The sequence below is a fragment of the Tachypleus tridentatus genome, chromosome 4 (genome assembly GCF_004210375.1).
Source record: "Tachypleus tridentatus isolate NWPU-2018 chromosome 4, ASM421037v1, whole genome shotgun sequence".
NCBI lineage: Eukaryota > Metazoa > Arthropoda > Merostomata > Xiphosura > Limulidae > Tachypleus > Tachypleus tridentatus.
The window spans coordinates 58275535-58383446 of NC_134828.1; the positions used below are offsets into that span (position 1 = coordinate 58275535).

General features: G+C 33.0%; 1 protein-coding gene and 1 long non-coding RNA gene across 2 annotated transcripts; one reads left to right on the forward strand and one right to left on the reverse strand.

Annotated features, from left to right (window-relative positions):
• The first annotated feature begins 14888 nt into the window (after nt 1-14888).
• On the forward strand, nt 14889-37831 carry LOC143248351 (uncharacterized). Its single transcript, XR_013026932.1, has 3 exons — nt 14889-15134; nt 18249-18320; nt 36628-37831. It is a non-coding gene; the product is annotated as an uncharacterized LOC143248351 (long non-coding RNA).
• A 2405-nt stretch (nt 37832-40236) lies between these two features.
• Nucleotides 40237-95782, reverse strand: LOC143249201 (kinesin-like protein KIF23). The gene is made up of 24 exons (XM_076498669.1): nt 95647-95782; nt 89237-89423; nt 87858-87963; nt 86598-86734; nt 84287-84396; nt 79114-79278; nt 76491-76725; nt 71275-71377; nt 66917-66996; nt 64429-64548; nt 60355-60499; nt 59863-59927; nt 57492-57588; nt 54967-55025; nt 53906-54055; nt 49084-49194; nt 48753-48948; nt 48320-48405; nt 47012-47105; nt 46050-46195; nt 45669-45766; nt 45278-45323; nt 44690-44745; nt 40237-41431 (listed from the first exon to the last, which is right to left on the reverse strand). The coding sequence occupies exons 1-24, from the start codon at nt 95655-95657 to the stop codon at nt 41416-41418; spliced, it is 2619 nt and encodes an 872-aa protein (XP_076354784.1). The 5' UTR covers nt 95658-95782; the 3' UTR covers nt 40237-41415.
• Nucleotides 95783-107912: the final 12130 nt, after the last annotated feature.

Below are 107912 nucleotides of genomic sequence, written 5' to 3' on the forward strand. Positions count from 1 at the left end.
TAATGTTGGTGTGGTGTTTGTCAGTGTAGTTTTACATAGTATAGACCTCAGTTTTGTGCCGGGTTTTGAATAAATTTGGTATTAATTGGAATGTCATATTTTGTTACTAATTTTTGCCAAATGTTGGTTATTTGTTTGCTGATGTCGGGAATATATGGTATACAGCAGTATATGGTTTCGTGGTTTTTTTGATTCGTGAGCTGTATTTACTTTAGTTGGTTGATTTTGCTTTTTTGTCTAGGTGTGTGCGTATAATGTTTTCTACGGTTTGTGGAGGAAACTTATTGATGTTGGTGAAGTATTGTTTTATTTTGTCTAATTCATCGTTAATTTTATCTGGTGAGCATAGTTTTATGGCTGTGTTTATTTGGTTTCTTAGTATGTTGAGTTTTGTTTTGTTTCATGTGCTGAGTCCCAAGGAATGTATAGTCCAGTATGGGTGATTTTTCGGTGGATTTCTGTTTGAAATTGTGTATCAGTTCTTGTAATTTTGAGGTTAAGAAATGATATTTGATTGTTTTCTTCCTGTTCACATGTGAAGTTGATGTTGGGATGTATAGAGTTAATGTGATTGAAAAAATTAAGTATGTGTTCTGTAGATTTGAATCCACAACCGTGTCATCTACATATCTATACCAGTATAGTGGTGGATGTAATGCTGTGTTAATTGCTTGTGTTTCAACTTGTGTCATAAAATATTGGCTAGAACTGGTGATACTGGGTTGCCCATGCTTAGGCCGTTTGTTTGTATATAGTTTTGGTTGTTGAACATGAAGTTTGTCTTTATCGTGGTGAATTCTATGAGGGTTGCTAACTGGTTACTGGGAATTTCTGTAGTTGGGTTAGGGTCTCGGATATAGAGTTCTAAGGCTATCTTGCAGGCTTCAGTGGTTGGAACTTCTGTAAAGAGGGATATAACATCGAAACTGGCCATTAAGGCTTTATGATTAAGTTGATTTAGATTAGACTTGAAATTAAAGAGTCTTTGATAAATGAGCTGGCTGATGTTACATATTTGGAGAATGCCCATGCTATGTATTTACCAAGGTTGTAATTAAACGATTCATATGTGGACATTATTGGTCGTAATGGACAATCTGGTTTATGAGGTTTGGGGATGCCGTATATTTGTGGTGTGCGTGAATCGGTTTTACGTAGGTAGGAATAAAGTGTTTGTGAAATTGTGTTGGCTTTTTTCATTTGTAGTAGTAATTTGTTCAGTTGCGTCTCGTGTGTCTTTGTTGGATTTGTGTGTATTGGTTTAAATTTGTTCGTGTCTGATAGGATGTTATTCATTTTTGGATGTATTCATTCGTGTTCATTATGACTATAGCGTTACCTTTATCTGCTTTTAGAAATTTTTATGTTTTTGTCTTGTTTTAGGTTTTATGCAATTAATGTCTATTTTTGTAAGGTTGTTTTCAGTTTTCTGTTTTTTGAAATTATGTTGATGGTTTTGTGAGAAAATTCTTTGAAAAAATCGTTTAAGATGTTGTTTTATGTGTTTCTGGAAAATATAAATTTGTAATTTTACCTGGGAAGGTTGGCTGTTGGATGTCAATAAAATTATCTAAGTTGTCTTCTTTCTGTTGGTTGTTTTGGTTGTTTCCTTGTTTTTGTTCTCTGTAGAAAGTATCACAAGTCTCCTGGCTAGGTCTTCTAAACATGTTTTGATTTCTATGGTTGGAATGTACCTAGGTGCTATAGCAGAGTTGAGTCCTTTGTTAAGTACAGAGGATACATCATACTCGAAAAACTTCAACTAAAAGAAAACAAAGGACTCAACAATATATTGAACATCATTCTCAAATTGGAACCGAACAATGTCAAATTGCATTTCGAGCATCTTCAAATGGCATCTGATCAATTTTTAAATTCGCTCGCTACATCATCAACAATTTCGAAAACATAACGCTGAAAAAATGAACAATGCCTAAAATGAACAACAAGAATAAAGACGAAATGACCACATCAAAATAATACCGTGAATGAATACAAAATACTCTGATCGCTGCAATTCAAATGTACACAAATCAACGGTACCGCGAAGATCAACTGACTGTTAATTATGGCTACAATGAAAAACACCTGGCGCACTGCTTTATCTGCCATGCAACTCTGATAAACCGAATTTGACCGGCATCATACCAGATCGCTGGCGTCGCGTGAATATCCGAATAATTGCATTCCTCACGCTCAAAAATTTCGATGTTCGGCGACCAGTTTATCGAGAAGGTTCAACCGAGCCGCGAGTCTAATCTAACTCGATTGTCAATCAGCTCAACGCAATGGTTTCAGTATATCCTCAGCTGCGAGTCACAGCCGCTGGCAATCGGCAATGCAGGCAGCACCAACGGTGAACAGTTCGGTTGCTTCGTATGACGCAATTTCGACACGACGGTCATTACCAACAGCAATACTGAAATCCGCGGCTTGACTTAACCAATCGCGGCTACATCCGACGCTATGTGCGCGAATGTTGCACGCTTGCATTCAAATCTGAACGCATAATGCACGATGTCGATAACTCTGTACGTCTAATCGGCTTTCGCATCATTGAACGAGAAAACAATCGAATAATCGTTTCAAACTTCTATACAGACTGCACGGTGATTACGAGCGAAATCCGAAGAAAATCGCCCATACTGGCACGTTCGCGGGACTCGGCAATGGTAAGGCAAAACTCGGCATGCTGAAACCGAATGGCTGCGGCCGCTCGTAATTATCGCCAGATAAAATTCCGGCGATGAACCGAACGAAAACGTAGCTCGCCGGCATCGTAGGTTCGCTCGCAAGCCGTGAACGCGTTATGCGCACGCTGAAAAACTATCGACCAGCAAAATAGAAATACGAGCTCACAATCAAAAAACCGCGAAGCTATGCTGCGGTACCATACGTTCGACATCAGGCAAACAATGACCAACATTTGAACGTAACAAAATAGCATTCAATTAATACCAGAATTAATTCAAAACCCGCAAGCGAGGTCTATACTATGTGAAAACCGCTGACACGCCACCACTACATTATTTATAAAATACGAAAACTGCCGCGACTTCTACTATTGAACGAGTAGAAAATGAAGCCAATTCAGAGGACATAAAAGTCACCTTCACGTTTTCGAACGCTGCAGTCAAATAAACGCAACATAACCATGAAACGCTCAAAATGAAATAAACAGTTAAGCGATATCCAAATGAAATATTCAATGAAGTTCGACCTCTCAGTAGCACAGCATCATGTATCAAGATTTTATAACACTAAAACCAAGGTTTCAGTACCTGTGTTGGGCACAGCACAGACAGACAATGGTGTAGCTTTCTCCTCAACTATAAACTATGATCCTTTATAATTCAGCAAACAAACAAGTTATTTGTCCAGCAGCATTTCTAGTTGACGTTTTTCAACTGGACACAAAAGTTTTAACTTTATCATGTTTTTATACAAGATGTCTTATTGTAACTCGTGTATATAAGCCTAGTAATGGTCCAAACATTGAAGAATATTCTCGTAAACATATTTATTTATCAATTCTGGAATGAAATTTTATAATCTTAAATGTATTTATTTTTTACATATTTATCCAAATGAACAAACTTACTTACATAGGTAAAGTTTCAACCACACAAATATTTTTACAAGTGCACACTTTGTCATCAACTGCACACCGGGAAAACCCCTGGTTATTTGATTTAGACAAGGGTATACCCACTTGTGGTTTAGAACTGCCAACCAAAAAGAACACAAATATTCCGAAATACTTGCTGCATATGAGGTTAATTTTAATAGAATAAGAGGATTGTTATTAAAGTTAAAGCGCCACCACAGCTGGTAGTGCGAAGCGTACTTAGCAGCTTGTAACTTAAACATTTTATCCACAGCCCACGCACAAAACTTTAGGTAAGTGTTTAGCCTACGCTATTAACGTTACAGGCCAAATATAATTGGATGCAAACCACATTACGTTCGATAGATTTCACTCACTGATAATCTTAGGCAAAAGATGCCTTTATTACTTTATCTATACGGTGTAGCTTTACTATAGGGGGAGCAAATGTTCGAAAAATTACTTGGGGTCAAGACCACTGAGCCCAGAGCTGGAATCATAGTTTGTGTTATTGACTACACTCGGCGCTATTTTGAAAACTATATTCATATTCTCACTTATAAATTCGTTTTAAAAGAAATTCGTCCGAGTTTGAGACTTGAAAGGTCGAAGACAGACCTCTGCTGCTTTGTTTTTCCTGTCCATTGTTTTTCAGTCTCTTTCATTTCGCCATCAAGACATCAGTAACTAATCAAACTGTTTGTTTGTTTTTGAATTTCGCACAAAGCTACTCGAGGGCTATCTGTGTGATTGACCGTCACATTATAACGCCCCCACGGCTGAAAGGGGGAGCATGTTTGGCGTGACGGGGATGCGAACCCGTGACCCTCAGATTACGAGTCGCACACCTTAACCCACCAGGCCGTGCCGGGCCTACTAACCAAACTATTGAATCCCTTCTTACCAAAGTAATCAGATGCCTTTATGATCTACAAGGTGTCCATAAATACCCAGTGAACCACTTTATTAATTAAATAGAATGAGAACCACATAACATAAATAACTGGAGTTTGTGCTATGACGGAGATTAACATCTCAAAATGGGCACCGTTCGTATGCCAAGGAATAGCTATATGATAATCACACACATGTTAGCATATCCGGTAGCAGTTAGTTGTTCAGTTTCGTAAAGTTGCCATATCCAGTACTGTCCTTCACCTATCCCTAAATAAACCTAATAGGGAAAAAATTATACATTTATTTCCCACATGCCGACACCGTTTATCTGGTGTGGTTTTTATTCTATTTAATTAAAATAATGGTTCAATAATTTATGGACGTCCTATGTATTTCGAGTCACGGAATATCACGTGTTACAGCTGGTTTAGTTCTTAATCATTGTAGTTGATAAAACTACAAGAAGGTCAGTAAATGTGTGTGAAGGGCATTTTATTTATAACGTGAAGGTAAAGTATGCAAGCAAGTAACGTATTGGCTCAACCTATGCGACTTGTATGTCCTTTTACACTCATGCGTATATATGTTTCTTCACCTTTTCCATTCCGTTGCGTAACAATCGATTTTTATCGAACTGAAAACCTTATATATCTCTTTCGTATTTGTAATTAAAATGATCGTTTATTTTGTTTGTGTTGTTTATGTTCCAGGCTTTTTTCTGAAGTAGGGATTGTAAGACTATCTATGGAAGTAAAAACCATATCATGAAAATCTCATCCAGTAATAACTGTGGTCATATTTGTCACTTACTGCAGCTGTGGTTAGAAGACAAATTTTGTTAAGCTAAAGATTTGATAAAAATGGTTGCATGTGTAATCATTGGTTAAGCAAATAGAAACAATAATAAATTTCTGAACACATTGATGCGTAAACTGTAGGTTTTATGATACGCAAAATGGGAAAAGTACTAAAGTGTGAAATATGCACTAATACAGAGGAGCAGATGGTCATTTTATGTTATTAAACACGAAAACAAAAATGACTTACTTCTCATCTGTAGACGTCATATAGAGGTGTGAAATAATGAGGAGCTGACTTAAAGAAATAAGAAATTCAATAAAGTATACTTGTTTTGACACCAGTAATCTTTGTTTCATTGTTAAGCACAACGTGATACAATAAAATATATGTTATGTATCATACGGTTGTCAAAGTTTTCAGGCGTCAGACTTACCAATGCGCCCCACTGGGGGGCGGAAGCAACAACAATCCTAAAAATTAAGCAGGCATATCGGTATTCCGTACTATTATTAAGCAAATATTTCTCGTAGTTTAAGTCCAATGACATACCACTGTGTCACTGGGGAACTTCACAGAAGACCAGGACAAAAACAAATGAGACATATTTATATGAGAGAAATTTATTATTTATTATGCCACTTGATTCCATGAAGGAACATAGGGCCGCAATCGCTTGCGAATACATTAACAGGCTGGTATTTTAAGTGAGCAGATTGTTAGCCTACTTCACAACCCCCAACCAGAAGTAGAAACCCGAGACATCCCTAGTTTTGCAGTGTAAGACTAGAGGGAAGTCAGCTAGTCATCACCACCCACCGCCAACTCTTGTGCTACTCTTTTACCAACGAATAGTGGTATTGACCGTCACATTATAACGCCCCCACGGCTGAAAGGGCGAGCATGTTTAGCGCGACTGGGATGCGAACCCGCGACCCTCGGATTACGAGTCGCACGCCTAACGCGCTCGGCCATGCCGGGCACATGAGAGAAATACTGCTAAGATTTATTTTTTTTACTTAACAGTATCTAGACTGTATTAATTACTGGTATATTTAATCTACATTGTTTATCAATATTTAGTTTTTTATGTTTATTAATTTCGTTTTTTTTTGTTATAGTTTCAAGTTCAAAATGAGCACTAGTGCCTTGTTATTGTGTTGTGTCTTTTATGTTTCGCCATCTAGTGGCATAGCAAAATGTCTGCGGACTTACAACGCTAGAAACCGTGTTTTGATACCCGTGGTGGGCAGAGCACAGATAGCCCTTTGTGTAGCTTTGTGGCTAATTAAACAAGATATTTTATAGTTTATACCAAATATTTCACTTATCATTAAAAAAAAAGTTTTAATATAGATGTTTCTGTTTGTTTGTAAGAAAGAGACTCATGTACAAACATCCCATGTTTGTGCGCAGTTATTGCGTTATTCAGGTTAGACAGTATTATTCCCATACTTTAGCTTTTTTCTTTGTTTACTTAAAATATATTTTAAAGTTTTTAAGATTTAAACGTAATTTTAATATGTTAAAGCAAAACACGTAGAGCAGGGGTGTGCAACAGGCGGCCCGCGGGCCACAACCCGGCCCGCCAAGCCATTTAGTGTGGCCCTAGTTGTTGTAATCTAACCATGTGGCCTGATCTGTAATCCAACGCAAATGGAATATTTTTAAAAGCATCGATCCTACGGGATTCCCAGGCTTCGACTCGACAAACTTCTAAAATTATCTTTGCTAGAGAGGAGCAGGCCGAATTCGATTGGTCGGCCTCCTTAGGGCATGAATAGGTGACGTGCACTAGCACTATTGTCTACGACTCAACGTCATGTCCTGAACCTCGCCTTCGCCCGCTGGCGACAATTTTCCCTAACCTCTGCTGTCCGTCATTCATTATTGGTGAAAATTTTATTACCTTTTACAGTTACTACAAGAGATTGAAGGTAAATTGATTATTATTTAGCATATTGTTGTGACTTTACTGAATTTATTAAAATTTTTGCTTTCAGATGCATCTGATTCTATGTACAGTGTGACCTCGTTATTCGCGGGGTTACGTTCTTTACCCTCCCGCGAATAGCGAAAACCGCGAATATTGGATGCAGTTTTAAAACGTATATGTATGCGATTATATACTATATGAAATGCTTCCCAAACACTAATGATACTTATACTCATTGATGCAGTAATAATGTAGCAATATTGCATACTGTTATGTATTTCACTAAATTGTACCGTGCGTTACCGGGCTGTGCTTTGCCGTTTGCGTTGTTGGGGAAGCTGAGGCAGTCAGCCAATAGCAGTCAATCTTGTTTGGTGAAGACGACAATTGATAAAACGGCTTGATTGAGTAAATACAACAGAAATCTCCTCGAAAAGCCCTTTCAGTCTCTGTGACCTACAAAACGCAGTTCGCGCATAACCCGCGAATATGCGGGGCCGCGAATGGCGAACCGCGAATAGGCGAGGTCACACTGTATTTTGCTATTCTCAATTAATTTAAGTACCGGAAGGCTATGATCGGGATGCCAATTTAGAAACATGTGTTTCTGTCCATAAGAGGTTCCATGTGTAAATAAATTCTATGTTTTTTCTACTTTGCTATTTTCGTGAGAATAATTTTTGTTTTGATTTCAGGGCTAGTAAAATGTCAGCAGTTAAGAAACGAAAAATTGATGATGAGGGAAGGTTATTCAACAGTGAATGGTGCACAAAATATCTTGTTGTCCCACATAATCAAGGTGTTGTCTGCCTCGTCTGTCAAACTACAATTGCAGTCATGAAAGAGTACAATATTAAGCGACATTACGCAACTAAGCACTCCTCCCAGTTTGATGAAATTGTTGGTCAGGCACGAAAGGACAAAATTGAACATTTAAAACATCCATTGAAAAGCAACAAGGTGTTTTACCACTTTCAAGAAAAATTCAGAACTGGTGACAAAACTGAGTTTTAAGCTTTGTGAATGTATGGCAGAAAAGGGAAAGCCTTTCAGTGATGGAGAATTTATTAAAATTGTTTAACAATATTCACAGAATATGCATGTCCAGAGAAAAATATTTGGTGGAGCAAACTAGCCTTTCCCGCTTTACTGTCTCACGCAGGACAAAAGATCTTTCAGAGGACATCAAAGAAACTTTGAAAGAGAGATTGAATTCGTGTGAAGCTTTCAGTCTGGCTTTGGATGAAAGCACTGATATCAATGACACATCCCAACTTGTCGTTTTCATCAGAGCTGTTACTGCAGGCTTTGATGTTTTCGAAGAGTTTTTAGATATGGCAAGCCTTTCATCCACAACCACAGGACAGGATATTTGTGAACAAGTGCTTAAGGTTGTAGAAAAGTTTGAACTGAATCCTTATAAATTATGTGGTGTTACAACAGATGGTGCTCCTTCCATGACAGGTGGGACAAATGGATTCACCAAGAAATTTCTAACTGCAATTGGAGCACAAGACGTAGTTGTAAGCCATTGCATTATTCACCAAGAGAGCTTGTGCACCAAAGTTCTGGATTTTGCAGAAGTCATGAAAAATGTCGTCCAATGCGTAAATTATATTCGAACACGAGGATTAAATCATCGACAATTTAAAACTTTTTAGATGAGCTGGACAGTGAGTATTCAGATGTTTTGTACTTCTCTGCTGTACGTTGGCTTAGTAGAGCTGCTACTTTGAAGAGATTCTGGAATCTGCGAGAGGAGATTAAGTTCTTCATGGAGAGCAAACGTCAGAATGTGGACTTCTTGAGCAATGAGAACTGGCTGAATGACTTAGCATTCCTCACAGACATTACACAGCATCTGTCTGATTTAAACTTAAAACTACAAGGGAAAAGTCAACTTGTGAATAAGTTGTTTGAGCATATTTGTGCTTTTGAGAAGAAATTGGAACTTTTCAGGTTCAGTTGAGAAGAGCCATATTGACCCATTTTACATGTCTTGCAACCAGGAAACTGGAATTTCTAATCTGGATTGCACCAAATATGGAACCAGTGTACAAAAGCTGCGTGATGAGTTTGCAAACAGATTTCCAGATTTCAGACAAACTGAAATTAGATTGAAATTGTTCGCTCAACCTTTTGATTTGGCAGTGGAAGACAGTCCTGATGATTGCCAAATGGAACTCATTGAACTGCAGGCTGACATGGACACTAAAGGAAATTCTCTGAAAACAGTTTGCTAGACTTTTACAAACTCTGTGTACGTGAAAAGTTTCCCAATTTGTCCCGTCATGCACAAAGAATTGCCTCCCTTTTTGGTAGCACCTACTGCTGTGAGCAATTTTTCTCCAAAATGAAGCTCATCAAAACCAAATGTAGAAGTCAGCTGACTGATGAACATTTGACCAGTCAGTTAAGAGTGGCAACCACTTCTGTCAAAGCTGATATTGACAAGCTCTGCAAGGACTCTAAATTTCAAGTGTCGCACTAAAATGATCACACATGCAAAAATATAAAATATTATTGCTTGCATTTTGAGATTTTTTTTAATTTATTGTGCATGTACACGAATAAGCTTGTTTTTTAAGTGGCCCCGCTTGATTGATGAAGTTGGTTATATGGCCCACCGACGAAAAATGTTGCACACCCCTGACGTAGAGCATCTAGTACGTTACTTTTTATGCAAACCATTTTAATTGAATAGCATTTGTAACGTTTATATGATATTCAAGCGTGCGACAAGAAAATTGTTTCAAAAACCGCGTTCTAATACATATTGTTTTCAATTTATACTTCCAGTCAGCGAGCATATTTCTTTCATTTTCGAATGAATTATAACAATACTTTATGTGTTTGAGTTAACAAAGATGGCAGTCTGGATCCGCTTTCTGCTTTCACTAGTTCACGCTAAAGGGGGAAAAACTCGACACCTGTTTCGTTAATTCTTACCTCCATAACTATTAATTAACTCAAAAACGCAATTTCCATTGTAACAAGCTTCCACACAGAATGTCAGTATTCGTCTTCACCAAGTTTTTCCAGACTCTGCACTGACTTAAACACCAGTTTCCAATAGGAACTGCATCAAGAGATTTGACAGACGTGTAGCCTAATGGTATTCCAGTTTCTTAGTTCATCTTTCCCAGGAAAACATCGCTGATTACGAGGTATGGCGTGAATATTATAAATGTTTAGCATCTGAGCCCTCATCTTCAAATAGTTGTTTAGCATTTTGTTAACAGTATCTACCAGTTGATATGTCCAGTTTCGTTTCAATGGCTTTTTGACGAGTTTTATTTCTTGGCAATAGCTTTGTCCCTGCAAATGACAGCGGTGCTGTTGCTATGGGTTGCTTTAAGAGCTCTGAGATTTTGCTGTTTTAATTTTTCCTCTACAACTTTTATCTGCGACAGTATGCCACTACAGTAACGTAAGCAAATCGTTCCTATAAAGGTCAGAGTTACACATATAATAGTCTGAAATTCAGTGTCTTTCAAATGTAAATATGTTGTTGCCGCTTTATCACAAAACTACACACTAGGATATTACAGTACTGTCCAAAGCAGGTAATTGAACCCGAATTTTACTCTTGTAAGCTTGTAAATTTACTGCTCACTTATTGGGGTTCCCATAAAGCTACTAACCATGTTCTTCTCAAACTGTAATATCTTGCATCTGCCATTGCACTACTCTATACAAATTGATTATAGAAAGTAGTATTAACTAATTTAGGCCAGATGGTTAAGGCACTCGATTCATAATCTGAGGGTCGCGGGTTCAAATTCCCGTCGCACCGAACATGCTCGTCCTTTCAGCCATGAGGGCGTTATAATGTAACGCTCATTCTCACTATTTGTCGATAAAAGAGTATCCCACGAGCTGGTAGAAGGTAGTAATAACTGGCTGCATTCCTTTAGCCCTGCCGAAACAGATCCTCCTATAGTAAAGAGTCAAAGACCATGTCATCGTGTTTGTTGACTTTCAGTTGAATAACGATTTTAATGAATTTTATGTTTATAAATTTGGTATCAAATTATAGATTATTATTCAAAACAAAACAAACCAATTAACTAATTTTATGTCTGTCAAGTCATTCTTTGATAGCCTTGACATTTCATTATGGTAGAAGTTTTTAAAGTGAGATTATATTAGCTAGCACGAGAAGTGCTACTGTAGAATGAATTTTTGAGAGTTTACAACGTAATCTCTGGCAAGTAAAACAGCTCGTGACGGTTTGTTTGTCTGTATTTTAATTTCGAGAGCTATCTGCGCTAGTCGTCCCTAATTTAGCAGTGTAAGACTAGAGGGAAGGCAACTAATCATCACTACTCACTGCGAACTCTTGGGCTACTCTTTTACCAACGAATAGTGGGATTGACCGTAACATTATAACGCCACCAAGGCTAAAAGGGCAAGCATGTTTGGTGTGACTCGTGACGGAAAACAATAATTCGCATAGGAAACTCTTTTAAAAATAAATAAAAATTGTGTTTAAATTACAATATAGTTCCGCTTTTAGTAATATAATATTAACATTATTTTAAGTCCGCTTTATTCACATATCATAGATATAGCACCCTCGATTATACTTAATAATTATTCCACCTAAACAAATCACAGCTTATTCTTATTTTTACGGTTTGAAAATAAAAATACAATTAAAACTAGAAAATTTTTACATCCTACGAGCTTTCAGACTCAACAAAGTCTATTTTCGTGTACTGACAACCAAATATTGTGGTATTCACCTCAATAAACAAAACTTCTTTGAACAAATAAATGAGAATTTGAACAACAACTTTAAAAATGATCCTACTTCATTAACTTTATTTTAGTTATTAACGTAATCCTAAAGTGATCATTTTTTACTTAAGTTGTACTTTCTTATGGCTCAATAGATTCGCATATTCCCGCACTAGAGATATAAGCCATCTTGTGGTAGATTCTACACACCTAGCATCGCAACTATGGCAAGTAAATTCATAACCAACATTAGATGATTTTTGTTCAGAAATAGTGTGTTTAAATTTATAGAAAACTTTACAATCGACATTCAGATTTAAAAATAACTGAGCGTAGACTCTACGAAACAGATTATATACCTGATTCCTTACAAAAACAAGCCTGTCAATTGGTAAACTTATCTTCTGTTGTTTCGATATCTGAACCCCTTTCAAGATGCTTTTTACGATCTCTCTATCCAGCAAATAGGAAACAATTATTTTGCAAAAAAAAAGTATATAACCTCTACATTTTTATTAAAATATTTGTAAGTACTTGTGAATTTACAAACACGATATATTAATATTTACATAAGATTATCATTAAGTGTATTTCGTACAGAGTTAACCAAATTAAAGTATGGTTCCGTAAAAATTATATTTTATGCAAAACTTTAGGGTTGAATACGTTCTTGTTATAAAATCCAAGAAAGCAAGTTGTTGATCCTTTTATGTTACAATGAACCTTATATTACAATTTATGCTATTCATATATTCACAGAACTGATTTATATGTTTAACTACGTTAGAATTGACAAAAGTATCATTCACATACCTTCTATAGTATACTGCTTTGAATTTCTACGAACATTCCTTCAACCATCATTCCTTATAACAGCACAAAATAATTAGCCAACTATGGGGATATTCTGTGGAACCCCTAGTATATATCTTCAACAGTTTGTTCAGAGATGTTAACATAGAAAATAATATGGGTCTGTTTGTTGATAAATACCAATATTAATTAAAAATTTGGATTAGAGAATCTTCTCATATTATTTCCATCAATCATATTAGTACCAATGCCAATGTCTCTCTTAATGAAATGTTCGCGTACAACAATTCAATATCCAAATTAGTACAGTATGCATTTCTGTTGAATCTTTAATCCTGCACCTCAATGGAAATCATAAAAGGTAACAAGTGATTTTCAGTTGTAAGTTTAGCAGATGTTTTTTTTTTGTTTCTTATTAAGCACAAAGCTACAAATGGCTGGCTATCTGTACTCTACCCACTACGGGTATCGAAACGCAGGCATATCTTGTGCCACTGTGAGGCTAGTAAGTGGTATGACAGACTTCACACCTCATGAAAAACTTTCTTTTCAATTGCATGCATCTATTGTATAATAGAACAAGGCCCGACACAGTCAGGTGGTTAAAACATTCGACTCGTAATCTTAGGGTCGCGGATTAGAATCCCCCTCACACCAAATATGCACACCCTTTCAGCAATGGGGGCGTTATTATGTGAAAATCGATCCCACTATTCGTTGGTAAAAAAGTAGCCCAATAGATGGCGGTGGGTGTTGAAAACTAGCTGCTTCCCCGCTAGTCTTATACTGCCAAAGTAGGGACGGATAGCATAGATAGTTCTCGAATAGCTTTGCGTGAAATTTGAAACAAATTAAACCTAATAGAAAAGTTACTTATCACTTCATTTGGATAATTGATAAAAGTATTACAACATTGATGCGTTCTTAGCTATTCAAATTATACACTTTTTTGTCTGTATTCAAAGGAATATTTATTATTGGGTGCATATGCAGATTCAGTTAAATAAATACAAATAATAATATTTGCAGACCTTCTGGTTAAGAATCAAACAATCAAATGTTATTGAAATTGGCACTGAAAAGAGTTACATGAATTATTTTTCTGTTAAAAGTCTCAGTATAATCATACTTCTTAAAAGAAACTTTAAAACTATAAAAATTTGGAAAACCTGTAGCGTTTTATACTGATTTAGAAATGTATTATGTTATTAATTTTTACAAAGTTTAGTATCCCTCAGTTGCCATGATACCATTTGATGTAGAGGTACACTTTCATGATTTTTCATGTGTTTTAACAAATTATACGTATTATTTAACATTCTGCCCTCGATTTACCAACTTAACTGTTCTCTCTATTCCTTGCAGAGGTACTGAATATTTATAAGGTTTGCAGTTGGAATAATTACTTGTAATGTTGGAAACGATCCACACGAAAGCTCATAAACTGCAGTATAATTTCTGCAACATTTTGGTCAATTGATGGCTTACAGATACTTCATCTTCATTCACCTTTAACGTGAACTTTGGGAAGATAAATGAAATTCACAACCAAAACTGAAACCTTTTTATGGTGATTTGATATAATGAATTGAAACTAAAACGTCAAATCTATTTATCTGAGCAAAAGGTTTCAGAGAGAAATAGTTAATCGAACAAATACAGTACTAAATATATTATGAAAAATTAAACAAAAAATTATAGTGTCACTCAACAATTTTGACTTGCATGTATATTTTTGTCAATTTTGTATGGCACGGAAACGAGAGTTAAGTATAGTTAGGTGACTCTGGTTGAGAAACAAATTATAACCTTTAAACCTATGAACGTTAATGTAAAGTTAAATAAAGTATTAACAGCTCAGGTAAAGCAATTTAAAACAAAATTAAACAAAAACAACTAAAATAGTGATAATCTGATAATTTCTTTGTTTTGTTGTTAAGCACAAAGCTACACAACGGGCTATCTGTGTTCTGCCCACTATATATCAATGCCCAGTGTTCAGCATTACGAGCCTCCAGACTCAGGGAAGGAAAGAGGAAGGAAGTCCGATAATAACTCTTAAAGTTTGACCTTTTCTTAGTTCGTTTGTTTTGAAGCTCAAAGCTATTTAATAGACTACCTTCACTATTCCTACCGACAGTTATGAGACCATAATTTTGTCTTCAAAAGCGACTAAAGGTCTGTGCACTTGAGGAAGGGAGATGTGGGAGAAAGGGAGGTGCGAACTAGCGGTATGCAGTTCCACCAATTATGAAACCCAGGCGAACAAAATTATGTCTGTGTTTAACATTTCATCATTAGCCTAGTCGGTGGAATGGTTGATTAAAAACTAACGTTCAGGTAAAGCCAAATACTATATTTTTATGACTTTTTAAGCCTTTAGTTGACGTCAGATTTCTTCAATCTAACTAAAGTCACATTATTTACAATTTATTAAATATAACCAAACTTTTATAAAGAATATCTTTCATCTTTCAGATATTCTACTGTATCTGCTTTAGGAATGAGGTCGGTTTAAATTAAATTCGAATATGATCAAATGAAAAATGGTAGCTAAATTTTCGAGAGTTTCCATAATTTGTTTGTGACTGACACAAGAGCAGGTACTTCCATGGTTATATCACGAATCCGTGTTAAGATAAGATTCGTATATGCAAAATCTGTATTTCAAGACAAAAGGTAAAGACTGGTCAACCCATGTAATCGTTAAAGAAGCACGAGATGGTAACTGACATTAAGTGCCTACACGGATCACAACTAATTATATGTATATACCAAGTTATGAGCATAGCAAATTAAATGTAATGTTCATCTATGTGACTTACATTCGTTAAAATGCAATGATTCATTAGTTAGGTATCATCGCTATTAGCGATATATACGGTCTTAAACCCAATAATATTTCACAATGTTTGGTTTTCCCAGGAACTTTAGGTTAATTCTCAAAGCCTATGCCAAGTTAACGATGCACTGCAGTAAAATCACATTTAAAAATAATAAAAACTAATAAATAAAAGTGTATATATTTATTACATTCGCTCCCATTAATGAATTTTTACCAAATTTGATACGAAGGTTTGTTGGGTCCATGCTAAAATACATGTAAAGTTGCGGTTTCACATTTTGTGTTTTGCAATTTTTATGGGCGTTTTTAAGTATCTTGCAATTACATATTAGGGAAGAAAATTTTCATGCCCTAAGATAATCTTTCATTAATCATGAATTTTCGTAACTTCTGTTTAAGTGACGGTTATGTAAATATGGTAACATAGATTTTTTGGAGTGTTTGTATTCGGAAACAGAAAGTTTACAACTTTTAAAATTAATAGTATTTAAAGTTAATAGCTTACAAATCACATCTGAGGCTAAAGAAATACGAATAAAAAATAAACAAAATACAAAACCAAAAGTAAACATATTTTAAGATTCCAGATTGCACTAACCAACTGCTCTACGGTCGTTAGATGAAATTTATAACGACCTGTTAGCTGTTCGTTTAAAATAAACCATTTGCAAAATTCACTGACAACTTTCTTTGTTATTAGATGAAATTTACAATGCTCCGTTGGCGTTTTAAATAAAACAAGTTATATGAGTAATTTCACTGATTATTGGTTAGGATATTTACAAATTATGACAGTTAGTAAAGGAACACAGGACTTTGTTTCACATGTAAGTTTGCGGTTTCATAACACTAAAATGTGGAGTTAGATTCCGGTGAAAGATAACTAAAACAAAACCATCAATCTCTGATATATTGGTAAAGTAATGAAATATATCAAGAATCGTATAAAAAATCTCATTTCTCAATTGAATGACAAATATCTTTAATCGGTTTCAGTAGAGATTATTACCCTTGACAGTAGGATTACTTCGAAGAACTTCAAATTATATCAATTTACACAATTTAAATCTTTATTCAAATCGTACGTAAATATTACACAATTGCCGTTAATTTATACTTAAATACGTCATTTTTTCCTAGGTGATTCTTCTTTGAATATTTTAGTTTACGTTTAAAATGAGAGGGAAAATCCTACTATGTTAGAACACACTTTCATATTTCTTTTAACTTACTTCATGTTATAGAACGTTTTACAAATGTTTTGAGAAGGCCAAAATTTGATGAATCGTGAGAGAGAGAAATTACTCATTATCTTAATACATCAAGATGTGCTGAACTCAGATCGGTAAATTTCAAATTAATCATGCTTGATATGGGCTTATTATATAAGGAACAAAATTTATTAATAGAATATTTTACAAAGTTTAGAAAAACTGTCACAATCTTAGCTTTAAAAAATTACAAGTACCTATTTGTACCGTAGAGTAACGTGATTCTTCAAGTGAGAGCGATTAATGACACACGTGAATCTGTGACTGCATGTGCATGTGAACCACCCTCAGAGTTATTCACACGATGACCTAATGGGATACGAAGGTTTACTGTTTATCAGACCTGAATAATTGATGTACTGGACTAAATAGCTTTACTGTTCTTAAGGTTTGAGTGACTGGTGTATTGGGATAACTAACTTTACTGTTAATTATGCCCTTGTGAATGACGTATAAATGTTAAAAGTTTTTTATTTTTAATTTCCCTTTTCTTATTTTCATCTTTCGAAGATCTACTTAAATAAGTTGTTGAGTCTAACAACGCAAAATGCATATTTTTTCTTTATATTTATTGACCTTAAGATTTTGGCCAGCAGTGTATTATTTGATACCAAATTTATGAATACAAATTCATAAAATAGTCATTCAATTAAATTTGATTGGAAGTCAACAAACACAATGACACGATCCTTGACTCTTCACTATAGAAAGACTTGTTTCGATAATGCTAGAAGTAAGGCAGCTAGTCATCATTACCCACCATTTCGTCTATTTTCTGCTGTACTATTGCCTTTTCTAAACTCATAAAGCATTATATGACTAATGTGCTCCTCAAACACATCCATTTTCATAAGGGTTTATTTTATCTGAAAAAAATGGAGTTGGGTTAGTTTCGTTTATTTGTCTGAACATTTTTATACACGCCCTACTACATAGTTTAGTCATTAAAGCCTTCTAAAAAGACGAAAATAATGACGCACTTTCTGCATTAAATTTTCGGACATTACTTATGGGATGACCTGATAAATAAATCATTTGTTTCGTGGTAATGCTCAGTTAGTCTTAGCAACAAAACTATGACATGATATTATTAACTATCTATATAATACAGAATTGAGGGAAAACAGGACAATAATACAATTGTACCTGGTGTTGCCTTTACTGGCGAAATCATGGTCGTTAATAAATAATGTATTTGTGAAACGTACAATTGTCTCGTTTTTTCTCAATTATGTAATTACGGTGTTTCCCAAGTACCGACTATTTCAAGTATCAATTATCTGTATAATATTTCGAACTTTCACAAGGATTCCATTTTTAGATCATTTTACATTTTAGTTTATGCACATACTTCGCTTCCAGAAGACGTTGCAAAGTTCCTGGTGAATTTTAAAAACATCTAAACTAGAGGTTAGTGATTTAAATTTGTATGTTTACATTGGGTTTTCGTGAAGTTTCAGTTTTATTATCACTTTTTTCGATAAAACATTTTATTTTTTCTTTCTCCCAAACGTACTGCCATTATTCTTAAGTAACGATAGTGTTTGAAATTAATTCTCAGATTTAAAATTTGATAGAATTTTTATCATAAAAACTAAGCCTATTGGATTTTGCGCTTTGTCTTCTTTCCGCGTTAACAACTTAATTTTTAGCTTACAAGACGCAATTAGAAAAGTACATTTTGATACATGTGAGATACCAATAGATATGTTTAATCTTCCACTTACCACAGAGCTACTCAAACAAAATAGTTTTCTGAAATATGTAAATCGGATATACTTAAAAAATTCCTGTTGGGACGTTATGGGTCAAGATTTGGGTTATAATATTATGTTTGTAAGGCCTTAGACTCCTAATGCGTAGAGTTATTTATTACTACCTTAGATAACTGGGCTGACGTATACAATAGCTAGTGTCTATCTTGTGGTGTCCCATAATGAATTTGTTAAAAATTTTAAATCTTAAGCAATAAAGAATGACATTATTAGTACATGTGATGTGCCAATAAAATAATGGGCCAATAATATCATACCAAATAAAAAAGTTTTGTTGTTTCGAAGTTGAGCACATAGCTCTGTAGGTAACAGGCTGTCGGTGTGCTGCCCATCACTGATATCGAAACCTGAATTCTAGCGTTGTAAATCAGCAGACATGCCACTGCGCTACTGGGGACCCACCAAAAAAAATAATCAAAGGATGATAATTTTTTTAAAACACGTTTCAGGATAAAAATATAAAAAATTCATATTAATTGTAATTAAGAGCTTTTTCTAAACGTTATTTATTGTAGTGCAATAACGGCTCGCTAACATATCCAAATACAGAAACAATGTTTATTTATATCTATATAAGAAGAAACATGAAGTGGAAGAATTATTTAGAGCAAGTCAGTGTTAATGATTTAAATTACAGCTGACATTTCAAGGTGGAGAAAGCAAACAGAGCAAGAAGAAAGAGAAGATGAACGAAGAGATCGTTTCTTTGTTTGTTTTTTAATTTCCCACAAAGCTACTCGAGGGCTATCTGTGCTAGCCGTCCTTAATTTAGCAGTGCAAGACTAGAGGGAAGGCAGCTAGTCATCACCCCCACCGCCAACTCTTGGGCTACTCTTTTACCAACGAATACTGGGATTGACCGTTACATTATATAGCCCCCACGGCTGAAAGGGCGAGCATGTTTGGCGCGATGGGGATGCGAACCCGCGACCCTCAGATTACGAGTTGCACGCCTTAATACGCTTGACCATGCCAAGCCTGAAGAGATCGTTAAATCCGAGAGAGGCAACAAATAATTAGAGCTCGCCAAAGTACAAACATGTAATCAAAATTATAACATGAACAAATTTCAAGAAAAATCAAAAATGAGACTCAGGAGAAAATCAAGAATAACGACGTTACATTCGGAAAGTCGTGCGAGAAGTCCAGCGAAAAGAAGAAATGTACAAATACAAATTACTACAATCAATAACAATACATCTGATGAATCAGTAGTAGAACAACCCAATTGTAACACAATGAATAACATTTCCAAGTTTTCTAATTTGTTAAATTTCATAGCTCAAAGACCTTGATATGAAAAAATTCATAAACTGCTGTCACAAGGAAGAAGTAAGAATTATTCCAATACAAGAGTTTCCAACGCAATTAAAAAATACGATGGGTAAACCAAACAATCCCAACTATTAGAATTCAAGAGGAATATTCGACTGTACAACAGTGTATATATATCACACCTAAACACCATATTTGCATTTGGAATACTACAGTTCTCGACGAAAGCTCTTTCTTGTTGTGTTTTTTTTTTTTGCGTTGAAGCTTACGTAATATTTTAAATGCTTCGACAGACATAGTGATTTATGTTATAATTCAATCAAGTTCTTTTATCACTGCGACACTAAATTAATTCGCACTGTTATCGTCCGTTGTTCATTGACTTCAGCTGAATCTAACGCATAGAGTTAAGCAGTCTTTTCATCTTCATGGATGCATATGTGGTGTTTAGGTGTGATATATATACATATATACTAAGATCAATTTACCAAGAGTGGATAAATCTGCAATTACTTTTAAAAATAATGATGAAGAGCCGCATTTTTAGAAACACAGCAAAGGCTACCCAAGCAATGCTGAATACCCATTTATATATTTAAGCATTTTGATCCCAGATTTGGATCCAATGACTCATGCGTTATTTTATTATTACAGAGAACCACGACGGCAGGCGAATATAGAGACTGAACTTTATGGAAATGCAAGAGGTAGAAATATTTCAGTGTTGCAGTACAAATTCGCCAAAACAGCAACTCGTATTGATTAATTTAATCCCATTTTAAGTGTAGGGAAGCTATTTTGAAACAAACAATTTGAACATTATTAAAACAAAGTAGTCGAGGTTTCACGCTGAGCAGTACAAATGTCTGATGGATCATTTAACTGATGTCGTGAATCATGTTGGAGTACAAGTTGGTAGCACAGCTATTTTGTCATCTTCTCAAAGTTCACCGAGAAATATGAGGAAATGATACCATGATGCAATGGCTATTAATTGAAAGTGTGAAAGACCGGATCTTTTTTTCAGCAATGACATGCAATCTAAATTGGCCTAAAATAAAAGACATTTCATTCATGAACAGCAAAAATCCAATAGACTTGGTTTAGTTGCAAGAGTACTCAAAATTAAGCTTGCTGCATTGCTGGATGAAATCTTGAAAGATATTTATGGAAAATCACTATTTTATGTATATACAATAATATTTCAGAAAAGAATACCACTATGTGCACCTGTTGGTTTATACTGAGAGACGAAGATAAAATATAAGATGTATAAATGATAGATAAGATAGTATTTGTGGAAACTACACACTCAGAACTTGAAGGACGTTTCTCTGAAATAGTCACGAGAAGTATGGTATACGGACCATTTGCAGAATTGAAGCTAAATGCACGTTGTATGAAAAATGCACGAAGAAGTTTCCGAAAGAATTTGGAATCGAAACAGCAGCAAATGTAGATGGATATCCATTGTACATAAGAAGAAAAGGTAGAGATGTTCAAACTAGAAATTACACTGTTGACAATAGATATTTAGTTTGAAGTACAATGTGCACATAAATGTTTAAGTTTACATTTTCATAAAAATCAGGAAAGTATATTTTCAAGTACGTGTACAAGGGCTCCGACTACTCAAATGTTGTGTTTAGTCAGAACCAAAATGGACAAAATCAAGCAGTAGTTCATGATGAAGTTGTAAATTATTTCAATGCGAGATATGTCAGTGCACTTCAAACAATGTGAAAAGTTTTAGAAAATAAAATACACAATCGATTATATGCAGTTATTTAACTTGCATTACATTTACCGTTACAACAATTAATTTATTTTGAGGAAGGATACAAGTATAAAAACACGACAGTATGTGTATGTGAACAGACCCACCAAGATTATTCTGAGTCCGGGATAATCACGTACATATGGACCCCCATAACATCATTTAACTATAAAATGCAAATACCTAGCCTTTTCCATGGCACAGTTTTTAATGCACTCCGTAAAGTCAATTTGAGAAGCTCTGTATGGCCCAGGTGTGGGGAGGAATACACTCGTTATCCCCCTTATCGGCAGTTCTGTATTGGAGTTTTTTTTTTAATTTCGCACAAAGCTACTCGAGGGCTATCTGTGCTAGCCGTCCCTAATTTAGCAGTGTAAGACTAGAGGGAAGGCAGCTAGTCATCACCACCCACCGCCAACTCTTGGGCTACTCTTTTATCAACGAATAGTGGGATTGACCGTCACATTATAACGCCCCCACGGCTGAAAGGGCGAGCATGTTTGGCGCGACGGGGATGCGAACCCGCGACCCTAAGATTACGAGTCGCACGCCTTAACATGCTTGGCCATGCCGGGCCTCTGTATTGAAGATATATATATTATTTTGCGTTTAGTAAGAATAGAGGAAAAACAACAAGCACAAAACAAAATTATTCTCCGTAAGTATTCAGTGACTCCAGAAGATGACGAACATTTTTTGTTAAGGTTGTTATTGTTACTTGTTTGATGTACAAGACGTTCTGGATGGAATAGTTTATCTGACATTGGAAGAACCAACATGCCGACAAATCTTCTAGATGACAATTAAGAATGATTTCTATGTCTTGAAGAAACTGCTTTAGTTCAAATGCCAGCTCAAATACGTCAAGCATTTGTTTTTATATGTTCTTTGGATAAAACAACGGATGTACTATTGTTATGAGAGAGATTTTATGTAGATATGAGTAAAGACTATTGACAAAATGTTGATGAAATGGTGTCAAAATTTTTGTTTTTTAAAGAAAAACCGCATGGTTTATCTGTTGCGTCCACCACGGGGAATCGAACCCCGGACTTTATGGTTGTCATTAAACTTACCGTTGTCCCATCAGGGAACATGTGTCAAAAATAATACTATACAGAATATTGTAAAATACGTTGATTATACATGAACTGAAAAATTTCACATTCAATTTAACGGATCCAGGACCAGTTTATGAATTGTGAATTTTAATTTAATACAAGTGAAGAGGCAGCCGAAACGGAATAAGGATTACAACATTTAAATTCACTACAAAAAGATTCTGTTGGATAAAACTGTAAATGCTTTTGAAAGTTAAGATATTGAAAAACTTGGCCCCTCCCTTTTTTTAAACAGACAACGAGGACCAGGAAAAATGTATTTATACAACAGTTAATGCACTATATAAAAGGAAAGATAAAAGTTATTTTACCATTTACTAAAACTGGAATAGCCGAAGATTTCTTAAAAGAAGGAAGAACATTACATTTCGGATTGTGGCTTTTAGTACCAATGCTAGAAAATCGACATCATACGTGAAAGTACCATCAATAGAAGACAAAAAAACTTATAGATGTAGTTTTAATAATAATTCGATGAGGACACAATGATCTCAAAGCATGATCTTTTATTGAAAGAAATAATGTAGAACGGTAGGATTTTGGGAAGAAAACATATATTATTACGCAGTAATTTTCGATAAACCCTTCCAGCTGTATCGAGATAATCAAAAACAGAAATTATTGAAACCTAAACTAAACGTTCATCTTTATGGAGAAGTTTTGAGTTACTGAAACTGTCAATACATGTGAGAACTAAAGGACATGATGTTTTCAATTAATGGGTTCTAAAGATTGGGGTGTGTATTTTCCTTATAGCAAAGCTACATCGAGCTATCTACTATGTCCATCAAGGGGAATTGACCCCCTAATTTTAACGTTTGTAAATCTGAAGACTTACTGTTGCCCCAGCAGCGGACTCTAAAAACTCGAGATGGTAAGATTACGAATTTATATGGATAAACCACTTACGTTTAAATTCCTAAAAAGATTATTGGAAAAAATAATATAGAACTAAAATAATTTACGGAAGTTCTATCGATGTTAGAAATGAAAGAACTATCGAAGAAAATAATAATTACCACAAAATTCAAGTTTCGGTTGATTCTAAGCAACGGAAGTTTGAAGCTTATTCCAAGTGATGTGAAATTGTATAAAAGCGTAAATTCAATAATACGTTATGAGCTTCAAAACATCATTACATTTAGTGTTGAATTTTTGAATGCACGGATACCTCCTGGAATGCCACGACACGAATTGAAAGTTAGTTAGGTTTAAAGGAAATTTAAACCGGAAATGAGGACTATATAATGGCACTAAGCTAATACTTGAGAGTATTATTCCATAGTTTTATACATGATGAGATTTTATCTGTGAAAAACAAAGGTGAAGGAGTTCTTATTCCACGAAATTATTTGGCATCAACTGAAATGAACTTGTCTTTTACATTGAAAAGACGACAGTTTTCATTAATTCCAGCTTTTATTATAAGGTTGAATAAATCACGAGGGAAATCGTTTGATCACATTAGGGTTTTTCTACGGAAGCTGTGTTTTCTTAGTGACAGCTGTATGTTGTATCGACGCGAAAAAGATTAGAGAATAATTTGAAAGGATTTGTTGTTGAAAATAAGAACGAAGGAAATTCATTAAAAGACAAAAAAATATTCTAGAAAAATGTGATATGCCACAAAATATTTGATTGATTAGTGATAATCAAAATCAGCTAAATCAAGCAGTAATTTATGATGAGATTGCAACTTATTTGGATGTATGTATCTTGGTCTCTGTGGCTAAATGAAGATTTTTTTTAGCTTTCGGTTTTAATATGACATACCATCTAATTTTAATTTTGGAGGCAGAGCGTCAAAATCAAGAAATGTCGGCAAGAATTTCATAAAACGAAGATTGTCATTACTGAAAAAAAAAATTGTCATCCAATAAAAGATTGTCACAAGTTAAAAAAAAGCTTGAAAAAGTGACAAGTAAGTTTTGTTTTATATTGTTTCACGAACTACGCGTTTACCACTGTTGTTGCCACAGCTTTAAATAATTGTCTTTATTTCAGAGTTCACACAGGCTGGTTCAATTACTACAGAACACAATTTAAAAAGACAAATAATTTATTCTTTATTTTTATTACAGTATAATCTATGATAATTTGACTTCAAAAATAGTCACTATACACTCTTTATCACTAAATTCATAATTATGGAGTTTAGATAAAAAACTTTGACACTTATATACACCCCAACAGAAATATAGAACATTCCACGCAATACTAGATATTTTGATGCAATAATACTCAATTTAAATAGAAAAAAAACATTGAGAATGTCCAAGCAAGAATATAGCAATCGCCTAATGAAGACAACTGAACGTACATGCTACTTTATGATTCGTAAACAAACTTGCCATAAACTCTCGCCTCCAAAAATAACTAAATATGACATCCATGCTATAACAAATGCACAATACATGACTGTAACATGTACATACTGAATGCTTTGTACATTATACAGTTGGTATCTTTAGGTAGCCAACTACTTTATCATGAACAATGATGGTGGTCCTTGATAATATGAGCACGACCAAAATCAGCAAACAAGATAAATCAAAAACTGAGAATTTAAAACCCTGTAAATAGGAATATTAAAAGTAAGGAAATAAGGCTGGATATATTGTAAACATTATTTACTCAAACTACAAATCCCTATCTTCACACAACCAAAGTAATTTCACAGTACAGTGCATAAATGTTAGGACAACACCAAATATTAAATTCCAGGATAATTTCAAAAAACAATGGATGGTAAATTAGAGGGTAAACGTCAAACTTTTAATAATATTCATATTTAGTACAACAGAAATTCAGTGAAAGTCACTGAGTTTAGCAAACAGTTAACGTTTTGTAGTTACCCTTTTGCTTTAATAACTGTAGATAATCTTTCATGCATTAAATATATTTTATGATTTTACTCAAAATGTCTCTAATACATTCCAATAAAGTTTCTTTGGAAGTAACTTTTGATTTGTCGAGGTTTTGATCTATCAAATCCAAGATTTGCACAACTGGGTTGAGATCGGTGCTCTTTAGGGCCATTGCATCATTTGAATGACTCCAAAAGTTTCTTTCTTAGCTATGCAATTTCTGTATTGCTAGATGAGCGTTTGGGTCATTATTTTCTAGGTAGTAGTGTACATTTATTTTGCAAATATCTCCTGTCGCTAAAAATATATCACTCTGCTTTCGTCGTGCTCCACGGTAGATGCTATGCATTGAGGTAAATATATTTCACTCTTTTTCCGCCAGACATACAAACTATGCTTTGAACAAAATATTTCAAACTTAGACTCATCCATCTATAAAATGCTTTTCCAATCATCAACAGTCCAGTTTTTGTACTTTTTAGTAAATTTTAATATCTTGACATTATTTGGATGTAAAGGTTTTCTAACTGCTACACGTACAAATATTCCGATCTCGTTGAGTCGTCTTGATACTGTAAAACTGGACACGTTACTACCATTTGGTACGTGATCGTTTACCTCATACTTGAGATCAGTAGCAGCCTTCCTTCTGTTCTGAAGGCTGCATAAACAAAGACACTTAACGTCAGTATCATTGAGTTCAGGTGTTCTGCCTCTTTCTTTCCCATTTTCAAATTTACCTGTCTCGGTCTCACCATCTAGGGTTTACTTGACAATGTATGGGGAGCATTTTAAGTCTGTAACAATTTTTCAGAAAGTTCAACCAGCATCATGTAAAACTTTTATGCGAAGTCTCTGCTATACTGGCAATTCACTACACTTTTTGGGCGTAGTGAATTTTTTACTATGGCATGACAACAAAACTTAATATTTTGTGTAAAACAATGTTTTAACAAATTTTACTTGTGAAGTGCTAATAAATTGATTTCTTTTGCCCTCTAGCGTTACCATATGCTTGCTTCTTTCTATATAGTTAAGACACTGCAAGGGTGCCATGATACTTATTTTAGAACCTAAATTTGATCAGTATGTTCATTCAAGCAGAACTCTTATGACATGTCCTTCATCTAAACATGGGAATTCTAATGAATGATAAGTATTCTCACCCTTGTTCATTCAAATGTCAATAGGGATCACTAAAGCATTAACATAGTGCTGAAATTTACATTCTGTAATGACATGGAAGAATTAGCCCCACAAATTGGAAAGTGAAAAAATGTGATATTGTCCTAACACTTTTGCACAATACTGTAAGTAAAAGCATGGAGGCAAAATAGGTTTTTTTTTAGTTTGGGTACACAATGTTTACAGTATCTCCAAACTTGTTTCCTTTTTTCTTACGATCCCTATTTGCAGGCTCCCCTTCCCCAGTAGCACAGCGAAATACCTTTCACCATTAGAAACCGTATTTCAATACCCTTCGTGGACACAGCACTTCGTGTAGCTTTGTGTTCAATAATAAACGACAGCAACAACTTATTTAACAGGTTTATAAATTCCCAGTTTATTGTTAATCTTGTATCTAAAATTTACATTTGGTTTTGAAAACAAGCAAGCTTCGTTGTGTCATGAAAATGGAACTACAAAGTGATTGTGAGTTTGAGATTTAAGCATTTTCGTAAATTTTTATTTTTGTACAAGGAAAGTTGGTTGGTTGATTTAGTGTTTAATGGCACAAAGCAGCTAGTCTCTCTGCGCGAAACATCTGGTAAAAAGTTAAAATTAAAGTAAATTTAGTGAAATTCATAAAAGAAAACTGGGTAAAATAAAACAAAGTTTAAAAAACATAAATAGCATAAAACCAATGTTTACATCTAGTCTACAACGTTAAGAGAAAAACTATAGTAATATAAATTGTAAAGGACTTTCTGTAGCATAATTGTAATATGTCATAGCTCGCCAGGAATACTAACAGGTAAGTAAAAAAACCACTGTCAGTCACCTGAAGTTGGCCTTTCCAGTCCTGGATCCGAGTTATTTGACATTATGGTCATTTTCAAAAGTAAAGTAATAAACGTTTCAAAAGACTTGTAGCAAAATTTTAATAATAACTCACCAGGATGACTAACGGGTAGTTCAAACAGCAGCATTAGTCACCTGGAGTTGGCCTTTCCAGTCCTGGTTTCGAGTTATTTAACGTTTCGGCCATTTTCTAACTTCAAATCCAACTAGATGGACTTTGATTCTTAAAAGGGAATCACATTGAAACAAGTCTAATGTATAAATTAAAAACTTAAATGGGATTAAAAAGATTAATGACCTTTAAAAAGCTAAAAACATTACCAAGTTGGACAGTATCACCATCACCAATAACACTGTATAACGTAATGGACAAACCTTGGGACAGAACATGTTTAAAATGGTACCATAGTTGAAAGTCGTAACGACGGCAAGAAAGTAAAATATGGCTTATTGTGACCTGAGTGTTACACAGACTACACGCTGGTGCATCAGTTCCAGATAAAAGAAAACGATATGTTAAAACTGTGACCAATGTGTAGTCTAGTTAGAACAACTTCCTCTTTCCGATCCTTATTGAAGCAAGACGGCCAAAGTCCAACAGAGGGTTTTATTTGGAAAAGCTTGTTTTCGCGTTGTTCACTCCAAGTCGATTGCCAGATGGCACGAAGCCAAGCCTTGAATGCAGGGCCATAGTTCATGTATGGAACAGGCACAACGGTTATAGTGCCAGAGCAAATAGATTTAGCTGCGGTGTCGACGAGCTCGTTCCCGCGAATACCAACGTGGCCTGGTATCCAGAAAAACTGGAGAGAAGTAGATGTAAAAGATAAATGGGTCAGTCGGTTTTGAATATCGGCGAGAACAGGGTGTGAACTAATGTAAATCGATTCCAGGGCCAGTAGAGAACTAAGGGAGTCAGTAAAATTAGTGCAGTTTGAGTACTACTTAGCTTCTATGTGATCCAGGGTAAGAGAAATGGCGTACAGTTCAGCAGTGAACACAGAAGCTGTAGAGGGGATTCTCCGCGCAACCACCAAACCACAACAAACCATGGCAAAACCCACAGAGTCACCTGATTTTGAACCATCTGTATAAATAAAAATGGAAGGATGGTTTGAAAGATGTTCTGCAAATAGTAGACTATTTCCAATCAGGAGTGTCTGCTTTTCTCAGATGACTTAAAGATAGGTCACATTTGGGGACTGTAAGAAGCCATGGTGGGATGGGCTGACCAATGGATACAGCAATGCTCTCCAAGGACAAACCCAATTCATCCAACTACGCCTGGATACGAAGGTCAAAAGGAGCAACGGCAGATCATCTGTTCTGAAAAGTATGGCCCCCTGAGGAAAGAAAATATAACCCCAGATGGGATGCTTTGGTAAGGAACAAAGTTTCGAAGCACACAGTAAAAACAGTTGCAAACAGCGGAGATGCAAAAAGGTAATGAGACTCTATGTATAAGCTCTGAACTGGGGAAGAATGTAAAGCCCCAGTGCAGAGCCAAAGTGCTTGATGATGAATGGAGTCCATAGTCTAGTTTCAGTCGATAAGAGCACGATATATCTTTAGCACATCCATCTGTTTCCCAAGTGGTGGAAGAGAGGACGTGGAGGATGTTTAGTTCTTTTCTACATTTGACCCGCAGCTGCTTGATGTGTGGTATAAAGGTCAGCTTAGGTCTAAGATAAGCCCCAAGAACTTTTTCTCAGGGACCACAGGCAGCACAACTTCACCAATACAGAAATCAGGATCAGGGTGAATACCCCATTGGAGGCAAAAGTGCATGCAAACTGTTTTAGAGAGAGAGAAGCTAAAGCTGTTTGCTGTGGTCCACTAAAATGAACGACTGGGGGAAGTCTGTAGCTGCCGCTCAATATACCTCATGTTCAACCACTGACATTAGATGTAAAAGTCGTCGACATAGAGCCTGTTTGCAACAGTGAGAGGGAGTTATTTAGTGATGGCATTAATCTTTATACTGAAAAGTATGACACTCAAAACACAGCCCTGAGTGATTCCATGTTCCTGTAGAAAAGAAAGGGAAAATATGAAACCTACACGAACTTGGAATCTCCATTAGAAAAATTTTAATAACAATGGGCAAATGGCCACGTAACCCATATATATGGAAGTCTCACCAAATTCCATATCTCCATGTTGTATCACAAGCCTTCTCAATGTCAAAGGATATTGACTGATACAAGACGTTGTCGTTTGAGAAAGGCTTCTCTAATTGATGTTTCAAGTCGAATCAGGTGGTCCATGATGGAGCATTGCCGTCGGAACCCACACTGGGTGGGCAAGAGGAGGTTGTTTGATTCGAAAAACCAAATAAGACGAAGATTAACCATATTCTCTAAGATCTTACAGAGACAGCTAATCAAAGCAATTGGATGGTAGTTTGAAGGAATCTTGGGATCATTTCCAGGCTTAGAGAAAGGAAGGACAAAAGCCTGGTGCCAGGCATCAGGAAAACATTCTCCTGCCAGATCTGGTTTAAAATAATGAAAAGAATAGCAAGAGAAGCAGTTGATAGATGGCGCATCATTTCATAGCGTACATCATCAAGTCCAAACCACTGGGTCGATGAAGGGCCAGTTTGAGTTCCACCAGTATAAAGGGACGATTATAGTCATAGAGACAAAAAGGAAAGAGGTGATCGCTCTACACGAGTCTTGATTGCTAGGAAGGTGGAGGAAGAAGCAGAAGTGCTAGATACCCGGCAAAAGCTTTCACCAAGAGTATCGGCGATGTCCAGGGTATCAGTTACTTTCTGGCCATCAGAGAGCAAGATCGAGAGGGGGACAGAATTATATTGCCCACTGATTTTTCGAATCTTGTCTCATATGACTTTGAAACTGGTGGTAAAAGATGTGCTTGTTGTGAACTTAATACAAGATTCCTTCTGGCTTTGACGTCTAACCACCAAGCATATGCATGGACCTGCTGGAAAGCGATGAAGTTCGAGTGTGAACTATCTATGGAAAGTATCCCAGGCCCGTTTTTGAGCCTTTCGTGCCATGTGGCAGGCAGGATTCCACCAGGGACGAGGATATAGTGGAAAACATGTCGAGATTTTAGGAATACGTTGAGCACTTGCTTGTATAATACTGTCAGTTACTGCTGCCACACAATCGTCTATTGATGGTTTACAGACGATGTCAGGATCAAGTTTGGCGAGAGCAGTGAAAGAGGGCTAAGTTCGCGGGATCCAGCTTCCACTGGGGCACATGGGTCGGTTGGCATCGACCACGACCAATCTCTCTCAAAATTATAGGAAAATAATCACTACTTCGGAGATTATTGTCAACCCTCCATGAAAAATGGGAGAATAATGAAGGGGAGAAGATTGAGAGATCAATAGCAGTAAAGAACTGACTAGATGCATGAAAATAAGTAGAAGAACCAATACTGAAAAGAGAAAGGTTGTGATCAGAGAGTATACGTTCTACAGAGTGACCCCACCTATCAATATCAGCACTTCTCCAGAGGGATGATGTCATTAAAGCCCCCAGCATTAAAAAAGGAGACGGCAACTGTTTAATGAGAGCAACAAGGTCTGATTGATCATACGTCTGTCCAGGCGACAGGTAGAGAGAACAAACAGTGATCGTATAACCCAAGGAAACACAGATGGCTATGGCCTCCAAGGGTCTGTCGAATGGCAAAGACAGGGCAGGCACACGCTGATCAACCAACAGTGCCACCCCTCCGTGCACTCGTCAATCAAACAGCCTGTCATTTCTGTAAAAAGAAAATTACTGAAAGGTGACTGTGTCGGCAGGACATCATGTCGTCAAGATTAGAAAGTAAACCTCGACAGTTTCATTGTATCAAAGTGGCCATTTCTATTTACATGTAGGCGAATTGGGTGGAGAAACCTTTGTTTACGACCACATCTTTCTTCCTTAGTATCCCTATTCAAAAGAGGTCTATCGACCTCCATGGATCCTGCCCTGGGTCGATTGGGCAGGTTTTTGCTGTTGGAAGGGGATTCCAGTGATTCAGGACGTGGACGAATGATCATTTTGCATCTTGAGGTGGGAGAAGATGTATCAGAGGAAATACCTGTACCTGAAATTAAAGGATGTAGATCTTGGGATTTGTTGAAATGCATGTAAGAGACAGAGATGGGTGTTAAAGTTGATTCATCAACTTTTTTTACTATGGAGGTCAAAAGACTTCATTTGTTTCGAGAACGATTCTTTTGGAAGCACACAGAGATCTGTCTGCACTCCCACTTTAGTTGTGGAACGAAGTGCAGCAGCATAAGTCCAAGATGAAGTGGTGGACAGCAACTTTCGAGCCTCAGGATAAGTAATGGTATGAATTTTTCAAACAGTGCACCTCTTTTTCTTCCAACCATTTAGGGCAAGAATGAAAGTAGGACAGGTGAGAGCCATTGCAATTGACGCAATGAGGGTCCCTTTCACACTCATAGACATCATTGTCCTTGCCACTGCAACGACCACACGTCAGGGAACCACGACATGACGTCTTTGAGTGACTGAACCTCTGACATCAGAGAGGGTTTACAATGTACGGCCGTACCCTGCAATTAAGATAACCTGCCTTGATGGTGGCAGGTGGATGTGGTGATGTAAATGTCAAAACGAGGATATTGATCAGCATCGTAATTCCATCTTTGCGAGTGGAGATATGCCTCCCTGCAGAAACTCCTTGAGTGGAGAAACCAGCGAGAATCTTTGACTCGGGGATGTTATTCAAATCCCTCTCAACAATAACTCCTCGTGAAGAATTCAAAGTAGCATGAGGTGTAACCTCAATAGGTATATCCCCAATTGCCTTTGAGATGTGAATGTTTCCACCCATATGTCACCAGATCGAAGCTTCTCTACTGACTTTGGAGAGCCAGCAGTCCCTCCAGTCCCTTCTGAATGAAAAAGGGAGACATCTGCCTCAAAGGTTTGTGTGAAAGAGAATGTAGGATAAGAAAATGAGGTACAACAGGTGTTACAGATGTTGAAGATTGCTGCTCAGAATCTTCAAAACATGATCATTTACCTATAGACTGTTTTAACTATTTCATTTAATTTTATTTGGAGGATCCATAACAAAAAAGGTGCCTACTGACCCCACCCACCATGGAGCCCTACGAGGACGCGCATTACAATGTCAAACAAGGACACTGCAGCAATGACAGGGTTTCAAGAGCACTGTACCCAAACTTCAGCATCAGATACAATGTCCACAACACCTGCTGAGAACATCCAACACGGGTACTTGGTTGACCCTAGCCCAAGCGAACCAGTCGATTGACTCAAGGGGGGCCACCTCAAGGCCGCCCGTCTACATGAGTTCAAGGCCAAAGTGGTGTGTTAGGATTGGACCCCTTAACCAGGACAAACACGTGGGTGAATATTTAGATCCAAGAGGAGGTAATCTGAAAGAACGGAACCTTCCCTGGGAGGTCCCCTCAATACGTACAAGAATCCACACCGAGGGGACAAGGAAAGAGCTGGGAATTGTACTAATCTTAAACCCATTTCACAAATACATGCTACACAAGTAAGAATTCAGCTCGAGAGAATACATAATATAATATATATATATGTATGTATGTACTAAACCTTCTATACTTCCTACCGAGCAAAATATCTGGCGTTCAAACCGAGGTATGTAAAGCAAGACTTTGTGCACTAACTACGAGAGTTACTTAACTAATCTTACTATTTGAAATGCATTTCCAGTTCAACCAATACAAAATTGCATTGATCTAGTTAAAGGAATAACTCTTTGGTTTAAATTCTCACCTCGACATAGGGAGCTTCCACTACTCGATGTGCGTGTTAAACAGTGGATTGAGAATACTGAAGGTTGAGAAAGTTGTTTATTCCAACCCATTCTTAATTCACATGTGTATGGAAATAATATTTCTGAAATATTTCATGACAATTAGGCTGCTGAAAGTAAGGAAGATACTTAGGCTTATCTAAAAATACCATAATCTTTTATTATTTTGTTTAACAGCTTTAGGTTTCACTTACTGTTTGAAAGAATGTTCTGTAAATTTGCAAGGTCCAAACCAAGACATTGTTTCTTATGTTTACCTAATACAACAATGCTGTAAAGAATCGACTTAACCAAGGGAGAACGTAATTATTTACATATCATCTAACAAACAACAATAACATTGTAGCAAGATTTAATATTAATGTTAGCATGCCACGAGTTAGTCAAAAACAAGCCCAACGTGGGAATATAGAATACAATGGAGGATTACTTTAAGAAAACAGTAACCACTTCTTTCATTAACAACCTTATCAGTAATCCTTACTTCAGATTTGATGCATATGTAAAGAAAACATCATCATTTTAGAAACTTATGCTATCAAAACTCGCAAAAGTTTTTTTTTTTATATCTGATATCAGACAGTTATAAATTCTTACTGGGAAAATTTTCCAATCCTGGTATAATTTTTATAAAAAAAAAATTTCATCTATGGAAGACAACATAGCTTCCTAGATCTTTCAGTGGATAATTTATCTCCATTTTGGCTCATATTAATTATGCCTCCCAATGGAAGTGGTATGTCTACGAACTTACATCGCTAAAAACCGGGCTTTGATAACAGTGTTGGGCAGAACGCTGATAGCCCTCTGTGTAGCTTTGTGCTTAATACCAAACAAAGCAACATATTAGTATAATTAGTAATATACGAAAGTAGGGAAAATTATTAAGTTAATTTGTACTCGTTTTTTTCAACACTTTTTGTAGCATTAAACCTTTCTAGATTGCTACAGCTAGCTAGGTTGTATATATCCTACTTGTTCTTAAAACATTTTTATTGTTTATATAAAATCCAGTTACCAAATTATCATGTGACCAGTAATTTTTAATTTAAGTTTCATCATCCTTTTTTATTTCTTGAGTGCACTTGAAAATTGTTTATATTTTGTCAGTTTGTGGGGATTGTTATGTTTGATGAACAAAACCCGTTCTTTTCTTCAAAATTTCAAACTGTCATTTTTTGACGGGTCGGACAATGTTAGTATATATTTTTTTGAATTATAAATGACACTTTTTGCTGTTTATATTTACGTTTAGATAGTTGAAGATGGAAGACTTATTAGGAAAAATGCAATATATGCCCATGTCTAGCTTTCTGTTGAATTCTCAAACTATACTCTTATCTCTTACTAAACTTCATTATTTCGTCGCAGTATTTATTAGGGAACCATAACATTGGTTCCCAAACTCTTACTGCGCTGTAATGGAATGTTGAAAATTTGTTTTAACAGAAAACAGCGTAACAACTACGAAGTTTACAAAAGATGCACCCATTCAAACGGCGACAAAGGACATAATACTCGAGAGCCATGTGCACTAGTAGTCTCTAATTAAGCAGTGATAAAGGAAAGACAGCTAGTCAACACCACCCATCACCAACTATTGGGCAGCTTTATAACGTCTTCATCACTTTCAGATTGTGAATCGACTGTCATACCAATAAGGGAAAGTCAGGCCCCAGAAAAGTATACACACTTAAATGCTTCGTTTAACTAAATTCACTACATACGAGACTAGATTATGTGCCTTTTTATGCAGTATAAGGTAAAAGCAAAACTTTGTTCGAGTTGTTTAACTCGCTAATTATTGGCCGGATTTTAATATTAAAAATGTAACTATTTATTGGACATACTTTAATTATTATTCATTATTTGAGAAATAGTTATTATTTGTTTTAGAACACCAGCCATGTTGAGTTGTGTACATCACACAGAATCAAACTCAGAATTTTAACGTTGTAAGTCTGTAAACTTACCGCTGTCCCACCGTAGGTACTACTTCAAAGGAAGATAGCATTCTCGTCTTTATCAATTTATTTAACGTTTCCCTTGTTCCTATTTAAGAAGAATCTACCAATCATATGGTTGATGGTATTGATTACTTTAATCGTGCTGTGAAAACGCTGTCCCTACAGCCATACAATCATTTTTATTGATCGCTTTTCAAATACCGATTATGTCACAAAGTAATCACTTCTGTTGCTCTTACTAATAGTATCGGGCAGAAATACGATTTTTATGCTTGAAGTAAGCAGTGTTTGTGTAGTTCATATCCATTCAAGTATTGTAATTAATTACCCAATCGTATTGGCTGCTAATCCTATGAACAAATTGCAGGCGTCTTTATTTGCAAGCTGCTAACATTGGCAACGAAGTGTAAACTACCTTTAATCACTAACGAATTACCTGCAGATGAAGTTTGTAACCTTTCAATTTGCAAAACATTTTTTATGTAATACACAAAAATACAATTATTATGTATCTGTAAATGTATAGATAAATAATAATTATAAAATCAAGTGTTTAGCAATATTCAGTTTTGAAACATATTCTGTTTATATAAACACTATCAAAGATTTATTCCCTTTAACTCAGACAACAGTCCTTTAACGTTCCTTTTTCGTCAATGCTCAACAATATACATCGTCCCTCAGCAACAAAACTATTACCTTGTTGTTCTTAGGCAATTACGATATTTATGTTGAATGCTCAGTATTCATGTTGAGTTGTTAGAAACTTTTCTTTGTTTCTGAATAAGTTACGGATATCACAACAAAACAGTTTAATTCAAAAGTTTTATGACACTGAGTTGTAGCCAAAAGTAAAATAAAATATACCAAGCAGTGTTTCTGCTAAGCCTTATGTTACTCGTGAATTAGGTCTAATGCTTATACTACAAATAGGCCTACTACTATTAATTAAAGAATCTGCGTTTAAAACGTTATGCAGCGAATAAATATTAATTAATATTATTTTGGTAATTTAACACAAATATTATTTACGTAGCCTTAAAACATAAAGAAAAATAAACGTTTATTACTAATAAATATCGTTTATTCTTTGCAGAATCGAAAGAGATGAAATTTTTTTATAATCCCCGACAGATAACAGCGTAAACGTTCAAGACAAGTATCTCAGCCGTTCTGAAATACATTTTTTATTTCGAGTTAGTTTCTCGTCATCAAGAAGGCTCAAGACTTTTTTTTTAAAGTTTCTTTCGGAGTGCTCACGTACTTTTTTCATGATAACATTTCATTTTTATGCATTCTTACGAAAAATGTGGTGATTAAAGAATTACTTTGATATTGAGGAAATAAGTGAAAGGTAGGTATATTTCAGGAATAAGGACAAATTCTTTTTAGTTAAATTCTATAATTTCCGTTAATCATTCATAAATGGTTTCTGTCATTTTAGACGATCTTATATACTAGTCAATTTAAAATTTACTTATAAGTTGAAATTGAAAACAGACGCACATATTTAACTTTTTCATCCTTCGGTGAATATTCCAATATATCTTTCAAACACTACTAAAATAATACTAAATAATAAAACATTGTTTTTGTAGCAAAACCACATCGAGCTATCTTTTGTGACTACCGAGAGGAATCGAACTCCTAAATATAACATTGTAAATCAACATATCACCGGGGACATAAACAGTGCAGCATAAATAATGTTAAATAATTTATGCCTAACGGGCAAGGATTTTACTTATTACTTTAGTCAAGCTATATTCTTAAAAACATCAAGCTTAAAATAACAGATAACTTCATTGAAAATTAACAATTAAAAGTAACAAAAAAACTGACGAAAGTTTGTAAATGCTAAAAATAACAACTGGTACCACAAGAGAGACGCATATTATTATCAGAATAATACTGGGTCAAACTTACACCCAAAGTTAATACGCTCTGGTCAACACCAGGATAGCATATACTTTAAAATTAATCTTCTAGCAACAAGAGCTGACCTTTGGCCACCAAGCATCGGAAGATGACCACAGATATTGAGAGAACATTAAATAAATTTAGGCAATTAATAAATAGCATAACATCTAAGACAAAGCTTTAACGTTTTTTATCAAATGTGTATTGATAAAAACATTGCGAATTATATCTAAACTGAAATTCTATAAACTTTCGGAAGCTGTAATCTCCCTAGTTATATTTTCCTTTACATAAAATTAATTCCACCTTCTGAAAGCGATATATATTTATATAAATCCAATTTAACAAATTTTGTTTGAATTTCGATCAAATCTATTCATATTATTTTCGTGCAAAGCATCCATAATTTTTAAGTAATATACTAGAGAGTAAGCAACTAGATGATACCATTTACCAACGAATATTGAGATTGACAATCCTACTATATATATAACACTTCTTAGACTGGGAGAGCACGAGTTTCGATCTCACGGTCCACAGGTTGCGAGTCAAGCGCTTTAACCACTAGCTCCTCCTGCTTTTTGATCCATTGAATTTTCTAAATATCGCGGATTCTGAACTAAATATTGTCGCCAGGAATTGCAGTTTTTCTGTCCCTGGTAGAACAATTATGAATAAAATTATTTCAAGCAATTGAACCTTTTTTAAAAAACAAAGATTTGTATTATTAGACTATTTTTAGTATATAAATATACTATTGTACATTGTTATACACAAGTGATTACGGCATTAACATGTATATTCATTGTCAGCTCCCTTTATGAATGTAAACAAAGGTAACCTCATTTCTTAATAATTTTGTGTATGTATAAAATGACTTATAAACAGAGTTTTGACGAACTTGTATTTCATCAACCGACTCTCATCTCCTAAAGCTATTAAAAATAATTTTAATCATACTTCTGGTTTCACTCAAAATACTAGTCAAACAATTATTTAATTAATCGAAATGCACTTCATACTCTTATCAATCTAATTCTCTTTCATTATAGGAAACGAACTGTTATTCTTTAATAATATCACCTTAATTATTGGTCTAACTGCAGAACTACTTAAACCTCATGTACTCCTTTTGTAAAATACAATCAAGCAGTGATATACAATTTACTAATAACCTTAACTCTTCGAGCAAAAAGATAAAACAAATCCTTTTATACATCAAAGAAAACCTCAGTCTTGGTTAAGTATAATAGGTGTAAATATTCATATTAATGAGGTAGCACCAACAGCTGTATATCACACTATTACTTAATCTAAAATATTAAAACTTTCACGTTTGTCTGTAAATCAAGAAGCACAGACTGTTTCTTTTAAACAATTTTTATACGTATTGATACGTTTCTCAGCAGTGCTGCCTTGTACTACGCATCTTAATTTGGAATATATACGAAAATGACATCCTAATCATGTGATACAAATAACTCCAAAGCACAAAAGTATTTTTACATGAAATTGTAGTAATTTTGTATTTATTAGATTTTAAGTTTAACCATCACCATCAACAACAAAAACAAAACTGCATCCTTGATTCTTGAAGAGCTTTATTGCTGTTGATTAAATTGACTTTAGATGATACTTCATTAAAGAAATAATAATGTTGCTTCAATCCACGGGCAATTGAATTTTCATCTGATATTATATTAACTGCTATTTTGTGGTTAAAAATGCTACTCTTAATTTTTAATATGGTATAGGCCTTCTAGGAGCCATTGCATTTTTTTAAATTCCGTTTTTCTAAAATTATAAGAGCAAACTAAAATATAGTTACACATAAAATTATGTATGTTTGACTGTTATTTCTGTAGCAATATGTAACATTTTCAGGATTAAATTACTTTGTGTACATTTTACTATATAAATTCCTAAAAGCTGCACATTTGAAAATAACTCTTATCAAAATTTAACTTTTAATACCTGAAACGTACTTTATTTCATATCTATGCCTAACTGTATTTCTTTGGTTTTCTGGTAAACCATGAACAGGGGAAACTGCAATCCATGACAGAAGGTAAACCAATCAGAGAATGCATTAAACATGTACGTGATGGATATTTTCAACTTTATATTTAGTAAAAATAAAACATATATAGGAAAAAAAAAGTTTACAAATTTAGATTTAAAATAAATTAAACTAGTAGAAAGTATGTTAGGGAAATTAAAATGACAACTGCTTCTTCCTAGCCATACATCAAAGTTCAAACATATTGTGAATCAACACTCTCCTGAAGTAAGGATATGCTGTTCAGTTGCATGAAGAATTAAACTGCATTGCCAAAGTAAAAAAGGATAAAAATACTTTCTTGGATGAAAATGAATTTCACCAAAACATACAGGTTGTCCCAGAAGTCTATACCCATAGGGAAAATAGACATTATATTCTTAAAGTTCAACAAACAACACTTCTAATGTCAGTTGTACATATTTCAGGAAAAAAACACCCTGATGGCACAGTATACCAAGAACTGATATGTGTATGGCTGTTAATGGCATGCAATTTGAATAATAAATATATTAAGAATAAATTGTGTATTTTTCCTTATGGATCCAGACTTCTAGGACGTGCAATATTTTAATTCTTATTTATACCTATCTTTATTATACATAATTGTTTTTATATTTGTTTAGTGCAATTTAGTTTGATTTATTATCTTTCTCATGCTTAAATATTGCAGGAATTGTTTTTTCTTCTCTTTTATACCTTTTAATAACTTACTAGGTGGAGACTTTTTCAAACATAATGCTTTGGATTTAATTTTTTAAATTCGATTTGAAATTATATGTACAAAAAGGTATAAAGAATATCTTTAAGAAGTTTTAGTTTCCCTTAATCTTATTTTCCAGGCCATGGTTTTTATGAAAATGTATGTTACATAGATCTCAAAATGATTTCTAAACATATCACATGCTTGTTATGTCATTAATAATAATAAAACAACATTAAAAACACAACCTGTTCTACTTTTAATGTCTCAAAACAGTTGTTCCCAAATACACAAATGCAATTTAATGGACTTTTGATAGTGTTAGGCATACAAGTAAACATTTCTATAGACATTTATAAAAGGAATGAACAAGACAATAAAATAATATTCAAGTTTGACTGTAGTTTAAGAAGTTAAGATAACTCCAGGAGTTATAACAATTGAACTAATAGTTCAAAACAGAGTATCGAATTTCACTGAACAACTTAAGAATTGACAAAATAACAACAAAATAGGGTGAAAATTCCATGAAACTGGTAAATTTTGCAGTTAAAATGTACAGCTATGAAAACAACAAAGAAATATCTTAGAAACTTGAAGCAAACATAGTGTATGTAAATATTAATACACAGTGCTTATAACCAAAGCCTTATGTTTACATAGTTTCTTATGTACCAACATAGCCTTGGAAAAATTAAGTCTCTGTCCCTAAGATACTATTTTTATATTTGACAAAGGTAGCAATGCTAAATAACTGCAAGGTTATACAATTGTTTAAGAAAAATGTATTTCTTGTACATTTCTATATACAATTACATGTTATATTAAATGTTATGCACAGTGAATATACTGCATCATAGTATATAATGTGAAATAAAATTTGTTTCACACTCGCTGGAATGTTTTAAGACAGTCTTACTTCTTTGACTATTTGGATTTCTTTACATAAAATTGTTCTATGCATTTATAATATAAACATAGGTTTAGTGTACCAACTTGGAAGGATACAAATGTTCTAAAGGGAATGCAGAAAAGTCATTTTGCATGTTAACTTTGCATTTCATTTAGAGCTAGCCTGTAAAGATTTATCACTGATTTTAAGTACAAACTTTGATCTGAAAGATTGCTGAGAATAGGCATGGAACCACCTAGTCTGCACCAACTTTAAAATGACTTGCTGTACTCTATACTCTTCTTTCACTTCAGTATTTCACTTTCCTAAAATTGTAAAAAAATAAATTGTCACATGGAAGCTGCTTTTCATACATAAAGAACCATGTCAATTTTTTCAGCTCAAAATAAACCTTCTTTTAACTCCAAGTGAAATATTACAAACACTTGCTAAAACCTACCCACTGCAATTAAAGGTTTCACTAACAGTTAATCACACTTTATGAAAACACTTCAGGTCCATTGTTGTCCTTGGCACTTGTTCCTTCACTATTAATAGTACTTTGTATGACGACCATGATTATGAATAATTGTCTCACACTACAATTCTCACTGATACAAACTTCTAAAAAGGTTAACAACAGTAAGCATAAACTGTGCATCTTCACAAACTTTCCACAGATCCTTCATTGTTCATGGACATCAACTGGTGTTGCATCTGAGAACTTGGCAAACATGTGGTTTTGGATCCTACTGTTGTCCTGAACACACAATTGTGCAAGTTCTTCTCCTTCCACAGAAAACATCCACAATTCCTTTCTTCTAAATGTTGTATTCTTTGCCTCTATGTCATTTTACTGTTTTGCTACACAAACATCCTTTCTACAGTAAGACTGTTTTCAAACTTTTCTTTCTTCTAATATAGATGTTTTAAACCTTTCCATTCCTCTAATATGGCTTTTTTCAACCTTTTCGGCCATAAATCTAAGACATCATTAATTAGTTAGTGGTTGGAAGTATGCTGTGAACCAATATATATGTTAAACACGTTGCTTGTTGTTCTATGGTTTCTACCTGTGATCACAATCATTAATCATGCTAACCATTCATATTAAGTGTGATACATTTCAATATTGTGTAAGCCTCTATCCCTCTCTCTATTTTTGGTATGTGACGAAAGAGTGAGCAGATGTTACACATCTTTTTACATAAAGAAGTTAGGCTTAAGAAATTATATTTTAGTTCATGTTACTTCTGCAATGGGAAAAATTCTAAAGAGTCTGATAAAAGAAGCTTTGCTAAATAGCCTAGTGAAATACATCATAAAATAAAATCAAGGTGGATTCACTGAATGGAATACTTTTATAAGCACTATCAGAAGTTCTACCCTATGGACAGCTGTTTATGATTGTGATTACTAATCATAGTGTTCATACGTTATTGAAAAAAAACAAACTTACAAAAGGTAATCATCTTTTAGTATTCTGTTAAAAAAGAAAAGATTTTTTTCTGGAAAGTACTGCATGAAAAATTGTTCAGATGATGTTTTTTTTTAGTTATACACAACTAACTACATCAAAGTGGTTTATTGTACAGAGCTCAAAATTTACATATATTTTACTGATATAAACTAATGTTGTGTGTGTGTGTGTGTGTGTGTGTGTGTGTGTGTGTGTGTGTGTGTGTGTGTGTATATATATATATATATACTAAAAGTGATACCATTTATGGATTTTTTGTTTTTTCTCAGTAGTAAATTTACAAATGACATCATTAAAGATATCAAACCTCACATACAGGCCTAAAGAATGTTATGTTCTTGTGATGAGGAGAGTACTTTATTTAAATTTGTGTTCTGTGATAAAAAATCATTGTTGCATGTACCACAGTTATTTTTATAACTGTCTGAATTTTGAATACCCAAAGTGTGAAATTTTTAAAGAATTTTTATTTGTGGTGCCATTCAGTAGATGAGGCAGGAGTTTAGGTTACACGCATTGATAGTGACATACACACTACATCCATTACAGTAAGAAGTTATATATATATGCCATATATTATTTGTATGATGGAAAGGATAGCAGACTTCGTGTATTTAGATATTCAAGATCTTAATAAATGCGACAATTAGCTAATTATTAAAGATTTCTGACAATATTAAACTCTGGTGTTTACAACTGCATTCAGGATGTTAAGATGCTACAGAATAGCTATGTGTAAGCTTTTGAAAAGGCTCCAGTTATGGCAATTATAATTTCCTAACAGATTAATTTGCTTATGGGTTGTGATACTTCATAGGAGTTTAAAAATACAGGATGGATCCATGTTTTTGTTTTTCTCGAAAATGAATATGGAATAAACCAGTCTTGAAGAAGCAAGTGGTCCACACTTAAAAGGAAAACAAACCATTAAATAAACAATTTATATGAAAATTTGCTTACAGCTGTAAGCTACCACAGATAAGTTACATTGTTCTGTAATACTAATATCATAATAAAATGATACTTATAATTACAAGTAATGAATTAACAAGTTTGGTGAAAATTTTCTGGTGATGTATACACCTGCTAGTTTTAAAATCAAATCTCTCCATCAAAACTACTAGGTTATAATTATATTTTGCATTTTCTTCTTGATACATAAATAAAGGGGTTATGAAACCATTTTGCTTTCCAAATTAATATACTTTTTTACTGAAAAAAAATTGGTTTGATATTTGTTATATTTTATTATCTAGAAGATGGGGTCAAACCTGGATTAAAACTTATATCTGTGATAGCTCTAGTTTATCCACAAGTTTAAACTAAATACTAAAAATTATGCTTCAACGACATGACACCAAACAAGTGGACATTTGCTTAAAAATTATTCACTGCTAGACTAAGTTATATGTCTAATAATATAAAAAAACATACTCTAATAAAACAAGGATATGTAGCTAGTACAGACAGAATAAAATGTCATTAACAATTCTGTCATGAAGTTGAATTTTTAAAACTAGAATGACTTCAGAATTTTTGGCAGAAACAAATATTCCTGTGATACCACATCCCCTGTATTCTTCTGATCTTGCCCTGTGTGATTTTTTTCTGTTCCCAAAAATCAAATTTAGTTGAAAGGAAAGATTTGATGACATTCAAGCCATCCATAAATGTGAAAGCATAACTTAGTCACATAACAGTTGAAGACTTCCAGCATTGCTTCCAAAAATGGCAGGAATGTTAGAACAATTGTGTATCAGCTGGGGGATATTACTTTGAAGGGGACAGCATATAATACTGATGTATGTACTTTATTCTTTGGAATAAAAGTGAAGTTTCAGAACTTTTGATCACACCTCATATATATATATATATATTTATATACATACACATACATTGAAAACTGAACAACAGTAACATGAAATAAGTATTTTTGTACTATCAATACTCCTTTAATAACTTACTTGTTTTTCCACTTAAATTTGAAATCTCTTTCTAAATTCAATTTATAGTGATATTTCATGAAACTCTCAATTGAAAGAATAAATATTATCTATTGCAGTTTCTTTAAAACAATCAAGTTCACTGAAAAGAAAATACTTACTTTGCTGGTGTTGTTCCTGAAAAAGGCTTCCTGTGGCCTTCAATACCTGCAGCACACTGGTTAGGAAAGGCAGGGTGAGGGGTAAAAGAAACATGTCTGTTAATGTCCAGCATTATAAAGGAAATAACCTGAATATTCCACAAATATTACGGTATTTTATGTAACACCAAGTACAAGTATGTAATCTTTATTTAAATTTAGAAACATTGGGAGGTGATCTCATTTTAATAACAGTAAAATTTATACTAAATTTTAAAAAGTTCTAAATTTTCGGTTAATTTTTTCTGTTAAATATTGTAGATAAAAATATTCACTCATTCCAGTCTTTATGAAGCTCAGATTTTACCAGTCCAGACAAAATCCAAAGAACATAAAATATATTCTTCTTATTAAAATGTTACCACTACAAAATAAAAAAAACTAATGAAAAAATAAAGTTATATTACAAGAAAAAATTGATCTGTTGTTAGGAAAAAAAGTTAAAAACAGGATTTAGAGATCTTAATGATTTTAATTTTCACATGTTTAACAATTTATCACCGATAGCTAACAGGTATGTAAGTAAAGACAAATGAAAACACAACATACTCTCATTTCTAAACCTTCTACTGATAAACCACCAGATCTCCGTTTTCTGTATAGAAAAAAACAGAGATAAAAATATTAGAAATATGTGTGTTAAAATTGGGTTTAAGCAACTTTCTCAAACTATATAAAAGTCCAGAAATGCACAAGCTGCTTTTACTTAATCCATTTTAATCAACACATTTATACACCTACAAATATATACAAGCTGAATTTATTGAAAAAGGAAGTTGCCTTCTATATGATAATTATTTAAACATTTTTATCACTTGTAACATTGACAAAATGTTAATAGATACTTTGGGTAACTACGTAGGTAACATAATTTTCATGAAATAGAAGTTTTATTAGGTTATAACAGACAAGGCTATAAACACAATCTACTGTTTTTTACCTTAAATGATAAGGATGAGTAGGTGAAATTTGATTCAACATTTCAACATCATCAAATATCACCTGAGCTCCACCACCTGCTGTGGGCACAACATTTCCCTAAAAGTGAACATGATGTTTCATAAACAAATAAAAACCATAAATACTTAAACTCCAGTTTTTCTTTATCAGTAAACAAATAACTTCAGTAGCTATAACACAATTTTCAGTAAATAATATAAGCTATTTTTTTAATAGTTAATTTTGGCCACAAGTTTTCATGGAAGCCTAGGATCAAAGTGAAGGAAATAAATTCAATTTTTAGTTTGAGAGGTGTAGGCATTCTATGCTTGATTTTACTTTACTTAGATAACTTTCAGACATTAAAAAACTCATTAAACACCTTATACAACTTTGTTTCTACTTCCCCATCTGTATCTTGTTCTTGATGTGTCAGAACATATCGAGCAGTATCTTTTCCAGTGACATCTTTAGTTTTCAATTTACTAACTGATTTCTTTTTTTTCATAGTTGGTTGCAAGACAGTACCTGAAAAAAAATCTTGAACATCAAACATTCTTAAACTTTAAAATAATCTGTGTTACTATTAAAACAGCAATAACTATCCCTCTATCACACTAAAATGGAAATTAATAATAAAACAAAATCAACTAAGTCCAAGTACTGATTAAAAATTTACAGTAATGATAAATGATTTCTTAGAAAAATAAAAACATTTAGTCTTATTATGAGAAATTTGAGAATTTAACCTCCTTCATTATCTTAGAGACATGTAAATGTATATAATTTTAATAACTGTAAACATATCTTATAATGACCAGCTACCTTTTTGGTTGGTGGGTTTGGCATTTTATGGTGCAAAGCAACTAAGCTATCTGCACCAAACATCCAGTAAAAAGTTAAAAGTAAAGTAAAAGTATTAAAATGCATATAAATAACCATGGTAAAACAAGACAAAGTTTAATTTTTAAATTCAAACTTAAACAGCATGAAATCCAATTTCTATATTTAGTGTACAGCAGTAAGAGAGAAACTACAGTAATACAGGTTTTAAAGAACTTTTATCATAAAATTCTTACATTAATTACATTATTATGAAAATTTATGAAATCTGTTTGAAAAATTTCTCACTAGTTTCTAAAAATGAATATTTGACAGGAAATATAATTTGCCAACGACTGTCTTTCCACAAAATATAAATATACAATATTTTATGATTGTGTTAGTGGTGGTTAATTAATCTAATAATAGACAAATATTTAAAAGTGAACACTGATCATGTGAACAAGTTTCATGCTCAAAACTGTATCTTAAATTTATATCTAATGGTATTTTTACACACACCATATTCAAGACTCCCGGGTGGACGGTGGTCAAGCCATTTCTCTCCTCCGGATGACTGTGACCATTTGTGTCTGGGATTGGCCACTGCCATGCTCTGGTATGTTCATGAAATTCAAACAATGTTATTGTGGATTGAATTTACTTTAGTCATTATTGTTTACTAATACATAAATTTACAAACTGGGCAATTAATTACCTTATAATTAATAGTGTAAAATTGATACTATATCTGAAAAACATTAACAATAACATGTTGATAAATGAACAGACAACAGCAATGCACAATAATACAGTCAGTTATCTTGTAACTAATACAGTAAAAATAACAAGTTAAATTTGAATTTTATTCACTCACGTCTGAAAAACAACATTTAAGTTTTCATAAAAATAAACAGACAAGAGTACTGCACAATAACTTTAAATACTTAAGTGATTACAAGTTTTAACACAGGAGTCTTCTGGTAAACACTGTTGTTAAATTAATATGCAATCTATGAAGATTTTTAAACAAAATATTAAAAATAATAAAAATGTACACACTGACATGCAGTCAGCATGGCAACAAAATTAAAATTTTGTACATTATATGAAAAAAATTCACTATAGCTACTGATAAGAGAAATTATTTTCAAATTATAAATAATATCAATCACTCAAAACATTAAGTATGACAATGCTCATTCCTGATGAATGTTGAAAAACAAATGTGTAACAGTATTTTTTAAACATTTAATCAAGTTATATGTCTACTAAAATATTAACATATGAAACACTGAGAAAAAAGCAACTGAACAGAATTAAGACAAACTTTATAAAGTATATCCAGTATTTTAACAAATGAATTTTTGGATTTGTTGATCAAATTATTATCTATGTCATACTCTGCACTTGTTAACTACCAAATGGATTTTTTAAAATAAACAATGGTCTCATTTCTTATTTGTAATGTAAATCATCTTATAAAAGATTAGTAAATTTAATGTATGTGGAAATATTAGCATCCAAACTTTAACTGTCAAGTTTGTTGTTGTTGAAAATATTAACTTTAATAAATGTGGTGTAAGATCTGTAGTGAAACAAAAATACAGCTACAGAACATTTATGTGTAAAAATACAAAAATAGTTATCTTGGTTATAAGAAAAAAAACACAGGTGATTCAGTCAAACAGCCTTCATTAGAACTAAAAAACACAAACTGAGTAAAGAAAAACAAAGATCAATATATGAAAGAATCAGAGTTTCAAAACCCTTGAAAACAAACTATTAAATTAACAAAAAATAAAAAGTATAAAACAATACAATACTAACCCTTGAATGTGTTGAAGTTTGCTCTGTGTTCAGTTTGGTGTCTGAATGAAAAGACATCATTGCAGGGGTATTCTGATTTCTGGACCCTTCATGAAAAAACAAATAAACACATACACATATTAAAAAAAAAAAATTGTACTGAACAACTTGAGCCCTTCACTGTGTTAAATGTTCCACAGATTGACTTTGCTAAAAATTTATATAGACAGTTGAATCTTAAATTCTTATGTAACTCGAATTAATTTACTTTGAAATGAGATGTAAAATGATGGTTTGACAATGTGTATTAACCAAATTTCCAGAATAATAAAAATAATATTAAAAACACTAATTTCATCATCTAGTCATTAGATTAGTTGGTAACAAAACTCAAACAAGTGAAACCTTAAAATGACAATTTCTCTCACAACAAAAACATAAGATAGTCACCCACCAACAGTAGTTGCATTTGGCCCACATGACAATCTAGGCTCAAATTTAGATGGCAGTTGTTGAGGACCCAGACCTTCTCCTACCAAAAACTCCCAATCTTCTTGAGAATTCAAAATTTCCCGTAGCTGTTGAATTTTTTCACCTGTGAGACACATCTTAGCTTCAAGTTCTGCTTGCTTTTCTGCAAGTCTTCTTTCCTGAACAACAATATATGTATTACATTTATTAGCTAAGCTTTACAGATTACAAAAATTCAAAGCAAGAAGATACTACATTTTATAACTTGCAATTCTTTACTCTATAGCTGGAAATGTCTTAACCTTGGATCATACCATGATTTTTCTCATCAGTTCTCGTTCTGAAATCAGTCGCTTTTCCATCTGCACACGCATTTTTTGTCTCTCTTCCTCTCCTTGACAAAGTAACATCTCTTTCTCACCCAACTAAACCAAAGAAAGAAAAACCTGTATTATTAAACCAATTATTTCATAATTTTAGTCTGCCACTCTTATAATGCACCCACAGCAAAGAATATTTTGTGGTATTGCATAGATATGAATCTGGTTGGCCAACTCCAAAATTCAGAGATCTACCACAAAGCCAACTTTTGTCCCTTAGGAAAGTAAATTCTGCTGTAAATTACACTAGCAAACATTGTAATTATTTTCTAAGATAAAAAGCCTCTGTTGTAATAAAAGAAAATAGTAAGAAATATTAATGCATATTATTTATATATATGCAGAGAGGTAAAATGAAGTTCAAATTTTACCATTAGATAATTACTGAAAAGTTTAAACAAAATAATTTACATATTGATAAATTATGTGTACATAATTTAGTTTCTCTAAGTGTTTAAAATACCATAGTTCTAACTCCTCTTTCTACCACCATTAGGACAACTTTATAGTATAGTCCATGTTTTTATTGCACATTTCTGCAATAGTACTCTCTTCCAAAACTAACAATTTCCATTGGTCATCTTGTATTTCACAAATGTTCACTGTTCATTCTTGTGAGTTTGAGACATTTGGAAACCAGTTAACTCCAACATCATAAAAGTGTTGATTAGAACATTGTATTTACTGATATTATCTCTTTGTGGTCTGCTCATAAAAGTCATCACTCATTGTTTCCATAGAAATGAAGATTCTTGCATCACCTCTTCCTGATACTTTCTCTCAGCAATAGACTTCCAAAATATATTTCACAAGTTCTTTAAGATGATTCTATCCAAACCACAATTACAATCTGGCCCATTATTTAAGTGTAACAGTATATTTGCCATAAAACTCATCTTAAAACATGTAGTTATTTTTTCAATAATATTTTCAGTAATACATTAATTTTATCCTACTAATTAATATTATATAATTCTCTTGTGTAATTATATGAATGTCTTTCTGACTATTCACAATATTTTCAAACCCGTTTCACAACTATAACTCCACTATCAAAGATAGAAATTCCAATGCTTTTGCTTTTCATTATGTTGAGTCACTGATGTCCCAGTATAATATTTTGTGTTATGAGAGGACAATATACTCTCTCTACAATGGGGTAAAGTATACACCAAATTTATTTAAGATGTTATATTATTAGGAAAGCTTAAAACTTCAATCTGCCCTTTGAAAGACCAAAGATTAAGTAGTTCTTGAAATTACAATTTTGATATTTATACAGATGCATAACAGTTAATACAGTAAACACTGAAAAATACTTGATGTGGTTTAACTACTGTAAGAAATTGTCAGAAACAGACCTAGGTTATTAACTGATCACTCAATGTTTGGAATTGAGCAAATGGCTACACAATGGACAATCTTGTGCTCTGCCCATCACAGGTATCAAAACTTGGTTTTTAGCAATGTGAGTCTGCAGACATACAACTGTGCCACTGGGCCCCCAAGAGCAGCAATTATGTCAATTAGAGTCACATAAAGTCATCAATTAATGTTATGAAAATAATCAAGAGATTAAAATTTGGATTTCTGATTTTTCAAACAATTGATAAACCCTTTTGCAATAAATCACCAGTCAAAGGCCATGTCAATATGTTTGTTGACTTGCATTTAAAATGTTATTGAACTATTATTTTATGAATTAAGTTTGGAATCAAATTGTAGATTATAATTCAAATTTTATTATTATTATATATATATATATATATATGAGTTATTTCATAATTTGAAAGTAAATATTGGAAGAACACACCTAAATATAGATTTTCCCAAGTCATGTGGTATCCTGAAAGCAGTACTGTTCAAAATTAGATGTTTGTTGGTGAAAATATCGAGTCTGTTTCCTTACTAGACTGAGTGCAAAGAGATTTCATGTTATGATTAAAAACTATTTTTCTTCCCAAAAATTTCAAATATTCCCTTTGTAATCTCTAAAACCCAAATACATTTCAAATGTTTGTTTTTCAGTTATTTTCTATCCTCTAACTGTGTGGAGTCTGTCAATTGACCATTCTTGCAATCATCATAAACAAAACTGGAAATAAATATAAATTATGCTTTTTTGTGCAAGAATGGTTACATATTACAACCCAAAAATACAAATGTTTAGTTCATGTAGCTTCAGTGTCATAATGAAATATATTTATTCTTCTTTATTATATTGACCTTCCAGTCATGCCAGCTAACATTAAATAACTTGCATTGAACATGGTGCACATGCACTCATGTTATGTATTCAATAATGTAAAAGTGACCTTTAGTCTTCACTGTGTTTTAGTGGAGTAATATTTTGTAATATACAGTCACATTTCAATTATTTTAAATTATATATGTAGAATATTACTATTCAGGAATAAATTATTAAACTTATGTTTCTTAAACTATAGAACAATAAATAAAGAAAACAATTATCTCTTCTAGCTATGATCTTTAAACTCAGTTGCTGCTGAAAATGTGTTGCTAAGCCTTTTGAAATTTTACACATTGAGGATATCAACGAACATTTTTTTTAGGCTTAATAAATATATACACTGCTGGCCAAAATCTTAAAGCCAATGAACATAAAGAAAAAATATGCATTTTGCGATGTTAGACTCAGCCATTTATTTGAGTAGAGCTTAGAAAGATGAAAATAAGAGAATGAAAAAAAACAAAACTTTTTTAGTATTTAATAAGGAAAATGTGAACACTATGAAATTAGCCTAAATACTAGCTGGTTAAAGTTTAAGACCATACAAAGTCCTAAACAGGGTAGGAAATACCCAACAAAAGGTCTCAGTAGTGAGTTGCATGGCCATCATTGCGAATTACTTCAAACATTCACGCTGGCATGGTCGATATAAACATTTGCAGAAGGCTGGCTGGAATGGTATTCCAAGTAGCAAAGATGGCTTCATGAAGATCATGCACTGTTTGAAATTGATGTCCATTTCTATAGACTTCCCTTGCTATCCACCCCCAAACATTTTCAATAGAGTTCAGTTCATTGGAACATACTGGATGGTCCAAAAGAATCACGTTATTCGCTATGATAAAGTCCTTTGCCCTGTGGGCATTGTGGATTGCAACGTTGTCCTGCTGAAAGATCCAGTCATTTCCACACAAGCAAGGGTCTTCAGTCAATAAGGATGCTTTCTCCAAAATGCCAATGTAGCCAGCTGCTGTTTGATGACCCTGTATAACCTGAAGTTCCATTGTTCCATGAAAGAAGAAAGCACCCCAGATCAGAATGGAACCTCCTCCATTGTGTCGTGTAAAAAAATGTCTCTGGTGGGATACCCTTATCGTGCCAGTAACATTGGAAGCTATCTGGACCATCCAGGTTAGATTTTTTCTCATCAGAGAACAAAACCTTCGTCCACTTTTCTACATCCCATGTTTGGTGCTTCTTAGCAAAGTTTAACTGTGCTGTTTCATGGTGTGGAAGGAGGCGTGGCCTTTGAAGACATTTACGGTTTTTAAAGCCTTTCTCTTGTAGATGCTGTCTTATTGTTCTTGAGCTGCATTCTGCACCCATAAGGGCCTTAATCTGGTTCAACAATCGGCTGGTGTCTTGCCAGACAACCTGTCGAATCCTCCTGCTTAATGTCAGCGAAATTTTCTTGGTCTGACCACTTGAAATTCTTGTTCCGTATTCCTTGGGGTCTTTTAAGAGATTTGCAATAGCAGTTTCACTATGGCCAATCTCACCAGAACATGGTATCCTTTTCACATTAAAATGGCTGAGAAAACCACTAGGGGGCATTCAAAGCTGTGGATTGGTTATTCAAATGACATATATTGAAGTAAATGTATATAAGGAACCAATTACAAAAGTGGAAAGAGTTGAATGAGACTACTGTGTTTGACTCTGTACTTAAGCCATATCTCAGCAAAATGAGAGGATACGAGGTTATTCTTTTACATTTAGCTTCTTAATATTGGTAATTTGAATTTCTAATCTGTATAAAATGAGACTCAGTATTTTGACATCACAAACATCTAATTTTAACAGTGCTGCATTCAACATACCACAACTCCCTAAAAATCTATATTTAGATGTGTTCTTTTAATATTTATTTTTAAATTAAGAAATTAACTCATGTAATATTAAAGTTTGAATTATAATCCACAATTTGATTCCAAATTTACTGACAAAAATTCATAAAATAGTTCAATAAAATTTTTAATATGGAAGACAACAACTGGGATGACGTGGCCTTTGACCTGTGGCCAGTTGTGAAAGGATTAGCTGAAACTTCATCACAGGACATATAAAACTCTTTCAGTACATCTTATGTATTGTTAAAATTGAATTGATATATATATATATATAAATGACTTAAGACTTAGAAGGAATGCATTCTGATAATTTGAAAATTTTTCCCATCCACAGTATTTGAAACTTATGCATAAAATGTGTCTCATTTGTTGTTGGTTTAAATATTTATGAGCAGCTACTTTTGGAAAAATGTTTTATATACCTCCTGAGAAAAGTTACACAAGAACATCTTATAATCAAAATTTTATCTGTTCAAACCTGACTAAAAGATGATGATTATTCATGCAAGATATAACCTGAGTGTCATGTTCAGTATATGTTTATAGAATATATATGGGTCCCACTAACCCCGCACAATCATACATTGGAACCTAATTTTAATAAAAAATTTTGGTATTTTTTGTGCAAATCAGAATTCAATAACATAAAGCTTACTTCATACTCCAATGTTTGCTTGCTTCGTTCATACTGGCCAACTTTCTGACGTAGAATTTCAGTGGTGTGTTCAGCACTTGACAGCTTGTTTTCTAGACTCACAACCTGCTGCCGTCGAGCTTCCAACTCAATTTTTAACACGTGCATTTCCTAAAATGCAAATAGAAACTTCACTCATATATTAGTGCAACCATAAGATAATGTATATAAAAATCTTAAATTTTGTGATTGATAATACACCTCTGAAACAATAACCCAAAATATCTGAATACTTACTCAATGCCTAAAGATTTTTTTATATACAGCATTTTAATACTAATTATTAAGTTAACAGAGTTAATATACAAACATAAATTAATTACACTTCACTTCTTCTGCCTTCAGTTGAAGTTTTCTATATTATGTACACGAGATTAAGTTTTAAGTTTGTTTGAATTTCACGTAAAGTTACATGAGGGCTATCTGTGCTAGCCATTTCTAATTTATTAGAGAAAGATGAAAGGGAAGGCAGCTAGTAATCACCACCCACTGCCAACTCTTGGGCTACTCTTTTACCAACAAAAATGGGATTGACTGTCACATCATTATGCCCCTACTGTCTTTCAACAGTTCTTTGGGGAAGCATTTTTGGTATGACTGGGATGTACATGAGAATAGCAATAAAAATTAAAATCTACTGTTGTGATATTGGATTATTAAGTAGAAGTATCAGACACGTTATAAATATAGATTGCAATATGTATTTAACTGTGAAAGAAACAAAACAGAAGTAATAAGTTTCTTGCAAAGCATATGACAGAAGCAAACTTAATATGGAATTACTGATGATCTCAGAAATTAATGGTAAAATTTTAGAGCATAAAGGTAATCAAATTTAAAGTTTCTTCTTTTAATCAAATGTGTATAAGGTAAAACCTAAAGACAGAAGCATAAATAGAACTTTAATGTAAATACCAGAATTTATATAATAAATATTTTGTTTTTCTTCGAATCTGTACTCTTCTGTAAATTTTCATTAGTTCTTATGTTGCATTATATCAATAATAATGCTCTTTATTTACCTGTTTCATACTAAGACTTTTCTTCTCAATCTCAATTATTTGATTTCTGAAAGCATTTTCTGAAATAAATTTTTAAACATAGTAAATAATCTGACTACTGAGATACTAAGTAGCTTAATTATAAGAGAAAACCATCAGAAAATTAAGACAGGTTATAAAAATGTAGTTACTTTTACAAACAATTCTTGATGAATAGTTTTATAAATAAATACTGTAAAGATTGTTGAAACTATAAGATGTTACAGTCCATTTCATGTTAACAACATGGCTGACATGTTTTTATTCACTTTCTTTTACTTTCTATTGCAGACTATTTTTTTAAACAAAGCATTTGGGATGCATATATGGGACTGAAAAATACAAGTAATGTTTTCAATTAACATTTCTATATGCTTATGACTAACTCAACTACTGCAGGGTTCTCACTACAGTCCCACAGTGAAACGTACTTCAATCTTTTTTTTTCCAAGTGTCCCATGGGAAGAATTTAATAAACTCAAATAAACAACATACATCAATGTCAATGAAAATACTTATTTACAATGTACACTACATGGTTCCTTCTGCAAGTGGAATACAGCATGTTTATGTTCAATGAAAATCTGTATTTGCAATTTAAATTATGTGTTGTTTCCCTTTATGAGTGCAAAGTAATTTTATGATAAGGAAAAAATGTTTCTACTTCTGATAACTTTCAAATATCATTTGCATAACCCCTAAAACCTCCTAAATAAAAACCAACTTTGTTTGTCCCAGAAAAACTTTATATTTTATCTGTTATTTTTCATACTCTAATTATATATGAAATCAGATGGTTTAACTAACACCAACCATAAAGATATTAAGATATAATTCTAAACTGAACCTTATTTTCTTTCTGGAATGACTGCAAATTGTAACTGAAAACCATAACTGTTAATCCCAATTAGCTTAAAGTTTGTGACAGAAAACATCTATTTATACAGAAATTTTATTACCCTTTGAACCACATCCAAATACTATTCATACCAATTAAGTTGCAAATCATATGATGAATATGCAACTCACATTAGGTACTGAATTACATAATACACAGATTACTTGCAAGGGTACCTCAAAAATTATTACTAATTTTACTTTCTCTAATCTAAACAATCTTCAATTTTTTCATTGTAATTACTTTTATAATAATAAATAAAGGATACACATGCTTTTGGTCTTAACTGTCGATAAAACTTAACCCTAATTTTTTATACTAAAGGTACTACTGCATTAAATAATTTCAATCTAATTAAGTAATGCACCAAAAACACAGAATAACAACATTGAAAAAAGAAATAATGTTCCATAACTATCACAATTTTTCTGGCCTTCTAACTTTGACACAAAAGTTATTTAAGTTTCAGCTAAACTTGTTGAAGTGTTTCCCAGGGGAATAAAGTGTGGAGTAGGAGGGAAACAGACAATTCTCTCCACAGAAAGCAAAATAATATAATACATTGTTTGATAGAGAAAGACTATGGATTTTTATTGGTTATAAATAATATAGTCTTAAACATCAGAGAGAACTATTGGCAAAATCTGTAAAAGAGGATGTGACAAGAAGGGTCTAATTTATTACTTTGTAACTACATAATATTGAAGACTGTAAATTATGCTTTACTTTAGTGACAACATTATAATCACTAATTTACTCAAAATTTCATACTTCTCAGAGAGGTGGTACAACATTAGAAAAAAGGGAGGACATGCATAACAAATACAGTTCTTATATTAGGGGAGGTTGAGAACTTTTCAGATATTTTCCTATACAATTCAAAACTTAAATAATACTAAATATTAATTTATTATCTATGTTCTGATGCTAAGTTTATTCATTTACATTGATAATACAGTAAATTAATACCATTTTCAGTGCAACTCTGTGAAAAGTTGTGACATACACTTTGACCTACCTGAGGTCAAAGGGTTAATCATGTGATATTTTCACTTGGTTTTAATTAGTGCAATTGTTTCTGATGAAACCTGTTAGAAGCTGACTGTAGTCAGCTATGTGCAAATTGCATGTTATTTTGTTTGTTGTGTTACAAAGTTCAAAGCAAAGTACTTGCACTTGCCTTGTATATGGAGCATTTTATGGTGTGTATTCAGTGTCTGGTGAATCAAACCTCATGCACACAGAACTTTCCAATGCTATCAACAAATTTTCATCCATATATCATTACCATTTTTTTTTCCAGATACTTTGTGTTTTCCATAAAACTTAAAATACAAATATCATTGTAGGTGAATTGAAAATTTAATTATACATAAATTTTTAAATTTTCATTATTATTACTCTTGAATGATTTGTATATTTGACATTTGAAGCAAGATGTTAGAATTATATTATACATATTTGTATAAATATCCCTGATACAATTGTAACTACATAAATATTCAAATGCATCGTGCAGAAATAGAAAAAAAAAAAAAAAAAGCTGTTGAATTCAAGGCAAAAAATAGCCACACACAGATAAAGAGCAACTATTTAAATTTATACATACGTTTACTAGCAAGGTCTTTCAGCAAGGCTTCACGACGAGATTTTCTAACAACTAAAAATTGGATAAGGCACTCAAAGGAGGCTTCATCATCAGACATCTGTTCCAGCAATTATCATACAAATTATAGATTAATGGAAACTTTTAAAATTTATTGAAGAATTACATTTAAACAATGTATTTTAACACTTAATAAAAAGTCAGAACTTTTTCATAAAAATAATAGATGCAATATAAGCTCATAATTTTAAATAGTATTAGCCACACAATTTCTATAACCACATAAGGCTACATTAAAGAAACCTGACAGAATTCAGTAAGTTAACAGATATACACAATTATTCAATGATGATTCATACCAAAAACAGTATTGTTTATAACACATACAACACAGTATATTAGTTCTCTGGCACCCTAAAAGCAAAACTGGATCAAAAATTATAAATAAATTATAGAAAAAGAAAATATTGTTATTCTTATACATTTTTATTAAAGTACTTCAAAATTTAAATTTATATACTATAAAAAAGAAATTTATTTAGGAAAAACTTTTAAAACATTCTCAAAGTAAACAACTCAAAGTGCATACAGATTGTAGGGAATATTATTAGGATTATACGAGGGCTGTTCAAAAAATATGCGGACTGTTTGAATTGCGCGGCTCCAGTTGGTTCCAGGGGAATCCGCTTGGTGTCGCTAGGTTCGCACAGATCAGCTGATTACGACGCCATTTCTTGATTGCAGATATCTTTATTTGTGTATTAGCTACGTGGTTTTAAGTGAAGTGCGATTTTTTCGATTGGCGGATTTCAGAATGAATGACTTGAAGGACCAACGACTTGCTGTGAAATTTTGTGTTAAACTTGGAAAATCTGCGACTGAAACTTTTGCAATGCTTAACACGGCTTACGGTGATGTTGCTATGAAGCGTACGGCATGTTTCAAGTGGCATGAACGTTTTAAGGATAGTGGACAGTCCATTGAAGATGATGAGCGTCCTGGACGTCCTTCCACGTCAACTGACAACCCACACGTCGACAAAATCAACACCCTGGTGCGGGCAAATCGACGTCTGACTGTCAGGAGCTTGCTGAAGAGTGTGGGATATCAGTTGGATCTTGTTACGAGATTTTGACCGAAAAATTAAAGATGCACCGCGTTGCTGCGAAATTTGTGCCTCAGAACTCATGAGTTTTTGGCCAAACACTCGATCACTGTTCTTCCCCACCCCCCTACTCATCTGACCTTGCTCCTTGCGATTTTTTCTTGTTCCCCAAACTCAAAAGACCCTTGAAAGGAAGGAGATTTGAGACGATTCCCGAGATTAAGGCAAATGCGACGAAGGAGCTGGAGGACATTACAAAATAAGCGTACCAGGACTGTTTCAACAAGTGGAAACACCGTTGGGATAAGTGTGTGCGTTGGGGAGGAGAGTACTTTGAAGGGGTTTCAGACCTGTAGCATCTAAATAAAGTACATTTTGTTTTATGACGACAGTCCGCGTATTTTTTGAACAGACCTCGTAAGTGCCCATGTATAATAGAAAATACACAACTTAAAAGTTTTAAAATTAAATTTTATGGAAATCTATATTCTTGTTATATTACTAATGGTCAATCTATTGTTACTCAATCTTCTGCAAACCTCTATATATCTAAACTGACAGATGCACTAGAAACTATCACAAGTTTAAAAACTTAAATATTTTAATATGTTAATTCATCTAGAAAAACAAAGTAAATTAAACTACAAGTATATAAAAAATCACAAAATCAAGAACATGTTTGACGTAACATTACTATAGCATGATTTATAAGAGAGTAAGGATGCTAAGTTCAAGAACATGTTTGACATAACATTACTATAGCATGATTTATAAGAGAGTAAGTTTGCTAAATTCAAGAACATGTTTGAAGTAACATTACTATAACCTGATTTATAAGAGTAAGGATGCTAAATTCCTTGTAATGAAATCTGTTGAAAAGGTCTACAAATTAAAAACAACTCTGAAATAATTTAATCAACCAACTACAGAAAGCTACTAACAAAGAAATATGTTACAATTTTGTTTTTTATCTTTCATCAACAGATAATGAAGTTTTATTGCAATTTATCAAGAAACTACTGGAACTTGTGAACTATGATTTATACAAATACACTTTACAGTTAAAGAGGTGGAGATTCTTTTCAAAAACAGAAATTTCATTTTGCTCATAAACAAAGTGTATGTAAGTAACAAGATTATCACTTACAGTAACCTCTGCTAAAACATACATGCACACACAAATAATTAGAAAAAGTTGATCAAAAGAGAATTAACATAAATATTTTACTTCATCAATACATGTAAATTAAAAAGAACAGAAATACAAACCATTAAATCTGGGAAAGGTTCACCAAAACTATATACACCTGGAGCTAAAAGTTCTTTTAAATTTCCTATTAAAGAATAAAAAGCAAAATAAGCAGTTAATGGATGTGTTTCTACATACCAATAATGATGTGCAGTGGACAAATACATACATCTGCTTACTTACGTTCATTGAGTAAATGATTTGTCAATTAAACTTAAAATTATATCATAATGAATGAAAGATCCTGGAAATTTGCTTTTTGGGTTAAAATAATTTATATTGATAGTGGCTTTTGTATGTATGTCTCTTTGAACAATTTGTAATGAAAACTATTCAACTTCCAAAATTTTGATTACTGCAAAATTTTCAAGAATTCTTAATGCATAATTTTTATATCCAAATTTTAAAGCAAACTCACTACAAAGTCAAATACAATAACATTCCTAAGAATTAAGGAGAAAAGACTGGGGCTTCTATTAGGAAAAACAATTTTATGAAGTTATATTTCTTACCACCCTCTTCCTTTGCTTTGCAAACAGCTTCACGATACAAGTTTCCTCTACCTGGTTGAAGACCAAGAGACACAGGAGTACTGGGAATAGGTGTGGCTCGACTTATCATCACCTCCTGGGTCATTTCTGCAAACCTCATCACATGCTGAAGAAAGAAAACCTTAAGTAAATTTCCAATTTATCATTAGCATTACTATATCAGTATATGCCAATAACTTTATACTGACTTCAAGAGCAAAATATAACTCATTAAAAAAACATGAATATAAAAAAAAGGTCTATCAATATTTGATTCTTTTGCACTTCTTCGTCAATCCACTAGTTGTGACAACAAAAATAAAAACAATAAACAGTTTTGTTAATTCAAACTAATTTTCAACAAAAATTTACTACAGAAATGTAGATAGGATTACAATATCGGGGGTTTCATTAAAAAATATGACATTTATTAAATGTATAAAATGGATGCAAAAACCTTAATGAAGATTTTTCAAAGATATAAGATTGTTTAGAAAAAAGTCAGTATGTTTCACTAAGAAATCTTGACTTTAATTATTCATTTGTACACTCATGTCAGTCTGTTTTCTTCACATCTCAGGGAAAAAATAATTCCAGCTATCATTTTGGTGTTTCATAATTTATACTTATAAAGGAACATTCAACAAATACTGAAAGATTATTGGATAACACTTGTTCAGTTCAACAGTAGATGACATCATACTTAACTCAAGTTTTTCCTTCTAATTTTGTTACTGGTCAGAATTGGAATCCTTATTTACATACAGGACATCTTGCATCACGTATTGGAAACCATGAAGAATATGGTCAACTATGACCTTAACAAAAACAAACTTAGGCCCCTGCTTAAATAATATTGTATTTGTTTGCAATTTTGTTCAAAGCTACACAAGGACTATCTGCATTAGCCATCCCTAACTTAGCAGTGTAAGACTAGAGGGAAGGCAGTTAGTCATCATCATCCACCACCAACTCTTGGGCTACTCTTTTATTGATGAATAGTGGGATCAATTGTCACATTATAATGCCACCAAGGTTGAAAGGGCAAGGGTATTTGGTGTGACATGGATTTGAACCTATAACACTCAGATAATAAGTCAAGCACCCTAAACAGCTGCCCATGCTGGACCTGCTGCTGAAATAGAAAAGCTAAATCCTAATTGCTACCAGATGACAATGAAAAAAAACATCCACACACACACAATGCATACAATGCTGAACTAACAGACCATATGTTGAACAGATTTATGTATTCATTACCATCAAGTAGTTTGTATTAAAAGTTCTTTGCAAATAGATTCTACATTTTTTTATGTCACATACAAAGTTTCAAAATAATAGAAATATAACAAACTATTGAAACGTATATGTAAAAACGAGTGGTATTGGTTGAGAATTTTTTTTTTTTTATACCAGCCATTTTTACATATATACTTTTCTCTACAAGTGGGGTTTCTCATCATCATGGAAACTACTGAAATAATAAATAAAAGCATAAGACCACTTATGCCTAATTTCTAAGGGAAAATGTGTGGAAAAATAACAAAAACTTAAATCCTTGAATTACACACAGAATTGTTAATAGCATTCAGAATTCTTGCCTATCTAGTATATATTATACACCAATATTACCATCAGTGACGATACAAGCAGTTAATGTGCAATACATAGTCACATCCCTGTTTTGGAAAACACAGAGGGATATCACTCTAGTATGTCAATCATTGGCAATACATACTGTTTTATGTAACAATAAATATTTTTCATTTTCAGCCATGGAACATCTATTTAGAAATAATCAGAAGTACATGAAAAATTCATGGTATTTTCAATAGTCTTTCAACAATATTCATAGCAGGCTTAATGTTTTCTCAAGCAGAAACATTGTACAACAACAATTTTTGCACAACTTATCCCATATGAAAGATTTGATGCCTGACAAATTTAAATTTAAACAAAAATAATAAATAATACAAATACAATAAAAGGTAGTTTTGTCATAGTACTAGTCATTATCACTATGCCAGTGATTGTCTTAGAGATTTCTTTATTCCTTATGATTGTGTTGCTGTTTCTCATTATGGACTTTACAAAGAGAGAAGTCCCTCTGCTTCCATCCCCTAGTCCATGAAAACAGATAACCTAATATATCACATATTCTATACCTAATCTATCATATCAATCTAGCAGAGAAAATAAACCATATTTCCCAAAAACATCTGCTCAGTTTAGAAAACTGTTGCATACTGATGATGTCATCAAAAAGCCTTATTTCCTTTAATACCACAATCAACATTTAATGTAAATAATGTAAACATAAAACAAATTATAAAACATTCAAATATGAAAATACATTACTAACAAGATAAACATGATTAAAGTAACATAACACTTTATCATAAATATATAGGATATATAGTAATAATAATACAATCTTAGGAATATTAAATTTTCTTTTTTAAAGTCATAACTGCATGAAGTTTGTTTCTAGCAAAGACTATTTTCATATCAATAAAACATGATATTCATAGGATATTTCAAGTGCAATAATTATGCTGTCAACTATGAATATTTTCATCAATGAAGTGGCATTACATAGATCTCTGTAAGATGACTAACAGTTTACTAAACCCCTTTTATTATTTTTCTTTTTATGTTTTAACATCAGTGCATTTGCAAGCTAACCCAAAATTGAGTCAGTTACCTGCAGTACAGTACTAAAGGTATGAAAACTCATCTGGCCAACCGACAACTGCTGTATTCATGTAGAACTCATCTAACATGGCCACTTTCAAGGATGTTGAAGCCGATCAAGAAAGCCCTTGTCAATCATCTAGGTGTACACTTAATCCTTTACATAGGTAAAACTGAACAAATACCAGAACTTACACATGTGTGATTAACACACTGTTGAATAATTTCAGCAGCATTTATCAAGATGAACTTGATCCCCAGAGATGCAGGGCTTCAAACAACATGCTCTACATATTTTATGAACAAAAAGTACATCCAGTGCACAAGAAAATGCTATTCATCTGCAGTTTCTTCCTGGAGAATAACTGATCCTTCTGGCACTCATGGAACAACAAAATGTATAGTCTCTATTCTTGCATATGTTATATGTGGCAGGAAGGACAGGTTTAAATGTACTGATAAGGAGACCATATATTGGTCTAACTTTTTCTTAGAGGTAGGCAAAGACATTGAATTGGTGTTAAACAAAGTATATTGTGTCTTGTAATATTGGCTACCAATAACATAGTTAAGTATGATAATAAAACAGCTTTTGGCCTGTGTGAGATGTAACAGTTAAATCCCAATTGCTGCAAGGTAACAGTACAAAACAACCAAGTATAATGACAACCAAAACAAATGACAACTTTAACCACATAAATCTTTATTCATAATGAGGGTAAAATTTCTCTACCCTACTTGCTTCTCTTTCCATATCATAAATGCCTCCTGAAACTTTTGAATCAAATTATAAAAGATGTGAAACTTCTAAATATTTCTACTTTAGGAAAATCGTTCTGTTGTTCTGATATAATAGGTCTTTAACCACTTCTGCACACATAATACAGTAGTTGAATCCTAATTAAGGAATTTATATTCAGGTAAAACATAACTAAATATCTCTAGGGAAAAGAACTTTTAATCTTCACATCAACATTTTTTGCTAACTAATACATCATATAATGTAATCATGATTTCAATGGCCAACAATTTTACACAAATGAATACACTTAGCACATTTTGGGAAAATATTTCCATAATAACCTTAGACAAATCTAATAAAAAATGTCTTGGAGCACACATGCATTGTTCCTTAGGCTTCTTAAAGAAACTAATCTTCATACTGAGTTTGTTGAAAATAGCACCAACAAATAAATTTAAATCTGTAATTGTACTATATTTTCCACAATTCTTACTGTGTAATACAACCTCAAATGAAGTTAGTAGTTAACTAAATTTAGACTTTATATTATTTGTTCTATAGTTTGCTGCATGCATAAAATCACCAATACAATCAATGGCAAAAAAAACATCAAAACTTACAAGTGTTTCATCATAGTCACCAGCACAAGGATTGACACAAACTATCATTTGCACCTTGCCTTCTCCCTCAAAAAACCTTTTAAATAAATTAGTTAACTTTGTTTCTCTATATGGCACCATCTAAAGAAATAAAAGTGATAATAACAAATTGAAATGTTCTATGTGAAAACATTTAGCAAGCAAAAATAAAATTTAATATTAAGAACAAAAAACTGAAGCTGAGTAAGATATTAAAGTGCAATATTTAAAACATGTAAAGAATGTTGCAACTAGAACTAGAAGATAAATAAATTGGTAAATGTAACATAAGGCTAAACTACTTCTTTTACCAGAAAAGGAATCAGTGATCAAAAGCTCAAACAGCTGTGACCAAGGGATGTGGTAAATGTTAATGTCCCACACAGAAAAACCCCAAACAAGTTATGCTTGTGACAAGGCTAAGATGTTTTCTTTATCATCAAGTACTTATTCAATTTCCAACTTATACTGTTAAATGTGTTTTGCAAACTTCTCACCTATTCAATAATTTTGTAGAAGATTCTTGAGCACAGTAATAAAAAAATATAATATACTAGCATACTGTCAAGTGTTGTTGCCAACTAAAATTTTGAAAACCTTGCCTTAAGTTTATAAATTGATGCACCGAGAAAGAGTATATGTTACTGGTTTGCTCCAGTTGGTATTCTATAAACCTCTGAAGCTATAACTGTGATTAATACTTATTAATTGAGGAACTACAGATACTTGGACAGAAATGTTTATTGATTTTGAATATTACAAACTGTTTAATTTCAGTGGATTACCATCAAACATTAATATTTCTACAAAGATGCTGTATGACTTCAGCTGTGAAAAATTCACAAGTGATCAGCAAGAAAAAGTTAGTTACGGGTTAAGTGAACTGTATTACTCTCAACTCAAAATTAATTCGCTCACTGTGAACAGTCAATAAAATATTCAGTTCCAGACCAAATAGAAAATTCAATATTGTTTGCAAGTTTGTTTAATTTTTGTATATAAATCATTATTTGTAATATCTGCTATTATAAAATGTATTATTGTTTGTATAATAAAATATATTTGTGTTAAGACAGAAAACTGTGTGTATCAATCTTGTTGGCAAGTATCAATTTGATATATATTGGTATTTAATTCAGTTCTAAATCTAAATTGCAATTTAATTCAGTTTTAGGCCATTTTAAATTGCAATACATAACATAATAAATTGGAGGCTTGTCCTGGATAAATTAAGATACATAACACCAACAACATTCAGAATTATGGCACACAAAATTTGTTGCTCTGATTGACTTCTCAATTAATAATCTTCTGTTTTGAGCTAATTATTTTTGTGACAGCTTAGCAATTGGTGAACCCCTTTAAGAAAGTTTTATGTCAAGCTAATATGATTTCACATTTCAGGATTGCATGAGTGCTTTAAAGTTTAAAATCCATTGTGACAGACAACTCACCCTTCATCGAGACAGTAAATACCTATTAAAAATAGACTTAGTTACAAATTACACTCCTCAGCATTCAGTTAGTAGTCATTAAAACCAAAATTTATTTTAATTTCAAAACTGCAAATATGTGAAAGTCACAAGTATTACAGGCCAATTAAACTAATAAAACTAAGAATAGATGTATAATGCCTTTCTTCCAAATAATTTGCAAAATAGGTTCTGTTTATTTGTAGTTAAGCTCAAAACTACACAACGAGCTATCTGTACTGTGTCTATCATGGATATAGATGGTAAACTAGAAATAAATGCTACAGAAATTCAAATTTGATTTGAGAGTGCACTAAAGAATACATCTTAACACAAGTACTACGATACGAGAAATGATAGTGAGGAAGAACATAACAGAGGTAGGCACGAATCATGCATGAGTGATACATGTTTATTGATAGAGGTTTATTGCACAATGACTTGCATGCAAAGCCAGTTAAACCATGTGAACTATGAGGGTGCACAGGAATAAAAAGTTTGTGGAGAAGGTAAAGAAACTTTGCAAATAGAGGGTAGCATTGAATGAGAATAACTCTATCTAGCAGTGGAAGTAAGGTACCTTGTTGGTAAAATCTGAGTATTTACAGGTAGATAATCATTATTTTATTCAAACACAACTACATACAATGAACATTTTAACTATAATTATGCCTCAGTATATTTTTAAAATTGAAACCTGTTACTTACAATTACTGAAACTTTAAACTCTAACACTATTTCAATATATTTTATCACAACATTGTCTTTATATTGATAATTTGATTATCCAGGCCAGTAGAATATTATATGTAAAATTAAAATGAACATACATTGATGCATAGGCTAAATGATAAAATGTAAATACTAAATTCACTGCTACAGCAATAAATATGCTACAGAGCCATAAAAACTAGATTGAAAACTAGATAAAAACTATCATTTTATTTTTAGTTGTTGTTCCTTAAGTAAATCTAGTGAAATAAGAGAATATTACCTACCTTGTTTGTTCCTTGTATTTGATTCTCACGCAATATTTCTATACATGTTCTCAGAGCCATAAGTGATGCATTGATGTTACCTACAAAAAGAAAAATATTTAAATACATACTGTAATGTTACGTAGGTATGAAAAATAATTCTAACAACTTTGCAATCTATCATTAAAATTTTGATCAGCATATTAAAATTGAACTTTTTTTGACAGTTATATTAAAATCACCTATTATAATGTCAACTGGTAGAATAAATTTTTGTTAAAGGAAGAATTAAATATGTTAAACAAAGGCAAATTTCATTCTGGCAAAACTTAAACTGAACAACTTTACACACTATTATTTCCCAAAGTTATATAACTTTCAGGTATTAATATAGATTGTTTTTCCTCTTCTAAAACACTAGAATTTGTTTTTGATTTTACACAAACTTGCTATCTATTGTGAATCCCCATTTTATTGCACTATAATAAACATTCACGCAAAAATACACAACTGTGAATACAAATGACTAATTCAAGAAAGGACTTCTTGTGCAATAAAGTGGAAAATTATATTGTCCAAGGAGCCAGTAAACATTACTACCCAATTATTTTCTTCAGAAATAGAGAGATTAAAAAATACAATCTCAGATGTATAGGTACTACTTCTACATCACTTCTGTTGTCATTTAAAACTTTACATAAATTAGTTTAATCTTTTTCATGCCAGAGAGATGCCATTGACATTACTTGTTTGAAATTATTTTGAAACATGAACATTAAAAATACTTCATTTGATCTGAGAATTTTTGTTGTTGATTAGAACAGGGGTAGAAGCAAAGTAATGTACCCAAGATTGGAAAAGAATAACAAAGTAGAAAGTGTAAATAAAAAAAGATTTGTTAAGAGACAGGGGGCCCCAGTCTGCATTCTGTAGTGTAACCAAAGCAATTCCCTTCTATTTTTTCACCATTTAAAGAGTCAAGACAGAAAACTGTGATGAAAGTTTCATATTTAGTCTGTTTCAACTTGATTGATATTCATCAACATAATTTCTTTTGCTAATTGTAGTAGTCACAAATTCTGACCATAAATATTAAAAACCTAGTGAAAACTGCCAAAAATGTATCAGTAATCTACAAAATTTGACCTTTACAGTGATATAACCATAATCTTTGTTAGGTTAAGCAATGATATTTTTGCTAATAATAATCTTGGTCAGGTTCAGTTTACAATTGATGAATAGTTTCTATTCAATAACTAAGTTATTCCATTCATGCGCGCTGTTTGAATATGTAAGCCTAAACAAAAATATCCAATAAATAAGGATTAATCATCAGAATATTTTGTTGATGCCTATTAAAAGTGTTCAACCTAACCAAGCTTACCTGATGTCTTGTCAGAGAAGAAAATAGCTTTCAAATAAATATAATTTGACATTAGCACTTTGATAAACAAATGAAAAAAACTCTATAAAAGATATTAAAAAGTCCCAGATCTGTGGTTTGTTCCCAAGTTTTCTAAACCTCACATAAAGTCTGAAATAGCCATGTGTCTAATCAACAGCTCTGCTATATAGGTTATTTTATGATTCAAGCTTTTAGGATTCAAAAATATTTCATTGTAATAAATGCTTACAAAATAATAAGCATTGCCTATCTTTGTTATATATTCCTATTAACAACTTTTATACCTTGCTAAATTATTTTAAACCTTTCTATAGAAATTTATTTTTAAGAATTGTGTACAATAAAAATAACTATCATACAAAATTAATAGCAAACTGATTTTTTAATTGTTAATCAGAAAGCCTCAAGTAATAAGTATAGAACATATTTCATATTCATTTATAAACGTTTTTTATACATTTCTTTTCAGCAACTTTGTCAACTCATCCTTCCTTAGGTCTAGCAAATAGCCACCTTGTCAGTAAAATCAAATTTGATATGTTCAAATGCTAAACGTTGGTTGGTTGTTTAGCATTTAATGGCACAAGGCAATGAGGCTATGTGTGCCAAACAGTTGGTATATGAGCAAACCAACTTTTGTGAAAAATATCTATTGTTTTATTTATTTCTGCAAGCAAATCAATTCCCTGAAAAACGTTAAAAAGATAAAAAAAACCAAACACTAAAAAGTACAGCAATAAATATACAATAGTTAAAACCAAACAATGTAAAAATGGTGTGTGCTAAAATATGGGAATTCTGTTTTGTTTTTTCATGTTATTGTTCAAATCACAGAAAAATGTAAAACCTAAATAAAATTAAAAAGGCTAATGGTGGATAAAAAAACTCAAAATAAAATAGAATTAAGATTGACAATGTCACCATTACAAGTGATGCAGCATCTCATAATGAACACTGTCGTGTCCAACTGATGTACTGCTAAACCAGTGAAGAGAGATCTTCAGTTCCACCATGGCAGACAGACAATTGTAGTTCAAGAGACCTACCTCCCAAAAGAAAAGTGATGATCTCTCAGTCCAAAACTTGATGGTCAAGAAGACTGGAAAGGAGACAGAAAACATGAAATGATAAGATAAAACTCTACCCAAGGGTATAAGTAATGTTGAGGACATAATCAACTTCCAAGCCATTCGAGAGCAAGATCGAAAGGGGTTGGGAGGTGTGAAACTGACTAACCTTCGGAATTTTGTAACACACAACCTTGTAACCAGCAAAACTAGAAATGCTGAAAGTGCACTTACTTGAAAATTCCCTCTGGCTTTGATGCCTGATCTGCTAAGGATGTGCATGAGTCCACTTGTTAAACGAAGTGGTTAGAAAGAAATGGATATTGTCAGAAGGTCTGCAAGGCTCGTTTATGAGCATGGAAAATGTTTCAAGGACATGTGAATAGGATGAGCAGCTGCCTGGATTATACAATTAGCAATTGCTTTCATACAGTCGACAATAAATAGCAGACAGATGATGACAGGATCAAGTTCTGAGAGAATGGTGAAATAGGGCCAGACAGCCTGATCCAACTTCCACCATGGCACAGGGGTCAGGTGGCATTGACCATGGCTAGCTCCCTGCAAGATGATGGGAAAATGATCACTGTCATGTAGGTCACTCTCCACACTCCAATGAAAATAAGAATAGTGTGATGGTAAGCAAACAGATGAATAGATCTATAGAAGAGAGGTTAAGATCCGAGAGTATACACACCACAAAATGACTCCCTTCAATGTCGACAAAGCCCCAGAGAAGGCTATACCCATTAAAATCACCCAAGAAGAGAATGAGAAATGGCAACTGATCTAAAAGAACATCTGACTGATTTTAAGTCTCTCTTAGTGATAGGTAGATGAAATCAATAGTGATGGTGCAAACCAAACAGAGACAAATCACCATAGCCTCAAGTGAAGTGGCTTGTGGCACACATGCAGAGGGCACATGCTGGGTGACCAACAAAGTCACACTACCATGGCCTTCATCATCACACAACTTAACTTTCCTATAGAGGGAAAAATTGCCAAAGGGTAACAGCATTGGCAGAATAAAGGAAAGTTTTCTGGAGGGAGAGACAAACTGGATGGTATTCTATTGTATCAGTGTGGTCACTGTTATTTGGAAAGGGGTGAGTGTAGAGAGGCCATTGGTTTACAACCACACCACTTCTCTTTAGAAGACAGAGGTCTGTCAACCTCCATGGATTCTGCATAAGGTCAAGTGGACCACTCTCAGTTAAAAAATGGTGAGTCTAACGACTGATGGCATGACCACATAATGATTTTACAACTTGGGGCCAATGGAGAGGAACACGACCAGTCACCAGAAATAGGAAGAGGGATGAGAACAGAAGTTGAAGCGGACCTGCCAACTCTCTTTTTCACAGATGGCAAAAAATTCTGAAGATAAGAGGAAAATGACTTTTCAGAAGGTATAGGAAGATTTGTCTTCACACACAATGAGATGGTTGAGTGGAGAACAGCAGCCTATGGCTTTGTCGATACAAAAGACAAAAGTTTCCATGCATCAGGGTAGGACATGTTGTTAGAAGTTCTCAAGCACTGTACATCTTTTTCCTTGATCCAACTGAGTCAAGAACAGAAACAGGAAGGGTTGAAATTATCACAGTTAATGCAGTGAGGCTCATGGTCACATAGTTCTGTCTTGTTGTCTTTTCCACCACAATTGGCACAGCACAAAGAGCCATGGCAAAAAGTCTTAGAATTACCGCACTACTAGAATTGAAAACACTGGAAAAGGTTGGGGATATAGGGCTGAGCCTTACAATTTAAGTAACCCACCTTCATAGATGTAGGTGTGCATGGAGAAGTGAATGTCAAAATGAGAAGGCAGGTAGGACAAAGTACTCCATCTGTGTCCACTGACCCAACCCACCATGAACACATTGACAATAAATGGTTAATACCTGCTTCTCTCAATCTATCTCCTGTGTTTCTTGTCCGACCAGTTCTTTCACTTCCTGCTAAGTCCACTAAAGAGAGATGACTGACTCTAATTTGGCTTTTATCCTGTAAGAATAAATGCAAATATTGAAAATAAAGTTCATCTTAGATATAAACAGTTTATCTTTAAAAAAAAAAGTCAAATATACATAGATGGAATTGTGTAAAGGATAATTTACTTATCAGAGCAACAAAACTTCAATTTTTTGTTCTAAAACATTAGAAACTCATATTGTAATTTCACATACAAATTTTTAACTTATCTGGAAAATTATAAAGTCAACAATAAAAAATTAAGTACTACTCATTAGAGAAGTAAGCTTTATAAAAGAAAGAAATAAAGGAGTACATTATATTAAAACAATTTTGAAAATGCAAATCACAAGTTACATGACAACTACAACCAATATAAGATTGCAGTGGAACAGCAGGTACCAGAATTTCATTCTGATATTACCTAACTTTTTATAAGTATTGTGGTGCCACCAAAAATTGATCAGTTTTGAGAAGAGTGTAACAGCCCTTTCTGATGTTTATTTCTGATATTTATATACTCAGTTTACAACAAAATGTTCAGATACGAGATTTAGAAGTTCAAAGATGGCAATATTCTTTGTATATAATACAAAGAAAAACGGATCAACATGGAAAACCAGGAACATCCAGAAAAACAACTGTAACAAGTCATGACCAAACCTTTGCAAGCAAGATGCAAATTATTGTAACAGGTTAAAAATCTGCAAAGTTAAGTGGCAAAAGCCATTCAGGATTTCAGGCAGGAAGTAAGACCAACACGGAGGAAGTTACCAAGATAAGAGCTTCGAACTGTGCTTCCCATTCATCTGTTGTGTACTTTAAACAGCTGAAAATACAAGTGTCCATATTATTCCATATAAAGACACACTGGGTAAATTGCCAGGTACAGTGTCTATAAATTTCTGCAACATAGAATAACTATAATTTTTCTTTACTTAATAGACCATGATAATTTAGTGGTGAGAAGAGATGTGTTTTGGACATGACAGCCATACAACAAAACCTTTAGTAATCAAAGCTATGCTGTAGGCCTATTGTCAAGATGCAAGATACATAGTAGCTAGACAGAGCATGAACAGATACGTATTTGTAAAAATGTTGTGAGATTTCAACTTCATTTTAATATGAGATATTACACTTTCAAATCCATACACATACACACACACACACACACACACATAATGGAAATACTGAGACTGCTCCCTCTCTATTACATGAAAATGAATTACAGCAGAATGCAATCATCAGTAGTTTATATGTGATTGGCTGTCTTTCAGTCAGAGTGCTACAGTAGCATCATTCCTACAAAAATATAGACAGTTGTGATACATGTAGTGGTAGTATGGTGATGCATTTTGCTTGATCATTTTTTAGGCTAAATTGAATGAGAAAATCTAAGAAACTACAACAGGAACATGACACTTATGATAAAATGTAATTAAAATCATTATGAAAGCCAGTGTTAAAATTTGGATTTGAGATCATACTTGAACAGATATTGTGAAATGCATTATAAAATATTATAGTTTTTTATATTTTTCTGTTGTCTAATAAAAGATATAATAAATTAACAACATTTTCAAGAGGGGCATTTTTTGTGTTCACTACCTATACTTCTGGCAACTTGACCAACATATGTGTACAGGAGAACATGAATACCCATTTAATTCTTCAAATTGTTGAAGTATGCACTGGTTGAACAGATATGTTGAAGCAGCTTATGTACATGACTTCTATTACTTTTCCAGATGTAGATCCTTCTTGATCATGTAGCATACTGTTCTTAGGACCAGAACATGTGGACAGATTTCACCAGTGACCTTCCTTTCCATTCATGAATTTTCACTTGTTACAATAGGCCTTGTTTTATTATCATGGCTGGAGTACAACTTGTTGCAGGTCATTTGATTGATCCTAGTTCCCCAACTTCATCTATACTCTTTTTTGCTTTTGATTGTCATTAGCTACAAGAGGCAACCACTTCTTAGAAATTTTAAATTCTTAACTTGAATACATTTTTATGATAAGAGTTATGAACATTTTGGATCGAGGACTATTACATGCTCTTTCCTGAACCAATCAAATTTTGGTTGCATGGCACTTCCTTTTAAACATCAGTGCTAAAACAGTTCTGATACCTGCTATTCCACAAGGATGATATAATGGTTGTGGTTATCACAAAACTTGTGATTTTCTTATTTTAATACAACATACTTCATCCTGTATATTAATAACCTAACACTGCCAAATAATTAACATAAAATTTAAAAAAATTAAACTTTTTCTTTCTGTGACTAAAGAAATATCAGTAGGGTATTTTCACAGTATCTTAAAGATAGTTTAATCTTCTTCATAGGCTATTTTCAAATTCAATTTATTAATCAGAAATTGAAAATAACTTTTATTTTTATTATTTATATCTTAGAATCCAACACAGTTATTGTCTAACAAGACTCTCATTTAAGAACATAGATAAATAATAAACCAGCATAACTAAGTAAAAACTATATTTAGTCCTCTTTTGTACAGCTTTTCTGTTCAAACACAATCCATCAGGCAGCAAATACTGTGTTACATAGATTTTATCTTCTTTTTATCTCTTAAAACTTGACACTGTCTGAAATGGAAGAGTGCCATTGATTGCCACCAATTCTCTTTCTTTTCCTCATGGTGGAAACCTTTAACTAAATTATATGAGGTAACTAAATGCTTTATATCATTTCTTTCTAAAAAAAATATAATTTCATTTAATATTTCTATTAATTTTAAGATGTGAAAAACACATTTAACATACATCCCTTTGGTGTTAGGATTTCAAATTATTTTTCTGTTTTTTTTTTTTTTTTAATTTTGCACCAAGCCACATGAGGAATATCTGCATTAGCTGTCCCTAATTTAGCAGTGTAAGACTAGAGGGAAGGCAGCTAGTCATCATCACCCACTGTCAACTCTTGGGCTACTCTTTTATCAATGAATAGGGGGGTTGACTGTCACGTTATAACGCTCCCATGGCTGAAAGGGCAAGCATGTTTGGTGCAACTGGGATTTAAACCTGCAACCCTCAGATTATGAGTGGAATGCTTCAACTCACCTGGCCATGCTAGGCCTGGGATTTCAAATTTGAGTGTTGATCATAAAGTTTCAATTTATATATCAAGACAGTTTTAACTTGAATGATATCTATTAACTCTTTCACTACGAGTCATGTGTCAAAGACCATGTCATCATGTTTGTTGACTCACATTCATAATTGTATTGAACTACTACTTCATAAACTTATATCAGTAAGTTTGGAATCAAATTGTAGATAATTCAAACTTCAATATTATACATGAGTTAATTTCTGAATTTAAAAATAAATATTAAAAGAACAAACTTAAAAATAGATTTTAGAGAGTTAAGTGGTATGTTAAATGTAGTACTAGTTAAAAAACTGATGTTTGTGATGTCAAAATATTAAGTCTATAGCTCTGTACAAATTAGAAATTCACACTATCAATATCAACAAGCTAGAATACAAAATATGAACCTCATATCTTTTTATTTTACTGACATGTAGGTTATATACTGAATCAAATACAGTGGCCCTATTCATCTATTTCCATTTTTACAAATGATCCCTTACACACACTTACTTCAATGTATGACACGAGTAATTGACAGCTTAGAATGTACATTAGTGGATTTCTCAGCCATTTTGATCTGCAAAAAGGCTACCATGTTCATTCAAACCAAGATTTTAAAAAGATAGGTTGTGTCTTTAGTCTGCTCAAAATTTCAAATTTTTCAAACCTAAATACAGCTTAGTTACTAATCTTAATAAATTATTGTGGAATTCTATTGTATCAGTATAGTTATTTATGATTCTTAAGTTATTCAACTGTATACATAAAACCTAAAAAATAATTTTGTTTGATATCTTCCATGTGTAAAATTTTTAAAGCTATAGCAACATATGCCCAGCAGCAAATGAGTTTAAAGTTCATAGCTAGAATAGATAATTGTTTGCTTTACTTCTTTATTTTTTGTTCTATATTTTAAGAAATATAATTTCATAAATTATTTCTAAATTGCAATAATATATATACTTATATAATGTATGATATAATAATTGAAATGTGACTGTATATTACAAAATACTAGTCCACTAAAACACAACCAAGACAGGGTCATTTTGTAAAGACTAAATGTCAGTTTTAAACTACTAGATATGGTAATATGAGTGTATGTACATTGCATCAATGCAAGTTATGTAATGTTAGCTAGGCACAACTGGAAGGTCAATATAATAAAGACTAATAAATACATATAAATATATAATGTTATGAGACTTAAGCCACTTCAATTAAACCTGGGTATTTTCATGTTATAACAGGTAGTCATTCCACATTGACAAAAAACATAATTTATTTTCTATTTTTTTTATGATGTTTATGAGGTCAGTCAATTGACAGACCCCACATATTTAAGGTACAGAAAACAAAAAAATATAGTCTTACTGAATACAAATGTTTGAAATGTATTTGAGGTTTTAAGAGAATACAAAAACAATATTTGAGAATTTTGGGACAAATAATAGTTTTTTTTAAATTCATAACATAAATTCACTTTGCACTCAGACTAGTAACAAAACAGACTCAATATTTTCACAAAGAAATATTTAGTAAAAATATCTTATTAAAGAATCTAATTTTTTTGGATAGAAAAATTTCTAACCTTTACTAAAATTCTACCAAATTTTGTAAAGATACACATACTGTATCAAAAGTTATAGTGTAAATACTTGAGATGTGCAATTGTATAAACAACCTTGTATATATTATACTGAACCCTTTGCAAAAAGGTTAACATATCACTTTTGATAAATAAATCATTTACAGGCAAAACTCCTTGAAGCAATGTAAAATTAAAGAATACATTTTTTTCATTTTTCTTAGCAAATTGTACTATACTGATATTACATAATGACAAAATACCAATTCTAAAATAGTTTAATTTATCAATTTCAATTATATTTGTAAATTTGATATACACGTATGCACTTGACACATGGAAGATGATCTGCAGTGCACACAAGGTTAATTCACTATTAATCATTTGGTGTATTGTAAAAACAGTTGTTATGTTTCAAAAGCATTCTCACCTGGAGGACCTCAGCACCATGAGGATCTAGGGGACACTGGACTAGTCGGATAGTAAACACACTGTGACTTCGGCTTGATTCTGTATTCAAAGCAGTATGTGCAACTCTTCTTCGACGTTGACCTTTACAAAAGACCTCAAAGGCTTCATCCGATGACTTAACTTCAAGTTCAGTAACTCCAAATACATACATATCACGGTTAGAATCTTCTCGTAGAATCTTTGATTGAGGGGGTCTACAAAAAGAACAAGTTACTAAACATGAGTATCTCATTATAGATAATACAAAGTTGAAAGTAATTAAATATTTTTACCAACATATATTATCCCAAATCCACACACTAAAACTTGAGTAAAGTCATCAGTTTAATTACACATTTGATTGAAGTATTACATTCTACATACAAATTGGAATGAACTAAAGGCTCAAAACTAGCAGTATCAAAAATTATTGATGTAAAAAAATTATTAGTATAATAAAACTAAATTTATTTTACTTAGAAACATGTACAATAACTATTAAATGTAAGTATTATAATAAAATTAAACCAAGGAGCATACATAGGTTTCTATGAAAAGCTTTGGGTGATGACACTCAAAAATGCATACTTTTTGCAAAGCTAGTGAATAATATAAAAATAAATTAAAACAGAAATTTTTAAAATATATAAATCTATACTTAACCCAGGTGTCTAATATTTTTATGTTTAATTAACTCATTGAGGTCACTTATAATATGACTCACCAGCAACCAAAAGTTGGTTGTGATCCAATGATGGGGCACATGGCAGTGAACATTAAAACAGATGAAATTGCTTTGTGTATTAAATATAAATTGAAACATATTTTTCTATTCCTCACACTGTCAACTATAAATTAGGTTTTAGTACATAAGTTGTCACTTTTATTCTGCAACATACTTATTTATATATATATATCTTAAAAGAAACTTGACAGCTATAAACCTACTTTTAAGAAAATAATAATTTTCAGATGGCTTGACTGGATAATGAAGAAATTTTATTATAAATGTATGATATTTTGACAAAATTGTCATCTTCAGGTTGTATAGTTGTAACAAAATTTTCCATTACCCAGTCAAGCTGTCTCAAAACTTTTACCATGTTAAAAAAATGTTAGAGGAATAGAAATTAAGACAAAGCATAATCAGCAGCTTAATATTTTACAAATGTTTTATTCATGTTTCATTCTGTACCATTTAGTACTTTATTTTGGCTACTACATGACTGAAATGGCTAAAACCGATAATCAGCTTCTAACACAGCAGCTTAACCATGTGTATGTGTGCTTTCTGATATCAAAGCCATATAGAGCTATCTGCTGAGTCCACCAAGGGGAATCAAACCCTTGATTTTAGTGTTGTAAATCCATAAACTTACTGCGGTACCAGTGGGGGATCTTTAACCATGTATCACTCTCACTGAAGAACAAAATAACATTACAGTCAACCTTAATATTGCTTTGCAACATCTAATCACTTAAATACCTGATTAATTATACCTTCTACATACCTGTAGAATCCAAAACCCTTATTATAAAGTTATTTTTGATAATTTTGTCATGATAAAATTAATAACTGAACAGTATACATGGTAATAAAGTTTATTAAAAAAACAGCAAAAACACATTTAATAAGTATGTATCCCAACTGGGCACTATTCATCTTATAATGTTAAACATGTTAGAAAAATTAATTTTATATTTAAAACATTTCATTATCAGATCACAAATATTCCATGATATTTTCAATCACCCTTTGCTGAACGAGTCACACACTTGCAATACGTACAATCTGGACAGTAAATTACTTATTACATATTCAGAATTTTAAAACAAGCTACTGTTGTCTTGCAATTCTTAACTTGCTGTTCATACAACCAAAGTTGATAATGGATCATGAGAAACAAAGATTTTAAACAGGGAACCAATGCAAAAATACTTTATTTGCTAATATTTTAAAACTTGTAGATAAAATTATTTTAATAAACAATTTCTGCTTTCAGAAATCTTGAATACATAGTTTTTCAAGGGCTTTCTAGGCCTGGAAATTAATTTGTAAATTTCAAAGATTTTCTATGAACCATACTTAATGCAAACTAAATTATAAAATGAATGCTTTACCAAATTACCATGGTATGCCAAGGAAACTTTAGCTGATGGTTTCAATTTATTGATGGTGCAAAACATATCTGGATTTTTCATTTTGTTTACCAATTTTTTTAAAAAGAAAGCTGTTTAATTGGTACAAAAGAAATCCATAAAAGTACAAGAATATTCATACACATTAATTACAAAAACAGATCCTGAAATACATTACTAAGCCATTGTACTTTGAACTAATCAATCAAAAATTTACTTGAACTATTTTAACAAATATTTATTTCAACAATTAACTTTTAAAAACTTTATACAGTATTGTAACCAGCATACTAGTTCAAAACCAACTGGCAGTACAGGTTAACTATAATAATATTTAAGTTATACAATACTAGTTAGTCCTGTTAACAGAAATCATGATTGAAAAACGAATACTCTCAATTTTAAATCTTCAATTGTAAAATATTTACACATTATTTCAATAAAACAAAATATGACATTCTTACTTTGGTTTTATAGGATCTATAGGCACATCTTCCAGCAGATCATAGATGTAGTTATTATAAATCTCCACATATGATACAAACACAGAGTAAACACTGTCTTGCTCTATATCACTGATCAATGTTTCTTCTGGAATTCGTTCTGCCCATTCCAGCTCAAAATCTTGCCTGATAGTAAAACATTTATAATAATAGCACCTATATAGATAAATGCAAAAACAGCTAAACACCAACTAAAATTTGAATTGACTTTATAAAATTAACAATCAAAGCTTTATAAGCAGCACTGTATGTATATATATTGACAATGTTGATACCTAATATTAAAAGTTTAAAAGTAATTTACTTATTTACTATACAACAAACAATTGAGAAATATAACAGACAATAAATAACAAAATATTTTAATAAAACATGAACTTCATGTCATAGATAAATATGTTATGGTTTGCCCCACTTGGTGATAAATTTTATTTTTTAGAATGTAGATAGAATAGTGCAGTGAAAGATAACTACTAGGTCAACTTATTTCCATGGTTTTTATGAGTACTGGTTTATATTTATGTTCCACAATTATTTATTGCTTTAAACTTGTTTATACTAATAAATCTATTATACCTGTCTAAAGGAAGTTATTTGGTAATTTCATTATTGAACACAGAAGTGAATATATATTTCTATTTACTCCAATTACTCAGTAACAAGGATGTCCTACAGAATACATCACACTGAACAGTGGTCAGAATATCAAGCAAGATGTGATGTCTACAAAATGTAACATAATGGTCAATGGTAAACTGTGATGTCCTACAGAATATATAACACGCTGAGCAAAAATTGACAAAGTACTCGAAATGTGATGTTTAGAGAATGTATCACAATTAGCAATGGTCAAAATAGCAGAGGGACTTGTGGCAGGACTAGTGATGACTTTTGTTTGGTGATTGTGGTAAAGAGTACTTAAAATTCCAGAATAAAATAATACTCTAATAATGTTGACACAGCTTACGCAACTATAAAGTTGTGTACATTAATTTTCTAAGGATGCTCTGTAATAAAAGCCACATTTGTCCGATTAAAAAGGCATCGAGACTAAGTGAAAAATGAAACCTTCCAATTTAGTATACTATGAGTTTGTCAAAGATAAATAACTTGCAGGAATGCGTGACAATGTTTTCTGTATATTACTTACAATTAGACTGTATATGAAAAGTGAAACAGAAATATAAGTAAAACTATTAAAATTGTGTGGACAAGACTATAAATAGAATAACACTTTAGAATTACTTGCACATAATTTGATTTTAGGAGCTCTTTGGTGAAACCAGGTAATGAAATAGCTTAGGGTGATGCTGATTGTATATGATGTTGCTCATTGCTTGATGACTTAATATAGTCATTATATTATCAATAAGATACACATGGATCCTTCAGGGCAACAAGAAACTGGTTTTAACAGTTTCAGAAATTTATATATACTTTTCGTTGTACAAGGTATTGGCTAATAATAACTCTTTTTAAGCAAATTATTTTCCAATCACGTATTTAACTATCAGAAGCCTACAGGAAATACCTAGAATACAGAAATACCCATTATTTGTCACAAATAAAACTGTTCAACAAATCAGCAAGTAGTCATAGATTGAAAACAAACAAAAAGACTATTAAGTGTGAAAAACAACTAATTCTTTTTTTCCTGCCAGGTAATGGATTGTCAGAGTAAAATTGAATTGCATTTTATGTATGGTTAAGATATTCCTATTACTTTATGTGCAGTTGCTCTCTCTCTCTCCTTGCTACATATAGAAAAGTTCATTATATTCTCTCTCATGTTCAAAAAAACTCTTTCTTATTCTCTTTTGCTAGGCTGGCAAAAAGTATAACAGCAGATTTAGCTTACAATTATTTTAAAAATAACCCATAACGATGTTCTGTTTACTTTGCCCATATAATTTTTCAAGTTTGTTTGTTTGTTATGAATTTTGCGCAAAGCAACTCGAGGGCTATCTGTGCTAGCCATCCCTAATTTTGCAGTTTAAGCTCTAGAGGAAAGACAGCTAGTCATCACCACCCACCACCAACTCTTGGGCTACTCTTTTACCAACGAATGGTGGGATTGACCATCACATTATATTGCCTCCACAGCTGAAAGAACGAGCATGTTTGGTGCGACCAGGATTCAAACCTAAGACCCTCAGATTATGAGTTGAACACCTTAACTAACTTGGCCATGCCAGACCAATTTTTCAAGAGTTAAACCTAAGTTTTTGTTTCTGGTAAACAATATGTTAATAGTGAAATTTTAGGAAAATTGTCATATTCCATTTTTAGACAAGAAAAAATAATTTAGATGTAAGTACTTTTTTTTTCTCTAAATGTTTATGCAGGTGATATCTTTGAAGAGCAGATGTAGAAAGGTTTACACATAGAACAATGATTACATACCACAATATCTCTTCAATAGGGCATATACTTATTTGACTCTGTGTTTGTGTCGTGCTGTCCTCAAATGACGTTATACTAATTTAAAATGGTGATACAGAGACCTGTTTGCACTAATATGATTTCAGGGTTTATATCTCTTGAATAGGTATAAAGGGAATGATGTTCAAATAGAGTAATGGAATACATAAACAATGAGTAATGGCAATTAGATGAACATAATGTGATAGCTGATGGTTATTTTATGGTTTGTTGATTGAAAGATCAACAGCTAAAATGATGTTGCAATCTTGCATTTTCTAAGCTGCTGAGTGATATTTGCTTGATCTATCTAGCAGAGTCATAAAAATGTTTTCTATGGACAGACTGTTTAATAATCACTGGATGCATATTAAAATAGATGTTGTAAAATGAGATCCTCAACAAACTGATACTATGTCTAGATTGTTCATGATAATTTGTAACTGATAAGCCAATATACTGAAAGGACTGTAATTCCTTACTTTTTGAAAGTTTTGTGGCAATGATGAAGAATGTTTGCCAGCAGGAACTTTTCTAAGCAAACCTGCAAAGTTGATGTGACCTTGTATTACCGTGAACAATTGGACTTGATAGTTTAATAGGTCTGTAGTAGACTTCCTAAAATGTATTAAAGAAATTTATACTTTAATACAGCAAATAGTGCACATATAAGATCAATGTTTTTCAACCTTTTCAGTAGCATGTCTCACCTCATAAATGTATAGAGGTACATTTGTGTATAACATTTTGTTTCTTACTTGCTATGCTGGGTTCATTTGCATAACATTAATTTATATATTTCATATTTTGCAAAATTATTATGTAATTTTCATCACACTTTTGTTGGTTTTAACATTTTTTAGAATATTGTAATCTAATCTTAAGCCTTTTTGAATCCCTCCTCAAATTGATTGAGGTCACACCAGTGTGCCATGGCTTATAGGTAGAGAAAAACTATCAGATGAAATGAGTACCATTTTGCTAAATATTTGTCAGCTTTTTTCATAGCAATAAAGCATTGTGATTTGGAATGATTATATCCTTTGATAGATTCTGGATTAGAGGTGAATAACCTGTGGTTTCCATTGGTTGAATCTACAGGAAATCTTTCCCCCAATCAGAAACAGTGATAATCCAACCAATCATAACATGCTATCCACAATCAAACAAGGACACTATAAAAGACTGACAACACATACACACACTGACTTGAAGATAAAAGGTGGAAGACTTTTGAAACTTCGTCCTCTACACTTGTGTCTCCACAACAAGCAATTGCCGTCCATTCTACAAAGTTTCATCGCTTACATCCTACCTAAATTACTATTTTCTAATAAGGCTAGGCCATGACCTGATTGATTTTTATTTTATTACATATCTTGCTGGACTTTTCACCTAATAAATGTGGTAATGAAATGGAATTTTCAAACCTTGCCTTTTTATACAAAACTGTTATCTTTGATCACTGGTTATTTTGTGTAAAAACCAGTAGATAAGCCTACTGCAATCAACAATTAATATGAAGACTAGCTCCTGATTTTGTGAACACCAAAAGAAAGCGAGGACATTGCCTAAACCAAAAGAGAACTTTAACCTGAATGCAGCCACTTAATTTAAGAACCAGGTATCAAACCCATGTAAGAACAGGCTAAGATATAAAAGCACATTATGGGCCTATTATCATACCCCCCCACCCACCCATGCACCATATTTAAGCCAACACTGACAACCACCTCAAACTGTACAATTCCAAAATGACAATATTATTACCCATGTCCTGTTGGGAGAATTATAAACAACTATGATGCACAGTGGTGATGTCTAATATAACATCAATGAGGCCTTCAAGTTTGTAACGCTCAAAGCATTTTCCCAAACACACAATTCTCCTCTAAAACCATTCCAATTACTGCCATTGCATCAACATCTACCAGTCAGTAATCCTCAGGAAGCACTTTGCCCACCATCTCACTCAGTTTCTACTATGATGGCATGATAATGCCTTAGCCGGTCCTTGAATATCAGCAAAACCAAAATGTGAGCTTTCTACCAAGTTAAACTAAACAGACAGAGAGGAGGCTAAAGTGGTGAACACTGGCAACTGATCTAGAAAACAAGTATTTCCAGTTCAAGGTAGTATATCTCACAATGGAACGTATAGTAGATTAGAGAAGGAAGATCTCTGCATACAGGTGGTGGCCTGTGTATAATTCCAAAGATCTTTCATCATCTCTTTAAAAGGTACTCGTATATAGTGTTTGTATAATATCTTATGTATCCCTGTATTTTCCTTTTTATTTTACCTTATACAACATTCAGCTTTCACATTTTTTGGTTTGTTTCATATAGTTAGTTAGAATCATCTTCAACTGATTTATGCAGTAATGAATTTTGTTAAAGTTTCAGTTTATTCTACAAATGATAAAAATATCCTTGTATTATTTACATATATGATATACAGATGGAAATTCCATAAAGAAACAAGGTAAGAATGAATACAAAATTATACAGAAATCCCTAAACAAGTAAACAAATTTTTTCAATAATAACTTTTATCCTACAACTAAATTTTTAATTCCAATTAGCTACATGAATTTTGGTTTGAATAAAAGGATTTACATAGAATAGTGTTATCAAGTCTTACAGTGGTTATTAACCATCTTTACTGCAAACAAAACAAGCATTAAGTTCCCTTTCTAGAATTCCAACTTACCTTTTAGCTCTTGGGGTCTTAGGAGTCATAGGCACCTCTGCACTTTGCTCTATCATTGCTTCAGCTACTGCCTGTACATCAAAACCATTCATCTTGTCTGACTTAAAGACCTGCATGTAATAGAGAATGTAAGAACAATGTAATACTCATAACCTTTACTTTAACAGTGTGTAGATTTCAAATATCCTGCATCTCATTGTTCTTGCATGTATTTGTGTATGTATTATGAAATAAATAGCTTCAAAACTGCTAATTTTATTAATTATTAACAGATGATTAGAATCAGTATTATAAAATATATAATAAGCACTAAAACCTCCATAAACAACTTTAAGTTTACACCAAACTTTATATATCTGAAAGCACTTGCAACAGTAATGATGTTCATGCTACCTATTTAAATTTAGACATTAACTTAGTAGAAGGCAAAACAAAGCTGGCAATTTTTTTATGAAAGAAGGGAACCTGATTTTCCCATACTTGGTGTATCCACTCCCTAATTGTGCTATTCTGTGTGTGATATTAGGAGACATCATTATATCTCAGTTGTAAACTTTTGATAATTTGTAATAATGATAATTCTTGTTTAGATAATGTTATATCATTCCTACATAGGTTAAAAAAAAAGGTTAGAAAGACCAGCAATTAAAATCATTTTTGACATTGTTTTATAATACATTTGAAAATATTTCACAAAATAAACTTTTGATTATGTAAAATACTCTCATGTCACGAGAGGTCACTACTTTTAAGTAGCTAAATTAAAAATAATTTTAATCTGTGTACCAGGACAGAGAGACTAATTTCAAGTAGCTAAGCTTGTTTTAGCCTTCTCATGTTATAAACAAATAAATTTTCAAAAAAAGGGAAGAGGTTGGAAATGTATGAATTATTATGGTGAAGTTTCTAGTTCTGTTTAAAGTCATTTATTATTTCATTTCTTTTGTAAGGGCAGAGATTGGGAGTTTCCTATAGTAGAAATTTTTGGATGTTAAATGGTTGTTTTTGTAGATGTAAAAACTGACCTTACAAAGACTTACATATTCATGAACTAGGACTCTGATACTATCAAACTAACATCCAAGGTTCATGAAAGAATCCCTCCACCCTGTGTGTGTGAATAGCAATTGCAACATTTTTTCACACATGGTTTAGTATTTTCAAGTATAGCCTACACAATAATGATGTTCTAAGTACACACATATACAATTTCTATATGAAGTCTATATTAATTAACCGTGCTGTGTTTTTTGTTAGACTTTGGGCATGATAGTGGGTAAAACATGGTGAGGGACTTTTATATAAGGTGCATGCAAAAATTTTAGTGAAAATTGAGCAGTTTTCGTTGAATAATTTTCCACATGTGGTTAATATTTAGATCTACCAGCAGTACCAAATTTGAAAAAAGGTAAGAATGTTTTTCTATCAAATAAAGTTTTTGTACTTCTGGTGCAAAGAAAAACAAAGAAATTCAATCAAAATTGGAGATTTTTACACCTTGTGTATTTTCTAGAGGATTGCCTTGACATTTGGTAAGAGAAGCAAGGGTCCAATATAACATATCCACTGAAAATATATGATAATTTGGATTAACACCATCCAAGCTACAGAAAGCAGAAAACTGCTCAACTATCACTCCTGTTAACAACACATAGTGTGTCCTGCAGGTTATTTTGGCTGTATAACACACAGTGTCTTGACGAGAATTTCTCTAGGCATTAACTTTCATAAACTGTTGCTTAAAGACAAAATACAAGTATTACAAATTATATTTGACTTACTGGTTCATAAATAATGGTAAACAGTCATTCCCAACTTTCACTTTGAATCTGGCTTAATACGTGTTTTGATCAAGTTTAAAACAAGTTTGGTATATTTGATACCAGAATTTCTGTTTTGACTTATCACTATTAGAACTCCCACCTTATTTCAAGTTAGGCATGGGCTTCACAAAATACTACTGGGTCTCTTACTTGGTCATACCCTATTTATTGAGAAGTATGGTTTAGAATTGTTAAAGATATCAGCAAAAGATTATGGTAGTGAATTTCAGTTTTCAATTTCAACATAGTAAATTTAACCAAATATAAATATAAAGCTTGCAAAAATTATTTGATTTGGAGAGATACTGTTCAATAAGACTTTTTCGGTCCTAATTCTGTCTCATTCCCTCATAGAGTGAGATTTTAATAATTTAAATATGTGATACAGAAACTTTTACAGGTTGCTAAAACATTTCTCTCTCTTAAATTTTAATGGATGTGAAATGGTTGTTTTTGTAGAAATAAAACTTGAACTTATAAAGACTTACATATCTATGAGCTTGAAGGTCTCTGATACTATTAAAAATAACATCCAAGGATCGTGGAAGAATCCCTCCATCCTGTGGTGTACCTGTCATTGTGTACGTCTTACCAGATGACGTAATCCCATAAGTAAAGAGTAAACCTGAAATATGTTTCTCAATATATCACAAAATATTAATAAATTACTTGAAAGGTTAACATTTTAAAGAATAAACATGTTTGAGAAAATAATTTGAGAAAGTTAGAAAAAGGGTAATACAGTTTTCACACATCCTATAACTACAATGACAATTTTACTTTAATGTTATGAATTTAATGTTTTATAATGCCTTAATTTCGTTTATTGTATTTGGCTTGATTAGAAATGCTTATGGTTAGAGACACACTTCTACCAAAAACACTTTCATGTTTTTTTCTTTAGTTAAAGTTGGACCAACAGCTAAAATGTACCATAATTTTCAGTTTTTGTCATTTTACCACACATCATTTCCACTGCACTCTTCTTTTTGTTGGATATATACAGATATATATAATAACCGTAAATTTTCAAGCCATAAACAAAACATATTAACATTAAACAAAATATGCTGCATATTTAAAAAAAAAGATCCTAGGGTACAAGTTACAACATGGAATTATAAAATGTATCCTAGGTTTTGGAGGTGACTGTAGAAGTCAGACCCACAATGCAGTGGGGATACACCATCTATCAGTCTTAACCAATTCACTAGTCTCACATAAGAAGATTAAGAATTTAGAAATTAGGAGAGCGAGACATGGGTGCTCAAGCCCACAACGTTCCACATCTCTATCACCCTTCACTGCCTGCTCTCCCAAATTAAAATAAGGAAAAGATAAACATAAAAAGATGAAAAATAAATAAAGAAACAAAATAAATAGAAAATAAGGAAAATAAAGTACTACCATTTGGGTGTAAGCAAGAAAAAACTTGCCTCTTGAAGATAGCATTCCCATCCCCATTATGGTTAAGCACTAATTAACACAACATGACCAATAAATCAGATATGGCCATGACTTACAGCTGAGATATCAGAATGGAGCCAATAAAATGCATCTGATCCTTCCCACTGAAATAGTACTTTTCTGAAGTACAAAAACTGTACCAAATAAAACTCCATTTCAACTATTGCCGAGATGATACATCAACCACTTTTTAACCAACTGGCATAACAATCAATAACTAAGATGTTATATAGAAACAAGAATTTTATTCACTGATTCAAATTTTTAAATGATTAACTTACCATTTTTACCACCAAGAAGGTCAGCTACCAAAGGCAAAGCAACAGTTTCAAACAAAGACTTCTGTGAAGTGTTTTCATCAAACACAAATCTAAAAGTATATTGAATCTATAAAAGAGAAAATCCAAATAATTCAACCAATAGTTTCTTCTTTCAATATTTAAGTTATTAAAAACTTTAAAGAAACTACATGAAACTTAAGTGTTATAAGTTTGTTAATGTCAAATAAATGACATTAAATGTGTTATTTAACAAATAAACCTTATTTTTTTTAATTAAAATATTTTAAAAACAATGTTTACAAAAAGTTTAAATGTTCATTTAACTTTTGATTTCAGAGCCAAATAGACATATACCAATTTCTATGAATGTAAAACTAAGTGACAAAAAAAAAGGTCAATAATGTGGTAGAGCCTTTAGCCAATAACAAAGTTAAAAGACAGAAAAACAACTGAAGTAAAGAAGTAACAAGTAGCTGTAAAGACAGACCCATAAATTAGCCACAGCAAATTATTACTCTACAGTAAAAAGTATCAGAAAAATAAGATTAGAAACAATGAAAATAAGTGAAAAAAATAACAGTTACATCAAGGTCAAAATACAAGCTAGATAAATTGACAGGCATGCAAAGAGCTGGACAATAGCAATTGAGGATTAGAAAAAATTGGTGAAAAATTAACATGCAGTTAAAAAGAGCATACTTGACAAGTAGTTGAAAATAAAGACGGATAAATGGAAATATGTACATTCAAAATCTTGAAAAAAAGTAAAGTATGACCACTCAAAACCAGCAGACACAAAAATTCTTTTGCACAAGAATCTATGACAAAGGAAACATAAATGGTTGATGATGTAACAATCTACTGTTATACTGTGAGAGCAAACTGATCTCATTCTAAGCACATTAAATGTATAAAGCATTTAATAAATGATCCCAGGTATTATCAAATTCTGATATAAGAGCTTATATAGGTGTAGCAGGACAAAATTAGAGTAATAACAAAAATCTTTAGGAGAAATGAAAACAAAGATTAACAGAAATATATATATATAAAAACGGCTCGTTTAGGTTGAAAAAATATTTTACATAGAGGAGCAAACAATGTTTCGACCTTCTTCGGTCATCGTCAGTTTTTAGATATATATTTCACTACAAGTGGGTTTTCTCGACATCAAAGGTTAACTTTATTCTGAACGAAAATTTCCAAGGTATTTAAGGATTTTAATTTAGGTTAAAGAGTGCATTTCAAAACATATGTAAACTCCCTTCACTAAATTGTCAAAATTCTATTATTTAAAAAAAGCCACATTTATATAAAAAACATATCTGTTAAGATAATCTTTACTTTTGTTATACTTTCTAAATCATAAAATAACTTGCCTCCTTTGAGTTGTTTTTATATGCCAATGATCCACCTGGTGGGACCAGCTGTACCACAGTATTGCTTAGAGGAGCCACACATATCATGTCATTTTGATTTTCAAGTGGCCGTAGACGACAATATACTTCCACTGGGTCCTTCACCATGAACTTTGATGCAGGCTTCTTGGCTGGAGTCTTAGGATGTCTGTTTCACAAACATAAATTAGCATATATTTGTGTCCTAAAATATCATATTTATAATATATTTTCTTTTTAACTCTCTAAATTCCTCTATCTTGAAATTGTACTTCCTTATTTGTGGCTTACATTGAGACTGATACACATGCATACAATTATTTAAACACTAAATATTATTTTTGAACATATATAACTGTAACAGGATTATAGGTAATTTTAACCAACTGATTTAGGTTGAAAAAATCTGCTTCTCCAACAGCTCTATACAGCCACAAAATTTCACTTACCAAGTAAAATGGTCAGTGAAACCTATTTTCTACAATATATACTAGAGATGAACCAGTTAGCAATTTGGCTGATTACAAGTTAATCACCTGCACTACATCCTTTCCATCCATAAAGAAACAAGATGGCCAAAGAACAACAGGTTTGATCTGGAAAAGCTTGTTATGATGATGTTCATACCAAACTGAATGCCAACTGATGTGAAACTAAGCCTTCAGTACAGGACTATGCATTGTCCATATATGGGACAGACTCAGCTGCGACTTCACCACAGCAACTGTACTTAGCTGTAATGTCAGAGAGCTCATCCCCACAAATGCTGACATTGCCAGATATCAGAAAAACTGGATATGAATGGAAAAAATTGGGCCAGCCACTTTTTAATAGCAATGAGAAAATGGTGAGAACTAATGCAAAGTGATTCCAGAGCTAGTATAAAACTAACGTAATCAGTGTAAATAGTATAATCAGTGTACCGTATAGTTTTTACCTGATCCAGGGCAAGAGAAATAGCATACCCCTTAGCAGTGAACACAAACTGTAGAGAGGATCCTGCAAGTAACTACTGAGCCACAGCATGCCAAGTCAGAACCTAGAGAGTCACCTGATTTTGAACCATCTGTATAAATAGAAATAGAAAGATGGTTGTTCAGTAAATAAAAGATACTTCTAATCATGTGTGTCAGTCTTTTTCAGCTCACTGAAGGTCACATCTAGGGATGGTAATAAGTCATGGTAAAATGGGCTGTTCATTTGGGGGTAACATCATCATCCAGTGCTATACCTAATTCATGTGGTTGCACATGGATATGAAGGCCAAAAGAAGGAATTGCAAAGTATCTATAGCCCACCAAGGCTATACTCTTTCAAAATAGATAGTCTGCAAATCCTTCTTTCGGCCTTCATATCTATGTGCAACCACATTAGTTAGGTCTAGCACAACTCCAAGTGGGATGCTGCAGTAAGGACTGAAGCTTGATAATATACTGTAAAGAAAGTTGCAAATGGTAGAGGTGAAAATGAGTTTCATAGGACTTGGTGTACAAACTCTCAACTGGAAAAGTGTAGAAACCCCCTGAGCAAAGCCAAATCCCCTGATGGTGAATGGGGTCTAGCATTGTCAACTCAAATACCTATTGAGGTCAAAAGACTTCTGATGTGAAAAATACAGAGCACAAACTATTATGTACATATTGTGTGTAACTCATTTCTCATTCACACATTCAAGCTTAGATACATTCATTAATGTAGCACACCATATAATATTAAAAATTTTACTCATTCTTTGTTAACTTGCAAAGCAACTGCGAAAACATTCGTGTAAAAACCCATCAACTTCAAGTTTCAAATTAAACATATACTTTTTGTTGTATATAAAGACTGAATAAATCAAGAAGCAGTACAATAATGTAATTCATAAATTCATAGAACAAACTTCACCTTTGATTATGTTTGAGTTCTGAAAGGATTCTTAATGTAACCTTTCACTGTAAAGTTAGGTGCTTCACTGGAATAATTGCTACAAAAGCAATATCTGTTGTGAGTAAACCAGAACTGAAAGAAACCTGCCTGGTGCAGCAGTTCATTTGTACAGGCTAGGCAATTTAATATTCAGATGAAAATTCAATTGTTTTTTTTTATAATTTATTTATTTTAATAGCTTTATTTCTGAAATCTGGTAGGTCTTTATTGCTGGCCAGAAATTCAAGTACTAACACATAATTACTCTCACCATGAACTCAGAAAAAATAAACTAATTATCTTCTGACATTCCATGCCTTTATTGAGTGAGACACAACAATCTTTTTTGGTACAAGAAAGAACTCAGAATAAGTTGTCTGTTAATTCCCACTCAAAGTCACCCAAGGTTCACTCTTTTGGGCTAAAATTACTGTATGAGCAAGCAAGTCTCACATCTCCTCACTTTATCATCTTAGTTTACAACAATACCCTATGACAAGTTAAGCACCTCTTATGTTATTTAATGAGGCATCAGCACGAAGAATAAAAAACAGAAAAATCTTCCTTTTACTCAGATATATTGGTATACATATCTACACATGTAAAACATATAGTAAAAATTGTAAAGATATTTCAGATTTTATATGACTGCTACCTCTAATTCAATTGTAAATAAACCCTGTTTATGGGTGATGAACAAAAAATGCTTTCAGTAAAACTTGTACCTGTTATTTCAGTCTTTAAGTACCAGCTGAAATACATAGTAAAGAGAACTGTATACCAGAGAAGCACCTGACCTACCAGCCAACAAGCCACCTAAGTGTTATCCAGAAACCCATGTAACCAACTGAAGAAGAGGGGCTAAAGATGGCTGATCAAAATTATCTTCTGTTGATACTGACCTAATGAAAGGAGCAGAAAACAGCAAGCCTAAATTCTCATTAATTGTTCCCAGCTCATTTGCAAAAACCTTCCTCAGAACCTCCTGTTGAGACATGTATGTAGGTCTACATGTATGTCTTTATCTCACAACCAATCATATTATGCACAGCTGTGACCAAGTGTGATCCCTCTCTGATTGTTGACAAACACCATATAGCAGAGGTGAAAGAGATCTTGTTGATCTATGTGGTAGAAACATTATCTCAGGAATTAGTTCCTGTTGGTAAGTTTATTGTGTTAAATTTATAAATGTAATTGAAAAAATTTCTAAAATTGTTTTCTCTTGAAAAAAAATAATATTTAGAGAGTATCTATTTGTGAAGTTCAAGATTACTAGTTCAGAATCAATTTCTTTTCTAACAGATTATTTGGCCTTTGGAATGGGTTAATTGCCTTCAGAGTGATGGATACAGTAAATTTAAGGAAAAATTCAGTCCTATATTTAAAGACCCAAGTACTAGATTTAGGCTTTAAACTAAAATAAATTATAATGTCTTCATACACATCCTTAACCTGAAATTTATGCTTGTAACTGTTTAGATCCAAATTTAGATTTCGAGGTCTTAGCTCAATTCTTGGTACATTATGTTCAATGTAGTGTTCAGAAATGGAGATCTCACAAAAAAGGTATCATTAACGAGAAACAACAGAAAAGTGCCACTTGTAAAACTAAAAATATGAAGAAAAAAATTCAGACATCAAGACTGTTATTACTATATGAAGATACTTGTGAGCAGACTTGTTCAGAATGTTTAAAATTGTGCATGAATATTATGATTTAAAGGTTTGTAAAAAAATGGAATATATCTTATGCTGTTAGAAAATTAAATGAAGTCATATTAACCCATTTTTCTGCAAAGGAGACATAATTATACAAGTTTAAGGAAAGATAGCCAAGTTTTAATCGACCACCAAGAATTTTACTATGTCAAGAACCACTGGTAAATTCCAGTAGAAAAGACATTGAATACTGATCCAAATAGGAATATATTAAATACTCTGGTTGAAGAAAAATATCTTAGTTTTGTAATTAAACAAAAAATCACTTATGTCATCTAAACAGTATATTGTAGCTAACAATAGGGATAACAGGAATTTTAGAAACATTGAATATAAGATACAAAAATGTCTTTAGAAATATTGAATATAAGTCACAATATTGTTTCACTGTACGGATCACTTGTAAGGCTTCATTTAGAGTACTACGTAAAGGTTTGGGTTTCTTTCTTCAAAAAGGATATTGAACTGTTGGAGAAAGTTCAGAGAAGAGCCACTGAGATAAATAAGCCCTGGGATAGTGGGTTTGTCCTAGGAGGAGAGACTAAAATCTCTAAACTTGTTTTCTCTGGAGGAGAGAAGGGTCAGAGGGTCTTTGATTGAGATGTTTAAGATTATTTAGGGCATTGATAATATAGATACATCAATTTTTATGTATTTAACAGTGAAAATAATAGGAAAAGGGGTCATAAATTCAACTTTTAGTAGCATAGTAGTCATCTACAGTTTATACAATACTTTTCAAACAAAGTGGTTGGCTTTTGAAATGAGCTGCCTTCAAGGATGGTGGAAGCAGAAAATCTAAATGAACTTAATAAAAGATTGGATGAATGCATGAGTAGTAGCAGATATTATAGTTGGGAGTTTGAATGGTCATTTTGGTTCCTTTCAAACTGTATTGACTTGCTGCTTTTGAGAAAATGTCAACATTTGGTCAACATAAAAGATAACTAAAAAATATAAATCTAGTACAATTCAAAATATAAAAACATATACATTAATCATATTCCTACAAGTTAAATAATAGTAGTGGCAATACAAATTTTTTCACACATTATGTGGAAACAGATCTTGTGACACCTGTAAAAAAATATTTCAGGCTGTAGAGAGTGCTATAGCTACAGCTGATGTTACACAAATATGCAAGCAACAGTATCAATCAAATCATATTTGGCTGATTTTGAAATATATCAGAATTACATGTAAAGAATAATAATTAGCCCTACTAGTAGTAAAAGTTAAGTAATACCAACAGTATTAGAAGTAGAATTCATAAACACTTTGTCTTAATATTGGTTATCATCATCATTATTATTTCTTTCTTAATCTCCATAATAAAATTAACAAATAATCAATGACTAAACAGCAGAAAATGACTATTTTAGTAGATGACAGGATATTGCATAGCATACAGGCTATGTCAGCATGAGCCAGGGATCATTTTGCCAAACGTTTTTTTAATCCAAGTAGTCACTTTCATCCTACCAAAATGGATCACCTGCATATTATGGTCAGACTATTTTACCATTATTTTAGCACTCTCTCTTATTTTTATTATCTGTTCTTGATCATTCTTCTGTTCTCATCTGTATCTGAAGACAAGTTGTCAGATACACCTGTAACTTTACAAGTTGTGTACACAGTAGTACCTTTGCTTAGGCACATGAAATCTCCTCAACAGGAGCTTGTTAACCTCTTGATATTCAAAATTTTTATGATGCAGTGCCAACATCATTGTATCCACACTTCTTGTACTTGTAACACCTTGGACATTTTATTGGTTAATGTTCTCAACAAGAACATACTCTCAAAGATTCTGACTCATTATCTTAGTTTTTCATGGGTTTCACAAAACATTCAGGAATGGTTTGTGCATTTTCTTATAGCAAAGCCACATCAGGCTAACTGCTGTGTCCACTGAGAAGAATCAAACCCCTGATTTTAGTGTTGTAAATCCATAGACTTACCACTGTCCCAGCAGAGGACAAAATGGCGAGTCTTCCATAAATAATATTCTCCAACAACATGACCATTATCTGAATTAATATAAATAAAAATCTCTTAAATTTTAATTCTATGACAAAACCCAAACATAACTTACATGAATATTATCCAATTATAGATTGACAATACATCCTGAATTGTAGATTTTTACAAAAATGCAGTGGGTGAATACTCTGTATCTGTGAACGATCATCCAAATACTAAATACCTAACAGTCCAAATATCTGAATAATTATAATAATGATACTAGTGATAACTTCAAAAAATATATATTGCAAATTATGTATACATAAACTATCATATTAAAAGCTTATCAATATTCACAATCGTGAAATTATGGGCTGCCATATATCTACCAATTATTAATACTAATACTGTTAGTGATAGTACTTTGAGGATCATTCCTGACAGCTTGTAAAAGTGAAACATACTAATGGACACTAGTACAACTTTACTGTAAAGCTAACAAGCTTGATAAGATATTCTTCCCAGTGCCAAAATTTTATTGAAATCACTAAAAACTTAAGACAAAATCATTCCCGTAATTTAGTTACTGATTTTCTAAGGAAAGTGAGTTATGATTGTAGCTTACCAATATTCAAATTTTTGGACTACTGGCCATATAGCCACTATGATAAAATAACAGTAACAACAAAATACAAATTATTTATATGGTTCCTACTGTTGAATCAGCGATTGCTTGTTAATACTGTTAGTAATCTCTTAAAGCTACAGAACTTGTTATTTCTTGTTACACTTACATGGGTTTCATAGTATAAAAACGTTATAGATTTACTACTCTAAACTTTGTTTAAACAAAATAACCAACTATATCTAAACTTTATAATCAAACACGCCATTAAACACAAAATATTCAAATTTCCCAGGTGAATTCACTTAACCAATCATATATGATATATTCTGCCCTCTGTTGAGAAAAAAACTTGGGGTGATTTCTTTATTATTTTCATTGATATTAGCTTTATATATGTAAAAACGGTTGGTATGGATAGAGAAAGCTCTATGTAGAGTAGCGAACAACGACCTTCTACGGTCATGGTCAGTTTCACAAAGAAATAAGAGGTAACTGACCAATAGCTGACCACATGTTTGAAGGCCGTTGTGTAATTGAGTGTAGGAATGTATAGGGCGCGCTTAGAACACTGTATTGCAACTCAAGCCCAAATAAACCAATATAAAGGAACACATTTATACCTATATTAATAAGTATAATCCAACATCTAAGAGCGCCCTATATATTCCTACACTCAATTACACAACCGCCTTCAAACATGTGGTCAGCTATTGGTAGTTGCCTCTTTCTTTCCTTGTGAAAGTGACCATGACCGAAGAAGGTCGAAACGTTGCTCGCTCCTCTACGTAGAGTTTTCTCTATTCATACCAGCCGTTTTTACATATATATATTTTTCTCTACAAGTGGGCTTTCTCGTCATCACGGATTGATATTAGCTTTAGTTTTTCATAATAAATACACACATACAATGTCATTTCGGTATGTTTTGTTGAAGATATAAGTCGTCCCATGCAGATAACGGTCAGAAATGCAACCCACGGTAGAAACAGAAAACAAACAAACAAATTAGCTTCCATTCCTATACATTATAATCACCCAAACATTTACCTCTATATAACACGGGATTTTACAAAAACCACGAAACTACAAATAAATACATCAACTATAGGCTCAACCACTGCATCAATATAATTATGACCATCATTAAACGCCTAGTTTCCAGAAAGAACATGATTTACAGTGCAGAATATCCTATGAAAAATGAAGTAAAATATCTTACTATGACCATCTTTGACAGATGAAAACTTGATGCCTTTGATATATGCGGATTTAAAATGTTAGAATAATGAAAACAGTAGGACTAGGGGACACAAATATAAATTTTGGCATGGTAGGAATTATCTTTGACTAAGACAGTTTCGTTTTTCTAAGAAGAGTTGGTGTTTGGAATGGATTGCTTTCGATCGTTACAGAGACAGTAAGTTTAAGAGAAAGAGTGACAACTATATGAATAATAAAGGCTGGGTTTAAGACAATTTATTTTTTAATTATTTTAATTTAGTTGAGACGATGAAACAGCCGAGATGTATCAATACCTGATACAACAATCGGTGTTTTTTTCAAAATATTATGTTATACCGAGTTTCGATACCCGTGGGGGGAAGACAAAGCTTGATAAAGAAGAAAATTAATAATATAAACAGCAAAATTAAGGAGAAATAAAATTATACTCTCCTATGCTAATATTTCCAAAGGATGTATTAATACTATAAGGTTCTGAAGCCAGAACACAATATGGTTGCAAATGAAGACTTAATGATGAACAAACAATGTTGTTTAGAATATCTCGTCTGATTGTGGACTCTGAAACATTGAAGAAACAAGAATACTAACAACAGACGGAGTTTATTCTATCACTATTCTACATTCCAAAGTTTGCAGGGTTCGAAATTTTCTATATAAAGTCGGACATGTCAGTTAAAAAATCAAGTTTGACCGGCACTTTCCCATCTATCACCGGACATCGCGACCGGTGGTCATATTCCTAACATATCGGACACAAGTACATCGTCCCCTCAAAAATAAGTGAGGCAAACGCTGTGTATGCACAGCCCAAAGACTTTACTTACAAGTATATTCTATAATGAGTGGAAAATAACTTGTAAAATTTAAGATTTAATATAAGACAAAGAAAAAAGCAAATTTTAAAAAACGGTTGTGAACGCTCACAAAATGCGCTTTTTAGGTCCCGGATAAAAACGTGACTGCCAAACATTCACGACGATCTGACCATGGCGTCTGATAGTACAAAAACGGGAAAGTCTCACGATCTATTTCACTTTGGCTTCACGAGCAAGACTAATGAATCAGAAGACAATACCGTGGAACCCCGAGTGAAAAAACCCAATCTTGTTGACCCAAGCCCAAGTGTTAAAGCAAAAACTGTTACTGTTTAACTGGCGATAAGCCTACTCGTCGTTTCCAGGATGAATGGAATAGAGGCCAACCATGGCTGGAGTATAATAACGCTACCGGATTGATGTTTTGCTCAATTTGCCAGAATATGACCAAAGTAGTGGAAGGCAGAAGAACATCTTCATAACAGGATCTTCCAACTTGAGAGCAAGTGCTGTTAAGGAGCATGAAAACAGTCGCGCCCACAGTCTAAGTTGTCAACCTAAGACAGCAAAAAAAAAACCACCTGATTTAACTCCCATGATGAAAGAATTGAGCAAACTTAACCAGACTGAGAAAGATCGTTTGCTTGTGCTGTTCAGAACTTCCCTTTATATGGCTTTGAATGCCAAACCATTCAGCGATTTTCAAGAGCTTCTGTTGCTGCAGGAGCACAACTTTGGTATGCACTTAACAGAACATTATGCCAATGGCAAACAAGCAGTTATCTTTACGAGATATATTTTGCAGAAACAATTAGAATTAATGTCAGATCTCGTCTGCACACCTCATTATTCTGACTGACGGCTCAACAGACACTGCCAACATTGAGCAGGAGATAGTCTATGTAAGATACTTGAACAGTGATTGTTACCCAGTAACCCACTTCCCGTGTCTGCAGTCAATTGAGAAGGCTGATTCTGAACACTTGCTACAGGCACTTAGTTCAGGTAAAGGTTTCTTAATTACCTGGGATGAGAATTTTCTGGATTTATCCTGAATTCCTAATTAAGAAAAAAATAAATTGGACAATATTTCATGTACATTTGTGTTTTAATTCAGGTTCACATAGTCATTCCATTATTAATGTACATCAGTGAAAACTCAAGCATTTTTCAATTGAAACATGTATTTACCACTGACAGAATTGGAGCTTAATCTAGCACAACTAGCGTAATAGGTAATGAATCAATTGAATTTTACAAAGTACAAATTTACATTTTGTTGTTTGTTTACAGAGAGTAACTAATATTGGGTACTAATGTTTTGCACTTGCAGCATTGTCCATATATGGTAAGTTTCCCGACTGGCTTGAATCAATTGTATGCCTGACAGCTGATTGGGCAGCTGTCAATTTTGGCACAAATAAAGGACTTGTCAACAGATTGAAGGCGCAAAAACCTTATTTGATAAGGATCCACTGTGTTAGTCACAGATTGGAACTTGCAATTAAGAAGACCGTTAAGGACATCCCTTACCTTGATAATATCCAAACCTTTTTAGAAAACCTATGGAAGTTTTATGACAATTCGCCACAGAACTGGGCTGGCCTCAAAGAAGCTGGTAAAACCAACAACATTGTTGTTAGAAAGGGACAGGAACCCGGTGGGTGGCCTACAAAGAGCGCGCTCTGGAGTCAGTTTCTCATAACTGGCCAGCTTTAGGGGAGCATTTGTATTAAGTAAAGCTGCATGACAAAGGAGAACATGAACAGAAAGCTGCAGGATTATACAGTACTTTGACAAGACTTAAATTCATCCTGTACATGGACATACTCTTGGCAGTTCTGCCTGTTTTGACATCTCTTAGTCTCAAATGCAAGACAATTCTGCTACTGTGAACATTGTTTCTGAGAAATTCGCTGTTTGCAAAGAGAAGCTGGGCAATCTGAATCATGTTTAAAGATCCCAGAAAATTGTTAGAGAGCTCACAGTATATGAAAAAACTGGCAAGTGGTTACATAGAGGAAAGGTGATTGCTATTAGTGGTCAGACAAGAGCCAGAGGCTCAAAAAGTGCCACAAAAGAGACAGTTGCTCAATCCGTGGCTGAAGAAACTGCCATCTTCATTGGTAAAATTGTCACATATCTGAATGAGAGATCTGAAGAATTTGATAAGGATTTTATTGGTGCCTTTCAAATTTTTGAACCAAGCAACTGGCCTAAAAGCAAGGAAGCATTATCATCTTATGGCCATAATGAACTCCAGACACTATTGAACCACTTTGGTGCTCTGCTAGAAGCTAAGGGTTTCAACATTGCAGCTGATATTTGCCAAGCTGACTTACGCGAGACACTGCTCAAAGCCACAAGATTTCCCAAATCAGATGAGTCCCTGGCTAGTAGTGCAAGTGGATTGTAGGCCCACATGTTAAGTCAAATTATTGTTGAGGACGGTAAACCTTTCCCTGGATCAACAGTGTTGGCCTTGGTATGCCCCATGCAGGTGATTTCCATGTCATCTGCTGAACCAGAACGTGGATTTCCCAGATGGCAGTTATTAAGGATGACTAGCGGTCCAAACTAATAAATGATTCTCTTAATGACTTGATGACAATAAAATTAGCTAAGAATAAGACCTGTGATCTTGCAAGCACAGAATTACTATGCAAGTCTGTAGAATCCTGGTGGAAGAGTAGTAAAAAAACCACACGATTTGTGAGTCCACATGGAACTCACACACGTAGAGACAATAGTGATACTGAGTCTACATCAGCTGATGTCTTAGTGCTTGATGACTAAATCTACCACTTTGATTGATGTATCATTTTTAATGGATACAAGTCTTGTTGCCACTTGCTTTGAAATAATGTTTTAGTGCCATCAATAAAATGAATCTGTTTTATATAATAATCGTCTCTACTTGATTTCTTGTTTTCGGTAATGTTCGGTGACAATTTTGAGGTGTCCTGCTAAAATTTCAAATGTCCGGCAAGTTTCATTGTCCAGCAGGACATGTGTTCTGCTGAAAATTTAGAATATTTCTACCCCTGGTTTGTCATATCAAAGAGGACCTACAATAAAATAATGATGTTAAAATAATATGAAACAAGCTAAACACTAAAAAACAAAGATAAAGAGATCCTTTTACATTCAAATAACTGATAGCACAATCAATTTATCATAAAACAGAAGTAATAAAATTTGTCTTTCCTCTTGAAACCATTGAAGAAGTAGATTCGAATCTCAGTAGGATAATAGTCAGGATGAGCAGCCTTTAAAACAAGACACAGTGTCAAAGTTGAACTTTGGCTACTTCACAGTAACTTTTCTTGAGACTTCCCTGAACACAACTGATGATTAAAGCCAAAATGTGGGATATAAGCTACATTTCAATTCCTACCTAAATATAAATAAAATAAAAATAACTGATTAATAATTAGCCTTAGGTGATGTTATATGTCACTAATAGTTAATGAAATCATTTTGCTGTAACCTTACCTTAAATACATGTTAGTTGTTTGTTTGTTTGTTTGTTTTGGGAATTTCACACAAAGCTACTCGAGGGCTATCTGTGCTAGCCGTCCCTAATTTAGCAGTGTAAGACTAGAGGGAAGGCAGCTAGTCATCACCACCCACCGCCAACTCTTGGGCTACTCTTTTACCAACGAATAGTGGGATTGACTGTCACATTATACGCCCCCACGGCTGGGAGGGCGAGCATGTTTAGCGCGACGCGGGCGCGAACTCGCGACTCTCGGATTACGAGTCGCACGCCTTACGCGCTTGGCCATGCCAGGCCCATGTTAGTTGGATATTAAATTTATCATAGCAGTGACTAAGAAATAAAAGTGAGGCTTACCACAAAACAAGTAGTGAAATTCTAGTAATTATACGATGTACAAAATCATCGTCACTACAATAATATTTTTCTTTCTTTTTCATGCTAAAATAAATTAATCAGTTTTTCATATCCTATGTTTCAGATATCTCTTTTGGCCCGGCATGACCAGGTGGGTTAGGACGTTCGACTCGTCATCTGAGGGAGCGGGTTCGAATTCCCGTCGCAAAAAACCTGCTCGGCCTTTCAGCTGTAGGGGCGTTATAATGTGACGGTAAATCCCACTATTCGTTGGTAAAAGAGTAGCCCAAGAGTTGGCAGTGGATGGTGATGACCAACTGCCTTCCCTCTAGTCTTACACTGCTAAATTAGGGACGGCTAGCGCAAATAGCCCTCTTGTAGCTTTGCGCGAAATTCAAAAACAAAAACAAAAATCATCTCTTTCAATTCATGTATTCAGGTAAGCTAAGGATACGTTTACAAGAACTAATGCTAAAATATGAGTTCAGTTCTTCTCAACGACCAGAGCAGAGATAGCCTGCTGTAGCTTTATGCTATACAACAACGTTTTAGTTCGTGAAAAAACGAGTTCAGAAAAGTATTCTGATATTTTAGAATGTAAATACATGTTTATGAAACAAGAACCACAATACCATGATAATTATGTTAACACTTCACAACACTTAGCCTCTGGGGAACCACAACAATAAAAAATATATTATGTCATCATAATATCATAGGTCAGCAATATCTATCGATTTTCTGGTATCAGTATGGAGTGTTTGTAGATCCGAAGTTCTTGCAGAATTTTATAATTTTGTCTCAAGATAAATTCTTTGGTTTCATTTGTTGTAAATGAATCCAAAATTGATATCATTATTTCGATTATTTAACTGATCAAATATTTTGATCAGTATAACTATATTCAATAGCTATAGCAGCTATGTCTTCAAAATGTTTTTCAGTAGTTCTTGAAGGACAAATTGTAGTAAATATTTTATTCTAAACTGAGAACAATTGAAATGTTAATGTTGGATGTAGAAGAATGTTTAGCGTAAAAATTATTGTTTATTTCATGTGGTGATTTAATATTTAATGATTATTTAGTTTTCATAACAAAAGTGTTAAAATTAACTAAATTGAAGCGAAAGTTGTGAGAAATTTTATTATGTAACTTGGTAGGAGTCGTACGTTGTGTATGCAGTTTAACTGTTGTACTAGGTTTTAGTACTATTGTTGACGTCATCTTACTCAGTTTTCATGCTTTTCTAGTTATGTATAATACTATTGCTATTAGAGGGCTAGATATTTCTAGATTTTTATGTCGCATGTCATAAATATGTCCAACATATTCTTGGAGTTTTGTGAGGTCAATGGGGTTAGCTTTATCATGAAAATGTCACAGAACATTCACATAAAATCAAGCATTCGACCCTTTAATTAATTCCGATGGATTCCTATTTTCTATTGTGTTGAGCTTTTGGTACAATTTAGTAATTACTGTCTCAGAGTCCCAGAGTTTCACCTCATCCAAATGATCAGTGGAGTCAAGGACCAGATTGTCTAGCCTCAGAACCATCTTGAAACACTTCAGAAAAAGAAAAGTTTTCTTTTGTTGTAACACTGAATATAATTGGAGTGAGCTGTCTCATTTTGTGTATGGGGACCTACGATTGTGACTAAAAACTCTTCCTTTAGACCTCTCTGACTGGGATATACTGATACTTGTTAACAAAGCATGGCAGGACCTCTCAGAGGCATCCGCGTTCTAATAAACTATAGGTTCCTGATCCAGAATGGCAGAGAAAAGAGATGCTCCAAACAGTCATTCTTCTTAATTCCATGCTCATTCATGGAGCATATTAACTTCAACAGTAAACCTTTCAGTTCAAGTAGGCTCATCAGTGTCCAATGACCCACTCTCTTTGTGCTTCACCATTGTCTTATCTTCTTTTGAAATAATTTCATTTGGTAAAAATTGTTCACCAAAAATGACTCAAGTCTTAGTTCCTCTCTAAGTGGCTTCAACAAGAGCTAGGGTTGAGACACACTAGCTGCCAAACAAAAGGGAGTCAGTCCTGTACAAATCAATCTACCAAGTCTCTAACTCAACATATATCAAACTTCGACACCAAACCTCAGTTAATGCCTTCTTTGCATTGATACTGATCCTCGAGGGAGGGGGGAACTAAACTAATTGATTTGGATCCATCAGATGTCAATAGTTTTTGTTGGTTATAAGTCACAATGAAATCAAAGTCGGGAACATTCAAATATCAGTCCAGAAGATTACTTTTCACAGACCCTACAACTTTCTCAAATCAACATTCCCTGTACGTCATAGGCCTTGTACCTGTTAAAAATGACGTTTCTCTAATCAAAAGTATTTTAAAAACTTAGTAATACATAGTTCAAGTGAGTGGCAGTGCGCATTTCAGCAGCTACTAGAAAAATCTACAATAACGTTATCCTACAGTCAAGGTATCAAATACTTCTCCCACTGAGAGTTGCTATATTGCTTCAATTGCTTCAGTAGAGCTATGAAATAGGTTCGCCACATAACAGTAGATTTATTCAAAACATTGACTGCAAAGAATAACTAAAACAGAAAAAAAAATGTATCGTTATATACAAAAAGCCAGTTATTAACTAAAGACACAAATATTTGTCATGGAATTCTTTTTTTACCCAATTCAAACTTAACTCATAGCTTAATCTCAGAAGTAAACTTTGTCTTGGTGTTAATAACCATAAAATAAACATGAAAATAGTAATAAAGAGGCCAAGCAAAATAAAAAAATAGGAGAAAAATAATAAAATGAAAATACACGTAGTAGCACCTAAAGCACACTTAGGCTGAAACCATACACAGTAATTTGTTTCGTATTCGTATAAAAACAAAACAAATATTTCAATAACTTTCCCGGCTTGAAAGCCAAAATTCCATAGAGAAGACGTAAATTGCTTATCACGAAACGAGACAGCTATCTAACAACAAATGAAGTATATTCGTTGACTCAAAATAGCCTAAATCCAAACTAGCCATAGATGCTTATATATTTTTAATTCAAGTCTAAAACACCTTATCAATGCATTTGAGATACATATGGAACTAGAACTTTCACAGAGGTATAATGAATAACAAATTCCGGAAAGAAGAAGCACGTGCACTATTTCTTTTTCTTTTTTGCAACACCACGTTACACTGCTGGCCAAAATCTTAAGGTCAATGAACATAAGGAACAAATATGCATTTTGCGATGTTAGACTCAACCACTTACTTGAGTAGAGCTTATAGTCTTAACTATAATATAAATATACGTACTTAAGCCTATATATGAAGTTATATTTTGACTACGTTCCAGCTAAGCTAGATTGAAAGAAAGATACAGCCTACCGCGACTTATCGTTAGAGTTTTTACAGTAACTTATCCGATACATTCTTGTTTGGTATTTGTAACTTTTAGAAGACTTGGGTGTTATTCATGCGCTAATGCTCTGAGTATTTTTTGGCAGCTTTAAATGTGTTTCATCCCTCATGACAATCTACTCCCCTAATTTGGAAAAGTAAAAAATACGTAGTTTTTAAGCCCACAGATAACAGTAAACTGTTCTTGTATTTTGATCTTGTTTAAACCGTCTATTTGGAAGTAAAAAAAAAGGGATATTGTTGCACGAAAATTTCAAAAGTAGCATTGTTTCACGTGATGTTACACTATTTGTCTTAGCTTTGTCGTAAATGTTAGAAGTAGTATATGAAATAGTCCTTTTTCTGCCCTAAAATCTTAAAATTATGTATCAATGTTTTGTTAAAAACGTGTATGATATAATTTCCTTCTTGACAAAGTGATAACGTCTGTAACATTTGCAGAAAAGCATTATTCACTTTAAAGTTATATTCTATATAATCGAGTTTATATGTCATGATGCCTACATTGATGATGTTTCAGTTTGTTTAGAATTGATGAAATAGCCTATTCAAAGAGAAGACAAAAGTAACATTGTACTTTCAACCTTAGTGAAATGAATGATTATCTTATTTCATGCACTGTAAAAAATATGATTTTTAGAGACCTTATATAAAGGATTATTATTTTTACGTAGATTACATTAACTAATAAGCTTTAGAGGTTTTTTTCGTTTCTTTCAATTTAGTATGAATGTTCTGAAACTGAGTTTACACATCGAATAGTCCCCCGCTAGTACAGCAGTAAGTCTACTGATTTATAACACTAAAATCAGGGGGTTCGATTTCCCATCGATGGGCTCAGCAGATAAACTGCTGTGGCTTTGTTATAAGAAAAACACACACAGAGACGCGCCGAATAACGTAACTGGTTTATTTATAATTATAGCGATAAAATTGCTCAAAATGTAATGAAAACAACAGTGGCGAATGTTATATTGTTTTTCTTTTCATTCCTAAAGTAAACTTTGAAAGTATTTCAATTCGTTTTATAGTATTGAATGAAATATATACAGCTTGCTCAATGCTTGTCATATTACTATAAATACCGAATAACATTTATTCTGGAAATTAAATCGAAATAAATGTTGTAAGAACATGATTTCTAAAAAAATAATTGCATTATGGACACAGTATTTCTATAAAATTCTCTATCTTTTTTATAGTATTTCACGATATTATTAATTTTCGTGTGTTTTCTTATTTTCTGTAATTAGTCCTTGATTGGAAGTTTCACATTTTTATGTTCAACTCAACTTTTTGATAAAGCCTAATGTATTAAATAGCACGAAAAAGTGGTTCTAGAAGAAATATTATTAAATGGTCAGATGTTTGACCCTGTAATTTATTAAATGTGATGGCAAGGCAAAGAATTTGATGGTGAATGGAAAATGCAATAAGGTGTATATAATTTTTCGTAAAAGTTCTTTATAACCGTTAGAAATCTCTTACTTAAGGTAAAAAAAAATCAACAGTAATGTGTTGTAGCTCTGTTTATTAGATTAAAAATATTCTTTAGTCACTGGTAATTATTATATAATATAGTATCTCTCACTTAATCTATAACTGTATTTTTATTTTTCTGAATATTCACAAAGCTTGTTGTAAATATAATAATAAATAAGTATATTATTAAAAGAACGAACCCAAAATTCCGACTCTACTGGGATTTGAACAAGATACTTCCGCTTGAGACAATTGGTTTGGTTTTGGTTTTTTGGAATTTCGCACAAAGCTACTCGAGGGCTATCTGTGCTAGCCGTCCCTAATTTAGCAGTGTAAGACTAGAGGGAAGGCAGCTAGTCATCACCACCCACCGCCAACTCTTGGGCTACTCTTTCTCCAACGAATAGTGGGATTAACCGTCACATTATAACGCCCCCACGGCTGGGAGGGCGAGCATGTTTATGCACGACGCGGGCGCGAACCCGCGACCCTCGGATTACGAGTCGCACGCCTTACGCGCTAGGCCATGCCAGGCCAACCGCTTGAGACAAACCATGAGATAAAATGAATGTTGAATTTAAAGAATAGCTTAAACAATCGCCAACTTTCTCGTGTTTTTATTTTGAGAGGACGACATTTCCGACTTTGCACTCCTCATATGTATGTATTCTGGCTTTTGATCTGCGTCAAAATATATGCACGTTTTCATTTTTACATAGGTTTTTTTTTCGTATAAGCTCATCATTTCCGTTTCCAAATCTAATTATTGTTGTCTGTGGCTGATTTTATAGAGCATCTAGTTAGCTGCAATTTTGGAAACACTCCATCTATTTTTTTAACCCAGCCTTATACCAATCTATAAAATTACTCTTCATTTGTTTGAGTTTTGTTATATGTATTTTCTGACATTTATAGATAACATGCAGTTTTTATATTCCCGTGTGTTTTAATGACGTATTCAACATCTATCAGGAGTCAAGGTGTTTGATCTCAAGCTAAAGTCATACTGTGTTCCACTTCATTGAATATCTCTTTATACTTATCTACAGATAAAAATCTTATGAAGTTTACCTCAACAGAAAAAAAAAATCATTATCTTTGGAGCTTTTACTATCATTCATATCACAGGCATATTGGATTAAGTCGCTTTCAAGTAAATGTTGATGCGATTTTATTATAACTATTTTTGTCTTCGGGTAGTCCCGTCGATTGTCAATATCATTACATACTTCATCTAATGGCAGATATAAATGTCAGAAACTAATTAATAAATATAGAATATCATTAATATATTCGCGACAGTAGATTAACCGCAGAATTTGTTTCATTCAGTTGTAGCCTTAATTAGTAAACTTGTTATGGGTTGGTTTTTCTTATCACTTCCTTTCACAATAATTGTAAACTAACTGTGATGTATTGCATGTCACGTTCGAACGCACGATTTATTATTGCTCTTTATGCTTGGGCCCGGCATGGCCAGGTGGGTTAAGGCGTGGAACTCGTAATCTGAGGGTCGCGGGTTTGCATTCCCGTCGCACCAAACATGCTCGCCTTTCCAGCCGTGAGGGCGTTATAAGTTACGGTCAATCCAACTATTCGTTGGTAAAAGAGTAGCCCAAGGGTTG

Coding starts and splice junctions, on each gene's coding strand:
- LOC143249201 (XM_076498669.1), bottom strand. Junction 57,589..59,862: donor AACCTTTCCCAGATTTAATG/GTTTGTATTTCT, acceptor TTGCTGGAACAG/ATGTCTGATGATGAAGCCTC. Junction 49,195..53,905: donor AGCAAACATTGGAGTATGAA/GTAAGCTTTATG, acceptor TCTTTGGTTTAG/TTGGGTGAGAAAGAGATGTT.